Source organism: Boleophthalmus pectinirostris, unplaced genomic scaffold (assembly GCF_026225935.1).
Source record: "Boleophthalmus pectinirostris isolate CB_2022bp ecotype Guang Dong unplaced genomic scaffold, ASM2622593v1 HiC_scaffold_23, whole genome shotgun sequence".
NCBI classification, from domain to species: Eukaryota; Metazoa; Chordata; class Actinopteri; order Gobiiformes; family Gobiidae; genus Boleophthalmus; species Boleophthalmus pectinirostris.
The window spans coordinates 25,960,162-26,104,340 of NW_026571207.1; the positions used below are offsets into that span (position 1 = coordinate 25,960,162).

The 144,179-nt window shown below is 39.4% G+C and overlaps 2 protein-coding genes across 4 annotated transcripts; both read right to left on the reverse strand.

The window, feature by feature from the left end:
- Positions 1-13,067: 13,067 nt before the first annotated feature.
- On the reverse strand, positions 13,068-100,240 carry ebf1a (EBF transcription factor 1a). Of its 2 annotated transcripts, XM_055159255.1 has the most exons (17): positions 99,537-100,240; positions 98,730-98,886; positions 97,579-97,642; positions 96,995-97,050; positions 95,969-96,042; positions 94,416-94,484; positions 52,915-52,996; positions 52,361-52,502; positions 48,267-48,397; positions 44,993-45,119; positions 29,759-29,847; positions 24,016-24,081; positions 22,497-22,656; positions 20,556-20,735; positions 18,860-19,057; positions 18,076-18,144; positions 13,068-16,386 (listed from the first exon to the last, which is right to left on the reverse strand). In XM_055159255.1, the coding sequence occupies exons 1-16, from the start codon at positions 99,668-99,670 to the stop codon at positions 18,077-18,079; spliced, it is 1,797 nt and encodes a 598-aa protein (XP_055015230.1). In that variant the 5' UTR covers positions 99,671-100,240; the 3' UTR covers positions 13,068-16,386; position 18,076. The 2 variants fall into 2 exon arrangements, with proteins under 2 accessions (XP_055015230.1, XP_055015231.1); XM_055159256.1 differs by lacking the exon at positions 18,076-18,144 and having other exon boundaries at positions 99,537-100,238.
- A 4,504-nt stretch (positions 100,241-104,744) lies between these two features.
- Positions 104,745-109,280, reverse strand: il12ba (interleukin 12Ba). Of its 2 annotated transcripts, none has more exons than XM_055158852.1 (8): positions 109,159-109,280; positions 108,651-108,732; positions 108,307-108,579; positions 108,121-108,223; positions 107,018-107,268; positions 106,782-106,939; positions 106,086-106,207; positions 104,745-105,982 (listed from the first exon to the last, which is right to left on the reverse strand). In XM_055158852.1, the coding sequence occupies exons 2-8, from the start codon at positions 108,730-108,732 to the stop codon at positions 105,919-105,921; spliced, it is 1,053 nt and encodes a 350-aa protein (XP_055014827.1). In that variant the 5' UTR covers positions 109,159-109,280; the 3' UTR covers positions 104,745-105,918. The 2 variants fall into 2 exon arrangements, with proteins under 2 accessions (XP_055014827.1, XP_055014826.1); XM_055158851.1 differs by having other exon boundaries at positions 108,307-108,585; positions 109,159-109,279.
- Between the last annotated feature and the right edge of the window lie 34,899 nt (positions 109,281-144,179).

Sequence of the window (144,179 nt, forward strand, 5' to 3'; positions counted from 1 at the left end):
TTGTGAGACAGTTCTCCTTACACTGTGAATTCACACATTTTAAACCTTGGCTTTTCTATTAGTTACAAAAGCCTATAACTCACTATATTTCAACAAAAACCTGCATTTTAACAATATTTATTTTGGCTGCCCCCAATCTCTATTGCAGAATGTGATGTCATCTGAAATCCAGCAATTCCTTCAAATGGACTCAAGAAATTTGCATTAAATGTCCTTAGTAACCCCTATATTTTCCAGGAATGGTACAGCCATGTACTATGCTAACCCCATCATTGAGGGTTATGTTTAGTAACTGCTTTTTCAAGGATAGATGTCTAACATAAATCTGAACTGCTTTTATCCGTTGTCAATGAGCTGATCCAAGTTGGTTTCTCTTGACTCTCTGTTAAACTCAGTCCTGGGAAGTTTGACAAACATGACAAGACCCAAAAATGGAAAGAGAGAAAAGCGAGGAAAAAGAGGATACTGAGCCAGCTGTGGTGGAGCAGTGATGGACAGATCTGAGAAGAAGGAGCATTGGGTCACTGAAGCGTAGGAGAAGGCCATTTGCACCTCTGTGACAAAGTGCTCTGGACTTGGTTGGATGCGTGATTGACATGGAGTGAGTGAAACTGGGTTCACATACCGGATACAGTAATGGTGCTTTCCAACTACCATATTGGTTTAACATCTCCAGTCTAGTCTTATGTAGCCCTTTGATATGTTTTTTTCTAACATTACTTGAGAGTGAGATATGTGATAAAAAATTTGTCATACTTTACAGTTAAGTGGCAGTTGATGGGAAAAGAGGTTGAGAAGAAACATGCAAAAGTACAGGTAGAAGTAGAGGTTCTACTTCAAAAATAGATTACCTCTATCTATATTATCAACAAGGAAAATTCCATCTAAAATGCAGGGATAATTTATATGCAAGTATCCATTTGGCAAAATAAAGATCTTGTCATTCATTTTTATTAGTCTAATCATAAGTTTAATAAGTCCCCTATTAACATTATGGTTGCTTATCTTTATGTATGTCATATTCAGCCAGGAAGTAAAATAATAATAAACTCCCAAATGTAAAAAAAAATAAAATTATTATTATTATTATTATTATTATTATTATTATTATTATTATTATTATTATTATTATTATTATTAATAATAATATTAATAATAATAATAATAATAATAATAATATATAGTTTTTTGTTTTTTTTATTGTGCATAAATATATTTAACTGAAATGAGCAGTCTAACCTGTCATATGCACTTTCACACCTCCAGTCCAGGCTGAAAGGGCCTATAATATGTCATATTGACTCTTGCGTGAGCTTTAAGTCATGTTATAAGGCTGTTACCTCATCAAAAACATATCTGGAGTTGTGTTTTGTTTCATTCATACATAATTAGTCCATTTACAATCTCGGCATTTGGTTCAGTAGAATATGGCAGTTCTATAGCTGAAATGATCCAAATGATTCTAGAAGGTGCATGGAGTTAAAAAACACAGTGGAGAACTTCCCAAATGACCACATCACATCACCAGGGGGAACAGAGTGTTTTGTGTAGGATTTGTGTGTCAAACATGTGTGAATGAAACAAAACGCAACTCCAGGTATGTTTGTGATGAGGATAATGAGGATGATATTTCTTAAAACAGATAAAAAATACCATAATATGGGCCCTTTTAAATGTCATGTGTTTCATATAGTGTCAGCTCTGAACTAATGCACATTTCCACCAAATAGGAACCTTCCTCTTTGTGATTTCAACCAGCATTTTGCAGTCTCCAGTTTCATCTGTTGACATCACTCCAGTCCTAACAGCAAATGCGATACGATAACTCAATCAGGCAAGACGCTAAATATTGAGATAAGCCCGGAGTGACCCTGAAGGAGAATTATGAAGGCAATGCGTTCCAGGCCGCTTGTGTGTTACAGTCGCAATTATAGCCGATTACAGCCAAATCACTTCCACATGCTCTCAATGAAAACTTTACAGTCTCTCCCACACTATGCCATGAGGTGACTTTCTCTGGCCACGAACCAGCAAAAAAGGTGAAGAGAAGCAAGTACGGTCGAAGGGGCTTTCAGCGATGAGATTTGAAGGATAGGTCGATTTCTATCCCAAGAATTCATGTTTCAAAATGTGTCAAATTGGAAACAAATGTTGTGGGTGAGACCGAGCAAAGAATAAAAACATTCTTGTTGTTTCACAATCAACCATCAGAGAAAACACAAGATGCTGGCTCAGAAGAAGAGTAGAACAACAAGAGGACACTAATCTAAATCAGCTCCAATATCACAGAAATGAAAATGGTGTTTTGAGAAGAATCCTTCATTCATTATTTACTTATTGCTGATTTGGCAGAAGTAAGGCAAGTACTGAATGATATCTCTGTATTATTTTCCCATTTTGAATAAAATGAAAATTCTCTCATCTCATCAGATTAACAGAGTTTAGTGCGATGTTTGTGCCGCCCCCGGTGATTTTTTTCCTTCCCTTTTTCCTTGTTGATATGGACATGTGTGCTCCTGATTGGCTAATCCACCTGTCAATCAAGCACATCCGAAGTCATTGAGATTCAACTATGACCGGACTTACTTCTTTATAAATGATTGGAGAAGTGTGTATTCTTGATCCCAGGCAACACGTTTTGCCTAAATGAATGCCCTTCCTGTCATCATCCAAATGTGACTGCATTAGATAATGTGGTGTCATGCCCAAGGACACAACAAACTATCACTGACCTCTTATTGTGTGAATGCTTAACCTTCATTTTTTTCCATAGTTACAGAAAAGTGTCAGAATTTATGTTAAACACTATTGGATCAAGTGACTGTAGTGAGAGTCAATATGTTACCAGTCCAAATGTAAATGCAGCCACACTTGGCAGTTTGGCTAGTGTTAATGTCAAGCCATGGTTTGTGGAGGCATAGACTATGATTGCTCATGTCATTTCTAGTTTTCCCACTTTTCCTCCATAAACTGGACTTGTTGAAATATCCTCTTTGTGCACAGTGGTTGCTTGCTCAAACAATCTTGGGGTAAAGAAGTAGCTTGTGGTTGCTAGCTGGGCCTGGCATACTTGTCTTTTGCTTTTATAGGTGGCAAAAGCTACTAATCCTTCAGTCCAATATTTACATAGGCCAAGTTATGCTTTCCTGGACCTTAGCTATGCATCTCGCTGCGTATATATTCTTGGCCCTTGATGTATTCCTGGCTGGGGAAACAAGTTTTAGTGCCCCGCGAGGGCTGAGTGAGAATTGACAGTGTGTGCCAGAGCGGGCGAGAGGGTAGGGGGCCTGTTTTAGTTCCAGTGTGTTTGTAAGGTCACCCAGAGTACATCTGTATGGAGTGGGAACTCACTCGCTTTCACTGTCACAACCACTCACAACAGCCATCTGTAATGCTGTTATATGGAGCACTGTGTCCCTTTGTCCCTTGCGCACACACAGACGCCCTCACAAGTCTAGGAGCGCGCATAGACATGCATACAAAGACACAAGCGCGCACACGAGAGCAAATGAACCACAGCAAACACACATTAACATAATGCTGGGTTACTAATTGCAGCCGCATGTGTTTCTAATGAAAAAGTTGTTTTAGGGTTTTATTCCGCTCGGCTGTCAAACAATTCACCCATGTTTTGAAATATAATTGTGGGGGACCGAGAGAGTTTCGAAACCAAACCAAAACATTGCTACGATCCCTGGTTTCTAATGTTTCTAATTTGTTAAAATATGCTGAGTGAATGACAAAAGTAGAAGTTTGACCTGCCAAGAAAAACATATCAGCGACGAAGGGCCCGGTGGAAATACAACGTCTCATTTAGGAACAACCTTTGTAACAGGAAAGAGGGAGTATAGGAAGGAAGGAAAGTGAGCGAGGAGACGGCTTAAGGACATAGGATCCATGTTAGTGTTTATGCATCTTCACTTATGTATTCACCACATATTGATGTCCGCGCATTGTTGTGGTGAATGGTTAGTTATTCACCGCAGCGCTGGGGATATGTTAAACAGCCATTTTGAAAAACTGTCAAGGAGCGAACGAAAGGAGAAGACTTTAATCATTTACACATGTGGGAAGTATATCTTTCACAATTATGCTTTCTCTTCCAGGACTAGAGGGAGAGAGGGAGGACACATCCTCTCTCTCCCCTCTCCTCTTCTCCCACACACTGTTTAAGGCCCAAAACCAACACATAGCCTGGAAGTGGGCATCTCTTGTACCCCCATGCGGTTCTCTCCATTTCCCCATGTATCTGTTTCTCCATAGAATAACATACAAACGCTCTGTGAAAGGATTCATGGTTTATTAAACGCGAGGTCCTTTTCCTGTTTCAACACTGAGAAGAAAAAATAAATACCGCCGTTTGTTTTCTCTCCCTTTCTATCGTTCTCTCTATCTATTTTCCCTGCAATTATTTTTTATGTCTTCTTGCTTGTTTCTGTCAATCTTAAACTTTCCGGGATCTTAAAGGAGATGTCAGTAAGTTTTAGTAACAGAATATTCAACAGTGCAAATACAAACTAAGTGTACAATTCTATACTCAGTTTTTACTGTGTGGGGTTGATGTACTGGCCACATACTTTGAAAAGTAGTGGTTTTAGCATAGCATAAGTTGCAATTGATATAAATGAACCAAGCAAGTTTTGATTGTTTTCTTGTTGCAGTTTAGTCTATGGCACTTGAAGCAGCAGTCCAAACACCTCTGAATCACCCAAAAGTCAAAACATGCAAGTGAATTAGAGCTGAGTCACAGATTTCTATCAGCTATTTGTTCCTTACACCTCAAACCAAACCAGCAAATGTTGGCATTTAGTATCAGTTTAAAGAACTCATATTCCGCTCTTTTCTGATCTATATTATAATGGTGTTTCCTCATTGAAAACATGCCTGGAGTTGTGTTTTGTTTCATTATCACATTTTTAACACACAAATGCTGCATTTTTTTTGTTTGTTTGTTTCGAACGGAACACAATCGCTTCCACCTTGTGATGTCATGTCCAATCCAATCCACTTTATTTCTATAGCACATTTCACAAACATTTTCCAAAGTGCTGCACAAATACGTAATAATAACAACAATAATAAAATGATAAAATAAACGCTCAGATTTAATCATACTAGTCTTAAAATAATAAAACCAGTAAAATAAAATAAGAGCAAAATCATAGAATAGCAATAAATAAATAAAGTCAATAAAAGCCAGAGAGTAAAAGTGGGTCTAAAGATGAGACTTAAAACACTCCACTGTGGGGGCTGTTGGAATATGGGGGGGCAGAGCATTCCAGAGCTTAGGGCCAACCACAGAGAAGGCCCGGTCCCTCCCTGGTAAGACAGGAAGTGCTCCACTGTGTTTTAAACTCCATACACCTTCATCAGATTCATTCAGATGATTTCAGCCCCAAAGTGTCAGTCTTTCCTGAACTAAAGGTAAAAAGTAGCTATTCACTTGAAAACTACCACTACATGACATCTTTAGCTTTAGAGATGTAGACAGACGAATCATAAAAGATTGCTCAAACATGTGTGAATGAAACAAAACACAACTCCGTGCATGTTTTTTTTTTTTTTTTAGTAACAACATTATTACATGGCTTAAAGCTCAGAAGAGTCAGTTTTGCATCACATACAGCCTTTAATATTAACATTTAATATGTATAGGCAACTTTTATAACTGAGATTCAGAATCTTATTTAAGGGTGTTGTATTGGCAGGACTGGGTGATATGAGCATTCAGTGTTAATTTCCTGAACATAAACAATGGAAACTTTTATTTTTTACCATACAACACACACACTTAACTGAGATTTTGTCCTTCATGCCCTGTCTGTCCTTTGGTCCAAACCATGTTTTATACTAATAGGTGATTGGCTGATGATTTCTCAATTGGACATCACTGAGGTTAGAAATGACTGAATCTGGATCTCCATTAAAGTTTGATTATTTGCACAGATTTAGAGGAAACGAGACCAACCGGAGGAAACCATGCTCCGAACAGAGAGGCCCCTTGATCCGGGAATTCAACCCCAGACTTTCTTGTACTGACATAGAAGTGGTAACCAATATCTCACCACATGGGCCATGATAATTACCGTATCGACTTATCATTGAATATATTAAGGCTGGAACAATATAATTTCAGGGAGAATATTTATTGTGTGTGCCTTTTCTTTGCACTACTCTCAAATATTTGGTTATTTTTTGCTTGTATAATAAAGAAGGTTGCTTTAGAATGTTTAATTAATAACTTCAGTGAGTCATTACAAATGATACTTAAGTACTTAAGTGTTAAATTCTACTGTTTATTAATTGCAGCTCATTTTATTTAGGTTTATTTATTTATTTATTTATTTTTTGTACAATATTGTACATTTAGAGTAGTTTTGTGACATAAATCAGCTTTAGGGTTATTGTGTCAGTGGCATAAATTTGTCTGAATATTATTGATTATCGTCTGTATTTACTTACTTACATATATCAAACCTGAAATTTTGTTATCGTGACAGGCCTACCACCACGCTGCCGTTCAGCTCTTTTGTATCTGTGTTTTTTTGTGGTTGTGCATTTTGTCCTATAGGCCTCAATCAGCCCTTTTGACCATTAAAGCTGCAGTGTGTGACCGCTGAATGTGTCCCGCTAGTTTACACCCTGCGTCCGCGCGTGAGGCCGGGCCAGTCCAGGATAACTCAGGGTAATGTATTGTACTGGCCACGCACCCTGACAGCTCCCCCTGGCTGTCCTGCTCATTCATTACTGCTAATTTGACATGTTTACGGACCCCCCTCCTAACATTACATACTTAAGGCCATCGACTGACCTTAAATGGAAACACCTACAGCCGTGCGTGGTGTCAATACCGCACGATGGAGTGTGTGTGTTTGTAGGCATACCTGTGAAGTACTGCATCAATACAGTGTTAACGCTTAATCGGGAGGAGCAGGTGAGTTATGTGGCGCGCGTCGCCTCCCACCATTATCTCGGTAAGTGTTGGTAATGCGGCGAAGAGACGACCGCCAGACGAACAGAGGAGCGGGCAGTGCAAGGGCACAAGGCCATCGATTCAAGGATAAAGTTTGAATCATGATCAGAAGTCAGCTATGCTCCAGCAGCTCCAGGATATGTCCATTTCAAATAATTTTAGTGCATTGTTTTCTTACACAATAAGGTCTTAATTAAGTTCAGAATTGTAAAAACTGTAGGCCATACTTAAAAATGCTTTCAACAAATTGGTGTCAAAGCAAATACACGCATACTTATTTTCAGACGGTGCCTGTGGTACCATTCCAAGAGATCCTTATATTTGTCCCATGGGGACATTTCTGTGTTGCAACACAGAGTACAAGGACAACAGGAGAATAAAAAATATGCAATCAAAAATTTCAAAAATACTAGTCTAAACATTTAAATAGAATATGAGAATGGATACTTTGAATACTTAAGATACAAAAAGACAAACAAGCAATAAAAAGCAATGTTGTAAGTAGTATCAAATTACAATTATTATGTGTAGTAGTTGTGTTTAAGTGTCTATAACTATGTTTATGAACAGAACAGTATATGGACAACAATAAATTTTAAAATAAACTTATTTTAAAAAAAAAACAAAACAAAAAAAACTTTAAACTGGACGGACCAGCCACTCCCGCTATCCCCCTATCGATCCTAATAATTTACCCTACTACATTTATTAGAAAATGTTTTATTTTTTTTCCTTAGAAATACACATTAAAACAATAATAGTGTACCTGTAGGCTTAATACTAATATAAAATAGTAAATATAACCAAATATATTTCAAGATCTTAAAACTCAATATTCTTTCTTGCTTGTTGCATGAACAACCATTGGGGGCCCCAGACCCCACTTTGGAAACCACTAGGGTAGACAAATGTATATAAATATCAGTCTATGTTACAGAACATTTCTGCAAAACATTTTATATACATGTTGATCTTTTTTGTTAAAATTTAATAAGTTCATTTTTGCACTAGTTGAGTGTCAACTGTATGAACACAAGTGCTGGTGATTGTGACAAACACCAGTCTCTATCTTTCAACACCAGCCTGAAGCTTGTACATTAGTGATAGGCAAGTGTACATTTGTAGGAGGCAGATTAACCAAGTGAAAACATCTATTTGCTCTGAGCAGCCCTGTTTAATTCCCCCTCCTCTGTTTGTCTTTTCCCATATTCAGCACTTAAATACAGCATTGTGCCATTAGACGTCCAATCTTGCGTTCGTCCCTTACTGATACACAACATTAATCACCAATTAGCTTGTCCTGCGACTGGCCACCTCTCTCATTAGAATATGATAGAATATAATGGCAGTTAATGACGCTTAGGAAATATAATTAAATGAGTGAGCTGTAGAACATGTGGAGGCGCCGTGGTGCATCAATCAAAGACGACCCTGTCAATCGGCCGCTCGTGGTCAGGACGGGCCTGTGGTGTGTATATGTGTGAATGTGTGTGTGTATGTGTGTGTCTTTGTGTGTGTGTCCCGAAACCACTGGCCTCTATCATGACCTCATTAGGGAGAAATGAAGGGTGGACGTGTCCCCATCACACGATACCACTGGTGCTTCAAAGTGTGAATGACATTAATATCTGACTGTCGGAACGTCGCACTGTCTGTAGATGGAAAAAAGACTCTGGATCCAGCTCTAATTAGCACGTGAGTAAATGGAATAAATCTATAATATTCATGAATTTGTCTTTATAATTAAAGAGAGGGAGACTCTTAGGTTTTGGATGCATTTCAGTCAGATTTTGCTGTTTGGTTTTTGTGTTTTCAAAGCAGTAATAGAGATCAGTGGCGCTCAGCTCAACAAGTTAGCACAATAAAATTACATGAGTGCTCTAACCATTTAAAGGGCCCATATTGCACTATGTTCTGATTTATGTTAATGTTGCTTCCTCATCAAAAACATACCCGGAGTTGTGGTTTTCTTTTCATTCTTACATCCTGCATCCTGGCTGAGTTCTTCTCTAAAACTGAAAACACTTTGTGATGTCATGTGATAATACAGGAAGCGCTTCACTGTGTTTTTAAACTTCATATACCTTGACTCTTTTGATAATTTCAGCTCTGGAATTTCCAATCTTTACTGAACAATTAATAAAACATTAATAAAACAAAACATAACACCAGGTATGTTTTTGAGGAGGTAACAACATTATAACATGGCGTAAGGCTCACATTTTGTGTAATATAGGATCTTTAAAGGCACTGTATCTGATTTTTACCATGTTACTCAAAACAGAGCTAGTTCATTGTTTGCAGTGGTCTTGAAGTTATTTTTCAGGCATTTTGAGCATCACTGCAATGAGCTGATAAGCACATTTCACAACTTTCAGAAGTCAAAGTAGAGTTTAGCCACGGTATTGCTAACAACAACTAGCAGTATTACTTCCTGTTTCGCTGCATAATAAGATGGTCTCATTTCGCTTTTACAATATATACCTTTACTTGGGCAAGACACATTTTAGGCTACTTTATTACATAAAATGAATTGGGTACAGCCCCTTTAACAAAAGCACATACAAGTGAGTGGTTAGTGATTCAACATGAATAAAGAGGTTGTGGGTCCAATCCCCAGTTACAGTTATCTTTGCTGTGTTATATGATAGTTTTCTGGTGAGAATGCATGTGGGTTTCCTCAGGCACATAGTCTATCTTGACTATCACTTGAAAGCATAGTCAGGAGTAAAAACTACAACTAATACCAAAGGGATCACTGTTACCACATTCTTGAGAAACGTCTGCCTCTAATAATCACCTATCTGAAGTAAAACTTGTGATCTATCTTACATTCCCTTAAGTAGGTGTACAAAAATCATTATGATACCAAATTTGGTGATTCAGTATCATTGTCATGGGCTGCTGTATTGATGTATTGGCAAGAGTATTTTTAATTATCTTTTAGCATTTTTTTTTTTTTTTTCCAGAACAGCTCTACAACTTTGATGCTCATTTAGTGGGAGTAAACTTGTTTGTGCAATATACTTGACATATTCACTGTTTTGATGATTAAAATAGGTGTATTTCATATTCACTTAGCATAAGTAGTTGTTTAACAAAGAAATATTGTTGTTAAAATGTATTTGGCAACATATCACAAAATAGCATGTGCAGTTTATTGATCTTTGTATCAATATACGCAATCTTCGTATTGCCATTTTGTGATAATATAGTATTAGAAGCCATGTATTGAACATCGTATCAAATCATGAGGGACCCTATGATGCCCAGCCCTACCCATAAGATTCACACCACTGTGCTTTCCCACTGTCATCTTAGGCGGAGAGGGGAAAACACTTACCTCTTGTCTTTTTTTTTCAGTAGAACAATAAAGATAAGTGTTCGACATGCTTGCTTAACATGCGCAGCTCCCTGGCCTCCTCCCCTCTCTCCTCTGAGTCTCTGTGCTGAAATCCATCTCTCTATCTCTATATCTCTGTAACATCCATTACATACCCCAGCCCCTCACCTCCCCACTCATTAGAGCAACGCACAGTAAATTAGCAGCAGCAATTACAGCCAGTATAAAGCATAGGCTGGGTGTGACAGGTAGCACACAGATCATAGACAGACAGCCGCAGTCTCGGGGATAATTACTGTGGGAAACGACCACACGCACATTTTCAATACGCCTCCACCAGAGAGCAGCGCGCCCTGCTCTGTCTTCCTGACACAAACCTCCATGCAGATGTAAGAACTGTGCACCTGCAAACTCACATGAAGAAGAAGAAGAGGAGCTGGTGTTGTGCCAGTTTTAAAGAGGAACCCAATGGAAGTTGAGAGGAACTATTGTGTGTAATATTATTGCTACCTGACAAAAAGAAGTCCTTCCTGTGCCCTATGATGCGCTGTGTATTCTGGTGTCTGTCAGGGGTGCTGTTAGTTATTTGTGTTTTCATTTGAGGAAAGCTACCATCTCACAGATTTTAGAATTTTCATTTTGTCTAATATTAAACCAATGGAAATTTTAAGATGCTAAATACTAAACTTCAAAAATATGCTGACTCCATAGTGTGATAAATACAGATATAGTGACCAAGCATCCTTTTTTAATATTCCTTTAGTTAATGCAGCTTTATGGAGAAGAACATTTGAAATAAACATTAACAATGAAAATTAACATTAAATAAATCAGAAAAACTTAAAATCTTAATTATCTGCTTAAGATTATCATAAAATATTAAAATTGAAAATGTGAGATAATTTTTTATGGTCAACATTTAATCATTTTGAGTGTATCCTCTTAGTCTTCAGTGTATTCCTGTTTGGGACTGCTACACAGTAGGGCATACTGGCCAGTGTTATGAAGTGAAAGCAAATTTCGAAGCATAACTGGGCTAATTGGGAAATCCTGGCCCATATTCAGCTCTCTGTCATATTGACTGAATTTATTTGTAGTGCACTTTGCTGGGTTTAAACCTAATGGGTTGTATGACTTTTATGGTGTAGATTCATTTCACGTTTTGACCTAAAAACTTATGTTCTTACCCTTGTACTTCATAGCGATACTTTTTGAAAACCATTTACAACCCAGTATACTTATGATTGAAAACACAGTACTACACATGCCCTAAAACCATACAATTTCACTATATATAGGCCCTGAGTACATATCTGGAGTGGATACCTACTGTGGCACAACATGGGGAAAGAAACCTACCTCCCATTGCAATACATCTCTGTGTGATGTCCGACTATTTTCTAATATAGCGTATTATTAATATTCATTCCACCTCTGCTTGTCTTGTGCTCACTGTCTAGCTCTGAGTACCCCCCTCTCTCCTCTCCTCTCTCCTTTTCCATTCCTTTCCCTTTTTTATGAGGCATCCCCAGGGGGACTCCTGTTTTTCTTTCAAATACGCCTCTCTCTGGCTTCCTCTTCATGTGTCCGCGCTGAGGAGGAGGGAGGAGAGTAGGATAGTGCTGGAATATGTGCATTAATATGTTTCATTAGGAGAATAGTAGCACAGAGGCACCAGAACAGCACCCCACTTGATGTTGGTGAAGCCTCTCTGTCCGCCTGTATTACTCCAGGAATAGACCCGTCTTTAATGCAAGTTCCCTGGAGGGTCCACTGGCTCCAGGCTGTCCCATTGTCCTCCTCCCACACTGACCAGTCTATCGTGGCTGAAAAGATGCTGGAAATAAAGAGCAAAATGGCTTCACCTTTTGTCTATGTGTTTTTATGATTTATGTGTGTGTCTGTACTACACGCTGCCATAGCTCCAGAAAGTGGGAAGTCCCAGGAGCCACGCAAGGTGCACAACACGGCTGCGGTGCTTGGCTCGCTAATCAAAAACATTAGCCTCCAGGACTCATTTTCCCAAGCACTGAGTGTGTAACCTCCATAATTCAATATCCCACCTCTTACTGCTAAATCGCCAGCACTACAACCCACTTTAGTCTTTGTCAGCAAACTATCAACTCTGTTATTAGATATATGGGGCCGAACACGCTGTTATGAACCTATGGGCAATTAAGACGCCGGCATTCACACACAGCTGACTGTTTACAAGGCCTTATTTCATCTGTACCTCCCGGTGGCTCTCGCTGGTCCCTCGCGGCGTTTACGGATGCCTTGTTACCGTGGAGACCCTGAACACTTTGAGGTCAGCAGAAACCCGGGATATGCTTTTTTTTTTTTTCTTTACATAAGCTAATCCAATCACATGGCCCCTAAATTAGATATGCAAAAAATAAAAAAGAAATTAATTTTCTGCTGATGACCGGCTATGCAAATGATGACTCAATTATGGTGTGCTGGTGCGTTTGCAATTAATAACCTTGGAATCATCATTAACTAATATGTTTAGGAGGAAACTTGTCAGGCTAACCATGTTCACCATGCCATCAGTAATGCATTAATGAATTAGATTCATTAGAGAGTAGGGAGGCCTGTTTCTGACCTGGCGCATGTCTATTTTTTAGCACACGCCTGTCAGCTCCCCACTAATGACATTTAGTATCAACAAAGACACAGCAGTACATGGAGAGCCCTGCATTTCAGAGCCAAACTAAACACATTTGCATGGACACAATGACAGCTGACACAGTCACAGACAAGAGGTAACTTTAATTCAACATTGTGAGAGTCCAAAAGTTATCTTACAGCTCAAATTTCATCAAAAACAATAACAATCTATACAGTAGATTTTTTCTTCCCTTATATCATCGAGCTGTTCAGTGTATTTGCAGTCAAAGACAAAACAGAGGAAAAATAGACACCAGCTATTTGGTTTGCATCTTTTTTGTTTGTTACCTAAGTACAAAACTTCATCACCCATTTCCAATATTCATAATCAGGATGGACCTTTACTTCGCCTTTACAAAGAAGCCATTGTATGACAACAGACCTCTGCAGTTCATTTGAAACGGATACTGTGCAGCCCCTCCCTCACCTCTCCTCTATGCCCTGTCCCGCACCAGCACCAGTGCCCCAAAAACACTTGTCTGTCAGCGGGCGCCTCTGTTAAAACCCTCCATTCTGGCCACTTAACAAAACCAGGCTTCAGTAAAAAGAAAAGCAAGAGAAAAGCCCTATTCTGTGTATGGTAACAGATTCAAGACACACAAAAGCTGTAGAGGAGTGGCTGACAGCGCGATCAGCTAACTTTCATGCCTGCACACTTGTTCACAAAGGTTGTAATGAAACTGTATCGTTACACTAAATAGCAGAAGTGAGTATGAGTTACCTTTAACTGAGAGAAATAGACCTCCTGCTAACTGTACATTGCTAAACCATATATTTTTTTTACATCTATTTGAGCAATGTGGTTTTTTAGTGAGTAGGTCACACACAAAAAATGTTTTAGCTAAAAATTAAAACTCTGGTGCCACATTTAAAAAAAAAATCTTCAAAAATAGTTCACTGTTTTGGGTAAAAAATACATAAATAAACGTATGTGCATAAGTATTGTGCAACATTCAAAAATGATCTGCATCTTGTTAGAATTCTTTTTTCCCCCTTTTCGTTTAACTGTAATTTTTCACTGAAGTAACAATACTTAAGTACAATTTTCTCTACCCACTTCTGCTAAATAGGATTGGTGTCTTTCGTTTTAACTTTTCTTGAATTGTGCTGCCCTATATTACATTTATCTGTTGCTATGTTGATTGTGAACAATAAAAAAAGGCCAAAAAAAAGGCAAAAAAAAAAAAGCTACATAATGGCTACAAAACTGCGAGACACTGTGTAGACTCGTCCTTCAAAGTCAAAGAGTCTTACGAAGGGCTGATAGTTGAATTATGGCTCTTTGTATTCTTAGTCTGGCTTTTTCGAAACCACCAAACAAAGTTGAGAGTACGTTTTTGTGCTTGTCTGTCCCCCTCAAAGTTTCCCATGAATTCCTTTTGTGGCAATAGACAATTGTGGTGACGGGTAGAAAACTGTACACATGATTGAATGAAAGAATGGGTTTTGCATTGTTAAGGCATCTAGACTGCTGGTACAGATTACAGTGACAGAAATGAAAAAGAAATTTATAGATACAGCATGTTAGCAGGCATAAATAACAAGAAAAGAAAGTACAGGACGGATGGGAAGCAACGAAAAATAAGGGAAAAAGTAACATTGCATTTTCATAAGTCCTCTTGGTTTGCACACAAAATAAAAAGTGTCACTCAGGAGAAGAACCCATGCATATTATCATTATCAAAGCCTCAAACCAAAAGATATAAATTTACAATATATATTAATGTGTGTATATATTCATTAAAAAAAACTACTTCAACCAAATACTCTGAGTAAGATGCTACTTTTTGCCATACAATAAACATTTGGTAAAAGAACATAAAACTGAAAGGGTTTATTAACTTACAAATCATACAAAAATAGACAATGGATTTTTGAGTCAACAAAATGGAAGCGTGGTACATACAAAAACAAAATGGTAAAAAAGTCACATTTAAATAGAATGAAACGCAAAACACAATGACATGTGTCCACTTCACACAACACAAAACAGGCGTGAGAGGCAATTTACAAATACAAGGATAAATACAGTATTTATAGGATATTTTACAGAAAAAACCCTTTTGTATCCAAATGTTTCTCATGTTTCGCAGATATGAGATTTGACAACACACAGTAAATCTATCATCTGTACTGAGAAGCTGCCTTAAGACATTTTACATTTCAAACTAGAGCTATTGCAAAAAAGAAAGAAAACCCAAAAGATTTGTATATACAAAAATATATCACATATATCACACTTTTATTCTAATTTGATATTCGCTAGACTGCTTTCAGTACAGTGCTGGCTGGACGCACACATCCTCTGGGCTTTTCAAGTCTTTTTTCTAAAATCTCTTAAAAACTGAACAAAAAGTTAAAGCTGCACTGTGTAACTTTTCTGGTGGAGGGCCTGTCAAACACTTTTCTCCATGGAGATGTTATTGCTTTGTCTAGATAGTATAGTATTAAACTGTTCGAGTATCATGAAGACCAAACCAAACCAAGTTACAGGTCAGATTTCTCTCATGATGCCTATTTTTCTAGATATTTTTTGCTATAAAACCATCTGTAATTTAATAAATGTAAGGTAGAGCTGTTAAATGTCATACTGTGGAACATTCCAGCAATGACATATCCATAGCATATCCAAGCAGGTGATGGACCGCAAACCAAAAATTTACATAGTGCACCTTTAAAAAAAAAAAGAAAAAGATAAAGAGATAAATTTGGCTAATTTGAAATGACAAGCAAAAAAGCATATTGCAAACAGCTCAATCCTCACAGTTTTTTATTAAAAGTCAAACGAACAAACAAAGCCAAACCACCAGTAACAACATAACCAAGGCCTGATGTTGAAATCGTGGGTTGGACTTGAGGGAGAAATAGCAGCGTAGAGTTGAACGTTGATTTGATCCTTTGTGTTTTTGTTGACCTTGATTCCACTCGCGTTTTGTTCTGTGGTTTCAGCTCAGACTTCTATTGTGAGATGTTACGTAAACTTCATTTTCAAACTCCTCTTGTTGTTTGTGTGAGTCGTGGATGGCGAGACGGTGTGGGGCCTCTGGTAATCAAACCCAAAGCTTACATTTTAAACAATAACAGATAAATAAATGCTCTTTTTCATGAGGTCGGTGTCACTCCTTGGACAAACTATCAGTCTCTACACACCCCATCACACGGTGTCGGACAAGCTACACTAAATCAAAGTAAGATCATAAAGTCACTATAGTCCCGCTGTGTGTCTTTCCCATTTCGCAAAATCCCAAATGGAAAAGCCTGAGTTTGAGGAGTTTTTTTTGACGCTTTCTCCGAGTGCGAACATTTGACTGGCCAGGCTCCGTCACCATGTCAGTTTTTCCTTTCAGCATTCCCAAATCCCGGATCCTCTACATGGGCGGGACGATCATCCCCGGAATCGCTGTTTGTGGGAAAAGAGGGGGAGGAGGAAGAGATGGGAAAAAGGAGAAATTGAGAGAGAGAAAGAGAGAGGTCAGTCATGTGATCGCTGTGTTATATCTGTCATCACAACAGTCCAATAACAAATGTACTCGGGCATCTGCTGAACAAAGACGAAACGCTCATTATCTCACCGTACGAAGGCCTCCAAATCAAAACATTTCAACTTTTTTTTTTTTTTTACAAGCTGTCTGAATAGTTCCACGCAAGAGCTGACACTGTTAATTGTTAGCAGTTACGCAGCCTGTTGAGCGAGAACACACTGATGTGGGATGACAGATGAAGTTATAGACTCACACTTGAAAAAAAAAAAAAAAAAAGATTTGAGATTTTCACCGGGCGCTACATACCCCCCCTTTTTTTTTCTTTTTTTACACTTTGATATCTGGCGTACTCCTGTATATCTCCACCTTCCCACCTCCTACCTCTCTCTCATGAGCCATCACCAGAAGGAATTTTTCATATAACTTATTGGCTCCCTATTGATCCTTCTCCGTCTTCAATCCACTAATTCCCTGGTTATTTCCTAAGTGTCTCCGGCTTGTTGGGATTAACTGTGAGTGTGTGCGTGTGTGTGTGCGTATAGGAGAGGTGTGCAGTGTCCATTGGCCTGGGTCGCGGTGGTCAGTGATCATCGACGCCGACAGAGGAAGTGAGGAAGTGCTTAGCTTTGGCTTGTGATAAAGATTCCCATCCATCAATTTTCCCTTCTCATCGCCATACAACATCCTGACAGAGAATCTGAACCCCCCCCTCTCCTATATTATCCCATGCTCTAGAAAAGACAGGAAGCAGGAAGTGAAAACAGGAAATAAGAGCCATGTGGTGGGGAGCAAGTCAAGAGGTGGCTTTTTTTTTTTTCACAGTGAAATTCTGCTAAGATCCAGTTAGCATACCTGTCCCACAGCACTAAATTTAACCAAAGTATATTTCCTTAAACATTGATCTGTAAAGGTATAATTATTTATTTGTCTTTATTAAATGAAATACATATGTCATTATGATGTTTTTAGGTCAAGTAATCTAGATTCAGATTCTTTTTTTTTTTTTTCACATTGCAACATCAACCTGACCTGGGACTACCGGTGAAAATTTGCATGTTTTCCTATAACCTGGTAGAAGACTTCTTTCATTCTTTGGTTAATGGAGCATACACGGCCGTTGTACAAATACAATCATACCATATAAATGTAATCCTGACCCTAATCTGACAGTCTAGTATGTTTTTATCAAAAAATAAACATAACATAGCCATCAGTGCAAAGTGGCTGTAGTCCAGCGTAAGTGGAGCAATCAGGAGAGGTGACAAAAAAAAAAAAAAAAAAGAAGAGGGGAAGAGGTGGAGGGTGGGTAGGGTGGAATGAGTGGTTTATAGAAGACATTTTATGCTTTTTCTGGTATTTAGTGATGACCTATAACATGGACCATTATTTTATTTTCTCTGTAAACTGCTAAAATGATCTAAAATGCATTTTACAATAAAGGTCACATCTAATTTCAAGTGTTTCTATTTCCAGAATGGTTATGCAAGATGTCACATGGTTAAAAAGCTTATACAAGTTTCTTTTTTTTTTTTTTCCATAATATGTCTTCTTTTAACAAATGTGATAGAGTGAACTGAAATGAAAGAGAGAAAAAAGAGTAAACATACTTCAGGAGAAGGCCAGGCCCTGCAGAGAGCTGGCTGAGGAGTACTTGCTAGAGTCCACAAAAGACTGATCTAAAGTGAGGCAGGAAAAGAAGAGACCAAACAGGAAGTGAGGAGGAAGGAGTGAGGGAGAGAGGGCAGAAAAGAGGAAAGGAAGGGTGAGAATTAATATTTAAAGAAGAGACAGCTACATGCTACTAGTAGTTTTAAACAAAAGGAATTGTCCTTCTAATGGTCAAATGTCACCAAACACTATAAAGAATATCAAGATCAGTTTACAGTATTTGAAACCATAAATGTTATGCTAATTTTCACAGGTTTTCACTTCCTTTATTTAAATTAACAATACTAACAGTAGCCTGATAATTCAGTGTAAACAGTAATAGGCAGAATTAATACAACAATTAATTTTAATGTTTTTTATTTATTAATTTTATCTAAATTTATTTTTTCTTTTTTACATAAATATATTCAGATGGGATTTAAAAAAAAGCATTTGTTATATGCTTAAAAGGGCTCATAAATATATTGTAAATTGTTTTATTTCAAGTCTGACACAAACGTGATGGACTGTAAAATTAACTTACACAAAAATATATATTTTCTTTATACCGTTATTTGACAGATTAGACTAGATGTTTCGGTTCATTTTGTTCTGTTCAGTTTAAATTTTAGACAGTACACTTGATATTATAATTTACCATATCACTAGAACATAAATTGTGATGACATATCACAATCCCATCTCTAGTAACAGTTGAGTGTTTATTTATAAATTTTTTTATACCTTGCAGGCCATTGCCGTTGGCGCTGGTGCACGTGGGTGGAGGGGAGTTTTGGGGTCTGACGACAGGGGCGAACGCGCTCTTCTGCTTGACCGCGGCGGACACCATGTTTGCCGGGGAGAAGGAGAAGATCCCGGAGGAGCTGCTGCAGTTCGAAGGCAGACTGGTGGACGACGCCATGGTAGGACTAGACGGGACAACTGAAGGGACAAGGGGCAGGGACAAGGGGTGGGGGGGAGTGAGAGGGGTGTGAGGGGGTGAGAGGGGGGTTAGAGAGAGGGGCGAGGGCACAGGACAGGCAGACGGGACGAACAGAAAGGGACTGGTCAATGGACAATGGTAGGAGGGTTAACATTTTGGACTGAAATCATCTGGCTCGTACTTTTTTATGCAACCTTTTTGTTTTGTGAAAATCACTTGGCTCAGAGATAACTCCGGCTCAGATAGAAAATATGTTTAGGAACAGAAAACTCCAAAAACAGCCCATAGCATTGTTTCTTGGGCATCCCGTCAGATAGACCCGTTTTGATGAGTCATCTGTGCTAAAGGGGGTGCAGTAGGTTCACAAACACCTCTCTATGAAACAGTAATTTGTTTTATGGGAATTCTGCTAATACAGCTTTAGTGGATCACAGTTGAAAGAAAGCGTAGTGTTTTTGTAATAAATTAAATAGACAGCCCGGAAAATCTGTTGCTCTGTTTACATCTGTTCTCCAGGATTAAAATTTTTGGTGGGTTATAAAACTAAAATCACACGAAAATATTTTTGTTTTTGGTCTTGTTGCAGATAATCCTCACGTCTCAAATGGTCCTGTGACATCATCCTTGTCTCGGTTTGTCTTTGTCTGCTAATACTCTAAGAGCATTTTCCCCCTCAGTGATTTTACAATCAGCCGTCGTCGTATTTCACCTGCCCCCTGATATCTGCGCCTGCCTTTATTGTTGTTATTATCCAACACTTAGCCTTTATGGCTCTTCCTGACAAATCCTCGCAATAAAGTCATAATCCATTTATGAAGGGGCCTAACTAATCAATTAATGAAAATTGGACCTACAAAGGCAGGCCGAGGGGCCATTGATTGAAAGTGTCTGTGTGGGGCCGATGAGCCTGTTAAAATACTTGTTAACACCCAGGAATCAAAGAGCTGAAATGGAATTGCTTCTCTAGCAATTAGTTTATTGATTTAATCAAGGGTCTTTAATGTAGAGGGTGAGTGTGTGCTGTGCGCAAGGGGGGCGCTAGGTGATATGTTCCCTCGGCCAATAAAGTGGGATTTGTGTTTGACTGTTCTTAGAGAAACAGATGAGCCAGCTGAACTTTTCCTGATGCTTCACTTTCACCACTCTTCAAATTGTGTTTACTGACAAAATCTTTATGTTCTCATAGCCATTAACTCAGCCCTTTGTTTCAGAGTTTAGGTCCTGTGCGTGGCAGCAAAAATATGACTTCCATAAAATTAGTGATACAGTCCATTCACCCTTATACAAATACTCTGTGAAAAATGCTCCAAACTATCCGTAATGATTGGTGATCTACAGTATATATGTTATTGGGTATCTGACTGTACAATAAAACAACAAATCACTTCTAATGCACAAACACAGACAACTTTGAGAGTGCCGACCCATAATGCACTACAGACCATGCATAATAGGTAGCTGTTGGTCTAACATTTGTCGCGTGTTGTGTTTACTCACTAGCATAGGGCGAGTTGCCTGCTGATCCATTGAGGAAGTTGGGCGAGGTGCCCAGTGTTGCCATGCCAGAGTTAGCGTAGCCATTCATGCTAGTGGAGACAGAGCTGTAGCTACTCTGCTGTGGAGTGGTGCTGGGGACATAACCGTGGGGGGACACACTGCTTGTACTCCTACTGAAACCTATGGAGCAGGAAGAGAGGAGAAAGAGAGAGAAAGAGAGGTTAGGGGATTAGCAGATGGTAGACAAAACAAACTCAGAAAGCACTACATGCACTGTTGCCAATTACCCTTTTCCTTACACGGTTAATGGTTGCACCAATGTAAGCCCAAAGTAAAAATCTTAGACAGCATATGGCGAGGGAGAGGGGGCAGAGCTTTGAACAGAGCAGAGGAGGAAGATACGAGGAGGAACTGTGTAGCGCAATCCGACTACTCAAACACCAAGTCGTTAACCTTGCTGGCTCCTCTTCAGAATTAGATATATTGATAAGGCAATTAACTGAAACAGGCCTGCGCTGACGAACTCTAATTTATAAAGAAGGGAAGCGGTATTTCTGACAGGAATTTGCTCTGTTTGACCACTCTGAAACACGATAAAATTAATGAAGTATAAATATTCGCTGACACTGGAATTTTTTTGGGTTTAACAAAGGGCTACACCTGAGGACACTCTATGAGTAACAGTAAGGAACAGCCAAGCAGTCAGTACAATGTATGTGGAGTATATGATCACTTGTGAAGATGATACATATTTCCACATGAAGTGTATTGGAAGTATTGAGACGCTGTTCCCTTGATAGGAGTGATGAATGAGCCCTGACTGCACCCACATCCCTCTCTGTCAGGCGGGGGCCGACCTCAGTCTAATATACACACCCCTAGGACCCACTCATCCCACTCTGTATCCTCCACTCTCCTCTCCTCCATCAGTCACTCTCTCACCTTGCACACACGTTCCCAGTATTCCCCAATTCCTCCTCCTTTTCTTCTTCACAATTCAAGTGTCCTCTTTTTAGGAGCGTCTTCTCTCTCTTTCTCTGTTCGTATCTTTTGCAAAATTTGTCATATGAAAAGTATAATCTCGGTTTCACTAGTACAGCGTATTCTATTCTTCTTTCTTGACTATTTGTCTTTTTCTTCTCACCCTGAAAATCTTCTTTCTACAAATGTATAGTTATTTGCAACAAAATTCAGCTACAGCTTAAAGGTGCACTGCGTAATATTTCTAGTGGAGGGTCTGCTACCTGCCTGTCTCCATGGAAATGTTACTGCTTTGTGTAAAATTTTCCACATTATAGATAAAACCAATGTCTCACAAGGGAGACAAGCAGGTTACAGCATTACACTACATTACAATTCAGATCTGTGGAGTCGCCCCTATTCACAGAAGCAATTATTGTATTTTTGAGCAATAGAAATACCTGTAATAAATAAATACTAGATGGATATGTTAATAATCATACCGGGGAACATTCCAGGCGAATAAATAATATTTCCATAGAGACAAGTAGGTAGTGGACCCTCCACCAGAAAAGTTGCGCAGTGCACCTTTAACAGCAGATGGATGCCCTTCCCTCGCAACCTCATTAGACCCAATCTGACCTATGACTCTTGCGGGCTGGACTGTAAACATTTGGACATGGAGTATTTGGACTTATTTAATCAATCCCACCTTTTCCCCAAGTAAACTAAACTGGTGTTTTACATTATATTAATTTGTGTAGTCAAAATGTTGTACTGTAAAAACATACAAATACTAAAAGTATGATTAAGAGCCTATTCATTTTTACAACTTTTTCATCCAAATAAAACCTTTTCAGTTTTATTTCTATTACTATTACCACAGGCCATAGAGACATAAAAATGATCATAAACTAGCTCATTTACAGAATAATAGTAACAGTTGTGTGCATATTATGACTTTATCTCCCCATTTCTCACCTTGGTTAGCGGTTTGTGCCACTTCTGACCCGGTGAAGGAGTTGACCATCATGCCCGCATGCACCGAACCACTGCCCAGACCCGTGAGCTGGTTGTGCCCCCGCGGGACCGTTGTATACAGGGCCTCCGCAATGTCTGCTGCTCGTTTCAAAATCATCTCCTGACAATGGCAAAAAGGAAGAAGAAAAAACAGCCTTGGTCAGCACTGTGGGGTAGAGACGAGCAGAGGACAGAGAAAATATGATGCAGCCAGCCTTTATGGCCTCACCAGTATGTAAGATGTCTACTAGTGATACTGTAAACCTAGCAGGCTGAGTGGATTTTATCAGTGGTCACTGGGAGAGCTGGGATTGCTTCCAGTAAATGGAGGCAGGACTCATTAACAGTCTCATCAAATGTTTGGCCTGACGCTGCCTCTCCAGTTTCCATCCTGCGTGCTCAGAAACTGTTTTAATACAGCTTCTACATCAGTGGATGGATTAGTTACATAAAAAAACAGTTTAGAAGACTTTTCAAAGTTGTTGTTTAGTGTCTCATGAAACAAGATGGGCATGTTACCTGGTCAGTGCTTGATTTTGTCTAATCTCTGAAACTAAGCGTGTTTACTGCTTGGATGTGAGACCACTGGGAATACCACGTGATGCAGTGTGTGTGTGTAGGTGTAGTAGGTGTAGTGCCTACTGTTGTTGTGTCCTTAGGCAAGCCACTTCACCCCCCTTGACTCGTATAAAATTTATGTCGATTACATTTGAGTGCTGGTAATTTCCTTCAGTCTAGGGATAGATGTAGCAAGGAATTGTTAAGAGTAACTTTGGACATTTTATAAGACCAATGCATTAGTATATATTATTAATAAAATGATTAGGACGTCTTGAAGTGTTCTTTATTCTATACAGTGATTTCTAGCATATAGTAAGAAGTAGGATAGTACAGTATCTATAGTCACTAGATGATCTGAAAACTGTTGGGATCAAATTGATACATTAGCAGTTATGATATAGCAAGTATTTTAAGTTCTGAACTTAACAAAAACAGCTGTACAAATATGGCTTTCCAGTCAAATGAAGTTTAACTAATACTACGCTTATAGCCTCCAATGAAAAGGAGACTGGATACTAAAAAGCCTTTAATGTGCATTTCCTTACTCCCCATCTCATGTTGTTTTTATTATTAAGACTGCTGCAAGTTCAAAAAGTTCAAACTACAGAATGGTCACTGAGGACTAGCCTTGGCCTCCTTAGAGAATCTACCAGCAGTGCAATCCCCCCTCCTGTTCATTCTGTATTTATCACATCTCCTCCCATTGTACTTATTGAATAACAGGCTCTAACGTGTTTGTGCTTGTTTGGTGGGCCCTGGTGTTGCATCTGCACAGCGGGGGGCATCAGGACGGGTGGAGGAACTGCCTTTGATGCCAGCCACGGCAGTCCGAACAACAAACACATTTTTTACGGCAATATCGATGTTTCTGTCAACATTTACACACACATATCCCTGTAGTGTGCGTGCGTGGGCTTACCTGGTTGTTGTGAGGCATCCCGTACAAGGCTTCTACCAGGTCGGCCGCCCGCTTCAAAATCACCTCCTGGAATCATGCGCAAAAAAGAGAGGAGGATTGATCAGGAAGGTGCCAGTGCAAAGAGTTCAGTCACTTTTATTACATTGCACTTGTGGCGTTGTGCTGTGAATGCAAAAGAGGAAGAGGAGAAGAAGGAGGAAGACTGAGCAAGAGGGATGGTGCCTGTCCCGACTGTGTGTTAGCAGCAGGGGCAGTTCGAGGGGCGAGATAGTGTTATCAGTGAATAAAACATGAGACTATATCGCTCTATCAGTCAACCAACTTCTTACATCTTCTCCTCCCTCTACTGTCACGGCCGCATTGTGAATCTCCTCGCCATGATCAGACATCAATCTCATTTAACGCAAACACATCATCGACTGCACAACTGCCCTCGTCAACTGGAATGTCTGCTCCTCACCACGTAAGCCCCGAGGCTCATTTGACAAAAATAGACTTATTTTTAGATCGCTCAAATGGGGCAGGCTTGAAGTACAGGAATTTTGCAAAGCTGTTTGGAGCTTGGATGTCACTCACTGTGGTCATTTATGGATGGAAATTGACACGTGGAAATACATAGGCAATGATCAAACAATATACAGACAAAAGTGATGTGGGTAAGCCATGACAGCAATAGTAAAGCCGGTGGGTTACAGTGGACGCTGTAATTACATCAACAAATTTGATTTCATGAGGTTTTGATTGTTGCTGCGAGTAGTGGGTAGGTCATTGTTACCATGGATACATTGGCTCTGAGCTTGACTTAACGTTAAGTGGTGGCAAACTAAATTATAAAACAAACAAACAAACAAACAAACAAACAAAAAACATATTCTACTTGTTCAGGTGGACAGTTACAGCTACAGACCCTTACACTTTATTATCATTATTAGGTCCTAAACTGAGCCCTTTTTAGACCTGATATAGTCTTGGTTTGTCCCTGTTTTTGTTTAGTTCAGTTCTAGGCCAGGTTTACTTTCTGGTTTAGTCCTGGTTTAGATCTGGTGAACATACTATTATACACATCAATTAGACTTGATTCATTAAGGATCATTTAAAGTCACTTATGTACCTATTACATGCATGTTTTTGGACTTTGAAATATTGCTCTTTAGTCATTGACAGACCAGACCAAACTAAAACATACCCAAACTATACCTTCTAACTTTGTACTCCTGACTCTAAACCAACCTCAGAATCATGGTGCACTGCTTTTGCGTACTGATCCTGACAGGCTTCCCAGCTGCATTGCAAATATTTACAGTGGCAAACCAAAATGAACACTATAGACTGGCCTGGAGCACCTTTTGTGTTACCATCCCCTGCTAATGATCCGAGTGAAGTGCCTTGTATCTGCCTGGCGTTACAGATGTAGAACATAGTGCTGAGGTGAGCAGCTCAGAGCGGGGTTTCCCAGATCAAACATTTATCCGTTTGGTATCTCCGTTCATTCTCTTCCTCTGCCTTCCTCTCCTCTCTATTCTCTGTGACTGGGGGCGCACTTATATGGTAGTGATGATGTAGACACCTAGAGCCCTACCAAACCCTTTTTAAAACTTAATGTGCCGGGGCCAGGATATATGCTGGAGGCGCGACATCCAGAAAATTGCCGCCCCCCCCTCTCCCCTCTTACTCTCAACCTCCTCTCCTCCTTCTCTCCTCCTCCTCACTCTCTCACGCTGCGCTGCTATACCCTCCCGTGTGTCTCCCTCGCTGTGAACAAGCCCCGGAGCATGTGTGCGCTCTGTTCGGTGACACGCCGCCTTTCAATCAGACCTCATATGGCACACACACACATACATACACACACTCAAAGATGGCCGACCAGGACATGACGAGAGGGTCAGCAAAGCAATAAAGATTGTAGAGCGCTGTCCAAGGTGCTAAATTCACTCAATAATGGGAGCGCTGCCTCTGTGTTAACCTCCCATTACCAGCACTATCTAGCGGGGGGGAAGGCAGGAGGAAGAGAAGGGGTAGGAGACAGAGAGAAAGAGAGAAAGGGAAGAGGAAGAGAGAGAGTGGGTCCGGAGCAGGTGATTGAGAGACATACAGGCCCTAGGATGGTAACTGCTTCTTTAGTATGTATGCGCCGCTCCTCGTTTCCTTCCCTCACTGCTGTACCTTGACGCCCCATGCCTCCCAGGGATTGCTAGATAGATAGATGGATGGATGGATGGTTGGATGAGAGAGAGAGGGAGGGGTGAGTAGTTAGGGCTTAAACGGACCCCAGCTGGTACAGGACAGCACATGTAACGCTTTCTCTGGTACAGTATGGATATATTTAAGGTGAAATTGAAAATGGACTATAAATTAATGGGTTCTCGGTTGTCTTCCTTGGTAGAGCTCATGTGCTGTATAAGGGTCTGAATACACTTTGGTCCCATGTCCACTCAGTTATGTCATGCGTGTTTTAAATTTTCAGTGTTGTTTTGAGGTGTAGATAGAGTTTTCTGGTGAAAGTGTGGGAGGTCCGTACCTGTTCTTCTACATGTTCCACACATAGACAGTATAAAGAAGTGGACTAAGGGAGTGTAACATAGAGCAGGTTAACATTTTAAGGCCTAAATGACAAAGCTCACTGCAGCAGTTATAGAGAGAGGGGTGACAATTTCTCACTGTAAATTCAATTGTTAACAGAGCCGGAAGCATCTTCATGAACACTTAGGGTTAGCTCTGCCCATTTACACATACAGTCTATGGCTCCACAATATGGTATAAACTTATCTATCTTTCATTAACTCAATTACAGGCATTTTATTGGCCAAAAATACTTGGTGGAATGACTTGTCTGCATGAACATTCTCAGATCCACTACCAAAAAACTTGTCCCCCTTTAAAAAAAATATCTGTCAATCCAAAATAAAATAATTATAATAACTGAATGGGACAACTTTATTTTAGATGTATGAGTCATGTCTTTTTCATATGAAGAAGGCACAACTGTTCATATGAAACTAAAACATAAATACAGACTTTTCCAACAATGTTTTCCAAAAGTATCACTTGTAGTAATCCCACTGTACCAGCTGTACACAAGTCTTATCTTATGCTGTTTGTTAATAAATGTGGATGTAATTTCAGATTTGGAGGGATCTAAGGAGATTTGGTGTAGAGGAATGTTTGTTGTTGATCGTTGTTAATCAAATGAGATTAGCTAAAGACTCACCAACTTCTGCCTTGGCAAAGAGACCTGATGCAAAATATTTACAACTTGGCAAACTATGTCCCAACACATGGGGCCCAATCATGTCAAAAACTGAAGAGCGGAAAGAGGGTAGCATTATGTAGGCACAGAAATGCATAAGAGTAACTTTTTCCATCGAGTGAGTTTAATTGCAACACATTATTTAATTCACATGAAAAAAAATCTTATCTTACCTAAATCTTACTAAATCATTATGATACGACCTTTTCTTGCATCTCTCTTGTATTTGATTTTTTCAATGGTTCCAAAACTTTTAAGGTACACTATGTATCTTTAATGTTGGACCATTCGCCACCTACTTGTCTCCATGGAGATGTTATTACTTTGACTATAGAATGTTCCACAGTATGGCATTTGTGCATCTCCTTGGTGATAGGCAAGTGACACCACAAGGCCAAGTTGCAGGTCAGCTCTGTGATGAAGTGACCTTGCTCAAAGGAAGAATACATGTTTTTCCTAGTATTGTTCCTGAAATAAAACATCTGTAATAGAATACATGTGAGACAAGGCAGTTTAATGCCATACTATGGAATCTTTCAGACAAAGCAATGTCCATGAAGACAAGCAAGAGGAGGACCCCCAGCAGAATAATTAGGTGCACATGCAAATGTACTTTTATTTGCTGGAAATACAGCTTAAATGTTGTCCTTTCTCCCTCAGTTCACCTGTGACCACATTTCTTCTCTCTCTCATCTTTCTCATTTTCTCCATTAATCTCCTCTCCGGGTCCTGCGCTCTGTCCGTACCTATCAGTCTCTCGTTAGCCAAAGGATCTGTCCAGTGGCTAAACGCGATTAGGCAGCGCTCCAGAGTCGTTCTGATAAACAGATAAATGCGGTTAGCGTCGTGCTGCCTGCCTCGCGCTGCTGCTGTAAGAGGAGACCATTTCCTGGGCGCAGGGTCTCTTCCCGTAAAGTCAGCCTCACGGAGACGTCAACAGGAAGGGGAACCTGATCCAGAGCACAGGCCTGGTCACTCATTAGCCGGACACAGACCCCAGTTACACCATAGCTTCACCTGAACACCCCGCGCTCTCTTCGGCAACACTATTGAATAAACTATAGGTTGTGCTCAGGTGATGTGACAACTGGCTAAGATGTCGGGTGATTTCAATGGATGTATCAGTATTTACATTTTTACTGCTAATAATCACATTTTTGGAGTTTTTCCTTGCCAAGAAGGAGAGTCTAAGGACACGGGATGCTCTGGGACAGTTATCCATTTGCTTGTTTTCTGTGAATATTGGTTAAGTTTTTTTTTTTTTTTTTTGGCTATCCAAAAAAAAATTTTTTTAAATTTAACTACTACTACTACTTCTACTTCCATGCAATAACCATATTACAAATCATGCAACTCATTTTCAACAGCTCTGGCTACCAGCTGGGCAGCGAATCTTTACACACGTGTATAGGTTCATTAAGAAACCTCTTGTAAAAGGCTCTGGGAAACTGGAATACATTAAACTGTGGATCAATTCAATCTCGATTAAAAATTGACCGAAGGACTCCCAAACAAGACCCTGCCTATGGGTAGCGTAGCGGCAACTGGACATTTGTGTATACCGCAAGAATTTGGAACGGCACACCCCGACCCCTGGCACTGTCTAATGATTGAGGCCAACCGTGGAGAGAAATGTGGTCAACAAACTGTTATTACCTCAATAAAGGCACAAATCAATAGCTCCGAAATGAACAACCGGGCCTGCCAGCTAGCACTGTTCATTTAGAGCAGGGAGGAGACACCGACTTGAGGAGAGATGGATGGATTCAAAGATGTTTAACAGAAACAGGGGGTTGATAGGCTAAAGACCAGAGCGCTCCGGGACACAGTCTTGTACCCGGGGCAGACATGACACCCAAAGAGGACAAGTAATTTCTCTCTCTTCCTCTTGCATGTTGCTGGTCTCTCCATCTCTCCATGAACACTGGTGGTGACTTCCCCCCTGGCTGCTGCGGTTGTGTGTGGGTGCGTACTTGGGGCCTGTGCATGTGTGTGTATGTGTGTACGTGCTGGAAGTAATAAAGTCCACCCGGGGTTGACTTCGATCCACTGACCCAGCAGGAGGTAAGACTGGACAGCTATGATGGATCACCTAACCTGCTTCTGCCTCTCCACCAGCGCTCCCTCCTCTCCAACCTCCTTTTCCTCACGCTCTTTGCCAGTCCAAATGTCCTCGCACTCACCACGAAGGATGAATAGAGCTGCTTGTGCCTTCCGCTGAGCAAATAAAGTGTTTGTTTGGGCAGAAAATGACCATGAACATATGATAAAATGTTTAGCTGAACGCTGCACCGTGTCATTCGCAGTCCGTTCTACAATCCCTCCTCTGTGCGTGAGCCTATGTTGTCCTTGCATCTCCATATATAAACTGGTGAAACCTTAGATGTTGTCGATACATTCCAGTGTTGCAGAGGTGATGTCCAGTGAAGTGATTGCTCATGACAAACGGCATGAGAGTGAACACATAAGAGCAGTTGTTATAGATGCGCAAGGTACCTTGGGTAATCTCTCCTGGTCTCCCGGGTGTCTGGGGATGACCTTCTGTAACCTCTGGAAGCCGTAGTCTATGGTAGGCTCATTCAGCGCTGCATACAAACACAAGAGAGAGAGAGGAGAGAGGAGATTCATTAGTGTTACTGCTACATCTTATCAGTATTCAGGGTCGCCAATTCAAGCTGATTTAGGACATGAGGTACCGTTCACTCAGGACAATCACCTTTTAATAGCAGGAAAGACAAACAACCGTTCATCTTTGCATTTGAAAGGCAATTTAGATTGACCAATTTAACTAGTAATGTATTGCTGTGGACTCCATAGACTTAATATGAGAGGGACAAAACTGGAGCCTATGAAAATTCGATCAGCAATCTGGAAAGATGCTGACAAGGGTCTTACAACAGCCAAATTGGTTGGATATGGTTTTGTTTATGGTGAATTTTACAGCAAGTACACAAAGTCTGACAAGGAAGTCAAGCCAAAATCACCAAGCTGATGCAACCTAACAAAAAATATTAAACATGCATTTTCTCAAATCATTTTAACCTGACTAGCTTTTTTATGGTAAGGGACCATTTTGTGTTCAGTATGGAAATTTGCCCACTGCGTCCTACAGGGGAACCTACATTACAGTACCCACAGATCCACATATAGATCTGAATTTCGATTTGGCTAGGTAACATTATTTGCTTATCGTGTTGTATATTTGTGGAAAAAACTGAAGTACTCGGATTGAATGAAAGCCAAACTCCACAGACAAAGGCTCGATTGGCAATCAAACCTGTCCATATTGGGGTAACCAGAGCAAATAATTATTACTATCCACCAGCTATTCAGACACATATTAGACCAGATGCCCTCCCTTCCTTATTTACATCGTCTATATTACAGCTGGGTAAATGTGTAATTAACTGACTTATAAGTGATGCTCTGGAACACTAATAAACATCTGTCTATTAAAAATAATTGGTTTGAATCTTTAAGAAGGAGACACCATTTAATTCTGAAAGATAATCAAAGTTGTGGGGAAACAGCTCAATGAGAAAAGTCACTCTATATCGGAAATGCCAGAATTAAGCATCTCTCAAAGTGATTATTCTGTATTAAGCTAAACATGTTGAAAATGGTGGGTGTCCTCTATTCTATTAAGCCTGCCTCGTCTTTGTTTGCCTGTGATGTAATGAATCTCTCTCCATCGCATGCTTTGGCTCTTAATAAAAAGACTGTCAGGAATCAAGAGTTGCTTTCGTGTTTGCGAGACTGCACGTCTGTGTGTGTGTCCTGTGGTCTCATGTTGATCAGCGACTAATATAAGCAATTACAGAGCCTGGTTTCAATATAACAAAGGCCCTATCGCTCCGGGGAACAGGCTAAACACACAAGTACGGCACGCATACACCTACTCCATCTACAACAGACAGTCAGATCATGCAGGAGGAGAGGAAGAAGAGGAGGAGGAAAAGGAGGAGGAGGAGAAAAAAGCACTCTCGGCATGCTGTGGTCGCTGGCGTAATTGAATATGAGACGATTTAGCATGAATATTTAAACATTAGAATAAATACAATGAAGATCTGAGGCTGGTAGTACAAACACTTCAGCGGATGATGGTTGGGTAAGTGCTCTCGATATAATTCATTCCTAATGCACTCCAAGCTGCTCTTCCTCCCTCTTCAAGTCTCAGCGTTACTTGCCTTAGGAGTTAGGACTGTGAATACAATGAGGTTTACACAGGAAGTAATTGACTAAGTTTGTCAAACTGGACATTTTAAATATACTAGAAGGCTTAAATTGCACACAACACACCAAAACATGTTATACAGTTTATGTTCTCTGCATATTAATAGAAAATCTAATATAAAAAACAAATTTACCAAATATCCTCAGGTTAAAGCCAAAAACTAACTAATCAATTTATATAGTAGAAGGAAAAGTATGTACAATGTTCTTTAAGTTTGGGTTTACTTAAAGGTGCACAGCGTAACATTTCTTGAGGAGGGTCTACCACCTGCTTATCTCCATGGAAATATTACTATTGCTTAGTCTAGAATATTCCACAGTATAAATTAAAACTACAGAGAGATTATGAGACTACGTCACTTCGTGTTCTACTGAGCATGCAGAAAGAGTCCTGTCTTGTATCATGTCAGTGTCTTGTAGGATTTCAGTAGGTTTCAGGCTCTCCCAAGGGCGGGGCCAGTTGTGTCGATCAGGTATGAGTGAATGTCCGTCTACTGAAGTTTGAGCCATTTCTTTTTGTCATTTAAGCACTCACCTACATTTAATGCATGTGGGTTATTAAAACGTATTCCACTCACTAATGTTAATTTAGCATCATAACTTATTTTATCACAGCGATAACACGCGATAAACTGGTTTAGTGCGCTGAAAACAGCACTAGCTACTGTTGCAACTTCATGTTAACCACACAAACAGCTGCGCTTTCTGTACTGCACATCCGCTGTGTTGATAAACAAATAATCCGTCTATATCACAAAGGAGAAAAGCAGGTTACAGCACTATGCTGCATTACAAGTCAGATCTGGGAAGAGTCACCCCAATTCACAGAAGGAAACACCTGTAATGAATAAATGCTACATAGATATGTTTAATGTCATGCCATTCCAGGCAAAACAATGACGTCTCCATGGAAACAAGAAGGACCCTCCACCAAAAAGTTGCACAATGCACCTTTTCATGTACTGTCACTAAGTATCAATACTTGCAGTTACATTACTACAGCAAATCCTGCTCCTTGAAATAACTACTTACTATTTACATAACTAGCTACTATATATATATATATATATATATATATATATATATATATATATATATATATATATATATATATATATATATATATATATATATATATATGTATATATGTATATATATAAAATTAACTACTAATTGCTCATATAGACTTTTTTTTTTTTTTTTTTTACATATATTTAATTAACATGACAGGATTTATTTATTTTGTTCAATTTTTGTAGTTTACTAGTTGTATCTACTCTTGTCTGTTATGTACTGTGATATGCAGTACAAGGTCAAGGTAAAAGTTTTCCACTTATAGTCAATACCCATAAGTGAAACATAGCCTTAAGGTGTTGATAAATCTCTTGCTGTGTACATGCCCGCTATGCTTATATAAATTACTCAACCAAGCTCAGATGACCTATGTAATAAAACTGACTAATACACATTTACAGACACTTCCAAGGCTTTCAACAAATCATGTACAAAGTGAAGGTGCTGCATACTTTGCTTGTACAACTCATCATTTGTCTCTATTGTAATCATTTGGACAATCATTATGCGTTATGAGTACTGTTCGTATGTGTGTGTAGTGCCCGTCTGCTCCCCCCGTGGGTCACAGCTTGGCCATGTCCCGGGGGTTGGTGCCCTGTTCCCCTCACATCTGAGCAGCCAGGCCCCAGAAAACAGGCCCCTAGAGGCTATGAGTACAAGCTGTCCTGCTGGACCTGCACTGACTCCACTATGGCACTGCGGATCGCACACAACAGAAAAACACCACAGACACACACAGATCGCACATAACATAAAAACACAACGGATGCACACAGCTCGCACACAACATAAAGACACAACAAACACAAAGGGAGAAAGAAGTCAGTGACACTGTTTGGCAACACTGGTGGATTTGGACAGCTCTCCCAATGGACAGCTACAGTTTGTGCTCAACTAGAAGTAGTATACTTCAAAACATACGTGTGACAAAACATACTATGACAAAATACTGTAGTGAAAAAATAAAACAGGCAATGAGTGAAAAAGTACAATTTGACTCCTAGTTGTTACTCAGTTATAACTGTATATGTATTATAACTCTTATAAGCGTATAAGATTAGAAGTTATTGCTAGTTTTACAGTTATTTTTGCCATTACTAATATTAATACTATGACAAATGTTTACAACTGATGATTATCACTTTTATATTTAGAGGCCAAAATATTGTAATTAGTTTGATATTTTGTAAATCTGAAATTTCACACACCGGAGAACACCGGGTTCTGTGATTAGGCCAAATTACAGATCAGATCTGTGGAGAGATGGCCCCGCTCATAACAATAATGCAGGCATTTTGGGGCAATAAAACATCTGTAATTGAATAAATGAAAGACAGATATGTTTAATGCCAAACAGTGGAACATCAAAGCTTTAGCATCTCTTCAACAAGCAGGAAAAGTAAAACAAAAACAATTTAAAACAGGTCTTATTACAATGTAGTTCACCCCTGGTTTCCGTACACCATACAAAAGAATAAAAGAAAACAGTCCAGCTAAGAGGTGAACTGTGATGCCAACTAGAGTCTTGATTTCTCCTTATTATGGGCCAGCTGGTCGACTGATAAAATAAGCCCAAACAATGTGACGATCACATGCAACAAATAAAGTCTGAATTATTTCTGAGGACAAATATTTGACATTACTTCCTTCGTCTCTGATCTCACTAAAGCCTTAAGAAGGATTTGCCCTGGATTAGGCTCGCAGTTTGAGAAGGGATTCCGACAACATCCTTCTTTCCTTCTCCCAGGCTTTTGTTTTTTATGATGAATTTTTTATCAGTTCTCCACAACGCGCCAAATGAGCCTCAAGTGAACAATAGCATCAAAACCCTAAGACGTGCACAGATACCCCTTATAACAAATAAAGAGACAATTTTGGTAATTGAAGGAGGAAGCGATATCATTTTCAAGGACCATAAAGTTGAGGTAGAAGGATGTGGGGGACAGTCTGCGTCGCTAACTACCTGGATGTGGCTCTTTGGGGATTAAATTTGTATGGTTTATATCTATGCTCAATATGCTAGATTTCACGACAAGAATTATTGCATAAAATCTGCCTCGAAAAGGATGTAATGCCAATTAAGGCTGCATAATATAATAGACTAAATATGCAATTTCTGACAACCATAATGGATTTTATAATGAGAAGAAGTGATATTTGGACACATTTTAAAAACATGTATAAACAGTTTAGTTCAGTGTCTTGTTAATTTAATAAAATTATTAGGCTCTAGAAAAAGAGTAAATCAAAAACTAAAATCATAGTAAGACACGATAGGGACAAAATGAAGATTGTTATTATAAGTACCACATCATAGTACTATTACAAGTCATAGAATTAGTAGCAGTAGAGGTGGCACTTTTACACTGTATTAGAAAAACTTACACTGTCACTTGATAAATACAATCTTGCAGTACTTTTACATGAGACTTTTTGGATTTTTACCTTAAAAGTGCATTGTGTAACTTTTCTGGTGAAGGGTCTGTCAAATGATTTTCTCCATGGAGATGTTATTACTTTGTGTTTCACAGTATGGTATTAAATCATCATCGAGACCAAGCCAGACAGTTACAGGTCAGATCTGTGGAGAAGAAAACCTGCTCAGTCAGAATGTCTGTTTTTCAAGGTATTTTTGAGCTATAAAACCACCAATAATTTCATGAATGCAAGGTAGAGCTGTTAAAGTCATACTGTGGAATATTTCAAGCAGAGCAATGGCATATCCATAGAAACAAGCAGGTGACGGATCCCTAACCAAAAAGTTACATAGTGCACCTTTAATATCCAATAGGCAAAAATAGACGAGCCTCGATTACTGCAATAACTACAATTTGGCCAAATATTGTGCTGCCCTATCGGAAGTACAGTCCACTCCCAGATTCAGAGCACACTGCCCCACTCAGGTATATTTATAATCCTTAGCTGTCCCTCTCCAGAAGAGCAAATCAAAGCCAGTAAAACATAACTGCCATAAATAAATGAATAGATGAGCAACAGCCCTGGACTGAAGGGATTCACCTAGCAATCACCCGCATCAGATCAGATCAATGCTCATGGAAATTTCATGAAGCCCTGAATCCACACCGCTTCATATTTCACTATAATAACCCACAGAGCCGCAGGGGGAGAGGGGCGAGGAGGTGGGGGTGACGGGCCGGGCCGAGGAGGGGGAGAAAGGGGGGTGAGAGAGGGGTGGGGAGTGGTGGGGGTATTTGGGGTGCTAAGAGGAGGAGATGGAGGGGGGGCAGGGATAATTGAGAGGTCAGAGCGCACCAATGGTTACTGTGAGAGGAGAGATAGAGGAGGAAGCTACAGTAAGTGTCCAAAAGGAGAGGGTCTGTCACAGGTTTTCAATAATAGTGAAGGGGGTTGAGTGGTATTTGACCTCAGTCCTAGTATTTTGAGATTTGGGATTTAGGGAATAAGTTTATAAAAATATGTTTTTTGGTGAAATGAATCGCGTTTTTGTTTGTTTTCATACCCTGCACCATTTGAGCTAGGACTTTTACAAAAAGCACACTTGCATGATAAATAAATTTTTTTGGAAAGTGACAAAAATGCACTGTAGCCATACTGCATTAACACCATATGATTCTCAGTTTTTAGAAAGGGGAGAGGAATAAATGCACATATTACACCCCTTAAAGCCAGTACATCCAGAATGTTCTGATTTCTTTGCGAGAACAAAATGATCTTTGTAAATCTTACTTTTTAAGCAATTCATGTGGCACCGTGAAAAACAATGACATTCTCTGAATATGTGGGAGAAGGCGTAAATGCAAAACAGTCTGAATCTTGCATTGAATTTAAAGGTCCTATATTACACTAAATGTACTCTTGTGAGCTGTAAGCCATGTTATAATGCTGTTTCCTTATCAAAAACATTACTGGAGTTGTGTTTTGCTTCATTCACACATGTTTGAATTATCTTGCATTATTAGTCTGTCGACATCTCCTAACCGAAATGCTATGTCCCACCATGATGTCATCAAGTGTAGTTTTTGAAGTAGTTTTCAAGTTAACAGCTACCTTTTACCTTTAAATCAGAAGAGATCGACAAATCCAGGGCTGAATTTACCCCAATTATTCTAGTGAAGGTCTATGGAGTGTATGGATACTTCCTCTATTACCACATGACATCACAAAGTGGAACAGAGTGAGAAGAGAGAAGGCCTAAATATGGATTGTTTGCATGCTAAACATGTATGACTAAAATAAAACACAACTTCAGGTACGCTTTTGACACGGAAACAACATTATAACATAGAACAGAATATAGTGTAATATGGGCCCTTTAATCTGAACATCACTGTGATTTCTTTTCTGTGCTTCTGCTTTATCCAGCTTTGTCCTGTCCCATATAAAAGCAGGATAACTGCAACCTGATTGTCCATTAAGACTCTGCTAAAAGCGCCTGTGTCAACACCAGACTTCAGTGGACACAATGCAGATCTACAGTGATGGGAAAGGTTAGACAGTCTTACAGTGGAGTGTGTACACGTGTGATTCAGCGCAGGTAGATGTTGTTGTAGTTGTGGTTGTCTATAGGTAATTGGCTGGGAGTCCTGATGTTAACACTGTAACAGGCCTCAGACAGCGGCTAAAGAGCTGATCATATCACCACCTTCTGTTTCCTTCTCACTCTCTCCTCGTCTCCCCCTTTTACCCCCCTCACCCCCCCACCCCCCTCCTCCTCTTCCTCCACCCCCCTCCTCTCTGCAGTCTCCAGTGCTCAGGTGTGATCTCATAAGCGCTGCTCGCCGATCGATGCCGCCAGTGGCAGGGGGTTCAATAGCCCTGAATTACGGCTTCATTTCTACCCCCCTCGCCCCTCCCTCTTCACACAGATGAGAGCTGCCCCCCCACCGCCATCACTGCAGCACGCACACACATACAACACCCCCACCGTCTACTCACAATCCGGATCAATACCTTACAATCTAATTTTTATCCATTTTTCCATAAACCCCAAGATTGCGTTTATTTGCAGAATCCGACAAGCTAAATAAAGCATCGCTTGAACATGTCAGGGAGACTAATGCATGGCTGGAAATTCATACACAGAAAACAGATGAGGGGAGCTTTTGGCTGCTAAAGGAAGGGGAAGGTTGAGGCTGTGAAGAGCTCGCAGGAGAGAGGAGGGCGCTAAAAGATCTACAAATCAATGGAGGTGTGGACGCTAGTACTGCTAAGCTCTAATTATCTGTTGCAAAAAGTGGCTGTCAACAGTTAACAATACCTGACAGCAGCATTCACAGTGGGAAAATGCAAATTCAGGAAACATGGATGAAAAGTGCATGCTTGAATTAAGACGTAAGAAAACATAAGAAATCATTCCCCATGTGAACGCTGCTCATTTCAGCAGGGTATAAAATAATCTGGGTTCCACATTCATTTACATCATCATCATGGAGCAGATGCCGCTGTAATAAGAACGGGAGCATGCTAAAGAGGCAAGACAAGCCACATGGTGCAGAAAATTAATCTCAATCTCAAATGGAGGTGTGAATTTCCTCAGTGTTAGGCCCTGTGCAGTAAATGTGTGCAGCTATCTCAGCTGGCCCGGTCTCCAGCTGGAGACCAGCCGTTTTAATCAACCACAGGCCTCCACCCAGGCTCAATAAAAGACAGCATTCACAAATAGCAGCGAGAGCAGTAATTGACCGTCTCGTGTCGCACAGCGCTTTATTACCAAATGACTACATGTGTGTCATTGGTCATGTGTTAAGTGTGCAGCACCACAGTGGGGCTGTGATTGTATCCAATCTGTCTGCGGCTTTATCTGCCATCACCTCCTTAAAATAATTAATCACATTTCAGGCATTTAGCTCAGATTCTGCCTTAGTAATTAATAAAAGAGAAATAATGGGGTGTGCACCAGTTTTGGGTTAGAGTTTGCAATCAAAATGATAAAAACGATTATAGCCAATACTGCATGCGTTACTGTATTTAAACAAATTAAACATCTAAGGAACTTATTTATCATTTATCCTAAATGAACAACGTTTAACTCCACTGAGTGAATGACAGTTCCTGCTCCTCTCCCAAAGCTCATTTAAGCACAGTCCAGGCAGAGTAAGGCAGAGGTGTCAGCCGCCTCTCAGCTGGTTGAAATTCTGTTCTTGACTTTTGTCTTTCCTCTCGACGCTCTTGCTCCTCACTGCCTCTGAGTGATGTTTCCTGCTCACCTAATCTGCACTTGGCTCTGAAAAACTCCTCCTAATGTTAGTGCGTGTGAGGGGGGCGCGCGTGGAGCCAGGGCCTTAATGTGAGCCAGCACAGCCTTTTAATATCAGCCTCGGCAGTAGAGGAAGCACTAAGCAGACACGCTGCATACTGAGGAGGGGGGATTGGCTTTTGAACGACACCAACAATTCATCAACTCCCCCCAATCTGCGGCCAGCACCCCGGAGTCACTGTCGCACGCTCAAACATGCACGTGGGGCCCTCTGTATCACACGAGGGAGAGAAAAGGCAGCACTTCATTGAGCGATGCTTGAGCAGGACAGTGCAAGAGATACACAAACATGAACATGCATTTGTAAAGGAGGGGAGGGGGTGGGTAATGAGACAGAAGAGACGCTTTAGGAGAGCAAAGAGTACTTGGCCCAGAGCTGGTGCACAGCAGAGGGCACTGCACAGGACACAAGGGGACACGAAGACATTGGAAGAAAAACAGAGCCTTACTCTTATCTGCTGAGAGCTTAATTGCCTTTGATGAGACTAATTGAGGCTTTGTGAAGTCTAATGGTGAAGAAGTCCTCTGAGACAACAGAGGACATTACTGTAACAGCCCCTCAACAGTGTAAAGTCCCACTTGTCTCCTCTGTCCTGACTATGATACACACACTTATAAGCACATCCATTTAATATTAACAAAAATATACTCATCGATAGCAACTGCTTTTGACACCAGTAGGTCGCATTCATGATTTAGAATTTGATAAGATAATTTCAGGTGGAGGGTAGGGTATGTTGGGTATGTTGGGTAGGGTATGTTGAACCATTATTTTTAAATTTCACTCCACAAACTTTCAACTTTCAACAATTGCATTTTTGAGGTTGAATAATGGCAACACTTTCTGTAGATATTGTGTAAAAAAAAAAATCACAGAGATATTTACCATTAGGTGGACAGTTAAACAGCAAATTCCACTAGTACTCTGACCTGTCCTCCAGCTCAGATTAGAGATTGTTGTGGTGTTATGTGAACCCAACCTATTGAAAATTATATAGCTTTTTCCTTGATTTATCCAGGCATGGGGACAGCACAAATTGGCACATGACATGTCCTTTAATTTTGAAGCTCAATAGGCCAATATTACACTACTTTCTGATTCTTGTCTCCAACTGAAAACACTCCTCTTTGAGATGTCATGTGGTAATACAGGAAATCCTCATCTGTGTTTTTAAAGTCCATACACCTTCACTAGAACCATTTGGATTATTTCAGACCTGGAATTTCTAATCTGTACTAAATAAAAGGTAAATTGTAGCTGTTAACTTGAAAACTACCACTTCATGACATCAGGTTCATCATAAGGGAGGAGAGAGCATTTTGAGCTTTGGAAATGTAGATTGACAAATAATCCAGGATTACTCAAACGTGTGAATGAAACAAAACACAACTCCGGGTATGCTTTTGAGGAGGTAACAGCATTATAACATGCCTTCAATCTCACAAGAATCCATTTTGTGCAATATAGGACTTTTAAAGTATAAACGATTGAGAACTCTAATGTGCTTAAAGTGTTGGCTTCTGTCCAGCTTCATTCCTCATTGTAGCGAGTGCACTCAACATTCTGTGTAACAATAGAAAGGTATTAAGTGAAGGACAAGATTATGATGATTCTGGCTCTTCGTAATGTAGGTCCGTAGAAGAAAGTTTGCTCGACAGCGCGTTGGGGTGCGCTGAGCAGTTTTCTGGGTAGGTGCTGTTTGCAGTGGAGCAGCGGTAGCAGCAGTATTGGGTATGTGTTGACTTAATTAGGTCTGGTAGCTGCTCGCTTTCCTCTCCTCAGCAGAAGTTGATTAGCAATGCCAGCTGTCCCCAATGTAATTCAGTGTGCGCATGTGTGTGGCTGCCGGTGTGCACGCTGTGTATGAGTTTATGCATGTTTGTGAGTGTTTGTGTGTGTAGACGCCATCGCTGCCAGCTGCCACACAGTGCTGCCAATCCTCCATGATTAGTACCCACTGGCAACTGGGCGCAAACTGGTGCCAAACAGACCCAGGAGGGCAACATAGCCCATGGTAATCCACCGCTCGTCTCTTCTAGCATTTTCCTTTCTCCTCTACCTTTTTTAGATCTACATTTGAATCGACGTTCTTTCCACTCAGAAGCCTTTGTGAAGAGCAGCAGTTGTTGTGTCTACAGAGGTGGAAGTGCTCTAAACTAGTGGAGAGAAAGAACCAAGCCAAATGGTTACTGGCTAAAAAGTACAAAAATAAACTTTCTTGTTAGAGCACTACACATATTACAACTACTAATAATACTTCCACAACCTATTCCATCAGAACTACAACTACTACAGTACTATTTATTGATTTTTTATTTATTTATTTTGGTCATGTAAACATTTTAGATTCTGTTACAATGGAACATAATGACATCCATATTGACATCAGTGAGGTCGTATCAACAGTAACAAGAGCAACAACAACAAAACACACACACACACACACACACACACAAAATATACACGGTTATCTTTACTTTTGCCCAAAAAGGAGTGGGAAGAAGAAAAACATATTTGATCCTACCCCATCCTGCACTATCTTAACTGCCAGTACTGCATTACTACTGCATTTGCTGTTAATACAGTACAGTAATACAGTAATACACTACAGTTAGCATTAATGTTTCAGTCAAGATAAACCTAGGCTATCCAGAGACATCTCATGCATGGTGCAGTTTTGTTAAAAAGACTGCACCATGATAACGCAGAATGTAGAAATGGGCATGAACTAATATAAAACAATGCAATGGCCAGCCTTATGGTAAAACTAAGACAAAGCTGCAGTGTTCATGCATCTAATTACTGCCAATTAAACAGTGTAATTTGTTTTAAATAGGTCTATAGGTTGATGTAATGACTTTCCACACTAATCTTTGCCTGTTAACCCAAAATGCATATTCAGGCTAGTTCATTTATGCCTTTAGGACACTCAGAGAAAACACACAATGAGAAAGGAGCAGAGGGAGAGCTATGAGAGAATCTGGGCAGTGGCTGAAGCGAGCTGTGTGAAGAGTCAAAATGGGACCTGTGCCTGGACACGGTTGACTGTGTTGCCGTGGAGGTGCCAGCGCTTGGCAACAGCAGCGCATTCAGTGTCTCCCAGTGGGTGACCCCTCTCTACTGCTCACCTGTTGAGATTCTCCCACTTCCTCTCAAAAGCCAAAAGGCGGAGAGAGAAGAGGAATGAATTTACCCAAAGACGCAAGTTTTGAATAAGTGAATGTGACAAGGTGAAAGAGAGGCGGGTGGGAGAGAGATAGGGCGTTTATGCATACGCTTCGCACATGGCGGGCACATTGGAAGGCCGTGCACACGTTTATGAACACAGCTCTATGGCTCTGGCACAGCGCGGGCTGTTGGGCAGCTCTGGCACGGCATCGGCAGCCTACCCATCTGCCCTCTGTCGTATAATGTAGTTACATGTCATGTGTATGCAAAGGCTGTTCTTTTAGGGCAGTAAAACAACCTATAGTATCCAATGTTGGTCCAGTGGAAGGCTCAGACTGCAGACTGTTGTGGCGTACTGATTCACCACTTTGCTGACACTTTACCTTGCATTTTAAGCCTAAAAGAGTATAGTAGAGAATAGTAATTCACAAAATGATATGTATTTACTTTATTTACTTCAGTTTTAAGACACACTTTTTCAATAGTTTCAATAGTTTAGTAATTTCTATTTTTTTACTGTTCTATTTGTGTTTTACTAGTGTTTTTAAAATTATCCAAGAATACTGTTCCTTGTGCATCAATTAAACATTTCTACAGTTTAAACCAATGCAGCTCAAGATCTAGAGCTGTGACTGCTCACTGCTACTGACAGGTTACCTAAATAGCAGTTCAGAATGGATCAATTTTCCATATGAGGACAATAAAGTATAACTTAAAAATCATTTGTGCATGTCCCAAACCTTGATATATATGAAATGGGATGAGAAAAAACTAAATCCAAGCACTCCAGAAAATGTAAAGTTGCATGAGGAAAAATATAGTTAAATGGCCTTTATTTAAATGGCCAAAGCCAACATATTTTGACCTTAAATGGCCTTCATCAGGACTTAGTTTGAATCATAAAGAAGGAAAAGGGTTGCTTCAGAGAGCGTGTACATGGAAAACAAGTAAAATGTAACTAAACAAAATTTAAAAAGTCTCAATTATGCCTTGTTTGACACCAGTCTCTTGCTATTTTTGCTACTAATTTTGAATTCAGTATCACCATTTATATGTTTGCCCTTAGTTATTATATTATATTATGATGATGCGAGCTTCTGCATCCAAATAATTTCCCTTTTGGATCAATAAAGTTGGTCTTAGTCTAAGTTCCTTACATCATGCTGTCCATTAAACTCAAATATTCATTAATACAGATTCAAACATACTGATGAAAGTAATATAAAGAGTGAAGACGAGACAAGTAGTAGTTGTCTAGAATAACATTGACAAAGTATTCCTCTCACAACTGACTCCATAAACAAAATGCAGTGAATGTTATATGTGTTTTCATATCTTTGTCGTATTCAAATAAACACATCATTTTCCATTTGACCTGCATCGCGCTGTAATTGTGATGCATCGACTTGGATTTGCACAGTAATTGGGACATATACCGAGTCGGGGAAAATACGCGCTGGCAATATGACACACATGCTCTCTCAATTGTGATTTTGTCAAGTGTTGGCAATTGTGGGCGAGGCTTACGGCCCTAAGTCTATCAGCAGCTGAGATTACAGACAGATTTATTGTGATTCGCGGTCTCCCCTGGGACCTGTGGCCTTGCATTGGTTAATCACTGCTTCACATTCGCTCTCTCTGTCACTCTCTTCAATACCGCACGATATCTACGAGCTCTGATGTAACAGCTAACTATGCATGTTTTGTGTTGTGGCGTGAAGAATGGCAGAGCTCTCCTGTTTGGTACTGATTCATAGTTCAACAGGGTTAAATCTCAATAATCCCACTAATCAAAAGGTTAAGTCTCCCTCGTGACCTTCACCTGCTTCATAAAAAAGGCCAAACACTGCTCCACCAATGATCTCTACAGGCTTCTTCTTCTCTGAATTATTGAGTCACGTTATTGAATTCAAAATTGTTTAGCATGCACATTTACCACGGAGCAACAGAGCGGAGTTATGACAGCGAATAATGTGTTTTCCAAGATGCTTTTAGCAGATATTGCAAAGACTTAATAAAATAATGTTGGGCGTTTTTATTGCATTGTTTAAATTATTCATCATTTGTACAGAGGAGATCCAAGGTGACAAATACACTCAAATACACTGGGACAAGGAACTTCTGCCTAAGGCTACAACTAGCACATGCTTCATAAATTTAATGCCAAACTATGTAGAATTTGGCAGTTAAAATGTTTTGAAATGGTTTTATTAACTGATCAGCTCTCAACAAGATATACAGGCCCTCATCAAACCCTAGAGCGCTTTGAGGTTCTAGTCTGCCATCACAACATTTTCTGTCATAATAAAGAACACAAGTCCATACTACAAAGAGGAGGGGAAATTGAGTGTAACTTTAAACAGGATTTTAACGGGCCCATATTGCGCTACTTTCTGTGTGTTATAACCATCAGAAACATACCTGGAGTTATGTTTTGTTTCATTCACACATTTTTAACATATAAATCCTGAAAATGTACTTGTATTAGTCCTTGTGGTACTACAGTGTGTGCCACTGTGTTTTAAATTCCATTCACCTTCATTAGAATCATTTGGATGATTTAATTCCTGGAATTGTCCATCTCTACTGAACTAAAAGTGAAAAAAAAAGCCCTTAATGTGACAACTACCACTTCATGATGTCACAAGGTGCAACAGGGCATTTTGAGCTTTGGAGATGTAGACAAGCATTATAGAAGCACATGTGATTGAAAAAAACAAAACAATCACCAGATAAGTAACAACATTATAACACGGCTTAAAGCTCACAAGAGTCAATTTGACATAATATAGGATCTGTGTTTGTTTGACCATGAAAAAGCAAAATGTGCTTTATGACATCTTCAATACATGTAATTGGACAAGAGAGTAGCAAAGTTTGACACAGTTTGCTAATACAAAACCACATATAACACCCACATAAAAAAAACAAAAAAACATTTGAGACCAGAGAGAAAGAGAGACATAGGTAAAAGCTGCATTGTTTAAAATAGGATGTGGGTACATAAGCCCATTACCTGTGTAGATGAATCGCCCAGGTGTGCCTTTGCAGAACTGTTTGGATTTGTAGGACAGCGTGACCTCCACTACCCCCGGGATGTGTCTGGGCGGAGTCTGCACTCGTATGGCGTGGGGAGTGATCAACTACAGGAAGAGAGAAAGAGAAAGAGAGAGAGAGCAAGCAAAATAGGAGGTGAAAGAGAGAGACAGCGTAAGAGAAAGAGAAAGTGTGAGAGGGAGAAAAAGAGAAAGCAAAAGAGAAGAAGACAGAGAGAGAGAAAGAGAAAGAAAGAGAAGGAGAAAGTGAGAGAGAGAGACATAGAGAAAGAAAGAGAGAGAGAAAGAGTGTGTGTGTGTGTGTGTGTGAGTGAGAGAGAGAGAGAGAGAGAGAGAAAGTTAGAATGAGAGAAAGAGAGAGAGAAAGAAAAAGAGAGGGAGTGTGTGTGTGTGAGAGAGAGAAAGTGAGAATGAGAGAGAGAGAGAGAGAAAGAAAGAGAGTGTGTGTGTGTGTGTGAGAGAGAGAGAGAGAAGAAAGAGTGTGTGTGTGTGTGTGTGTGTGTGAGAGAGAGAGAGAGAGAAAGAGAGTGTATGTGTGTGTGAGAGAGAGAGAGAGAGAGAGAAAGTGAGAACAAGAGAGAGAGTGAAAGAGAAAAAGAGAGAGAGAAAAAGAAAGAGAGAGAGGGAGGGCACAAAGATTAATGCAACGAAACAGCAGCGCTAAAACATGCACTCAGGGGGACAGTCCGGGCCTTTTGCAGCTTTTGACTCTTCTGCTTTGTATAATCAGCCTGAAAATGATGTGTTAGCGCCACAGCCCTCAGGTGGCCCATGTAGCCCAAGGCAATGTCACCGGGAGGCCTAGGATGGTTATCAGGGCTGACATGGAGCTGGTAAGAGAGCTTCAAAAGCAGTTTGGTGTTTATGAATAAAACACACATTTCTTTGCATATTTACTATTACACCGTTACACAGTATATGTCTAATGTTGGTGTCTGTGTTTGGCACTGTCTATGCACCTGTCAACTGACTCTTGCTAACATTAAAGCACCACTACGGGGCATAGAGTCTAGACAATCCAATTATGTTGTTCCCCAACAATACAGTTTTAGTCCTGTTGTGGGAATTAAAGGTGTACTGGTTTACATTTCTGGTTACAGGTGTTTATGGTTTACAAGTACTTTGAAAAAGTTGGAATTGCTTCTCCACAGATCTAACCTGTAACTTCGCCTATGTGTATCACCAGCTTGCCTTCATGGGCATAGATAAGTTTAATGCCATACTGTAGAATCTAAACTCATAGAATTTATTCCTGAACCAGATTAAAACCTGACAATTACAATATCATGGATACAGTATGAGACTAGTACTTTTTCTTTTTCTTCTATGTATTTTTGCATATTGATCTTTGTTTACATCCTTTTGTAAAAATAAACAAAAAAGCAAAAGTCTGTCATGTAATTTTTTGGTGCAGTTCTGTGTACGTGCAGCAGGTACGCACGTTGAAGGGTCTTTGAAGCCAACTATAACAGGACTAGCACTATAGCACTCAAAGCTAGCTGGTGCTCAAAAGCCATCAACACGCTGCCTTGTGTACACTATCTGAGCGTGTGTGCATGTGTGTGCGTGTGTGTACGTGCGTGTATATGTGTGTGTGCTGCTGTAAATGTCCCTTTCATTGCTCACTTAGCTGGGCTTTCATTCTACCATTGTCTGCCCCGGCTCACCTCTCCGCGAGACAATATAGGAGCTTTTTATAGAATTATTCCTTTACTAAAGAGAAAGCTGTTTAGCGCCGCCGTGAGCTGACCTTCAGTTTCACACATACACTGAATTTACATTTTAGTCATGTGGCAGATGCTCCAGAAGGGATTCGTATTGTACCTCGCACATTTCATTCTCAACATAATAAAAGACAGGAAGCCAGCAGGACGTAGTGAATAACATAGGAGCTGGCATTGAGGATCCTGAGCATATGTTAAGCTATATAGCAATTCTGCAGTCTATGATTAGCATTTCAATATTGATTAATACATAAAGTGTAAGAAAATAACAGCACGACGCTTTGCAAGGATTCAAGTTGGTATTTTCAGTGGATGATTGAATGAGGTAAAAATCGAAGGGCAAAGTCAGAAAGGTGCAAAGTTCTTTCAAGTTCTTTCTAAAACTTTTCTCTCCAGCAACGTGCAGTTTCCAAGTGAGGGATGGCATACTTAACTTTTCGCAGGTGCAATAAACAACGTCTAAATTGTATTAAGTTCACATTAAAGCTGAGAGATGATGTGTAAATTAGTGCTACCTTTAGATAATAGCGCCTAAAGTAAAATAAAAAGTAAAATAAGTGGGTACAGCAATTTTAACCAATATATTTTAAGCATTTTAATGACTTTTTTTGAATGCTCAAGGTTTTGTTAAACACCTATGTATTATTACTTATTATTAGAGAAGGTAGCACAGTGGTTTCTGAGTATCTCTCTATTTTGTACCACTGTTTCTTTGGTTCCATTTACTAGTATACTGGCAATTCTAACTATTCGATTTACCCGTTTTAATGATATATATTGGAAATTGTACATTTTAAGATTGAAAAATATACTACAAAGAACATTTATACAGTTATCTGCAAATACACTTCAGTTCCACTTTTTCTATCTGAAGCCATTCCAAGTAGCCCCTTGTCTTCCTGTACACCTGGAAAACACTGATAGCAGCCTACTGAACCGTACTGAGACATTCAATAAGAAAACTAATAATACTAAGAAACATCCATTTTACTGTGCTTGTATCAGGTTTGAGATCTGCAGGTATAACTATTATAAGCCTGTGCTCAAAGATATTTTTAGTGTCAACATTATATATGCACCACTAAAAGACAACTGCCTAAGAAACCTTTAAGATAATCATCACCATAAAATGATTAAAATATGTAGCTATTACCATCTCATATAACTATATATTTTACTTAATAGTTACAGCAGATATTATCCAAGATATACTACATTCAACAGGAGCAGGAGTTTCAGCGTTGCAGTGGGTGTAAATCCTTAAAAATTACCCATAGAGGACATCGCCTATCTCTAAACATCTCCATAACTCACTTAATATTGTAACTTATCTTACACAAGCTGTCCTGCAAACACTCATTAGCAGGGGCCAATAGGTAACCATTGACCAGCTATTGCTATATCTCGGCTCAGGATGGGAGGCGGCTCTATCTACAGTCTGTATATGGCCTGAAATTTATGTCCAACTGATCCATACAATCCTATTAAAAAGGCCATTAACATGACTAACCTCACTCCAGACCAGCATGGTTCCGAAGATGACTTGCAGGCCGTCGAAGAAGTTGTCCCCAATGATGATGACCGTTGCGCCCCCGGTGGTCCAGCCTTCACTGGGGCTGATGGCTTTAATGCTGGGGGTTGCTGCAAAGATTCACAGTCACAATAGATTAGACCCTTACTATCCTTATGACAGCCCATAAAGGTTGGTAACATGGACGTTTTCTGCCATCACTTCACACACATACATTAGACACACATCACCTCTCCGCTCGGCTCCCAAGGGTCGGGGCCCGAGCGAGGAATACTAATCAGAGTGATTATACTGAGCCCGTTATTAAACATCACCCCTGCCCCGTGAGTGAGGGCAGTGCGGTGCGCTTGTTTTACGACACGTGGCGAGGCGTGCGGGCGTGTAAATGTCAGGTGTGCTGAGTGTCTGATCAAAGGGCATGTGACCGGGGAGCACCACACTGCCAACTGTGGGTGTGCCCTCTGCATTCACAACCGTCATTACACACAAGCACTTAGCTCCTGCTCAGCTGTTTCTCACATCTACATGATCTGTCCAGTCATTACCACAAACAATCACCTAAGCTTTAACGCAATGAGATAAAACTTCATATACTTCATAGAGGTGCCCAGAAGACATCTCTAAAATACAGGTTTAAAGTGCAGATGACAAGTTATGATGACAACTGACTCACATCTAAAGTGTATCTGTCCAGTCATGACCAAAAAACCATGACCTAACCTTTAATGCAATGAGATAAAACTATATATACTTCAAAGAGGTTGTCAGAAGACATACAGGCTTATTAAAGGTGCACTGCGAAAACTTTTCTGGTGGAGGAACCGCCACCTGCTTGTCTCCATGCAAATGTTATTGCTTTGCCATGGTATGACTTGAAACATATCCATCTAGTATTTAGTCTTTACAGGGTCTTTCTATTTCTAAAAAAAAAAAAAAAAAAAAAAAAAATTCCTTCTGTGAGTAGGGACAACTCTCCACAGATCGGAATAGCAATGTAGCATAGTGCTGTAACTTGCTTGTCTCCCTTGTGATAGATAGATTTATATCACGGTCAGTGAGAATTCCAATGGACCGTTGTGAGTTAATACTGCATAACACACAAGTAGTCCAGCGCAACTGGAATGTAGCATAAGTCCATAATTGTTACTACAGCAAATAAGCTGTAAACAATAATAAACAAACATTTGAATGTAAAAATGGCAGTAGTATTTTTTTATAAGTCTTAAAGAAAACTATCTTCGAAATATCTAGACATCCAATAACCTGTATTCAAATTACTTATTTTTTCAGATCGTGCTATAATACTTATATTGTTGTGAAGCCTTCAGAATTCCCTGATGACCACATGGAATAACATGCTGTAGGTATATTTGTAATACATTTTAATATTTTCTTCCAAAACATACTCTTTGCCTGATCTGATATAGATTCAACAACAATACACCAAATTTTCAATAACAGCTATTCACCTCACTGTTTGACCTTTTCTTTTGGCCTTATGAGCCGACAGATTACCACATGTGATTGAAGAAAAGAGCAGCAATGGGAAAAAAATACATGTTTATACAGCTAAATCTCCTTTCCTTAACAGATATGCAGCTTGTCAGACATGCTGTAATTCACTAAAGCGGCATAATCCACTTTAGCCTAGGCTGACTTTTTTCCCCACAAGCTTTTGCCTTTTGCTCTGTGCCTCAGTCCCTGTTCTGTTGATCCTTCCCCAACAAGCTGTAGTGATATTTAGCCCGCGGAGATCAGCGTTCACTGCGCAACAATCTGTGGCCGTAATCATGGCCTAAGATGCCTCCTTTTCACAGATATAATGTGTGTGTGGATTAACCAGATGGTGGAACGTGAATGCATGTGATAGGATTATACTTTGGGGTGTTCCTCCGTGCCATCTGTTCGGCCGTGCACGCTGCTCATCTATTAAAGGCATAATATGGGACCCCAAACTTGTGTATTCTGCGCACAAACTCGTAAAGAGACAAGTCGAGGTGGGATAAGACAAAACCACTGTTTTTTAATGTGTTTTAGTTACTTCTATAGGTTCAGTCAACAAGGCTGCACCTCTGATTTGACCCCATCCTTCCCCCATGGTCCCTCTCTGCCCTCAGTATGAGAGGAATAAGGAGGAAATTCCCAAACACATCTCTCTCTGATATGTTTGCTGATTTTATCTAAGTAAAGAAGACCATGAGTTGAAGGACCCTACACCAGAAAAGTTACATTGAGCACCAGTATTAAAACTGCTAAAACATAATATATTTAAATCACTACGCTACCTTTTATTGTTTTGAAAGTGCTATATTCTCCAAGAACAATGTATTAAGCTGTGTAATAAGTTTCATTTTAGTTTCTGACACTCTGATGACCCCTTCCCTTTGCTCCCAGCATTAAGACACTCCCCCTTCAGAGCAACACAATCACTGTGGATCCCGCTAATGAAACTACTCCACATCGCAACAGGATTATGAAGTTGCTGTATACCAGTCATGTCCAAACTATGGCCCGGGGGCCTCAGACAAATTTTTCTTGGCTCTCAGACTTCCAGGTGAATTGGCCCAAATGACCTTGCATCAATTAAAAAATATTTTTTTACTGCAAGTTTTTTGAAAATCTACCTTGATAAAGCTCATATTTAATATTTAGTGTTTGGTTTTAAGGATCTTAGCATGAATAAAGACTGATGGATCATTCTAATGTGTTAAACCTGCACATATTTCAATTATTCCCTGTATTAAGCATCAGTCTACGACCCTCGATCGGCCCTCTGTTTCGTCTGTGTTTAGATATGTGGCCCTTGATGAAAAAAGTTTGGACACCCCTGCTGTATACAATCTTGTATCACGTTTTTGTATATTTATAGAGAATTGCTGTGTGGGAGCATGGGTGACGTAGACTTGTGGGCTGAGCATTGCACAGAATCTCACAGCTAAGGAGGGTTTGAATGGGGCCCGGGAGAGCTCACTAAAATACTCAAACACGCATGGATGACATCTAAAACCTTTTCAGGCATGTTTTTGATGAGGTAGAAAGCTAAAAATGTAAACTGATAAACAATACTAAAAGGCAAAATTACTGTCTGGTCATGAGTTCAGATATTATGGTGCCTATGACCAATACTTCACTTTAATGAAACTCTGAGAAAGTTGACAAACCCCAAGGAATATACAATAAAAAGCCTGCAGTGTTTTGATTTTGGGGCACTTGAGTGAATATATCTATAGTAAGAGAATGACACAGTTATGGCAGTTCCAATAATGCCTCAAATATGTCTTTGTGAACTCAATCACTTGTGAGACCTTTGTGGGACAACTGGACCGCTTTACCTCTGGAGAATAGCCATTAGAGCGACTTCACCATAACATTCAATCGTAATGTAATCTTCTACCGGCCATGTAAATCCCTGCTTAGTTTTTCTGTCATTATCATCCCTGAGGTTGACTCTCCTCATAGTAAAAAAATATGTTTCTCTTATTCAATGTCTGGGAAATCGAAATGAGAAAATAACTGGATTAGGGACTTGGGAATCAGTGCGGGCTCCTAAATCATGTGCACATGTCATTATGAAGTATTAAAGGTTTGGTCTGAGTGAGCGTGCGGGGGTGTATCTCCGGCGTATGGGTGTGTTGGAGAACTGGAGGGATGGGGAGTGATGCGAGGCTCTGGGATAAAAGCCTGTCTCTAAGGAAATAAAGCTAGTGTTGGCTTTAAGCAGAACAGACCTCATATAAGACACATCGCGCTTATGCCAGCCAGAGCAGAGGCCTAGAGGCACAGACCTGAGGGGAGCAGGCCACCAGGGACGCACAATGAGCTAGCACACACACACTACAGCATCTCTTAGCACAAGTTAGAAACCCTACAAGAGAGGGAAGTGGGAATCTGAGAGGTAGCAGGAGGCAGATAAGGGAGAAAGAGGAGGTTTTAGCGGGATACTCAGGAGACAGGAGAGCCAGACATGGAGCAGGAAAGAGGGGAGGGCACGGATGATCAGACAAAGAGGGCTTGGGGAGCAGGGAGAGGCTGGTGCACGGGGTTTGTTCTTTTATTATAAGGGTTTTCCGTACCGTGTTCAAGGTACGAGGGTGTGCCTTCAGAGGGGTCCAGTCTCCGAGCCCTGCGCCCGTGTTTGGAATTGTTGTGCACAAACATGTTGTCGGACACGGCCAGGACGTGACCCTCCACGCTTACCGTAGTCGACACAACCACCTGAGAGGAGAGGGGGGAATCATTGTAACCAGAAAGTTATAGAGGCAAATGTCATGCAAAAATACAACAAACAGCAATGTAAACCTTGTTGGCAGCTGGCATATTAGACCGAGGATAGAAATTTTAACTCAATAAATGTAATTTTAACATATATGATTCTTTATGATAGTAAGCCCTACTTATAAAAGCCTTGGAATCCCTAGTTTTATGAATGAATTTATGCATTTGAGCATTGGGATGTGGGATAGTGATTTTCATAGGTGTTATGAGACAGACAGAATTTCATGTCTCTTGAAAATATTATGTTTATGTATTATGTACAAATAGTACAAAAGGTAGTGTTTCTCTGCAAACTGTACAAAGGGCAGGTAAAGCAGAGAGAGTGGAGAAGTAAGACTTATATTTATGTTACCTGAAAACGCCTCATGTCTCGAGGGTTCCCTGCGTTCTTCAGGCAGTTCTGGTTACACTTGAGAAAGAACTTGAGGAAGAACCTGAGAGACACAAAAGAAAAACAGGATATGAGAAATGAGCAGAGCTAGTAAAAGGGCAGCTGTCAGCATGAGTACGAGCACCAGCGTCTTCTGGAATAAAAACACCAAATAAAACAAATCAAAGCACGCCCACCATCCATCAAATACATTTTCTCTATGTAAAAAAGGCTGTGGGTTATTGAGTAAGATGCTAGCTTGTATATTCATCTCACTGCCACTGTCATAGCCATAAAGTGTAGCGAGCAGACGCCTCCCCAGCTGCACCCGAGCGCCACGTAACAGAGATCGGGCTGTAGCTCCGATGCAGTGGCGTTGTGTTGCCATTCCTGCCTCTCTCAATCTCAGTGTGAGAGACCACATCAACAGCACCTGCCATGCATTATTAATAGGCTGAGATGGCAAGTATGGCTACCCGCATCAATACTTAATGAGAGGGGGAGGAGGGAGGGTTAGGAGTTAAGGTTGGGGGGGGAGTCAGGGCTGCGAGAAAGGGGGTGGGGGGGTGGGGGGTGGGCGAGCGTCAGAGGCCTAAGCAGCAAAAAGAGGGACAATTTATTCCCAATATCCCCACCCCAAAAGCTGACAACTTCTTTAGCTCCAAACTACTCTACTCCATTCACACAGCAAGTCTCTGAAAACAAACACAAGGAATCAAATGAAGCGGGAAGTAAACAGCCTGTGTACAAATAAAGAGGAGGTCTTAAAGGAGGAAAATAAAACTACTACATATCCCTCCTCCTCCTCTTCCTCCTCCTGCTGCCTTTGAGAGAGCTCAAAGAAGTGCTGACAGCTGAAAGTGCTTACAATACAGATCTCCAGCAGCCACAGAGAGAATCACTCCTATGCTCAGCTTTTCTTTCATATGTCTTATTTTCTCCTCTCTGTTCATTTGTTATGGCTAGAATTGTGCACTGGGCAGCGCGTTTGCAGCCAGCAGCCTTAGATATAATCACGCGCACACACCATGTCAAAAGAAACAGTAAGCAGCGATGCCTCGGACAATTGCTTCATCTAAAAAAAGAAAGAAAAAAACAACAGGGAAGATGAATGGACAGAGTGGAGTTGTGTCTCATTTCAAGGGCTGGACGACTGCTGTGCACATTACAAGGATCTGATGTAATACAGGGGCTGCGTATATATCCACGAACAGTTTAAATGTGTGACAGCTGGTTAGCACTAGACACCTGCTCTTGAAGTAGAAAAAAGCCTCTTATGGTGAGAATAATGAAATGTATTTTTCTCATGTTATTCTGGTCTCTCTTTGAGCATCTGTGGTTAGGGTTAAGGACAATACTATTGCTCATTAGCAGTGAAGACCAGACTATATGGAAAACAATGTGAGGAGCTGTAGTTTACATCATGGTAACTGAGAAAATTTGGATATTACATGTAGACATGGTTTGATGAAATACCGATACTGATATCCGACACTAGTCATAACTTGATCTGTCAGTATTTCAAAATCCATGGCAAGGCCCACACAATGAAGTTAATTTGTAGTAACAGCAAACTCTTTAGCTTCATTGCTCTTCTGTTTCCACTAGAACAGGACAAATATCTGCAGAAAAAAATACTGGCTCTATATATTGATACATTTTACCGATACTGATACATCAAACCATGCCTTGATCTCATTGATAGAAGTCCTGATGTATCTTCAATCACATGCTATATGTACACACTGATCGCCAATTTTTGATTTTGGAAGTTTGAGGTGTGCTATAACTTCACTTTCCCACAATCTGTTAGAAAAAACCCACAAACTTTGAAAATCAAAGCAGCTCATGGTTTGAAAGAGGGCTTGAGATTCTGGCTGTTCGAATGACTTAGTGAAAGAGCAGCAGGTTTAAGTAGTGGAATTTGAAAACAGAAATGGGGAGTGGATGGGGAATTTGCTGGAAAGACAGACAGTAACAGACAGACATTCTCCAGGATTGAGAGTTGGTGAGATCCGATCGGAGCGACTGCCCACCCTCCTGTATATTTTAGCAGCTCTAGGCCAATATCTCAATAATTCATGGAGTAGAGAAAGATGGATTTTTTTTACAGTGTGGACTGGACCCCACAGGCCCAGGGTCCTAACTCTCGTATCTACCCGAGGTCAGGGAGCAGCCGTGGACTACATTCACTTGTCGAAACGCAGCACCTTCCTCCATGCACCTTCTGTTTAATTCATAGCAACCGTTCACTGTCTTTCGAACTCCTCCAGCTCTGAGGTATAATCACAATAGAGACAGGAGGAGGGATAAGTGGGCAGGGGAAAGTGAATGGTCAGGGGAGTCAGAGGTGACCAAATGTGTGGGTTAAATATGGAGTTTGGGCCAGGTAACAGAAAGAGTTATTCGAAGAGATGGGGAGCTTTAACAAGTCAGCCATAGCAATAAAATAAAATAAAATACAATAAAATAAAATAAAGGCAACTGTCACTTTTGGATACCATATTTCTTTAGATGTTTTATTAATGGTGCATTGTGTAACTTTTCTCTTGGAGGATCTGCCACCTGCTTTTCTCCATGAAGATGTTATTGCTTTATCTAAAATGCTTCAGAGTATGGTATTAACCCTTTCTATTGTCATGTAGACCAAATCAGAACAAGTTACAGGTCAGATCTATGGAGAGGCAGCCCCACTCACAGTCGGAATATTTGGTTTTCTAGGTACTTTTGAGCAATAAAGCCACATGTAATTGAATAAATGTAAAGTAGAGCTGTTTAATGTTATATTGTGGAGCATTTGAAGCAGAGCAATGATATATCCATAGAAACAAGCAGGTGATGGACCCTCCACCTGAAAAATGACACAATGTGCCTTTAAGTAGGTACACCTTTAAAAAAACACATAGAAAAAGGAAAAGTAATGCATTATTATACAAATTATAAGTGATAATAAAACTTCAGACCACCCAAAATCAGTATTACAGATAACTTTTCTGTCTTTATTACTGGTTTAGGAGCTCATTAAGTATTAGATATGCAAAGAAATTTAACATACTCTGTCTTAAAAGGTTGCAATGGTCTGAGATTTAGTTTTTTCTGGAGCTTGTATCTGTGTCCCCTTCACTTTCCTCACGGCCCATCATCCGATTCATTATTAAGCAGATGTAAGGTGTCTGTAGTCATCCACATGGAAACTACAAAACTCCTGTCTGCTCTGCTCACTTAGAGCAGGGAGGCAGTGGGGCACATTTGCATGGATCAACAGAGTGGGCTGGGGTAGGGAGGGGAGGGGGGGCAGATCAGTGCGTTAATATGCAGGAGGGGAGGCAGATTATCACAGGATTTATGGGTAATGTGATGGACAGCTGACCGGTAAATATGAGCACATGCAGGGCTCAACTGTAAATAATGCCCTTATTTGCCTTGTTTCACTCATTATAATCAGTTACATGTATTAATCCACTGAGCTGACAGAATCGAGACCTACCTAAATAACTGTAATTATCACATGAGATAAACAAATATGCAGCATTGGTCAGATACAATGAAATTAAGGGAGGTAATAGTGGGTTAAAGCGATGTGTAAAATGTAAAATGTTCTATAAATAATTAACATAAAAACACATAAGGACATACATTTATTAATATCAGCATTAAAAGTAACAATGTAGTAGAAATAGTAGTAGTTGTAGTAGTCATAGTACTATCATAGTACTAGTAGTAGCAGAACTAGTAGTAGTAGTAGGAGCAGTTGAGTAGCAATAGTAGCAGCAGCAGTAGGAGTAGTAGTTGTAGTAGTAGCAGTATTAGTAGTAGTAGTAGCAGTAGCAATAGTAGCAGTAGTGGTTGTAGTACTAGCAGTTGTACTAGTAGTAGTAGTAGTAGTAGTAGTAGCAGCACTAGTAGCAGTATTAATAATAGTAGCAGTAGTAGTAGTAGTAGTAGTAGTAGTAGTAATAGCTGTTGTAGTAGTAATAGTAGCAGTAGCAACAGCAGTAGTAGTAATAGGAGTGGCAGTAGTAGTAGTATTAGCAGTAGTAGTAGTAACAGAAGTAGTAGTAGTAGTAGTAGTAGTAGTAGTAGTAGTAGTAGTAGTAGCAGTATTAGTAGCAGCAGCAGCAGTACTGATAGTAGTAGCAACAGCAGTAGTAGTAATAGTAGGAGTGGCAGTAGTAGTAGTAGTAGTAGTAGTATTTACTATCAGTAATGAAAATCATACACTTAGTACATTTTAATCTGAGGAATACTTCCATTTCTACGGACAAGTATTCAACCAAATATTTGGGTATTCTTTTCTCAATTCTATTAAGTTAAGTTTTACCCTTGGCGTGACATTTAACAAGATAATGAAAGAGCTAAAACATCAGAAAGTCCCCATTTATTGCACTGCATCCTGTAGTCTTATAGCGTGTTTGTAAAAAGTTGTTAGTGTATATTCTTGAATGTCAAAGTAAATTTATCATACAGCTCAGTCTTTGTGCTGTCTAGTTGTTGTGGCTCATAATCCTCACACAGCAGCCTCTTAAGGTTCAAAAATATCCTTCAGGAATCAATATATTGCTTTGAAATATTGCACGCCCAAGCAGAACCCAAATGCCTTAAAACATCATTGGGTCGTTACCGTTATGGTTTTCATCTCCTGTATGGATCCTCCCTTTGATTATCGCCCCCCTCCATCTTGTTTGTATTCGACTCTGTGCCTGGTTTCAAGCTGTTTTTACGGCGTACACTTCACAGATACAAATATTACCAGAGCAAATTGCTGCGCGGACCGGATTAAATGAAATAAAACCATTTTGCTCTCACGTAATTACCCCCAAATCCTGGAACGGCCGTGGAAGTGAATTTGTGTAAATAACTGCTTGGCCTCTTCAAGCCTCGTGGCATAAATTTGTGAAAGTGGAAAAAAGGAGCTAGCAAATAAACACGAGCAGGGCTGGCTATTGTAATTTAATGATCTCACACTTTCATCATATCATAACGGGCCTTATTTGTCACTTTGGAGCAATTAAACACAAAATCACCCTCTGCCCATAAAAAACAAAAACAAGGAAAGCAATTAGAGCAACTTTTAAGTAATCCCTGTAGCATCTAAATATTATTACACTGGTGATAAAGATTGTCTAAGCGATTAGCTAACAGCAAGGAAGCCTCCGAGGGACAATTCTGTTATATTTTCTAATAATTTTCCAACATTAGCCACAAATGAGGTAAAGAGTACTTTTCCTTGTCAGATCTTGTGCTGATAACTTCAGCGTTGTGCATTGTCTCACTAGATGCTTGCAGTTTATTCTTCTTCACAGCCTTTTGTTTAACTTGTGTTTTTTCTGTTTTACTTTCCCTCCTCTGACAGCTCTGCTCTGTGTCCCTAGCGCTGCAGTAAAACGGGTGATGCCATAACTCAGGCCTCTGCTCTGTGCCTCATCCATCCTGCCACAGAGATGATCTCTGAAGAAAAGCCCAGTGTCTGGCTCCTAATATGCTTCATGAGGTGTGTAATTCACTGTGCTCTGGAGGGGAGCCATTTGTCTTGGGGGTTAACTAAGTGACACAACAGCACTTCCCGGCCTGTTACCACCGTGGGACATGCTGAACTAATCACGGCAGGTAGAGGAATGGAGGATCTCTCGCTTAAGCAATTAAGCATCAAGATTTGTTCAGGAAGTCAATGTTAACCCGGTCAGGGGAGCTGTAAATTAAGTGGGGAGATTTGTCGGCAAATACAAGTTTCTTCAGTTCAAATCGAGTGATAAATAGTTGGGTAAACTTAAAGTGAAGTCCACCGCTTTCTCAGAATCAAATATCTCCCTCGTCTTGTGTTTGTGTATTTTTCCCCTTGTGCTTCTTTTCTTTCGGTCTTTTCTCCATGCATCGCTGACACTCTGACTGCCCTGTTTTTTCTGGTGACCTGTCTCTCTGCCCAAAGTCTATGTTTAAGGCCGGAGCGCAGACACACTTTCTCACACACACACACACACACACACACTCACGCACACTCAAACACAGACACACGCACACTCATTTAGGGAGATTTATGAGCAGGGCCTTGCACCAGGAGCCATGCCGGCTGACCCCAGGGGTGTAGTGGGGCACAGTGTGGGGGAGGGGTCTGTCTCCACAGGGGGGGACATTAATAATCCAGAAGCAGGTCTGTCTCTGGGCCTGGCCCCGAGCCCCGGACAGCGGGCTCCAACACACTGCTGTAACAGTGCTGTGGCCCACTTTACACTTTGGACAGATCAATAGAAATATGAGCACAAATACAGCTCACTTCATTCCTTTAGAGTGCCACTCCTTAAAGTAGCAGCGTGCACCTCTATATTGCCCTCATGTCTATCTTAAGTGTCATGATTTATTTAAAAAGAACATCTCACGCCGCTGAAAAATTCATTTCCATTCCACTCGGAGCATCGTCCCGTCCTCTCCTTGTATCTGGCCAGTGTGTGCATGTCATGTCAGCTGAAATTGCCCCGTCGTTAATATTTCTCAGAACAAATGGACCCAGGAGGAGAAAGACAGTGGGTCAGGGGGATCCTCACTGTGCCTTCCCCGCTCTGGGACAGTCCCACCAGGGAGCGATCGTCCCAGGCTTTCCCCGGAGCCAGAGATACAGTCCCAGCTTGGGGACAGAAGTCCCAGAGACACTTAACCAATTGTGTTTCATCCATTTCATCCGAAAAGGATCATTCAAAATTCAACTGAGATATAGTGCAGAGCGCATTGAAAGACAGCAGAACTCCCTGTGGCTGCAGAGGAACCGCGGTGGGAAACAGAGTGTTAGTACAAGTCTAGGACTGATGATATCAGGACCTGTGGTCACAGGACTATGTAAGCCAATAAACATGTGTGAATGAGTGTGCGAATCAAAGCCGTGATGAATAAGGGGCTGTCTCTGTGATGGACAGGCTTGGCAGGCGGTGCTGATTGAAACACTTCCTCTGTCGGGCCGGGCCCATTAATCTGAGTGAGGCTGAGCGAGCGTGAGGAGAGAGAGGGAGCGCTCCAGGCCCCTCTAATGAAGGGTCCTGGTCCCTCTCACCTCTCCTCTGTCCTGCCATGCTAGGACGCTCGGCTGCCCCTGTCCAGAGCCCGCCCTCGTGGGACTGACCGCTGAATAATGGCCCTGTCATCAGAGCGGGAGACGCCGCCACAGCCCCGGGCTGTGTGTGACCGCCTCCGCTCACTCGTTTACCCTAACCGCTCCGCTCGCCCGTTCAACACTCAGACACTCACACTCAACTGTGTTGATTTAAGCGCATGTTAAACTTAATGCATAATGCATTGACTATATATAGCTTGATAAAGAGCATTGTGTCAACCTGGGACCAGCACCATACATTGTGGGGATGAATGTGCCGCTTGCAAAAGTTCGTTCTTTTTGTTCCATTTAAGCAGTGTATTAAATCATAACTATGACTGTAACTATAACCGGGCTCAAGGTTATGTTTCTAAATGCAGCAGGATCAGAAATCAGAAACTTAATTAGTGTGGTGTGTTTGTTCTGAGGTGAAAAGTTGCTCCCTCCAATGGGTCTAGAGGGAGGACTAAGGAAGCCCAGGCTGGAAGTGTGTGACAGTTAGAGACAGAGAAATAGATCCTGGAGAGGGACTCACAACAGTGAGTGAACAGTACACAGTGAGTGTGTGGAAGTGTGTGTGGATGTGTGTGTGTGAACATGTGTGTGTGGAAGTGTGTGGATGTGTGTGTGAATGCTGTGTGTGCATATGTATGTGAACATGTGTGTGGATGTGTGTGTGGAAGTGTGTGTGAATGTGTCTGTGTGTGTTTTGGCCTCGTGTCCCTCTGTGTTTATCAAACACATTACAGCTCCTTCCAGATTCCTCACCTGCACACCCCCAGCCTGCTACATATGGCCCACCAATCACAAAATAAGGAATCATGCATACATTTGCATAGTTAATGACCTACCTCTCCATTTAATATGCAAATTTGCTGAAACATTACTGAATGCCGTCTGTTCTAAATGAATAAATTTGAATCGCAATTAGAATAATCCTTTATAATTAATGAAAACTGTCAATTTTGGTTCATAAGTAATTTGATTAAAGTGGTGATAGGACACTTATGAAGTTCATCGGGCGGCGAGAAGTGCGAATGCAAACATACGACACAAGCTGAGATGTGGACCAACAGCAGCCGCTGGGGGGGAGAACTACTGATGACAATGACTAATTAATAAACTTAGAAAATATGCTTTTTTCGCTAAACCAAGTTTGTAACGCGAGCAACAGATCAATCACAGCTTTGTGTTACCTGACAGAGAGAAAAGTGATTGAACAGGTTTCTCTGTGTCAGTGACCTGCCTGTCCAACGGGAGACACTGATGGACTGTCCACTGATCTCACACACACACATACACACACATACACACAAGTACACCTACATGCACAAGCGCACATACACACACACACGCACACACACACACACACACACACACACACACACACACACACACACACACACACACATAAAAACACCTACACACAAGTCTGTACAAGAGAGACCAAAGCACTATCTTTTTCTATTAACAATCTGAAACTGGTCATTATTAAGATATATATTATTGTTACTTTTAATTTTACCTTTGATACTTATCTTGTAGAAGTTAAATGTAGTTCTCTAAATAATTACTCAAAGCATAATTAACAAATAAGCATTGACAAATTACTGTCAAAGTGACCGCTCTGTTGAGTTAAACATAATCTTATGTAAAATACTACTGTGTAAAATACTACTGTGAAGACTAAAATTATATAACAGTATAAAGCAATTGACATAAGTAAGGACATCAGTTACCACAACGGTTAGGGTTAGTAGCATTATTAGAGGTAAATATGACTACTTGCATATTTATTTTATTTTGCATGGAAACATACTATTTTTCCATGAAGTATGTATCTGAGTAACATTACTATCCACTTATAAATGCATAGTATATAGAGTACAGCCTCAGTCTGTTCCCATCTCGCCACAATTAACATAGGTGCTCATAGGTGCTGAAGCATTTAATAGTGTCACTTAAATCAGGGTCACTGTGATGTGGTGGGAGAGATTGTTTCTGTATAATACAATATGTATATACACGGTAAGTAGACGCATGTTGGCACAGCATCCCCAGCCCTTGTGTGTAGATGTGAGCATGTTTGCATGGCTAAAACCCAATAATAATGGCCTAGATAGAGTGTAGAGCCTTGCAGACTAATTAGCCAAATCACTGGGAAAATAGCAGCCGGTTAATTAATGGGTATTATGGCATTTCAGAAGTCACTGTTCTAATTGGGAGCGAACTGAGCCTCACATTTCCATATACCGCAGTATTACTAGATTTATCTGTCTATATTCGCCTGTTTGTCCATCCACTGTGGCAGCTTTGGCTTTCAAACTAATGTTATCAGCACAAAGCTCTATAAAGGTCTACGCACCAGCCCACCTCCGACAATTGTGGTTTAATCTATTTTAGCCATATTGGGCCAGTTCATTGTCGCAGTGTATATATTTACATTTATATGATTATGTTTATACGCTGTGAGACAAATCAAACCTAATGCAAGTGAATTGGTGGGTAATATGCAGGCCTATTTGGGGACGTTTGGGTCTCTAAGCAGCCAAGCGCACTCAGACACATATAAACGCATATCCCCTATAGATTCCTCTTAACCCTATCAGATGGTGGGACAATCAAAATAGATTTGCATTCAAATGCCACATGCTCCGTATCAAATATCAAATCAAGCCGGCGATGGACTGACACCTCCGCCACCCCCGCCTCCTCCAGGGGTCCCAGGGAGTCCCATTCCCGCCCGGACGCTCCCCATCCCAGACTGACAGGCTGTGGCCGGAGTTTGATTGACAGCCTGTTGATGCTTGCTTCTCTCCATCTCACACACACTACCACCCTCCCTGCCCTCCCCTCTTCTCCCCGACTGTGCACCCCTGCCTGGGCCTGGGTGTCTGTGATAGCCCCTGGGTATGTGCCCCGCAGGCTGCACAGCACTATACATACAAATCACAGCATGTCAACCCTAGTGAATGGAGCCCATTTTTGACTTTGTCCTTGTAAAAGTCGGACCCCCTTGAAGCGGCCTGTATCTGTATCCTGTGTCTTTTCCTTTTCACCTTTTTCACTCCCTTATTTACTCCAAGCGGCCAACGCGCGATGCACTGGACAGGAAAACTCACATTCCCGATTGAAACGCAGTGCTAATGGGCAAGCGCCTCACCGAAGCAGCGTATAAATACATCAACAAGCTCCTAGTGGGTCCGCACACATTATAGAGCCAGCCAGGACCCGGGGCCTAATCTCACACACTCAGCCTGGTACACCTGGTTAATGTTAAGAGGGCAGTTATAGTCAATTACATTCCCATATAACGCATAAACCTCCAGCCTCCGCACCGGGGCCAGCGCTGTAATTGAAAACAGGCTCTAAAATAAGGGGTCCCACGGCAAAAAGTCAACTCGCAACCCCTTTTGACTTTCTCCCTGTTCCCCATGTAATGTCTTCTCCCCAGTTCCATATTTCGAGAGGGCAAATGTAAGGCTAAGCAGAGGCGGGGCTGCCATTTGGATATGAGGCGGTAAAGAGCAGCCGGTTATGGAGTTATATGAGGTATTTGGAGGAGAAGAAATCAGGCTTTTGTCTTCCAGGTGAGGTCCAGGGGGTGGGGTTTCAGTCTGGGAGAGCAATTGGGGTCTTTTAGTGGTAATTCTAGAGGCAATATTAGTTATATTTATATTGTTGACTGTCATTTAAAGGTGCAGGGGCCGCCACCTAGTTCTTATTGCCTTACTAATGTTCCAAAACTTATCAAATAAAGTCAGATATGTGGAACAGCTAATGGCTAAAATGATTAGTTGATTAATACAAATTTTGGGCACCATTGACTGATTGGCTAAAGAAGTTTAACAAATTTATATCATATCTGATGTCTAGTATTAATACATTTTGCCTGAGCTGTTGGATTTAATTTAATAACAAAATAAATATATTTTCTACTTTTACTTATTAGTTGTACCTTATACTGTACTTTTCCTCCATGTAACAGTACAAGCTCACATTTCCTGCACTGTCTCCATCACTGGCAGTACTGTAGTGCTGGTGGTAGTGCTTTAAAATACGGGGGGTCCAGTGGTTGTACGCAGGATTTGGAGAGTGACAGGTGACATTAGCCCCCGTCACGGCTGGTGGGACAGAGGGACAGAGGGCGCGATGGTTATCCACGCGGAGAAATGTCAACGTCCAGACAGCGAGCAGCTCACAAACAAGAGCGGCTGGGACACACACACATAAAGACCCAGGACAAAGGAGTCTGCAGTCCCTTTCTCACTGAGTATGGGGAAAAAGGAGAACTGGCTTTTACAGTGCAGATGGGGAGATTATAGCTGCAAGTTTATTGAAAGAAATATGGAGACAAAGCAGGCATAAAGGCTAAGGTGATGTCCATTATAATACATTGTCATTTTAACCCCACAACTTTGGTAATATTCTGATGTGTAAAGAATAAATAGAGCCACAGGGTGTAACAGTGTGCTCTTTATAGAGCTCAGCAGTCCTGTCCGCTCTAGTTCAAGAAGCAAATTTTACATACATTTTTACCAGAGGTATGGAAAGATTAAAATATTAAAAGTTTTAATGACTAACCAGCTATGTGATAACTAATGCTCATAATGCAGTTCTTTAAAGTCCAAAAAGCACATTTATAACACAAGATTCTGCGAAATGCTTTAATAACTTAGTGGTTTATAACATTTTAGAAAGAGATTTAAAATAAAATTATAGGTCTTGTGGTCATTAGTTGGCACATAGCTGATTAGCAATTATAAGCATGCTTTCAGACTCTTATTTATTTATTTATTTTAAAAAAAGTCTATCAGCAAAATTTAGTTCCACAGCTGGGGGATGGGCAGTCACTGTTGACCATGCTCATTCCAAGCATGGATAAAGGATCAGTGCATCAGTAAAGGCATTGGGGGCAAAAGTACTATATAAATAAGTTATCATAAATAGTGGTTAAATATATTATACTAATCAAAATGCACATGACTACCTTAGAGACAATGATGTTGGTTATAAAAATAGAAAAGTGTAACATTTGCATTCTTTGGTGTGAATACCTTGGTGCACAAATACAATTTTGTAAACTCTACTTAATACGCTGCCAGTGCAGTGTATTAGCTTAGCATAATAATTATGTATCATTTTAAAACATTAATGATTGTTATTGTTTTATCTACAAGGACAAGTTAAAATGCATTAGGTTACACATAACAGCCTAAGAAACCCTCACTATGTATGCCTTTGCTTTCTAAACACATGCTTCAAACTCCTTATTTCATCTACCGCATTTTTCATTCCCTTCATTATTTTCCTCACATTTGTCCCTTTTTCAATCTGTTCTCCCCGGTTTTCATTAAAGCCTAACCTAATTTTGGCAAAGCTTATAAAATGTCCATATTGCTGCTTATTCGACCCCACTGATTTAGTGTTTGGTTAAATATTCACGAATGTGGATGCAATTAACATGCTGTTAATGAATAATTGATCGCATCTTAAGCGGCCATAAAACTCATGCATATTAATTATTGAAACAGGAAATATGAAAAAACAACCTTCCTTGTTTCGCCTCAATCAACCTGCTTTCATTTTGTTTCTTTAGTCAAAGGAGTATTCAATGGGGAGACTTGGGGTAGACTAGAAAATGTGCCATGAAGTCTATGCAAATTTTGTCCATAAAGACTCATTATATCAGCTCCAGTATTTAAGCTGTGCTGTACTGTGGAAAAGGCTTTGACAGGTTTAAGAAATGCTATGAATTTTAAGAATGCAATGAACAGATCTGAGACATGTCTATATCGCCAATGATTAACTCAACAGATGGGTCAGAGCCAAAAAGTCACAGGCCTTTAACTTATTAAGTAGTTGGCCTATATTATATTTTTAATAAGAAGAACTCTGTGCAAGAGTATACACTGGGTCAAACTGCAAAAATGTTTTACAATAATGGTCTTTATTGAATATGGTTGTAGGTTGTCATAGCTTCAAAGTAGATCTCTATGCTAGACATGTTGAGGATAACTGATTTAAAGCTTCTAGTGAAATGCTCTTTCTAGTTGATCACAAATCATAAGATCCCATAACTGTTTGTTTTATTTTGAAAACTAATATTTGTTGCACTGATCCAGCTTTTTCAATTCAGCTATCGATTCCAATACTACAGCTTTAGGGACTGAAAATAGCATATATTTCCTTAAAACTAAAATAAAACAAGACAAAACTGATTCAGATATGTTATGTAGCTGTTATTTATCTCTTTGTATATAACATTCAAACATTATGAGACGTTCTGGGCCAACGACGACCAGTGAATTGTCTTATTACATCGATTTATATGTCCAAATAGGATACTGACTGAACCGATATTTGGCAGACGATATTTCATCCAGCAGATTTTTCAGTATTGGCACCGGTATCCAATACAAGTACCTGATCAATGCATCTGTATTCATAGTACTGATAGTATCATAATCCTATATCTGTTTTTCTTCTTTCTTTGCAGCAAGTGTATCCATATCTCTCTTACTACATATATTGTACCTCTGCCACTGTCTCCACCTGTGTCATAGTCATTGTGCAGTGCATGAGGGGAGTGTGGTGACAGCCAGGTCTGACAGAGGTAGTGGGAGCGTCATGTTTTGAAAGGCAAGTGTTTACCAGAAGCAAACGCGACAAAAAACAAATCTAGTCAACACGGGAGGCTTGTCAGAGCGAGACCTGAGATCAGACAGTCACAGTACGTATGTGTGTGTGCGTGTGTGTGTATGAAACTGTGGGTGGTTATAGCAGGTTATATGCTAACAGTAGCACTTCCAGAGGCCTTGGCAGTCGACAATAGTGGATACACTAAAGAAGCAGCTCTATAGTAGTCAACTGAACAAGTTTAAACTAGAAAACAATTGCAAACCTCTTTATTGAAAACCCATATATATATGTAGTCGTTGTGCTATTTCAGTGGTATAATAATTGTGATGAAACCTACGTCCTCCAGTCCATTTAAAGGTGCATTGTGTAACTTTTCTGTTATTCCAGTCAGATTTATTGCTTTGGCTGGAATGTTCCACAGTATGGCATTAAATCTCCATGGAGACAAGCAGGTTATGCGACTTGGCCACGTTACAGGTATGTAAAGAGGCGACTCTGTTGACACTAAGAGTGTATGCTAATCAAGGTATTTTTAGCCACAAATGAAATAAATGCTAGATAGATAAGGGCAGTGCCATACAATGAAACATTCTAGGAGAGATAGTAGCATCTCCATGGAGACAAGCATTTGATGGACCCTCCACCAGAAAAGTTGCATAGTGAAACTTTATAATTCCAGTTAACCGCTATCACCTCATAGCAATGTTTTGATGTGATTGTTTGTTTTGTAAAAAATAATCTGACTGGCTGTTGAAACTTTGACAATATCACAATTAGGTTTGAAAACCATGTCTACATTTTCATTGATTGACTTTACCCCAGATGCCCTCCCTGACCCCTCTGTTTATCTCACAGGCACGCATTTACCCACATTCACTCAGAAGGGGAAACTTGGAGCCAGCAGACCATTCTAACACATGCATGCCTTTGGTGGGGGAAATCCAGAGGAGTATAGAGACAGCCCACAATAACACACAGACAATGTGCAGACTCCACTTAGAAAGACTGAAGCCTGCTGGTCTGGGGATGGAACCTTCAACCTCATAGCTCAGAGGCAACATTAACTATATACTTAAAACACAAAACAGACTAGACTTACTTATTTTAGTCAATAGAAAGTGTTTTATACAGATTTAAAGGGCCCGTATTATGTTATATTTTTGATCTATGTTATAATGTTTCCTCATCAAACCCATACCTGGAGTTGTTTTTGTTTCATTCACACACACATGTTTAACACACAAACCCTGCATATTTAGGCTGAATCCTTCTCTCAAACAGAAAACACTGTTCCACCTTGTGATGTCATGTGGTAATACGCCTTCACTACATTAATTTCGATCATTTCAGCCCTGGAATTGTTGTACTGAACTAAAGTAGCTGTTAACTTGAGGCAGAACAATTCATTTTGAGATTTGGACATATAGACTGATTAATTAGACTAATTATTAAAAGATTATTGAGACATGTGTGAATCAAACAAAAATCAACTCATGTTATGTTTTGGATGCAGTAAATTCTAATGTGGCTTAAAGCTCACAAGAGTCAATTTTGTGAAATATAGAACTGTTAAGCCTAACCATTGGCTCTTAGTATAACTGTGATAATAGATAAGTCAATGATATATTTAGTATATCAGTAATCAGATAACCCAATAATTAGAACAGATTTTTTGCTGTGTGTTAACCTGCACAAAAGAAATGTCATCAAAAACAGCAATCAATGAATGTTTAAAGTAACTTGTATTTGGAAGACAAAGCACTATGGATTTTCTGTCAAAACCTGCACAGGTGTGAACAGTTAGTGAGAAATCATATTACTCTTGACATTTCAATAATCTGATAACTCCAGAAATCAGATAATGATCAGATTTTTGGTGTGCATTTAACATAGCCAGTGGAGTGTCCTTGGTCAGGTGAACACGACTTAACATTTCTGCCTGTGTTCATCTGTCTGTTTACACTTGAAACAAGATTAAATTCATTACCATCCATTCACACAGCTAAACCACTCTAAAACGTCTTGACATGAAAAATACATCCCAGACGTGGCCGCACTCTCTAGGAAAACACCAATTTACATGGTCCCTTGTTATTTATTTAGCACACAAAAAGCTCTGGAAGGTGCGTGCAGTCCCTCCTCGAGCTATAGCTAACCACTGCAGCGCGATGTTGTGGTGCCTGGAAGCTCAAAGTGACAAGCCGTCAATTGTGTTCCAATATTAACCCCCTCTCCGTGTCTGCGTGCCTGTCTCCTCCTCTGTGATGTTGCGGTGATCAAAGACACAGCTCTTTGGTAAAAATAACCAGAAAGATGGAGATGGAGGACACCATGCTGCTACAGACTGATGTACGATGGCCACTCTCTCTGCAAAACACTACGCTTTTTATTTTCTTTGTCTAGTTTCCGCACTGTTTCTCATTATTTCAATAGAGACGAGAATTGGACTGAACGTGGTTGTCTGTAAGTTTGGAAGTGAAATAGGCGTTTTACGATTTAATGATATGGGAGATGAAGTACCTCAAGGGCTGTGCTGGGGTCATGTATACATCCCACATGTCTCTCAGAGTATTTGTAGACATAATGCAAGCAAATAACCGCAGCGCATGGGTCATATTGTTACATTTTTTTCAGTATTTATTTTTAAAGTACATTTGACAAGAGGCCTACTTTGAAAGGAAGTGTGTCAGCAACGAAAGACATTCATTGGTTCACTACTGAAAGAAAAAGACAATTTGATGTGGCAGTAGAATTGTCCAAAAATCGATTTCCAGATACTAAACAATACTAAAACTAGTATCGGAAATAGATACTCATTTGATTAAGTATCAAAACAATCACATAAATAGGACAACATTTTACTGTTCTTGAATAGTTTTAGATTGATCTTCATCTATGGACCTTATTTTGCCCCTCCCACTTTTTTCGTAAATGCAGCTAAACTACACTTTCTTTGCAGTGGTAATTCCATTAATTTCAATTGAGAAGTTTGGGAAGATTTTGCTGCTAAAATATGAAATAAAGTAGGTTTATTTGTGTAAAATTTTGAATGTTTATGTGCACCCGCAAGTCAACACTGCACCAATTCTCTGGGTAGTTTTAAATGCCTTTGTGGTCCATATAGAACTTATTTAATGTGGAGATAGACAGTCATATGTTAAAGTGACACAAACCCAAAGACAAGGGTGACAACCATGGCAACTTCCAGAATAAAGTGAATATCAGAACTAATATATGACCACAATATAAAAGAAACAACTGTAGTTTGCATTGAAAATTACATTATATTGTCTGTTTTTTTTATCATCATTGTGGTACTGAAATCGGTATTGAGCAGATGTGCAAAACAAGACAATGTAATATAGATCCCCTGACACATATACATTTTAATACATTCACTAAGATTTTGAATTACCCATTAAATCAATACAAACGCATTCACTGAAATTAACTGGAGTTCTCAGCTTCTACCCTGCTAATAAACATGTGTATGAGTTGGCCTAACTCGCCAGGTTACAGACTATTACAGAATCCAGTATATGCTCCCTGCCTGTTTTGAAGGTAACATAACAGACATATTCAGATAAGAAGGTTGGGGGGGATAAAAGACTGATGCGGACCACCAGAGAGGCACATGAGCACGAGGAGCCCCCATTTGCGTTTTATCTGCGCAGGTTCAGTTAACGGTTATATTCCTCAGTAGTGATCCGAGGGGCCGAGGGGAACTGGCGAAGACAGGAGGAGATAGAAGAAGAGATTCTAGTGAAGGAAAGAGACAAAGGGGGGATACTTAGATCGACGGGAGGTGTATCTTGTATCTTGGCTGTGGCTAATTCTCAGGGTGTGGGAAAGCAGAGCACCTAACACAGGTTGGCCTGGTTTCAGTAATGAGTTTGATTCTTCCCTCTGCCTCCCGAGAGTCACAGGGGACCAAGGACTGCATAATAACATCCGCACGCTGGCGCACACGCGGACGCACACGCGGGCGCACACACAGGCCCAAACAGGTCTATGGGGAGCTAATTATTCTCACCTGTGTTAATTATTGCTGTAAGCCAATCAGCGGACTCTGGGCTAATTAGCCAGTGTTAGCTCTGATTAGTGTTTTGCAGCAGGCCCACTCAAACTGTTATCTACCATCCCGGTCCCCTCAGGCAGAAAAGCATCGCAGAACAGGTGGAAGCTTGCCCCGCGCGCCTCTGTGTACGTGCGAACATCAATAATAAATATCCGAAGGACAGTATGCAATAAAATCAAGTGGAATATATATTTTTAAACTTCTCTTAGAGGTGCACTGTGTAACTTTTCTGGTGGAGGGTCCATCAAATGCTTTTCACCATGGAGACATATTTGCTTTGTCTGGAGTGTTTTACTGTATGACATCATTTTTTTTTATCTTTCTATCTTCAAAGAGACCGAATCAAACCAAGTACATGTCAGATCTGTGGAGAGGCAGCCCCGCTCACTGTCAAACCCAATTTATGGTCATGCGTTACATTGTCTGAGTCACGATGCATCTATGTCTGCGTCTGCGTCAAAGTGAATCCCCTCCACAGAGCGTCTGCATCAACCGACGTGCACCTCCGAAATTTTCTTCGAAACGGCGCAGACAGCAGGGGGAAGCGACACAGACAATAAGGGCTGTGATTGGTTCTCTCTACATCCACTCTACATACATTTCCGGTACTCCGCTTTTCCACTTCATTTTGTGTACACAGATGCCTGTTTTAAATCCTAGCCTCCTAGTGTTGTGGTGGTGAATTACTTTGCGGCACATAGACCTCAATGCAGATTCGTAAATCAAAAACAACGGTGGAAAGGCGAGGGCTGCAGGGTGTGTTGAGTTGACACAGAACTATAATTCGGCCTTCAGAATGTCAGAATATGAGCTAAAAAACATCTGTAATTGAATAAATGTAAGGTAGAGCTGTTTAATGTCAAACTGTGGAACATTCCAGGCTGAGCAAAGAGATATACAAGCAGGTGAAGGACCCCCAACCAAAAAGTTACATAGTGCACCTTTAAAGTTTGCAAAGCTCTTAACAGCTAATAGGTTCAGGGTCATCTTCTTTATCTGGACAAGCATCTCCCGTGCTCTTAACATAATGAGACCCAATCCAGCTTTAGTCACGGTACTAATAGCTTTTGCTGGGACAACCCTTCAAATAGATCATGAAACCCCAACCGTGACCCCCGAAGAAATATCGGTTTGAGGAATGCATTGAAAAAGTGCGGTTGTGAAGCCGATGTCCCGCCTCAGAGGGGAGAAAAGATGAGAGAGTGAAAAGAGGGAGGCGTCCAGAGGAAACCTTCCTCTTATGACACGATTGATTTTCTTTCAATGGTTTGAGCCTGTCACTGCTGAACGCTTGGTCCCCCTCACACGCACACACACACATACAGAAACGGTGTGCCCTGACCTCCACGTGTGCCTGCTGGTCCATACTGGCTCTAATGACACTGAGGCCTCCCACAGATCAATATGGACCTGTCATTCAGCTGGCAACACACTCACGAGTAAAGAGAGAGACAGAAAGAGAGAGGGAAAGAGAGCAAGGGGGAGGAGGAGGAAAAGGGGGGTAGACACATATGGGATGCGTTTGCACATTTGTGTATGCTGCAAGCAATGTTTTCTACAACCTCAGCAGATGCCCCTCAATGTACCCCCACCCTCCTCACACACACACACACACACACACACACACACTAGTGACCAAAGCCTCACTCTCTCCCATCTTCTCTTTTTTTTTTAACTTCTTTTCCCTCTCTCTCTCTGTGTCTGCCCTCCCTCTCTCTCCCCCTTACCCATCTCGCTAACTTTCTCTCTGTCTTCTTTCTCTCCTTCCCTCTCTCTCTTTTCCTTGCCCTCTGTCTCCTCTTTTTCTCTTTCCCTTCCTCACCAATCTCTCTTTCAAGTTCTCTTTTCATCTTTCTCTCTCCCTCCCTCTCTCTTTCTTTCTGCCCCTGCCTCACCCATATCTCTCTCAATCACCCAACTCTCTCTTTCTCCCTCCCTCCTCCCTCTCTCCTGCCCCTTCACACTGACAGTCTGGACCCTGATGTAATATTGATGAGCGCAGATAGAGGCCCTATAAAAAGTGATAGGTCCTTGTGATTGTAAATTATAAATTGTCATTGATTTAGCATCAGTGGCCCACAGATGCAAATGTGCTATTGAAACAGACACAGTTGTAGCCAGTGTTTTGCCCAAGAGAAATCCACTACAGAGCCACTGATCACTCATATTTCTTGTAACTCTTTTGTTTTTTGAGAACAGTTCAAATCTAAAAACATATTATAAACTAATGGGTTTTGTTATTGATATTATGATATAGTAGTACAGACAGTTTTTAACAAAGTGTGGAATTTGCGTTTCATTTTTATACTAAATCTGGAGCGTCTTCCTTAAGGTGTAACAATGTTCAAGTCTAGGCACAAAATAGATCTGTTTATCTGTACTTACTTCTCATTTTAGATACATTTATGAATGTTTATATATGTTTTGATTTGTTTGTATTATGATTTGAATGTGTCTTTCTTGTTCGGTAAAGCAATGAGGTTACAATTAAGAGGTCTATTTGTATCCTTGGGTAAATTTGTTTTGCAGTGATTTAGAGGCATCAAACATACATCATGACATGCACACAAGTAATGGAAGAATTAGGAAGAAAAATTGTCAGTTTGAATTATTTGCCTGTGAATTTCAACTATATCTTTGCTTAGTTTGCCTCTCCAATGGTAGCACAGTGCATTTGGTCAAAACGTACATATAAAATTATAGTCAGTACTCTTATTCAAGTTCATTTTGAAGTAAAACAAATAATATGATGATGAGTTTTTAATGTGTGCAGTAGCAGTGAAAGCAGTTAACGTAAAAGCCAGTGGAGTGCCTTGGGTTTTTTTTTTCCTCTTGAGTAACTTAAAACACATCGTTCAGTGGCGTTTCTTCCTGTTTCTTCTGGCCCTCCCTCCTCTCTCTCTCTCATTCTCCTTCTCAACAATCTCAAGCACCCGTCCGCCTCCTCCATACACATCTCAAGTGGCACTTAGAAAAGCAGACTGGGCTCAAGCCAAGCTCTGCTCTAGTGTTTGTGTGTGCTGTCTGTCTCTCCCAATGACAACACCACACAGGGGCTTCTGGTGCCTCCAATTTAACATCACACTCTCCCACAGACACGCTCCTCATTGTTATCTATCTACAGGATGCCAGGCATTTTAGTCAAGTTTCAAAATCGGACGAAGACAGGATAAAAACCTTCTCTGGTGTTGCATCAAAGGTTTAAGAAGAGTAGTAAATCATATCCCCTGTGGTTCAACAAAGTTTGTAAGTAAGTCTAATAACTAAACAGATCTAGACAGGATAGTAATTCTTGGTAGAAATGTTTTTTTCTTTTTTGTTAAATCAATGTTGTATTCCTTGATACTGAAACACACTGCACAACCTTCTAGGAATGGGTACCGTTAAAAGAAAAAAAAAAAGAAGTTAGAGCAGTACTGGCACTGAAAAAAAAAAAAAAAAGAATCAAATATTACTACTGCGATATGACTACAAATATGTTTTTCCTTTGATAACAAGTTACCTTGGTGAGTCTTATATATTAACACTAAAATGCAGTCACAGCACATATGACTGGTAACAACTGATATTGCTTAAAGACATGCTTTTTTCATATCATTTTTACCCAGTATTACTTTTTATGGTTATAGATCATAAATAACAGACCAAAATAACTAAAAATGCATTGTTCAGGTACTGGTAATAGAGATATTCTAAAGTGCCTCTGAAAGAGAGACTACTCATTTAGCTAAAACACAGTTGAGATCATTATTTATATATGATTTTTGGAAAAACATTCAGACTCGTTTTCCCAATTTGGCCATTTTTTTAGGTTTTAAATTTGACTATCTGGTTGGAAATCATGACATGAAATTAGGGAATTTCGTAAGTGCTGCCCAGCAAAACTGCTTTGAAATAATTTCAGGCAAGTTCAAATATAAGAAAACAATAAGAAAACTTCTTTTTGTTGAAATCATCAACAGGTATCAGAAAAAAATAGTTTCCTGCATATAAATTGTGCCTAACCTTTGGACAGAATTCCTCCTAACATATTTGTCAAATTTTCTTCGCAGATTCCTTCTTGATTGGTGTACAACTATAATTTATATTTACAATAGTTATCATCCCACTGAATTAAGGCAAAATTAGTGAATCATCAAAATCTGTCATGCACACTTTAATGTTATTGGAAACCACAAGATCCACAAGGGAAATTATTTGGACACAGTAGCTCACACATCACAATATAATAACAAAGAGCAAAGATATAAATGGTAATAATAAATTCAAAATAAATAGCAAAAATTGCAAGAGACTGGTGTCAAATAAGACATAACGATATAAATGTATATGTAGAAGTAAAATATAGAAATACAAATATATCTCAGCTTTCCACGTGGGATTCTTGACCAGCGCTACATGGCCTGATCCACTACATTCTTCCTGCCTGAGTGAAAAATATGCAAATCTGTTGACTGTGAAGCGCCATATCTGAGCACATTTGTTTGTCTCTGTTAAATCACTAATTATAGCCCGGCAAAACACAGGGCAGATGCAGGCTAATTCACCATTAGGCCGTTTGCTGTTTATTAAACTTTTATAATGTGATCACTCCGATAGCAGCGCAATTGTTTCCCTGGGCGAGTGTGATTATACCGTAGCACCCCTCTGTCCCCTCGTAATGGGCACGAGTGTGTGTCCGCGTGTGCGTCTTGGTGTTTTCCATTTCTCATTACAGTGCCAGAGACTCCTGCTGGAGGGTCAATGGAGAGGGGAGGGGGGAGAGAGAGGAGGATGGGAGGGGGTCTGTTTGAAGGGGGGAGTGGGGTGGTAATGAGCGCTACCAACATAATACTACGTCCATTAATGCTTGGAGGCAGTGACATTAGGCATACTTAACTAATAGAGCCAGTCTCCGCAATTACCCACTGTTATCTCTGCAGCTTTACAGGGGAAGAGGCTTTAATAAATGTTTGTAGTAATGTGATGAATGCCTGCTTTGCTCATTTGTAATCCACACTGCAGGACAAGGGGAAGCGCTGGATCTAATTGTTTTCCCTCAGATTGGAGGATGTGGCGAAGTTCAGCGAAGTCCCCAGTCGAAAAGTGAGAGACAAGATCCATAGATAGAACCATAGATTTTTTTTTTTTTTTCTGTGTGAATCTGATTTTGGTGTTTAAACTCAAATTCTAGTAACATCTTTAATTAAGCCAACCATAGACTGTATAGAGAAGCGGACTAAGGGGGTGTGATGTCGCTCATAACATTCAGCTCCAGTCAAATGAAGCTCACGATGTTAGCAGTTACAGGGGCGATTTTTATTAGGAATAGGAACTGATAAATGGTCAAAATAGTGAAACAAACACAGCAGCAGTTACAGAGAGAGAGAGTACAATTTTTCAGTGTAAAGTCAATTGGAAACAGAGTTGAAGGAGCCAGAAGTGCCCCCATGCTCACTTCCTTTGTGGAACGTGGAGGTTTGCGTGTCAGCTATGTCCATTTATATACACAGCCTATGGGGCCATGCAATATTTTGAGAACTTTTTATCATTCAAAAGGTATAATATTTAGTTTCAAGTTGTTATGACAGTGGTCCTAATGGATGGAATTTACATCACCTTTTTTTAAATTTTTCTAGTTTTGGGACTAGAACAAAGCCAACCCTATTGAAAAAAGCAAGTGCCTATTACCAAATAATAATTACTCTACACAAGATGACTGTGATCAAAAACACCTACCATTCAGACGCAGACTTATGACATCATAGTCGACTTATTACAGGGTGTCTCGCGGACAACAGCTACAGAAAAATGTTCCCGGGTAAATTAGATCTTGCCTGTAATTTTGTGGATCTCAGTGGGGTACCGTTACAACTGTCCTCTTGTCAAAATCAGGGAAAGCAGTTTGGAGCGGAGCTGTTTCTTTCTGTCACTTCTCCCTCCTCTCATCTCTCTTTCATCTCTGTGCCCACATCAGAGACGGCGGGCGTGATTGTGTGTGTAAACATCTTGTCATGCTAACAGGGGCGGCCATGACAGAAGAGAGACGCGCTTCATTAACGGTGTGCTTGTAAGTTTGTCTTTGTGTTTGAAGGCGTGTGTGCCCTATATGTCTGTCCATGTGACTATATAGAAGAATTTACCGGGGTCAAGGGAGAAAACATGGAGAGGTGGCTCTGAGCGACACTTTTAAGGAGAGACGTGGAAGATATGGGCTTTGAAATGTTTAGAAATAGTCTATGATAAAGGAGGGGGCGTTTGATGGTATGCCAAAAATGTTTCCAGTTATAGACCTTATCTCTCACTAGAAATAAAACAGGTATAACATTATCCAAAAATAATGACATAAAAACATTTTTGTGCGCTGTGAAATAAAAAAAACAAAAAAAAACAAACAAAAGTGTGTTGTTTCTTGTTATGTTGCCGTTTAAACGTGAACTGTGTAGCTTTAGGATGGAGAGTCCACAACCTTTTCTCCATGGCGACTAGTCTTGAATATTCCACAGTCTGGCATTAAACTTATATATCTCCATGGAGACAAGCAGATGATGCCACCAGGATAAGTTACAGATGGGTTATGTGGAAAGGCGACCCAATTCAGGTAGCATGAATGCTGGTTAAACAACAAAATCAGCTGTAATTGAATAAATGCAAGAAAGGTGAGTTTAGTGCCATATAGTGGAACATTCCGGGTAAAACAACTGACAGGATGTAACGATATCCAAATCTCTCGGTACGATATTATCACGATACGCATCTCACGGTATGATATTTATTGCAAAATTTTGAAGAGGCTTATACAATTGTAGATAGGACACTTTTTTTGCTTTTAAAATACCTTGACAAGATTTTGAATTATTGCTGTCATAATCCCAAGAATTCTAGTCAAAACATATCTCTTCATATTATTTGCACTGAAATGAATCATGGGATATATTGTTCCCTATGTTTATAAGTTTTTGCTACTGTAAAACCATGCATTTAAGCAAAGGAACTTGTAATTTCGATGTATTGTGACAGCCCACGATTGTGAGACCTTTGACGATACGATATCAGGATATTTCAGTTATTGTTACATCACTACCATGGAGACAAACAGGTGGTTATACTCGCCACCAGAAAAGTTACATGTTGCACCTTTAAACTACAATTTTATTTGATTTTAATTTAAAACCATGAGCTGGCTGCATTACCTTACCCTGCAAAGGTTTTCAAAGTTCTGAGTAACTACTGCTGTTTTGACTGAATACATTTTCCAGGTTTGGGATAAGCACAAAGAGTGATTCAAACTCATGTACACCATGGTTAGTAGTATTCTCATTTCAATTACCTCACTGAACTAAATTAAAATGCTATGGACATAGAGTCTTTACCTCAGGAACCTGTCCTTGTGCCAAATGTTGCAGATGTGATTGAGTTTCCATGAAGGTGAATGATCTATATAGCTTACAAAAATGTGCATTTTATACAATGACTAATACACCATTTCACATCTTGTGCTTTTGGACACTTTCTGCACACCTCTCCCGCTGCACCTGATTGATGGTGGTTCATTTTACACGTCAAAATTACATATGGCCCTGTTAAACGGCACCATTAGCTACTGTTATAGTCAAGTAAAGTTATCCACTCAGAGAAGAATAACTGCCAATTAACGGTAAAGCAATCACTCTACAACAATTTGAGCCTGGCGCGCTCTTTAGCAGTAAATTGTCTTGAGCTGGTGTGAAGACAATAGCCGTGAGGAAGGGAGACGCAGCGGAGGCATTTGGTGTAGTAAGGACAAGAGGAGAACATGAGATTGGAGGAGAGAGAGACGCAGCGTTGTTAATTGTTTTCCAGAAAAAGGTTGCGAGGGCTTGTGTGTGTTTGAACTGAATGTCAGCGCATGTAAATCACCAGTTCCCACGTGTTGCTGAAGCCAATAAGACTAGATAATTAGTGCCAGGCTGCGTCTATCCTGAAATGACATGCGGATGTTGAGGAAGAGGGGAGGAAGAAGAATCCAAGTGTGATTAATGGAGAAAGAAAAAAACGCAGAAGTTAAATCTGGAAGTTACGAGTGGGCGGACCAAAGAGTAGACAGGAGAATATAAAAGCTAAAAAAAAAATAAAAAAATGGTGGAGGTGAGAAACATAAGCAGCTGGAGAGAAGGAAGCGAGTGAACATTCCTAGAAGTTAGGTCAAGCCACATTGTAAACAAACAACAAACATACAAAAGGCTGAGGTGTGCTACAATAACAAAGTGTCTATAGCCCACGCCTTACTTTGTCTCATCCGTTACATAAACACACAATTCCCCTTTAAATCAATGCTTTTTCTGTTTTGAAGTAGGACCACTGACACATTTGCCTCTGATTAATGCAAAGTAAAAAAGAATATATTAAAAATCGTAGGATACATCTATAAATCTTTGATCGGAATACGCGCTTGACCATAATTGTCGCCACACTGACGTCCCTGCTTTACGTTTAATTACAGAAAAGATGGCGCCTTGAAGTTTTTCTGCTTTTGTCTCGGAAAAATTAGTCAAGCTCAATGTCACACAGCTCACAATGTAAAAGAACTGATAAGAAATGTTGAACCTGTAAGTAATGATATGCCAAGATAAATGCATGGGACTTTAATTAATAACTTGTGAGGAAAAAGAAGAAAAACAGCTGCGTTAAAAGTGTAGGAGCACAGTAAATGAATATAATAAAGCATGACTAAATAAGTGTACAGACATTTAATCACATATTATCATATTCCTCAAAATTTAAGTAAAGTGGTGTCTCTCAAATTCCCTTAGTAAATTTAAATTAATAAAGGTAAACCCATAGTTTTGGTCATATTATAATGTTGTTAGCTCATCAAAAACATAGCTGCAGTTGTGTTTTGTTTCATTCACACATTTGCAAAGCACATTATTAGTCTGTCTACCTCTCCAAAGCTCAAAACTCTCTGTTCCACCTTGTGATGTCATGTAGTGGTAGTTTTCAAGTTAACAGCTACCTTTTATCTTTGTTTAGTAGAGATCGGAAATTACAGGGATGAAATTATTCACTTGCACAGTATGGAATAAACTTATCTACCTCCATGGGCACAAGAGGTTGACCCCACCATCCCAAATTACAGGTTAGATTTGTGGAAAGGCAAGTCTACTCACAGTAACAATGCATGTTTTTGAAGGGTAATCTTATAGCAGTAAAAACATCTTCAATTTAAAAATGCGAAATAGATCAGTTTAAGGTCATACAACTTTCCTCTGACGTTTTAGGTGGAATATAAGCGATGGGAAACTGTCCTCCAGAAAAGTTACATAGCACACCTTTAACTAAAATGTTACCAGAAATATCCACTGTATAGTATTCTAGGCATTACAACATCAAATCATTGCAAGTCTTTGTCGCAAAAATACCAGCAGAAGTATCACAATACAGCGCACCCCCCATACGCGGGCCAGGTTTTCCTCTTATTGTCATGTGTGAAACTGAGAGGACTTGCCTCACAGCGTCCCCAACAGCGATCCATTCTTCCTGGACAGACTCATGTAAAACAATCAACAACATAATGCATCTGGTTCTGCCACCAGGGTCAGCCACGCTCATCCTGCACACCTGCACTCACATCCTGGGACAGAGGGAACAGAGCTGGACGGGTGTAGGAAAAGCAAATCAAACTAAGAGGTTATGTCATAGTGGGGAATTATAATGGGAAAAAGTGGGAAAGATCATAACTTTTTAGATAAGGGTGCGTTTATGTTTCCAAAGATGTACTATGGAAAGTTTCTGTACAAGTAGGCCATCTGCTTGTGTCCATGAAGTTGCTACCATGGCAACACAGTCAGTGGTTAGTCCTCTAGGCCTGCCATGATAACACATTTTGAAGCACAATATAGATATACTGCCATAAACAATAATATTGAAACTAATTAATGCCACTGACACAATAACAATAAAGCAAGATAATCTACTTTTAAATAGACAATATCATTAGAAGGTCTGAGCTGTGACAAATAAATGGACCAATAATTAGCCAGAAGTCTTTATTTCAACCCCCTAAAGCTCAAATTAAAAAAAGAAAACAATACCCCACATCTCCCCACTTTCACAAAGAAAATGTACACATGATAAATATTGAGGCCCAAAATATATTGCTCTAGCTTTCATATACTAAACGATAAGTCGATATAGTAATGATCGTGACACAGTTCTGGATTTGACTCTCTATAGTCACTCACAACTTGCATGGTTCTCACTGTGTCCAGGTGGGTCTCCTTTGGGCACTCTGGTTTCTCCCATCAGCCTAACACAGTTCATCTCCACTCTCTCAAACTCACTTGGAGCTGTCTAGACATGTATTCACTCATGATAATCAAATGTGAGAATTATGGTGTTAATTAACTTCATCTTACTTTGCAGAGCTGTTTTCTTATGTCAAGTTGAGCTTCGTCAAAAGAACATTTTCAGACAAATGCTAATAAAATATAAAGTTGTAACACTGATTAAAAAAAAAAAAAAGCTTCTATGATTTTCTTCAGGTTGTCAAAAGTGAACAGCAAAACGGATCAATGCTGTAGACCAGGCATGTCCAAACTATGGCCCATGGGCCAAATGCGGCCCTAAGACAAATTGTTCTTGGCCCTCAGTCTTCCAGGAGAATTGGCCCAAATTACCTTGCATCAATTAAAAATTTACCTTTTAATGCAAGTTTTTTGAAAATCTACCTTGATCGAGCTAATATTTAACATTTAGTGTGTGGTTTTAAGGATCTTAGCATAAATAAAGACTGCTGGCTCATGTGTTAAACATGACCATATTTAAATTATTTACTGACCATATTTCAATTATTCACTGTATTGAGCACCAGTCTATGGCTCTTGATCGGCCCTCTGCTTCATCTGTGTTTAGATATGTGGCCCTTGATGAAAAACGTTTGGACACCCCTGCTTTAGACAATAGAAAGCAGGGCTGGGCATCATTATGAAGTTGCAGATATGATACATAGGCCACGATACAATACATATCGCGATACAGTGCACTTTTGATTTGATACGATACATTTTAAATCAATTTGATACAGTTCAGTAAAAATAATGGCTAAATCAGGGCTGTGACAGTAAAAGTCTTTGTTAAACCACTTATTGTGCAAAGTTCATATGAAACACAATCATTTTAATCCTAAGAACAGTAAAAATGCCAAATGTGTTGCATAAATAAGTTTCCTCTGAACAAACAACAAAACTGTAGCGCTGTAACAAAATAATAAAAGAGTAAGAGTAAAATATACTAAAAATACTCTTGGCGATGTGTCAATACAGCAGCTCATGATATTGATACTGTATCATCACATTAAACAATACTATATATATTGATATTTCAGTATTTTTGCTCACCCCTAATGGTTAGTACATGTATTTAGCATTTACCTTTCATTCTACAAAGAAAATAACTGAAAAGCTGAATTATTACTAATTGTTTCATTTTGCATTAGAGATACAACCAATCCTTATGTAAAAGCTCAGAGTACACTGTGTAGTACATGCTGTGAGTTGTTAGTAAACAGTGAAGGATGGCAGTAGTATACAGATCTACCTGTCTTCACAGTGGGGCTCACGCTGGGGCTGGTGGGAGGGGCGGTCTGGGACAAACTGGTGTCTATTCAATTATGAGTAGCACAATGACACCGGAGCACTTAGTCTAGGGAAAGATACTGTCCCTACACATCACAGCACTGGTAAAAACAAAGCCCCTTTTTACACACGCAGACGCACACACACACACACACAAATGTATCACACACGGGCACACACACATCAGCACACTTCACGCCTCATTTGAAAAGCAAATTGAGCGCATCTTGGAGGGCGCGTCACGGACTAAATCCTGGAAAACGGTACTCTTTCCTCACATCGCCACACACAGGGCTTGAGGTATATACTGGAACTACTGTAAAGCTTTTTTAGATGATAAATATATCTTCAATTTAATGCCCCTTTCTATGCTTATCTCGGTGCCCTGCAATTTCCACACCAGAAAAAGGTCTGAAATAGCTCGCGCCGAAATGGGACGCTACTCATTTGGGTCAGCTCTGGCCAACGAAACCCCTTCATTCTGGGACAAAGCAAACACTGACATACAAAGAGTGGGGAGGCAGCCAAAGTGGAGGGCCAGGTCAAGCAGAGGATGTCTCGCTGTAATGACAAAGCAGCAGAAAATAGAGCTACAACAGCACTATTTAGAGAAAATCATGTTGTGTCAAGATGACCAGTGTGTTTCACTCTTATGAGGACAACGATGATGGGAGAATCACTGTAACGCAATGATAGTGTGTGGCTGGCAAACTTTCAACATCCAGTACTACTTTAGAAGTACATTACTGGGGCCAAACTACACTAAATTCATATTCATAAACCGAGGACTAAAAATACATGAAGATATGATAAGAATAGGGGTTACGTAAGGTCAGGGGCAGAGCCAAACTTAAAACAGGCTCAAAACTAAACCAAGTGCAAACCAGGTCAGAACCAGAAATAAAACACATGAAACCAGGACACTTTCTAGACTACAGGAATGAATAAACAACAATAATAATTCAAATAAAGAGTGCACTTGATAACAGACGAATGCCAGTGTATGAAACCTGTATAACCAGCGATGCAGTACCAGAGGAACTTTTTGAAGAAACTGTGCTGTTCAGAGAAGTTTTCTGACACCATACTTTTACTTTTACTTGAGATAAAAAAAAAAAATAAATAAATAAATAAAAAATGAAGTAAGAGTACTATTTTTTTTGACAAAAGCTTTGTGTTGACAATACTGATTTGGACATTTGCACTTCTACACCTACCTTGTCATTTTTGTGTTGATTCTTTGAAAATACCATTAGTTTGTGCATTGTTTAATGTTTTATCTGTTTGATTAGAAGAAAAAAAGAAAAAAAAAATCTGGATCAGATTTTGAACTAAACATCCAAACTATGACTTAAGTACTTTCTCCAGATACTTTTCTTTTACTTTTACTTGAAAAATGATTTGGGTCACTACTTTTTAGTTTTACTTGAGTAATACTATACTAATACTAAGTGATGTTACTCTTACTAGAACACATTTTGGCATAGGTTTTTGCTTCTCTGCCCACCTCTCAACCCCACAGCTTGAGAAGCACAATTGTAATAAACAGTTTGTTACCTGATTCAGCTGGGGAGCATTAACTTAACTACCAATAAAGTGTGATGGGAGCTCTGCTTGGTTTATAGGGGAAAGAATTAAAACAAAACAATGAAATACGTACACAATGTTTCCTTCGGGTAGAGCATTAAAATACTTGCTTTCTGGAGAGCATTATTTCTTTGGCAGAAATCACAGCTTAAATAGTTATTTGAAATGAGTGAGGCAAATAAATGGAGTGTTATTTTTTCACTGTGTTTGTAAATGAAAGTGAGACAGTTGTTGGGGTGAAGAGTAGAAGGTCCAGTTGACAGAGGGAGAGGCAGCGCTCTTTTAAAGGTTCCTCGACCTCCAAACTCCGAGCTGTCAATCAACACGCTCTGCTGTCCCCGGGGACCGCTCTCTCCTCCAGCCGTGAGGGGGGAGAGGGGGAGGAGGGAGGAGGGGGGGCACCGCAGGGAAAACCAACACAACCAAACAGATGCACGCAGAGGAGGGTCAGAGGGGGCTTTATATGAGCATGCATGTATTTATTCTCACACTATGGATTCTTATGACTGTGCATAAGGCTGCTGTGTTCAACCACAGCTGAGGTGGGTGTAGAGCTGCTCATGTTAGCAAGTATTCTTAATATTGAGTATTTGTATTCATATGACACTATAAAATTACCAAAGAGTATTCTATTTTACATATTTGTTAAAGGTACAGTACGTAACTTTTCTGGTTGGGGCTCTGCCACCATGGAGATGCTATAGTTTTGTCTATAATGTTCTACAATACAATATTAAACTTATCTAAGATGCATGTTTTCAATTATGGGTGTTTTAATTGTTCAAAAATACCTTTAATAAGATGCATTCTTACTGTGAGTGGGGTCACCACTAGTGGCATCTCCTGCTTGTGTCTATGGAAATCGATAAGTATAATGCCATGTTTAACACCTCCATGTTCACAAGCCGGTAATAGGTCCTCCACCAAGATTATGAATGCTCATATTGAATACAAAAATGTTACTATTCTGATAGTGACACAAAAAGTTTGGATCCTCATACAATGTCAATATTTCAAATGATTATTTGTTAATGATATATGGCAATCAAAGCATAATATATAGTAGCTTGTAGCTGGTAAAATTCCCCAGTTTCATATGAAACATTGGTATAAGATTATATTGGATCAGCATTGTGGTACTATAGACTTATAAAAACAATGAATTCAAAGTATTCTCCATCTCAAACTGTCCACCTCGTATCTCTAATTCTTTCATACAATCCAACATTGTCAAATGCATTTAAATATTATTTTATAACATTTTTTTTCTACAGAACATCAATTAATGGCACAGAATAAAAGTACCTTGATACTGACCACCTTCACTTGTATCTTTACATTGTGTGTATGTGTGTGTGTGTGTGTGTGTGTGTCAAACTTGCAACAGCAGCCAAGCACCTTAAGGGAGGGGAGTAGTGCCTGCATATAGATGAGCCAGCAAACTGCGCTCTGCCCCCCAGCTCTGTTCAAACACAACCAGCTGAGGGCCAAGGCTTTACCACATCTGATGCAACCACAGCTCCATAGACAGACAGAGGCAGGCAGAGAGGGAGCGTATCAACAAAGAAATCACTATCCAAAAGAGACAAGAAACAGGCCAGAGAAAAGCACAGTTTGAGCAGGTGTATAGGAGTCCCAGCGGTGGAAAACACCAGGTGAAGCATGTGGTCTGAGAGGAGATGCCAAAATATGAGCTCAAAGTACAGCAGTGATGAGGGATAGAGAGCAGGAGGTGGTAAGGATATCGTGTGATAACTTTGCACAATAGAAGGATGTTGCAATCCAGCCATACAGATTCACAAGGCAATATAGTTTTTATTTCAGCCTTCAGAAAAGTCTTCAGAAACGTAAGACGTGCCATTAGAGATTAACAATGCTGCAACCAAAATTATGATTGCTTGTACCGTAAATACATTTTGCAATCATGAATATCCATTATTTCATGTTGCACCATATCACTGTAGCAAATTCCTAGACAACGGCAATGAAATAATTCAGATTCTGATTATAAAAGTAATTGGATAAGGATATATGCAGAAGGACATTCCTGTAAAGTCAAAGTGCGCTAATAGATAAAGGGATCAAGGGCCTGAACCCAAAGCCATGGTTTAAATAAAAATGAGTAATTTATTATTTTTTTTTTATATGGAATCATAAGTCACTTTACAATTACTTAAATTAAAGGGGTATTTTGCATCACATGGTATTAACCACAAGAAACTTTCACTAATAATACAAATCACCCCATAATAGCAGGTAGAGGTGTGCAAAAATATTGAAATATTGATATATTTTATAATTTAATGTGATGATACAGTATTAATGTCGTGGGGTGCTATATTGATAGTTTTTTTTTTTTTATTGGTATATTTTACAAAAATATTTAAACTAGAAGTAGTTTAACAAAGACTTTTAGTATCACAGCCATGATTTAACCATTATTTTTTATTGAACCATATCAAATCAAATTGAAATATATCATATTGAACTGCATCGAATCATAATCTCACTGTATCGAGACATGTATCGTATCATGGCCTATGTATCGAGTTATGTATCGTATCGGCAACTTCTGAATGATACCCAGCCCTAATGCCAGGTATATGAACAGTTTGCTTTTGTAGATGTAATTCAGCAAACATGAACACTAGAAATAAAAAAGAAACATAAAGCTCTACTAGTATGTTTACAGAGTCAAGTACAGTGACAGAGCTGCCACACACAGTAAGAGTCTCTCAGTCAAAATGATATGAAAGTGAAACTAAACTAAGCTAACACGACAGACACCGGTGCCAGTAAACCACATTAGCATCAAATGCAAATGAGCAGCGGGCTAATGGCTGGACAGGTGCAGACTGGGCCTCTAAATGACACACACACATACACACATACACCCATACGCACACACACACACACACACACACACACAAATGAGACGGATGAATTAAACATGGGTGGGCTCGGCTTGGGGGGCTGGCAGTGCTGACATAAAGTCAATGACATACATTATTCACTAGCGCACGTTAGCCCAGCCAAGGCAACAGATGACCTTTCACCTTAGGAAGTGCATCCAAACACAACAACCAAAACAATAAGGGGTTCCCCGCTGGATTGGGAAGGGGGTTGTTGGTAATATGAAGTGGTAAACAAGCTATGAAGTGAAATGTATCATGGAAAATATAAACAAATAAGAAGAATGTAGACCATGTGTGGATCATAAACAGTAGAACAATGGGGGCCCAGTGGAAGGACGCCAACCTCAAATCTGGCAAGACCGCTCTGGAAATTAAAAACTTGGCAAGGGCTGTTATTAAGTTATAAAATGTAATCACAAAATTGTCACAGACATTGAATAGACAGTGAGTGATGTTAATGCTCAGGTTAGCGAACGGAAAAGCTTTGAGGCAACATGTTCAGATTCGAAAAGCATTTGTGAACTTGTTAATTTAAGGTCACACAAAAGTGGAAGCTGTCACTCAACAGTTTTCATTGGTCAATAAAAGGGTTAAAGTGAACATTCATTAACCTGATTATTAAAGCTGGGGTACCTGACTGTTTTTAAATCAGTAAATTTTGTGTTCTCCTCAGAGTAAATTCTAAAATGAGCTCCACACTGTCTGTAGTATTTTTTATTTCTCCAGAAACCAGGAAGTAAAAGCAGAACACAATGCCCAAGTTCTGCAGATTTAAATGTCTACTTCCTCCTTCCTTCCTTCTTTCCCGCTATGTACCCCAACTTTAATAGTTTTGAATAGCTCCACAAAAGAGCTGTGTTGTGATATTTCAAATTACCTAAAAGTGTGTGTGTTTTGAACCAGTGTCAATGGAAGTTTCAGTTTCAAATCCCCAAGGGCCACTTTTTCTCCAGAATCTAAGTGAGCAAGAGTGACCCAAAACCATTAGCTCACGATACTGGTCCACATGTGCTAACTAGCTCCCGAACAGGAAATGGCCATGACATCATTCTCCCCGGGAGGAGCACTTCCTGTCTGACATTCTTCACTCAAGAGCAACACACAAAACCGTGCACTCTCCAGGAAATGGCCTCTATCAACACACACATACTCCTATGGAAACCACCAGCATCAACGCACCATACCCCAACACAGACACACACGCGAGGAAATGGGCAAGTGTGGACAAATACAAACACACAAGCTCTCAAACCAAAACTGCAATAAAACCTGTAATGATATCGCCCGTGTGTGTAAATCTGACACCGAAACTGTTCCTGCGTTGTGGTGCATCATGGGATATGTAGTGGATCCTTATCTCTAGCTGCAGAGTTGAGTTTGTGAGCCCCTGAGGAGAGGCTGTCCCTGCCAATGGGAGTCCCCACGGCAGGCGTCAGGGAGCAGGGGCAGGAGCAGAGCCAGGGGAGCACAGGTGGGACAGGGCCAGAGAGGACACATGAGGCCGCGGGGACATCCATACCCCCCAGTGAGAGCAGAGACAGCAGATTAGCACTGGTTATATGGACATACAACATAAACAAACCAAAGCAGTGCTGTGGATTCAACACAATACTGTGAAATACAAGTTTATAAAGCTCGGGGCAGAACATCAAAATCAAACTGGCAAGATTTACCAAACATCCATAGAGATACAATGGCCAAAAATATGTTAAAAAGTAAACAAAAGAGTCATGGTAAACACTCAAATTCTATGAGGTATGACGACACAAACCTAAGCTCTGTTTTTCAGAAATAGAAATATAAGGTAAATTCACAAATGTTGATTTTTTTTTTTTTTTAACAATATTCATATCAGTTGCCCACACTGTATTGCCCTATACAATGTGATCTAGTGGAGTAAAATATCCAAGATCTGATGTAAACGAATCATCAAATAATAGAAAAAATTATCTAAACTGGAACTAAAGTATGCTACAAAAATGCAGGATCTAAACTATAATTTAATCAAAACTAATAATAATAATACATACATTTTATAGAATGCTTTTCACGGAAACACAAAGATGCTTCACACTAATGTAACACAAAAACAATGACAGGACATACAAAACAAGTAGTGAGAAGCAGTCATGTGTGAGGGGTTTATAGGCTATGAGGAAAATGGTTGTTTTCATCCAACGACTTGATCAACGCCAAAAGTTTAAGATAAGTCCTTACTGTATCTAAATTAAAGTAAATCAGGAGTTTAGGTGTAAACATTTCAGGGCAAAGGCAAATAAGAAATCTCTGGACCACCAGCTGCACCCGCACCCCACAGTTTGAAAACCAATGCTGTCGAGACACCCAGTGAGAACCAGTACTGAAAACCACAGTGCAAAGACACGCAGAGGGTGAGAGAGGGGCAAATGTGTTCACGATTTGGGGCCCATCCAAGCAGATGATAGACTGAGGAGCAGAGTCTGCATATGATTAACCCCGTGGTAACCAGGAGCAATGGAGAAGGCTGTAAGTGGAAGTGTAGGGTTAAGGGCTCCCCTCGTATTATCCCAGAGACTGGTCCCATGAGAGAGACACAGAGAGGTGCACAAGAGCTCACCTTTCACTGGCCCTGCCCACTGTCAAATGTTACAGTCTCAGTATCTAAAGGCATGCTTCTGCTCACTTCAAATTAAAGGTGCATTGTGTAACTTTTCTGGTGGAGGATCCATCAAATGCTTTTCTCTGTGGAGATGTTATTGCTTGTCTGTTACTGTTTCACAGTATGGTATTAAACTTTTCTGTCTTCACGGAAACTAAACCACACCAAGTTACAGGTCAGGTTTGTGGAGAGGAGACCCCGCTGACAGTCAGAATTCCTGTTTTTGTATGTACTTTTGAGCAATAAAAACACCTGTAATTTAATAAATGTAAGGTAGAGTTTAATGTCATACTGTGGAGTATTATCAGATGTCACTTGAATTGAAAATTTGTCCTGAAATTCATGTTGAAAAACTTTAATCACTGCATCTACATAGTTTTCCTAAAGATGCTCGATCCATAACAGCGTGACAGCTTGTGTAGTCTGATCCTACCAAAGCTCCACACTGCTTCTTCTTTCATAGTTTAGCCCAAAAACAAATATCTTCTCCCTAAAAAATGCGCGTATCGTATTGCTCCTTGTAGACGCGTTATGCCCAAACAAATTCCTCTCGTTTCCAACACGAGATGAGATAAAGCGAAGAGGAGCTATGCGTACGATACCCAGAGCGGGGCTGATCCGCACTGTACCAGATTTGTTCTCCTAACAATCAAATAAGTTTCTCATTAGCTTGACTTTATTTTTCCTCATTCCTGCGGTTTTGCTGCAGTGGCCTGTTTCTTCCCCTTCTTAACGAGACAGAGCTAATTACGCAATCAGACCCATTACTCTTCCAGAAGAGTTAGAGCTAGCCCGGCTAATTAAGGCTGTAAAATCTAATCATCTCTGCGAAACAGCGGCAGGCTAACGAGGCCTTGTTTAACGAACTAAATAACTTCAAGGGTGGAGAGGGGCGGCTGATGCGATTTCGTTATGAATTTGAAGGAGGGGAATGCGTGATAATTGAGTCAGTTTCAGCCCCTCGCAGTTGTTTGTTTGTTTATGAATCCCTGATTATTACAACTGCCAAGAATATATTGCTGCTAAATGAGCAATCGGTACAGTACAGTGCAAAAGTCCCAGGCAGGGTTTTAGCAAAGGTTATGAACAAAGATGAATCAATACTTAAGGACACAAAAATTGCAACCAAAGATTAAAAAAACAAACAAACAAAAAAAACTATTGTATCTTCAGAGGGCATGTGTGGACCCTAATCAAGGTATTGGGCCTATCTCGCAATGAAGAATATTTCCAGACATTACCAGTCAAAAGTTTGGACACACGCTCTCATTCAGTGTTTTTTTTTTATTTTTTATATATATATATATGCTTACTACTTTCTACATTTGATATACAAACAGAATACATCAGCTATATGAAGTAAGATGTATGGAATTATATTCAAATCCTCAAAGTAGCCACCCTTGAAAAATGTTTATCAGAGTTATTTAACTTTTTTTCTTTACTATATAATTCCATATATCTTGCTTCATATATTTGTAGGAAGCAGTAAGAAAAAAATTAGAGGTAGTAGAAGTAGTAAGAAAAAAAAACAAAAAACAAGATGATGTGTCCAAACTTCTGTCTGATGATGTAGATTCAAAATCATCTTCCTATAAAGTAAAAGCTCTTTTTGTATGTTGGTTTTCCTCTAGAAATTAAACAGTATGTATGCAAATTACACCTCATTATAATTTGTTACGTATATGACGTTCTACTTAAGAAATTCATATTAACAATTTTCCCGCTTGTGTTTCAATATAAAACTTGTATTTCTTTTACAGCTAAAACTAAATATTGAGAGCAAGTTATTATCTTTGGTTCCTGTCTCAAAATTGTGTGCATGACCATTTATGTATCTTATAATCAAGACAAATACAACAAAATGAAATCAAATCTATGTAATTTTTCACACAAATCTAAACAAGCCTGACAAGTTCTGATGAAACCATTTCTTCTTTCTTTTACTTTCAAACTTCCAAGTCCCCTCCGCTCCCTCTCTCCCTCTCTCTTCTCTCTCACCTGACCTATTTTGCTGTCCAGAAAGAGGAAAAATACTGATATCTCGGCTGTTGTGTTCACCTCCCCCTTGTTCTAATTTGTTGTTCGTTAATGCTGGCCTTCCACCTGAGCCATTAGGAGCCTGGGGAATAGAGAGGAGAGCGTCCACAACAAGCATCGAGAGAGTGGAGGCTGCGTCAGAAACATAACAATAAAATAAATAAATAATAATAATAATAGTACTAATACATTTTATTATATAGTGCTTTTCAGGACACTCAAATAAGCTTTAGAAAACAAATAAAAGGCAAACCGATGAACACAGCCAGTGAATTTGTTTGGAAGTTAAAGATCACATCAACTGATCTCGAGCTTCGAACTGGATTTTGATACTAAGCAATAGACTTGAAAAAGCAAAAGAATCCTACCTGGACATCTAAGGGATTACGCAGACATCTTGTTACTTCAAACTAATTTAAATTTGACAATGACAATCATGCCACAATTATTTTCAACACAAAATAATAATGCTTTCTTTATGTTAGCTCTAATCAAAATAAAGATCATTCAAAACCTGTTCAGGAAAGGTCAAATTTTGTGCTCTTTATGCGATTTTTATAGTACCAATACTTGCTAAATTGTAATACTTTTTATACTAGTCTGACAACCCTACAAGGAGCATGTAGGTTTTACGGTGACGTTAAAAAAAGACAGAAGAGATTTGCTGAGACATGACAGGAAATAATACACAATGCTTTGACTGGCAGTTGAATGAATGTTGTCAATAAGGAAGAAAAACAGATTGTACTTGAAGATGGACTGCTCAGTTGTGATGAGAGACGAGAATTGCTTGTGTGCTAATCTAGGTTATGATCCAAATATGGCATTAATGATTTAAGTTGGTTGATATTTACATTTATTAATAAAACAAAATAAAAATACAAAAGATATAAAGTATAATAACTACAGATATGTGTTGTTAGGAGAGATAAACTATTGGTTAAAGTTATTGGGTATTGTGAAAAAAAAAAAATCAATACTCCAATAATCAATACTAAAACGAATATTGAAAGTAGATACTAACTTGAGCATGCATCAATACTGAAAAGAATCACATAAAACGGACCAAGTTTGACCTTTCCAGAATAGTTTTAGAATGGTTTTAAACTATATTACAACTTGTATAAGCTCACTACTATTTTTGGTGTATAAAAAGAGTGTTTTTCTTTATCATTGTGGTATCAAAATCTAGCATCTAGTATCAACATTTTACTTCAGAAATCAAACTCGAAATTTCACTACTGCTCCAACACTACTAGTGGTTGTAGATTGGGTTGTGACAGCAATAGTAAAATCAGACGGTTCAACTTTACACCAGAAGGATGTAAAAATGTGCACTGATGAGAAACTCAACAAGTCTGCCCCGCGGGGAGGGTAGAAGAAGAAGAAGAAAAAGGGGTAAAAAAGTGAAGAGAGTGGCCCATGCCGAGAGTGATGGGCAGGCATGTTGTCTAAAGGGCACGTGGCCGGGTGCAGCTGTCTCCAGGAGCGCTGAGGTGAGGTCTTCCGCTTCAATGGAGCATAACCACGGTGACGCACACACATTTTTACACACGCACAATCGCACACACACACACACATAGTCACACATACAGGTATAAAAAGAGTAGCTTTTGACAGAGCAGCAGCGCGAGTAGGACAGCTGTGTTCATCAGATAGCACAGGTCACTGCCTCATTAACACTCACATAAATACACTCAAATGAGAACAAAATCTGAGCACTGGGAGACTGAGCATTACAGAGTCTATTATAGTCTATTACGGTTTGAAAGGGGTTCAGAACTGTCTGGGAAATTGTCAGATAGTGCAAGAGACTGCTTCATTTACAGTTAACAGTCACAAAATGATTTCTGACATGGACAAAATCCCTGTTTTAAAACTACACTGACTTTATTACATAGGCCTAAGTTACTGAGTCATTCTATTTAAATAATAAAAAAGGGGAAAAAAGTCTAATATTTATTTTTTGACAGTACAATTCATTCACGAAGAAAAAAAACATGCTAAAATGATAGACAAATAAAAACTTAATCAATTTGCTATATATAATCAGAGAGTCAATTAACACCGAACAAAACATTTGAAAATTGGATACTACATAAAAACTGATCGTTATAATTTTAGAATAAAATTTTAGCAATACATCACCAACAATCCACTCAAAACTGATGTAATAATAATTCTTTCTAAAATATTTAAAAACAGGAAACATTAAAGTCTGGAGATTCTAACAGGAAAGGTCTCCATGGGCCTTGCATCTGCACAAGTCTAAACAAATAGTCAGTCTCACAGCACATGCTCACCACACACACTGCACCATCCCGCCATAAATCTGCAGGCGTTTCACTTTATTTGACTCAGTGTAAATCTAGCTAGGCCTCGGCATCAGTCAGCGGTACTTTATGACAGGGGCGCTCAAAGAAAGTACTGAAAATGTCACGGAGGGGGGCAAAACTGCAAATAAGTTCATTCAAGTGAGATTTATTCACTGGGCTGCAGCAGTAACCCTAACTACTCATCAGCTACGCCATCAGGCCAACCGCACTGACAGTCCTGTGACCACACTCAAAGCCAAACTCAGCCTCTTCAAACTGGTAAAATAATATACGCTAATGAGTCACAAATTTGCAAAGGATTATGGTTAGTGGACTTTAAACAATGTGGTTTTTAAATGTTTTTTTTCTTTGTAATTTCTCAAATGTTTTAAGCTGTGGGAAAGTAGTTTCCAGTTGACAGTATATGTTTATTACTTTTTAATTAAAGTAAAAAGATGGCGACAATGGGACAATTTTCTATAATGTATCAAAACATATCCTAAATGTTTATCCAACCTAAGAAATATGTAGTGTTAATGTTACCAACGTCAACAATGCATCATGTGTTCAAGGGTCAAAGGTCACAGTTTTCTTACCTGTCGATGATGACAGGGTCTGACGGGGTCTCGTTCCTGTTTCCACAGCTTTTCTTATCACAGCATCGACTGCAGCAGGCCAGGCAAAAGACAGAGGAGGAGAGAGTTAGAGATCACTAAGAGAACAAGTGAACACACAGCAGGAGGACTGGACTCAGGTGAGCAAACAGGAGCTGTGGAGTGCAGGGCGTGAGAATTAGTGAGGTTTAAGAACAACACAGAGTGGATTCAAAGCAGTAAGTACACAGCTCTAACACTGCTGCTCCACAGATCAGGGCGATTTGGGGAAAAGTTTTGGCGAGCAGATAAAGCTGTGAGCTTGAACACAAACTTGAATTAGCCTCCAGGGCTCAGGTTAGCTCCATTTCTGTCAGACATCACACAGCAGACATCTTATGTTCTCTATTTTCCTCTGTGCTCGTCCCCTCCCTCCATCCCGCCTCTCTCTCCAGCTCTTTCTCGCTCAGAAGTGGGTCACAGAGTGGTCCCACTGGACCTGGGGAGTAGTGCATTCTGGGTAGAAGGGGGTTGCATACTGATGTGACGAGCCTTTTCTGAATCATTTGACTGCGGCACGTTACATTGTGTTGTGTTGTAAACCTCCTGTTTCCCCCAAAAGTGCCATTGGGCCTATGGTGCCTTTCTACTCAGAGTTTGTGCTTTACCTGCTCCCGATTCATGCGCACTACTGTACAGAGAGGAGGGGAGCGGAGGAGAGTGGAAAGCGGGAGAGAGGAGAAGAGAGGAGAGGGGGAGAGAGGAGGAGAGAGGAGGAAAGAGAAGAGAGGAGGGTAGAGAAAGGGAGAGGAGGGGAGAGGAGGAGAGAAAAGAGGAGAGGAGGGGAATGAAGGGGAGTGAAGGAGAGGAGGGGAGACACAAAGAGAGAGGGGAGAGTGACCCTCCCCCTGCTTTCTTCAGTCCCTCAGGACAGAAGGCTTGGAGAGCCAGATCAGGTTTCTGATCTCAACTGTTTCCTGCAGCATATGAAAACAAGTGATCTAAATTGCCTTGTGTGATAAACCAGGAAGTGACTAGGCTTTGCCACTAGCCATTTGTGTACCTTGTGTTCCTACATGACGGTCTTTTGAGGGATGCTGTGTTGATGCTTTTATTGACTGAAATCGTGGAGTGCTTGGCTTGCTTTAGTACATTTGAGTGCATCTGTATTTTATGTGTAATTTGAGAAGGTCTCCCCTCGCACATAGCTCACTGTCAGGACACTGCAAACTGCATGTATTACACAGACTAAGGAGGATGGCTTTGAGTAATGAGCTTTTCCTTGTCCTAATTAGCTGAACATGAGAGAGATGCACACACAGACTTTCACATGAATTTACACATAGACACACGCGCATTCTAACAGAAATAGGCCAGGGCCCATCTCCCCAACCCACTTTGAAGAAAATTATAAGATTCCTATTGTAATTTAGCAGTGCTCCCTGTGTCTCCCCCCTGTTCACACCAACAGAGACACCTAAAAGAGCAGAAACATTTATCTTCCTCTGCTCTGTGGAGTAATGGCCACTTCAAACCTGACAGCTCCAGCTCCTTACCTGCACATGATCTCATGGGTCAGCAGGACGCGGCACATCTCCGGGTTTTTATCTTGGCCCTCATACACAATTGCCTGAGGACAGAAAAATACAGACTTTTTAAGTGTTTGGTGCAGCGATAGAGGACAGATAAAACAGAAGTGTGTTTTTAATCTGGAGTAGGAAGAACTGTGCTGGCAAAAATGTGTATCGTGGGAATCCAGTTAGTGAGCGGGGACGCTGTGTTCTGCGACAGTAGAAAACATGATGTGTGCCTGTGTTTGTGTGCATGTATGTTTGTATTTGGAGTACAGTGAGCAGTTGGACTGCCAGACTGAGTATAGTGCACCATCTGGTCCCTACAGCGCCGCGTCCAAAAATCTAGTCTGGTTACCCCTCCAACCCCACTCAACATGCTCTCTAGGGCTGTGATCACCCTACGCAAACACCCAGCCACATTCACTAACTCATGCCCTCCTACTTTCATTTGAAGCTAACTCCTCCAGCCCAATGGCACTAGCGGCACAATTGGCAAAACAAAAGACCGGAAATCAAAACATCGTTGAAGGGGCATGTTTTCTTGGTTATCTCATTCATTCTAATGGAGAATCCCTTTGTGTCCATGGGTCCACATGTGCTGCTCTGTGTTTTTGTTTGATTGAATTGGCCATAACACACCCTGGGATAGTTTGTTCTGTTTCACATTGAGGAAATGAGGGTCAAGGTCCTGAAAGAGTGAGCTGGCATGCATCACTGTCTCTCTCACACACACGCTCACAAACACATCCTCACAGCAAACTCAGAACACAGAACAGAGTGCCGGCTCACTGCAGAGGCAGGCTGGGGACACATGTCCTCTACTTTTCTGGGCCTCTGTAAATGTATTCCACAGGTACGACAGCTCGTTTATCACGCGCTGTGTACTGCTGAAGTTGAGGGTCTGAGACAGAGGCATGCAGCGGGCAGAGGGAGGGGCAGCCCAACACAAACGCCAAACAAACCCACGGTGTAATGGTCAGAGCATGTAGTTTAAAGTGACGCTCTCACCTGTTTAGTCATGGAGTCAATGAGACGCACATACAAGTCCTGCTCCGTCCTGATCCCTGGGACAGCACACAGACAAATGTTAGACACAAACCACATGTTTTCAATCACACAGGACGTCCTGCAGGCACTACGCCACAGGTACGCCACTATCACGCTAATGACTGGCACAATTACATGCCTACTGTCAGCAGTCTCATTCCATTACTACACACAGTTTTAAAGAAATGTATTTAATCAGTTAAAACTGTAATTTACAATAATAATTTGTAATACAATATTAAAATAAATAGTCTACAAAAATATAATAATAATAATAATAATAATAATAATAATAATAATAATAATAATAATAATAATAATAATACATGTTTATAACTTTAAATTCAAAATAATGTTTCCCACAACACAATGTAAGCACTTTGATCTCTGGGCATGTTCTGTCCGTGTGGCTGTTTGTGGAGCGGAGCTGAGGGACTCGAGCCTCGTCTAACGCGCATTTCCAGAGTTTCCTCACTTTGTTTGGACGGATCATTCTCTCAATGCATTGTTATTGCTTCATAAAAGATTATGGAAGCCCGACTCACCGTTACTGTAGAGGAGCTGCAGTCTATAATGGATCCCATTGTTGGTCTTTTCCCCCGTCGTTTCCTATGAAAATTAAACCAAACAGCACGGTTTAGTACCAAGGCTAAACACGCACATACAGCCCCGGTCATCAACTCCTTCGCGGGACTTTTACTGCGAGCGCCACTGTAATAAAGCTTGTATTTTTTCGACATTGGGCTACCGACACACTACATGGCTCTTTCAGTGTAAATAAATCAAATCACAGGCTCGTTTGGCGGTTGTAAAAAGAAAAGAAAGGGCTCAGTGTAACCTGAATAAATTATCTGAGGAAATACTGGCTACTGTGTCAGAAAACGTGAAAAGTCATATTAAACTTTGAAACTTGGTCTTATGGGCCCGGTCCAACAGCCTACTGCAACCCCTAGTGTCGTAAATAAAGGTCTCAAAGGACAACGCTGCACAAATGTTACATTATAATTAACGATGGCGCATAAAACACACTAATAGTGGTTTTCTTTCGACTTACTGCTCACGAGACGCTTCCTAATAACTATTTTAATGTGATCAACTTTATTATATTTTTGTATAGCCAACAAAACAGGCCCACGGTCATTACTTAATTAAAATAGCTTTAAAATATGCAACGTTTGTATTTGCATATTGTTGTTTTAATACAATCCACAGGGCCTATTATGTATTATTGATAAATCACTTCGCAGCCCACAAATCGCTGCCCATCTGTGGAAGGACATTGGTTTTTATATATTAATAATATTAATAAGCACAGTAGGGCAAATAAATAAAACAGTTATTTAGCTGCAGTTAAACGCGTTGATACATATTACATCTCTAAAAATGATATTGATGTTTGATTTAAAAATCAGATGTCTGACACCAGCAGAGCAGCAGGACGCGGCTTCACGCTGTGCAAACTGTCATTACAATAAAGTCAAATGTAGCGAGGAGCAGATGCTGAGTGGAAAACTTTACCTGGCATCTGAACACCGGGTAAAAGAGAAATATATGGAGCAATTATAAGTAAAGGGTATGCTGAAAATCTCAACAGAAGTGTGGTCCCTGCTGTGCGTCTGGATAATTCATCAGGGGGGTTTAACGGGCCGTGTTAAACTGTCATTTGATGTGCGTAAAGTTTTGTCTCTTCACCCACCTTTTCTTTTTCGACAAAGTCCACAAAAGTCGTCCTCTCTATCTCCACGGGCTGCCCCTGTCTGTCATACAGCGCCAGGACAAAGTGGAAGAAGTTGGACTTGCGCAGGTTGGAGGGCGGCTGCTTCTCGAAGTGTGCCCGCGCGAGACCCACGCCGCTGCAGACACAAGAGCCACGAGGGCCCGCGTAAATAAACAGCCGAACTTTGAAATAATTTGTCGAAATGCTTTAAAGAAAATTGAGTCCAGTTGCAAAAAAAAGCTAATACATAAATTAATACTAATAATTTAATAAAATAAATAAAATAAAAAATAAAAATAAAAAAATTGAGTGCATAAATTGTAAGTACTGTCACTCTTGCAGGCACATTAAATTAAATATTCTTTTTTTTTTTATTATTCTTAATTGGCACGAATAAAGACCAAACATTTGATTTAGAGTTACTTGTTTAACTTGTAAATAACTTGTGCAAACTTGAACTTTAATGCTTATCAAAATGATTCTTCGAGGTTTTACGCGTGCATGCTTTAAAATGTGCACCTTTGTAAAAATATGAAAATCCATTAACAAAACTATTCTAAAATGCCCTGATTGAAACTGACATTGGGACTAAAGTTGATCGAAACTATTGTATGGAGTGCAGTGTGGTTTCCCTCTACATTAGCCCACAGTGTGCTCGCGTTTAGAGTCACATTTTGAAAAAGCCAGAGGGAATTATCCATAACTCCGCTGGTGAGAAACACATGCGACTTCCCGTTACGCACACCGCCTCGGATCTGTGCGCGCACGGGGCCGCCTCGGGCTCACCTCTGGGCGGCTGTGTTGGCGTCCAGCACTCCGGCGCCCTGCATCCATGTCCGAACCGCGTTCATCCCGGCCACCATGGGCTCTTCTTTCATACTACTCCCACTCCTCTGGATGCTGTCGTGGATGCCAAACATCAAAACGCACCTTCGCACAGTCTCTCACTCTCTCTCCTCCTTTCCTTTGCTCGTTCCCTGCCTCCTTCCTCTTCCTCCTCTTCCTCTGTTTGATCGCGCTGTCACAGGAGCAAAGTGCTGTGGTCTATTTCACTTTAAGTTGCTGTGCAGCGCGCCTGTGTGTTGTGTGTTGCTCAAAGTAAACAAAAAAGACGCGACATGTGGAAGGAGCCGACGGCATCCAGGGTTAGCTGCGCTTCATGTCAGCAGCTCCAACAGAAGAACAAGACAGAAAAGCGGCAAAGGGCGGAAGATGAAGCTGATGAGAGCAAGATGAGAGGATGTGCGAAGTCCTCTGGATCAAGGTGACAAAAATGCAACAAACAGTCCACAGCGAGGATAACACACGCCGCTCCTTTGCGCCACTTCTAAAAACTCTTATGAATGAATCGCGCAATTACATTACGGGGCTTCCAAACAACCTCCTTCCCCCTTGAGGAATCACTTTGGACCATCTCTGGGATGCCAAACAGCGGAGGAACTAGTAGGTGAGGTGGGCGTGGCGTGCGCGGTCAAATGGGAACGCCTCTCACAAACACACAGTTAATAACGCGGACATCAGCTGCCCACCAAACCAGAGCTGCCTGCCTGCTGTCCCCGCCTAGTCCCACGCACGCTCGCCCCGGCTGTCCCGCCCCGGACCTGTCTTACATATGTTTGCAGTCGGCAATTAACGCGCTCATCACTTTATTGCTTTCCGCGAAACATCAATTCAGGACTGGACATTATTTAATGCGCATTGGCTGCACGAAAAGACCAAAAAGAAGGATAGCGCAGCTGCTTTCTATTGAAAAGGATACTGACTTATACTCTGACTTGTGTGGGAAATGTCACCAAAATAACTTATTATTGTTACTATTAAACCATCGGCAATAACGTCACATACATTTGTAATTCATCTGCTATTATTTATCTTGGCAGTGGTTTGTCCAAAATAATTATAATTTTTCAAGTCATGATGTTCAAGTCCATAAAACAGTAGAGTTAATAAATATGTAATAGATTTGGGGACAGATAAATAATTTATGGCATGTCCAAATTACCAATGAAAAATTGTTTTAAAACATCTGAGATATAAGAGCATTTTATCTAATCGTTCTCCTGAGAAAAGTTAAGAGGTAAAGTTGGTTAATTATTTATGGCCAAGTTTAAAAGTCTGTCTCTCTTTGAAAACCTCTGAGCTTTACGCACGCGTGTTCCTCTTGTATCGCGTTTAAAATCTAAATTGTTATAAATTAGTTATGGCATTTAAAAGTGATAAGTTATTCCCATATAACGCAATAGATGAAATGCGCGGTGCAAGTGTTCAGTCGGGGTATCAATACAAGATTACGCATCTTAGGAAACTTTCAGATCACACATAAAAAATGAAATAAATAAATAAAAAGACTGGGATTCACTGTGCACACTTCCTTGCGACAGCACGACGATTTGAAATGAGCTGTGATTTGATGCATTACAGAAATCTTGCGGGACTCAGCGTTGAATCCAACATAAATATGAGGATTATGGTTAAACTGCGCTGTCCCGTTGCCCAAATAATGCTCCCCGCTAAACAACACGAAGGAAAAAGAGAGAGGGAGAAAAAAGCTAACTAAAACATTTGCATGAAGCTCAGAGAAGCGTGAAAGTGAACACTGGGTTCACATATGCACGGAATATGTCTATTATATGTCTGCAGAAGCTCTATACTCATGCCCCATCATTACAGAGCCGTTTCTAAATCAAATTGAATTGTACAGGGGCCATCTGTTCAGTAAGCCCCGTTTGGTTAATTACAATGAAATAGGAGAAACCAGGGCTGTTTTCTTATCACCAACTTATATTTAAAATTAAGATTATTAAGATTTTTATCCACAGTATTCCACGCAATTTAGACTGACACTTTAACCGGTGCAATTAAACACTTAAGAGAAACACTTGAAATGCATTAAGCACTTTGAATATAAAGTCATTTACATAGGACTGCTATAACATCCAGGATGAAACAGCAGCATTTCTGATTCATTTCTGATTGATTCATTTCTTAAATTGTTATTGTTATGTAGGCTATAGATAATTTCAACCAAGTTATTTTGAGAGAACTGAGATCATTTTGTAGGATATGCGACAAAAACACAACAATTACATTTTCCAAACTTGTCACAAACGGTCAGGGTCTCATCATTGTCTAGGAGGCCAATGTGTTTATTTGTGACTGCTGTTGTGGGAGGAGGAATACGATCGGTCCACCACGTGAGTACACGAACGACACAATAAATAGTGACAAATAAAGCCAACGTGACACGAGAACTGTCTTTTACGCACACGTCCGGAGCGATCCTTCACCACTTTTGTTTGATTGTGGCCGGTTGGTTGATCTGTCTGTCCCGTTCGGCATGCTGTGGGGGGCCGGCGGACAGTGAGAGCGAGACCCCATGGGGTGAAATGTATTTATATCTCTGGACAGCATCCACACACACACGCACACACACAGAGAGAGACAGACAGACACACACACATACACAGAGAGAGAGACACACACACACACTCACACACACACACAGAGAGAGAGAGAGAGAGAGAGAGAGAGAGACTGTTAGCCCAAATATCACCGTATCCAAAAACACAGATGTCAGTTGGGGCCCGCTGATCCGGACATGTTAATACTGTGATTTAGTAAGTCCATATTACGCACGGACAGGAATGTAATCAACTCTATTTCCCAGTTCAAGTGATCACATATGGGCAAGCTATTAAACCCTCCGCTCTGAGTTATAACTCAATAGATATTTTGAAGTTAAGTGATCAGAAAAAGACAGTTGTATACTCGCCTCCTACAGTCACCAGATGTTCGCGTAAATCAAAAGGTGGGGCCGATGATAATAATGGCCTGATTGAACGGAGGAATCGTAAAAAATGACTAGCTGTTAAAAGCAAGGCATGTGCTACGTTGAATGGGCCTTATGTCTAACAATATGCTCTCTTATCGACATGAAAGGGTACGGAAATAAATGTTTTTTTAAACAACAAAGTGCATAGAATGTAATTTACCTGAGTGACAGGAATACAAAAAGGCCCCGCGCGTTTTTCATTTGAATAAACTTGACAAAAATGACATAACTATAATGTAACTTCAACGTTTTGTTATTAATAATTGCAAAAACGCGCCCAGAAACTGATATTAACATTACATGAGCCGTTTGTTCCGGTGAACTTTTCCCTCCAGGTGACAGGAACACGCTCCGCTTACTCGCGAAGGGCCAGGAAAGACAATTTGGAGCAATGTTGCCATCTAGCGTGCGTAAAGTGAAGTTGCATTGCATCTTGGTATTTTCCTGGTGGCGTTTGCTAGGTTGTGAATAGAATGCAGATAAAGTGAGAGCCATCTGTCCTGTGGTTGTTTTCCTGCCTCTTAATTAACATGGTCAACGTGGAGGTGGGACAAGGTCAGAGAGGCGAAGGATTTACGAGAAGAAACATGTGATTGCACTAACCAAACAAACTGCAGCTCAAATATAAAAAAAAAAAAAAAATATGTATCTTTCCTTGCATAATTTGTTCTAATTAAATCATTTTTAAAACGAGTCATGTGGTAATGCAAAAAGTGCTCCACTGCGTTTTTTTTTTTTTTAACACTCCAAACACCTTCACTAGAATCGTTTAGATAATTTCAGCCCTGGAATTGTCTATTTCTGCTGAACTAAAGTTAAAAGGAAGCTGCAAACTTGAAAACTACAACTTCATGACATCACAAAGTGGAACAAAGGATTTTGAGCTTTAGAGATGTAGACTGCCCAATAATACAGGATTACTCCAACATGTGTGAATGAAACAAAGCACAACACGGGTTTTGATGAGGTAACAACATAACAACAGCTCTTAAGAGTCAGTTTAAAAGATATAACATCTAGGCCTAAACTTTCTGGTGGAGGATCTATCAACTTGTTCCACAAAATGGCAATATCTCAGTGGAGAAAATTACTACAGTACTACTCACTATTCACTCATTCACACACACACATTCACACACCAGTGCACCCAGACACTGGAGGAGAGGTGGGCTAGTGTCTTGACCAAGGATACAATGACAGCATTCATATTTGGGAGCTGGACTCACACTTCTAGCCTGTGAGCCAGTGGATGTGATCTCTACCAATGGTGTTTATGTCGCGAGCGGGTTTCAAACTGCCAACCTTTAGATCAGAGGTTGAATACTCAACAACCAACTGAGTTACTTCTACTTACTAATCCAAGATGTTGACACTCTGCTGTTAACAGTGTTTGGAAATAACTGAATACAAGTACTGAAAATACACATTCTGAAATGTAATTTTAAGTAACAGTGTCCTGGTACAGTTACTTTCTAATTTATTCAGAAGAGTTAAACTTAGACTTAGAGCCAGACCTAGACAAACTCTATTGATCCACAAGAGCAATGATTTGGACACAGTAGCTCACACATCACATTATATCATTATAACAAAGAGAAAAAATGTAAATGGTAATCATAATTTCTAAATAAGTAGCAAAAATATCAAGAGACTGGTGTCAAATAAGGCATAATTAAATAAATACATATGTACAAGTAAAAATTAAATAAAATAGAATTAAGTCATAAAAACATCTCAGCAATACGCAAGAGATCGTAGAGTTTCTTTTCTAAATTAAAACGAATACATGACAGTACTTCATCATGTATTTTGACTTTATACTGCAAGTTATTTGTGAGGAAAACAAGAAAATGCTACTCTTGCAATGGGTGTGCATGCATCTCAAATCAGACATAAGTTAATGCATGACAAAAAGGGCAACAGATATAAAGCAGTTTGTAATACTATGTAGTATCTGTTTTTACAGTATAGTATTCTGATTGGCCTATGTATCAGAATATGTTACAAAATAATTCAGGTATTCAATATTAATTTCATTGTATTCAATGTATTTTTTCTAAATTAAATGTGAAATGTGATGAAAATGTTTGAATAACTGTTTTTGCTATTCTGTCATGAAAAGTTTTGTGAGTTATTGTAATATTAATCAATGAGTCATCAAATTTATCAAACAACAAATGCATGTTTTATTTTGAATGCTCGAAATACACATGAATGGTTAATAGAAATAAATAATTAAATACACTAAACACACATACACAAATAAATATAACAATGGACAATTATATAGCTATATATGAATGGGGTCCAAACTAAAAGTCATTGTGAACAGCTGCACACTATGAGTTTTTGGAAAAGTCCTATCATAAAGAATAAATGGATGACTTTATTTTCTCCAGAAAACATCCCCAAATAATTTGGTAAAAATAACTTAAGCACATGATGTTACTTTCAAATCAGTTCAGCACTGTGGATTGTCCAGGCCACAGTAGGGAGATGACCATTAATTCCCCAAATAAAAGGTCAAGGCTTTAGTGGTAAAATGTATAAAATACTGGTGATGATGATGTGTCTTGTATGACTCACCATTTCTGCTTTTTCGTACACACAGTAAATGAAGGCATGGTTCACCTCAAACTTGAAGTCACAGCAGTTAAATTACTGTGACAATAAATGAGGGCTTTGGGGGTATTTTAAATGGAGAAGCAATCAAACAATAAAACTGACACATTCTTTGTTAACTGCCCAATCCCAATTCTAATTCTGAGGAACTCAATGAGAAAGCTGATTTGAACTCAACCTTATCTCTCTAGATCCATATTCAATACAGTGTGATGTTACACTGATATTAGAATCTGTCACATTTAATGAGACTGAGCCTAGGCTGCGTTTAAACTTGGTTTGATCCTGGTTGTAGTCAAATCTCTTTATATATTTTTTGTTTTACTTCACTAATATTTTGTGATATGTTTTTTAATTATATAAAAAGCTTATAAAATTTTATCTCTAAACTTGTTTTTCAATGATAAGAGAGAAAACTAAGGTCACTCCAGACAAGAATAAAACCACATGCATGTGGTTCTTTCAAATGTCATAACTCAAAAGCCAACCAGGTTTCAGTTCTGGATTTGTCATGTTTGCAATGGTGCACATTGACTCATGAGAACACTCATGTGGTGCAGCAGCGTAAAGAAACTATTCTGAGACAGGGCACCGTATGAAATGGTCATATGGTTACATTGACATTTAGCAATTTAAAACATGTATTAATGTAATATGTTACTAACTGTAATATGTTAAAATTCAAATTTTTTATCTTTTTCAGAATGCAGCCAACTAAAATGTTGTTTGATGCTCCTGGTTCTTTTCCCTTTTCTTCTGCTTTTTTCTGGATGAAATCCTAAGAAATGCACACATTTAATAACTGTTGTATAGCATTATGATGGTATGCATTATTGTACATGAAAAACACGTCAGCTAGTAACACAGACATTACCACCAACCTCTCCTGGCTCCACTCACTCCACTGTGAGTTGGAAAGAGCATCCTTGGCTCGGAAACAGACTGTGTTTCTCTTGCTTTTACGTTTACACCAACAGTTCTCAGTGCAGTCTACTGTTTTAATCTGAAAATAAACAAAAATATGACTATGTAAATTAATATATTACTCTAAGTGTGAATAAGTGAAATGAATAAGTTAAAAATGCTTTGAGTGGTTTTTGTTGTGTTTCAGATGCCATATAATTCTGTAGGCTAATAATATCTAATATGATTGGGGCAGCTAAAATTGTAATTAATGTATTTGATTAATGCAATTAATTGTAATTAATGTAATGTAAAATGTAATTAATTAATAATTTATTTTAACACCAAAAGAGCTGCTTTAGTTGGAGCTACTAAATTTGAGCTGATTTGTGTTGCTAAACAAGTCTCTCACACATAAATTTTTTTTTTTTTTCACACATTTTCTGAAATCTAAAATCTTAAAACGTTTTGGTCTGTGTACTAATGTGTGCACTGTGTCACCATGGTAACTGCTACATGTATCTCTAATAGTCAAATGTTTACAGTACCCCACCCCCCAGCATGATGTCACTGCAAAGTATCAACAGCAGAAACTGTCCCCTATCTGGCACTTTGACCTTCTGCCCAGTCTGAAAACCATCTGTTTAAAGAGAAAAGCTCTATGAGTGCCTTACCCTGTGAGCTTTTACAGAGTTACAAGGTTTTTCTTTTTTGAGCTGTATGATTTGAAAAGTGAGTGGAAAATAAGAATTAGGACTGTCCCATGATGTCGGATACGTCCACTCTATGGCTGTTTTGTTGACTTTACTAATTTGCACTTTGCCAGGTTTCACTGAAAAGGACAGAAACATGCAATAATAGAAATGCAAAAGAAACCAGTCAAATGTTGTTAATCTTGTGTGTGTCTTACCGATCTCAGACAAAAAAAAGCTCCTTGAGTAGTTCTCCACCAGGAAGTCGTTAACCACATCGACAGTGATCCGAATGAAATGGACTTCCTCAGCATAGGGGCAGTGCAGTATGTCTGTGCAGGAGATGCTGTTTCCATCAGGGTCCACAGAGCAGCTGATGATACTGTGGTTGGAGAGACAAGTCCACTGTCTGCCCTCTGAGTCTTCAGTGCAACGTGAGTCATGTGGGTCATGTGGGTTATCACTGTTGCTGAAAATAAGACAAGCACAGGTTTAATGAGAGGCTGAAATTCACAAATGTACAAGGTTTGTTTATTTGCTGTTAATTAAACTTGTACATATTAAGGTTGAGCTATATTTTAATGCCCCGTGGGGAAATCTGCATTTGACCCATCCTTTATTGCCACTGGGGCAACCTGTCTGTAGCAGTGGAGACCAGAGGGCCCTGAGGAAACCCACACAGACACAAGGAGAAACATGACAACAGACACCGTGATGGAGTTAATATTAAGACATATAAACTAGTTTGCAGGGATAATTTTCTTTTGTCTTTTTTTTTTATGTCTGTATGTTATGTTAAAGTTACTCCTCCCTGTACCAAGCCAAATTTCTCAGTAAGGAGGCGAAATAGACGAAATAAATCAAAGCATTAAATCTGAAACCTGATTACCCTAAATTTAAATACTTAAAGGTGCACTGCACAACTGTTCAGGTGGAGATTCTATCGCCCACTTGTCTTCATGGAAATGTTATTGCTTTGTCTGAATGTTCCATGGTATGACATTAAACACATCTTTCTAGCCTTTATTCATCAAGGGTGTTTCTATTACTAAAAAATACAATACTTTTCATCATGAAGAGGGATGACTTTCCACAGATCTGAAAAGTAATGTAGCCTATAGTTCTCCCTTGTGATAGATTAATTACTTTAGGTTTTAAGTTAAATATGTTTCACCATCCAGCAGGCTTTCTCAAAGGTTTGCTACAGAACACTCCTGGATGAGTGAGAGACTGTACTGACATGGCACATGCTAAAATGTTTTGATTTTCACAATGGCTACGCATGGATGAGCTTGAGTAAATAAAGGAAACAGTAACTCACCGCCAAACTTTGATCCAAGCCACTTTTCCATTACGACTGGGATGCCACTTCCAGGAGCACTGAAAGTTGCCGTTATAGTTTGGAGCAGAGCAGTGTATGTGAGCTACAGAACCAAATGAATATTAGCATTTGTGAAATCTATTATACATCTGCCCTGACGTTGTATTTGTTTGACAACATTTGCACCTGGTTCGAGGATCCTCTTGGTCTTGCCCTGGTCTGCACGGATCAGAACTGTTGTGTAGTTGAGGAGTGATCCGTCTGCATTGTGGCAGGTGTAATTTCCTCCTCCTGAAGACTCTTGTAGTGTGATAGTGAGTATATTTCCAGTTGACAGAGGTTTTCCTCCATTTTTTCTCCAGAAGATCCCAGAGCCCTTGTCCTCTCTGCTCAAAACCTCCTCCTCCGAGTGGATACAGCTGAGAAGATGATGGCCAACCTCTCCAGTCACCTCCAAAACTAAAACTAGTGCAATTCAGATTATAAAAAATCAAATCAGATCAGAATGAAAGTGCTGTTTAAAGACCTACCGTTGTCTTTGAGGGTCCAGTTTGTGGGATTTTGACTGGTGATGTGAAGTAATGACCACAGGGTGAAAAAGGCAAGCATCATCTGAGATAATAGAGCACACAGTTATAATTATAATAAAGCATATTAAATCAAGCTCAAATTTCAGTCATTTCTAACCATCAATGATCAGGTTGGATCTTTTTAATGAAGAGGTCCATAGTCGATTCTTTACTAAAACTTTGCCTATTTTTGTGTTAGATTGCATTGTAAAGAAGTCTGTATTGTTGGTGTTCAGGAAATTTATATCAAATTATTATTTATTATTTGTGTTTATTCAGATAAAATAATATCTGATAGGAAATAAGGGTTGATCAATATGAGTAAAATCAGATAATCCAATCAATATCAATAAATACGCGTAAAATATAATTGAATTAAAAATAGGCAAATAAAATAATATTGAAATAATTAGACCTATCAGTAGTGGTAATATCATATCATCAAAAATATCTTAAAATCTGATCTTACCTCGGCAATAACAGCGCGGGTCAAATGACGCGACTGTGATTTGAGTCCAGTTATAAACAAGATGATGACCGCAATAAACAACTGACCGAGACTTCCCCATCATCGCGAGGAAAAGTCCAGAGGAACTTCGCTTTCCAAAGGTAGGTCATCTGTCACCTTTTCACTTCCACTTGTGCTTCTGTGCAGTTATGCGAGTGCCTTTCTTACAACATCACTAATACCTGCCAGACCTGGGAATATTTGGAGGCCGCACCCGCACCTTTGTCGCCGTAGGCTAAGGTTTCTCGTGCGCATCCGGTGACAGTGTTTGTTAAACAGCTTTTACGGACCCAATCCTGTGCCATTTTTTGAGACAGTTGTTCATAAATGTGTCTAATCTGTATCTTTTCTAACAGGTCTAGCACGTATTTATATGCGTGAAGCGGTTACGTAGGGGTAAGGCAGGTGGGTATTGTGTTGTGAGCGCGCGCTGACGGCAGCCTGGTGTGACCGGTAGAACTCGCTCAAGTCCTAAGCAGATAAACACGTGCGCTGCAGCGCGCGAGGCAGACGGGAAAAGCTGACGGTGTGGCCAAACTATGGTGGGAATTTTAAAGCAGGAAAGGGTACATTATAGGTACTTTTATACATAGAACATAGCCTATAATTTCGCGTAAGGACCTATTTGAAGTTATTGTTTTAACTTTCAGAACAGAACAATGACTGTCTGCTTAGGCTGCAGTATCAAACAGGTATATATCCTATTAATTGTCAGCTCATGAAGAAGTATTTTGGATGATGTCATACAGTCTGTGGTATTTGTTGGCGTTGACTAGCCTATTCATTATAATTTAGATCAGGGACCTACAACCAGTAGCTCTCCAACTCCTGAATAACTCCAATTTGATTAATTACCATGGTAAATATATCCTTTTGGTGCCTAACGTTGTACACTAATAAATGGAAAATGATTTATGTTTTAAAAGTATCTAACTGCACCCCATCTAAGGCTCGCTGTGCTTACTCATTTTCTTGCAACCACTAACATAAGCTCTCAGGCATTTTTGTCTTGTTAAGGTAACAGTAGTTCACCGGAGGAAAAAAGTTGGAGACCCCTGTTTTAGATAAACATTACGATTCAGTTGTAGACGCTATAATGCATAATACTTTATCAATAAGTGCTAAATATATTCTTCTTATTATCCTATTATGTGACTAAATTAAGAGTTATGGTGCAACAATAGCCAAAAAAAGACAAAGAGAACTACATAAACATGAACCTTTGCTCCATTTCAGAGTAGACTACCATAAGAAATAACACATTAAGCACTTTTAAGTCTTAGTTCTTTGGATTAAGTCTTGTCAAGGCATTTAAAGAGGAAAAAGTAGCATATTTTTCACAATAATTCACAATAAATATCGTACCGTGAGATGTATATCGTGAAAATATCGTACAGAGAGATTTGGATATTGTTACATCCCTAATCGTGAGCCTCCACACCATGTCGTGAGCTTTCCCACGATATTGCAATAAATATCGTACTGTGATGATATCGTATTACAGACTTGGATATCGTTACACCCCTAGATCATACTAAACAATTATTCTTAATATGGTCAATTAAATGTAAGTAAAAGGTTTGTAAAGAGTGACTATCTATAGCCACTGACCTCTCCTTTTACTCGTGTAATGTGTCCCTTTATCCACGAGATGGCAACATAAGCCAATAGTGGTAGTCTGACACGAAGCAGGCAATATTTAGTTTAGACCCCAGACACCAAATTCTTGTAGGTGATCAGGTTTTCGTTACTGGCTGAACACATACACGTTTCCCTGCATGGATTCAAATGGTTTATGTGTTTGCATAAAGTGTGAGAGGCTGATGTTCTGCAGCTGTTTTTTTCACCATGGACCAAAACTAAAGAATTTCAGCCAGATGTTCAAAACAGCTGGAGTGAAATGACTGGAGTGATCTCATCTGTGAGAGGCATGGAAATAATACAGAGAGAGGAGCAGTGATGTAATGTGTGCAGTAGGGATACAACAGGAGTGAGCCATTAGTTATGTCCTGTTCAATACAATCAGGTTTTTATAAAATGTTAATGCAGATATGAGTTTAGCAAGAGTGAATTCTAGTAGTTAGTCTAATTGCTGTATTGTAAAATGTTGTAAAATATCTTTTAACATACACAGTCACATTAAAGGGCCCCTATTACACTATCCTCTGATCTACATTATACTAGTGATGTTGTTTCCTCACCACAAACATAAATGGAGTTGTATTTTGTCTCATTCACACATAAATCCTAGATATTTGTGTGGAATTCTCTCTCAAACTGAAAACACTCCACCTCCTGATGTCATGTGGTAATACAGGAAGAGCTCCACTGTATTTTTAAACTCCATACGCTTCACTAAAAAATGAAATAATGCTCTGTAAAACGTCTTTGTGACTAATGTCTGTGAAAAGTGCTTTATTTATACAGTAAGTCAATCTTTCTTACTTACTTACTTACTTACTTATTTTACTTACCCAAAAAACATGCTACAGGTCTCCAAGAACAGCTGATAGTCAAGGTCAGTTAAATACAATCAATTCAATCATTGTGTGTGTCCTTAGGCAAGACACTTCACCCACATTGCCTAGTATGAAAGTGGTGTGTGCGTGAGTGATGGTGATGGTCGGAGGGACTGATGGCGCCGATTGCCATGGCAGCCGCGCTTCTGTCAGTCTGCCCCAGGGCAGCTGTGGCTACAATAGTAGCTTACCATCACCAGGTATAGAGTGAATGAATAATGCTGAATAATGCTCTGTAAAGCATCTTGAGGACAGAAAATATTTGTGAAAAGCGCTATATAAATAAAGACTTACTTACTTACTTACTTATTTACTTACTTACTTACTTACTTACTTACTTACTTACTTACTTACTTACTTACTTACTTACTTACTTCACTAGAATCATTTGGATGATTTCAGCCCTGGAATTGCCGATCTCTACTGACCTAAAGGTAAAAGGTAGACGTTAACTACCACTACATGACATCACAATGTGGAACAGAGCATTTGGAGATTTGGAGAGGTAGAGTGACTAATAACAAAGGGTTACTCAAATGTGAATGAAACGAAACACTACTCCAGATATGTTTTTGATAAGGTATCAATATTATAACATGCCTTAAAGCTCACAAGAGTCAATTTTGCGTAATATAGGACCTCTAAATGATAATGTAACTTCAACTTGTTTAGTGTCAATGAATCAAATGCAATTATGGATATTAAACATTGAAAATTGGATTCAAACCTTTACAACTCTGATATTTCAACTGGTCCACCTGTCTTGAGTCTCACATTTTAATATGTGTGGTTTTATGTATTTTAGCATGTTAGTGTGCGTGTGTATGTGTGTGTGTGTGTGTGCGTGTGGTGTGTGTGTGTGTGTGTCTGGGTTGTTTGGTTGTGTTGTGTTTTTTGGTTGGGCAGCTGTGAGATTTGGGTGGGTGGGTGAAAGGAAATGTGGGATTGTATTTAATCACTGTAAAGCACTTTGTGTTACATTTTTGTATGAAAACGCTTTATAAATAAAGTTTGATTTGATATTTTCTATATGCACGGCTATTGGCAACTTCAAAATGAGTTTCCTTTTCTGACCATCTCAACAGTATATATTTACTGTAAATCTACTTATCAGAATGTATAGACCACACACCCTCCCTCTCAAACCCTGCCTGCTTTAAAGATTATTTGTAATTTAGGAGGGTTGTAAGGTAAGAAAACTCTAGGAGGGAGAGAGGGAGGGTGGTAGCGAGAGATGGAGAGGAAGAGAGAGAGGGGTGAAGGGGAGCAAGAGAGGGAGGGGAGAAAGAGATGAGGGAGAAGAGGGGAGAGAAAGGGAAGAGAGAGAGGGAGTGGGAAAGAGATGGGGAGCGAGAAAGATAGGAAGAGAGAAGGGTGTGGGAGAGAGATGCAGAGATAGAGAGAGTATAATTTGCTTATGTATTTTTGTTATATTTGTTGATGTGATGCTTGGAAAAAAATGTAAATTCAGAATTTCAATTCAGAAGTTACGCCTGCATTGCAGACTCTAATCTATGTTGTAAAATTTCTCATCTTTTATATGTTTCAGAGTGAGGAGTGTTGCCATAGTGACTGACAATTTAAAATAAAATATTATATCTTTTGAACGGGAAAAAGTCTTAAAACGTTACTTAGAACAGGATGCTGAAACCCATAAATTTTTGGGCCATGTTTTTCACGTGATTTTAGTTAAACAGCCCAATCTTGAACTTTTCATGACTAACAATAAAACTGCACATTTTTTGCAGATTTCCAACTTCTCTCTCTCTCGTGTTTACCCAGAACAAAAGCCAACATGTCAAGTTAGAGATTTTCACCTTTTTGTGAGAGGAGACGTTTGGACAGCTGCGTTATAAGTACAGACTATTTATTCGTTTCTTTTCAAACACATTCTTTGACAGATCATTTTCACCTCACAAAATCTGTCAGACTTTGTTCTAGGAAATTCTTTCAAACCTGCTCCATGGAAGTCAAACAATACACGTCATATACTGTATTATTATGGTTTAGCAAGAGAGTAAATTTTGCCCTTTATAGCTGTGCAATACTCAACAGGGCCCCTATGATAAAGAAGGCGGCTTCTATGGCATGTTCTATAGACTGTGGTTTCCATAGAGAGACCTATCTATTTACACTTACATAAGTATTTTTACACATGGAGATAGTGGATGATATCATGTCTCGCTTGCCAGGCAGAGGGTCAATCCGGTCAGCACTCTCTCTGTCAGGTCTCAAGCCAGAACTCTACGTGATCATGCACACAGATTTGTTTTTTTTCAGTGACACATCTAAAATGAAATGACATTTATCTCATCTCAGATCAACAGAGGTTTGATTTTCAGTCCATTGTGATATTTGATTTCTCCCCTTTCTTTTTTCCTCATAAACAGCCATATTCGTTTTCATACGGACCATGCGTGTTCCTGATTGGCTAATCCACATGTCAGTCACGCCCATCGGAACTGATTCAGATCTTTGTAAAGTATTGAAGAAGTGTATATTTTGGATCCCAGGCAAAAGTCTCGCCCATTGCCTCACTCAAATTATTCAAAACCTGTTCTACCTTCTGGGTTCTATCACCATCGTCATTTTGCACAAATTTATCTTGCAATCTTGAGCAAATTGCAAGAATTTGAAAGTATTCTAATGGGGAACTTGGGTGTGCTGCAAGTCTGACTCTGAGTTCATGAAGTTCAAAAAGTAGTTTGAATAGTTTGTAAAGGAAGCCAGCTCCACAGTTGGTATCATCCCCTCTCAGACGACATAAGGCTCGAGCCGCATCGTTTATCGTGGTTTGTCAGAGAACGAGACTGGCACAGAGAGGGAAAGAGAGAGAGGGAGGGAGAAGAGGAGAGAGAAGGGGAGAGATATGAAGACATAAGGAAAGTGAGGGAGAGCAAAAGAGAGTGAGGCTGGGGGAGAGACGATGAGAGCCAGAGGGGTGGAGGGGGAGAGAAAGGGAGGGAGCGAATAAAGATGGGGAGTTGGACAGATGGGGAAGTAAAGAGCGAGAAAGCAAGGGAGGAAGGGAGAGAGAGAGGGTGGGGGAGAGGGAGGTGGAGGGGAGAGAGAGATGGGGAGTGGGACAGATAGGGAGGTAGAGAGAGTGAAAGCAAGGGAGGAAGGGAGGGAGAGGTGGAAGGGGGAGAGAGAGGGAGGGGGTAATGAGAGGGAGAGAAGGAGGGGGAGAGGGGGTAAGAAAGGGAGGGGTGGAGGGGGTGAGAGAGGGAGGGGAGAGAGAGATGGTGAGTGGGAGAGACAGGAAGACAGGAGAGGGGAGGGAAAAGAAGGGGGCAATAGAGAGGGTGGGGAAGAGGGAGGATGAGAGATAGAGGTTAAGGGGACAGAGGGAGGGAGTGGAGAAAGAGATGGGTAGCAAGAAAGATGGGAAGACATAAGGGGGAGAGAAAAAGGTGAAGGAGGAGGAGAGAGAGGGAGGGGAGAAAGAGATGGGGAGTGGGAAAGATAGGAAAACAGAAGGAAGAAGAGAAGGAGGGGGTAGTGAGAGAGAGAGAGGGAGGGGAGAGAGAGATGGTGAATGGGAGAGAAAGGAAGAGGGGGATAGAGAGGGTAGGTGGGGAGGAGAGAGGATGAGAGATAGAGGGGAAGGGGACAGACAGAGGGGGTGGAGAAAGAGATGGGTAGCGAGAAAGATGGGAAGACATAAGGGGGGTGAGAGAGGTGGAAGGGGAGAGAAAAAGGGAGAAAGAGATGGAGAGTTAGAAAGACAGGAAGACAGAAGCGGGAGAGAGAGGATGGCGATGGAAAGATACAGAGATAAATAGATAGAGAGAGAACGATTGAGAGAAAGGATGAAGAGTTACACAGCAGCAATTTAGTTTTTTCTGTATTAAATCAACACTGAGCATGGAGAGTTGTCTTTTCACCACAGCAGTGAAATGACCATCTTGGGCTAAATCTATATACTCCAAGTGACAATGGCAGAGTAAATAAAGCCCGCTTTGTGCATAACAAAAGAAGCTGTTCCATGATCCAGACTAGGGAACTAATCATCTTCTCTGATGCTGAAAAAAATCAATCTGAAAATATCATAATGCCACAATGGACATCTGTTCTCGCTATTGTTCATAGAGATAAAAAGGAACTAAAGATTTTCCTGTCCAAGAGTGGCCTGATAGTTGAAATTTTAACCACAATGTACTTCACATATTACAGAAAAAAACACAAGGCATGTTGGAGAGAATTCATGCTCTGTGCTGTTCCGTTCACATCACGAAAACCAGTTCCTTTCCCACCTTTTTGTAATTTGCATTTTTCCTGCAAACAAACAATTAAAATAAATTACCCACATCTCTCATCTTGTCAAAGTACAACGACGTAAAACATTTCTTAAAGGGCCCATATTACACTATTTAATGATTTATGTTATAATATATCTGGAGTTGTGTTTTGTTTCATTCACACATCTTTAACACACAAATTCTGCATATTTCAGCTGAGTTCTTCTCTGAAACTGGAAACACTCCACCTTCCACCTTGTGATGTCACGTGGTAATACAGGAAGTGCTCAACTGTCAGTCAGTGCTAAAACTCCATGGAATTTCTGATCTCTACTAAACAAAAGGTAAACATGTGTGAATGAAACAAAACACAACTCCAGGTAGATTTTGAGAGGGTAACAATATTATAATGTGGCTTAAAGATAAATTTTGCACAATAGAAGACCTTTAAAAAGTCCTGGTGCATGCTGGTCCCATTCTTATTATGTATTATGAGTATAAATGGCACACAATATTGAAATGTGTGGGTGGTATAAAAGGACATGGAGTGCAGCTGTGTCCACGGGGTTAGCCATGTTTGTTTGTGTGTGGGCATAGACATACAATTCCAACAAGCTTCCACTCATGATTGCTTACAGTTAGAAGTGTTATTTTTAGCCGTAATATGAAAAAAAAAAATTCCACCTTTGGCTTAAACAAGTGAAAAACCAGGTGCCAAAACCCACATGAGGTTGAACCCTTTGTTTGGTAAATGTTTCTTTTTCTTGTTGTAATGACTGTGTTCCTTCCTGAGCCCTGGTCGTGTTCAGAGCAGGGGCAGATGTCTGTCTCTCTACAGGGAGCCTGGCGTTCAGCCTAACACACTATTAGAGCGGGAATTAATGTGAGACAAATGAGAGACAAAATGTTCTAATCGACTCAACTCAGTACAGGGGAATATATTACAAAACCTGATCCCTAAAACCCAATGGTGGAAGGTAACAAAATTAAAGTAGTTAAGTAAGAAAGTTTTTTGGTATCTGTACTTAACTTAAGTAGATTTGAAGTGGACACTTTTTACTTTTACTTCATTACATTTGAGAGTGTATATCTGTACTTTCTACATTTTTGAACTGGACTGAAAAGTAAAAGTATCTTTTATTATAGTCTGAGGTCTGTTGAAATGACTGCGGGGTTTATTTGAACATGTTTGTAAGTTGAGCAAAGAAAAATATACAAATAAAAACAGCTAGCTTTGATTCAGTTGTTTCTGTTGAACAAAATTCAGCACAAATCTGTATCAAAATCACTACATTTGAAGCCTTATAAGATCTCAAAATCTGCACAGAGTAGTTTTACTATTTACTCTCAAAGTAAATTTTTAAATAGGTACTTTAATACTTTTACTTAAGTAGATTTTTTTCATGTGTTACTTAAGTCACAAAATTTAACACTTCATCCACCACTGCTAAAATCCCTTTGTATGATATCACTGAAGTCAGGAGACAGAGGATAGTGATTATCAGATGTTTTAGCTCACCCTTAAACTTTTTTTACTAGCTTATAAAATGTAGAAACTGGCATTGTTAGAGCTGTTTATTTTAGAACAGACTGTTTTACATAGCAGATTGGATAATTAAAGTATGTGACTTTTCCATATACAACAGAAATATGGTCTCCACTGACTGGAAAGGGGAAAACTATGTAAATAACAAAATTTTTGTAATAATCTTGTATTATAAAAAAGCACATCTTCAAATAGTTTACAAAGACTCTATTTTCACTACATGAGAATATATATATTTACATTTTTGCTTACTCTTCTAATTTCGAGTAAAAATTGACAAAAGTTTTAATCTGACATATTAAATGCCTTGAACATCCTTCAGATATGATTTAGTTACTGTAACAATAACAGTACTCGAATAAAGAGTACCATAATAAGAGTACTGTTACTTCAATATAACAGTACTCAATGTAGAAGTACAAAGCAGTGGTCAAAGAAATTACTCAAGAATAATTAAATAATAAAAACTGTATAAGGTTTGGGTGTAACAACATTTGATTGATCTTCAAAGGACAGACCCCAAAATGAGAAAAACAAAATCATATTGAGAAGCAAGAAACTCAAATGTTTAAAGCATTGTCAACATAAAGCTTTTATCAGTTGTTACTCAAAGTTGGAAGAGTAAGCAAAAATGTAAAACAAATATATTATTACTCATGTATTGAAAATTCAGAAAGTATTCAGAAAGATACTTTTTTATAATACAAAATTATTACAAAAAGAGGTTGTTATTTACAGTTGTTGCATATTTTTCCCTTCCCCAGTCAGTGGAGCCCTTATTTCCGTTGTATATGGAAAAGCTACATACCTTATTTAAATGAGGAACAGTAGTGTGTTTGAAACTTGAGCCTTAATGATCATAGCAGCTGGATGCAGTCATGGTATAGAGGAACTTTGTCTCCTGTCCAAAGATCTGTGGGAGACGCTATCTGCCTTCACTGATAGATGCAAACTCGGCTTCCCCAACAAACGCCAACAGGCCCGTCGAAAGAAATTTGTGGGCCTGCGACAAGAATCTTCAAATGGCCTCTAATATATATTAATCTGAAAACGGTCCAATTCCAGGCCCCTAAAACCCTCTGTCTACTGCCCTGAATAGTAACCTCAGGCATGTTAACGTTGATACATGGCCTCCTTAATAGCCCTATAGCATATTTACATTCCTAATATTAAAATGCCGAACTGTATTTACTTTATCAGAGCATGATGGCCGAGTGTTTGCCCGACACTTTATTGGCTGCTTCAAAAAGATATCAATACAAGAAAAGTGCCTTCTTATACACACTAGAGCGGTGAGCTACTGCAGTGTCTTCTGTTTGGCATGAGAAAGTAAATTCACTAATCTAAAGTGTCTTCTTGGAACTACATTGAGATTATGTCGTGGCTAATTTTTCATAACCACCCACAGGCTGTTCTGATGGTGCATTTTCCTACTGTGTTAAAGGTGCAGTGTGTAACTTTTCTTTTCTACTTGTCTCCATGGAGATTTTGCCTTGATTATTCAAACAACATAGGAATAAATGTGGTAATCACAATGGAGATTAATGGTCAGATCTATGGAGAAGCAATCCTGCACATGATAAGAATTCATGTTTTAAGGTATTTTTGAGCTTGAACAAGTTGTGTGCAAAACAGATGAAAAGTGTGTTATTTTTTAGAACTTTTGCTTTTCTTAGTTTTTTCTGTGCCACTTTCAATTAGCTATCTCATTCATTTTACCTAAATGTCCCACTCTTCCCTCTTATCCAGACTTGGAGCCCTGACAGAAATTCCACTGGCACTACGGACTGCTTGTGTCTGATAGTTCTTTGGACAACAAGCTGTAAAGAGCTACTAAATGCCAAAAACGCTTTTCTTTTAACTGATTCACTGTGTAAATGGGTCTAAATTAGGGTTATAATCACATCCCTGGGCTTATTTTGACATTTTATTGCATATGTTTTAAAAAATCGCTCCAAAGCAGTGTCTGTAATGGCCTCTTTAGGTTCAACTATGGCCATGGATTTGAAAATGATAAAACAATTTATACAAAAAAAAAAAAAAAAAAAAAAAAAAAAAAACAGCATAAAGGTGCACTGTGTAACTATTTTGGTTGGGGGCCTGCCACATGTTTGTCTCTGTGGAGATATACTACTTTGTTAGCCTGATTCATCAGCCAGTTTCACTTTGTGGAAACCATCTGACCTCACAGCATTAGAATTCGTTTACTTGGTACTTTTTTATTTAACCAATCGCTGCTGTTTGGTTGTGACATATGTAATGAGCCGCCAACGGGGCTAACTGGTATATTAAGCTTTTCCCAAATCCTGTAGGAAGAAGGACAATAACATCTTTCCCCTTAATAAAATTCACCAAACATTCTTTTTTTTTTTCTTCCAGCTTTAAATTTTGCGATCTTGAGAATCGTTGCCAGCACAGAATGTATGGCTCTTCGCTGATTGGCTGGTGCCCGAACTCACACTTTTAGGGTTCTTGCAAACCGTTTAGTGTATTCCGATTCCTGACCTAGTCGCTGGAGAGAAATGAAATTGAGCGGAGGCACGAGGTAATCGCTAATTTGCTCAAATGTTCCACAGTATGGCATTAACACATTTCAGCCTCTACAGACAAGACAAGCTAAGTTACAAGTCAGATCTGAGGAGAGGCGATGCCACTCACAGTAAGAATGTCTGTTTGTGTGCATATATTTGAGAAATAAAATGCATGTAATAGACTAAATGTGAGTTAAAATAGATTAGTTTAGTAATGTACTGTTTAATGTTCCAAGCAAAGTTATAATATCTCCATGGAAACAAGAGAGTGGCTGATACCCCACTAAAAAGTTAGTGCACCTTTATTATTATAAGCCAGTGAGTCAGCATAAAAATGTGCTGTTGTAAAATGTGTTTTGGTTAAATTAAACTGACAAACTGACCCAGGTTCATTTCCTTTATGAGTAATTATGGAGACTATTTCTGTCTGTCTTTGTGTGTGTCTGTCTGTCGGTGTGTGTGTGTGTGTGTGTGTATTATCAAACAGACATGCTGATATTTGGAGAGTGTGTGTGAAGTGGAGCCAGGGAATGTTAAAGAGACCAAACCTTTGATTTTTACGTCTCACTTTGATTTACAGCTTCAAATGTGCAAATGTTGAAGAGATTTTTGTACAAAACTATGTTTGCATCTGGGTGAAACACTCATGTATGTTTAGGTCCCATATTAAACAGTTTTCTTAGGCTTATTTCGGTCTGTCTGTTAGTTTTTTGGGACGTGCTTAACATTTTGAACAGAATCCAGTCACGAAAACATAAATTGCTAATCTAATCCCATGAGAAATGATTTTGTCCAGTTTGTTTGAAAGCTCACCAACTCTTTTATTGATTTCAATTTGTTCAGACTGATGATACAAATGCAGTTTGATAGTGGATTTTCTTTGGCAGGACAGACATATGTGATGTTAACAACAGTTTATTTATGTACTAATGCTGTTAATACTATTATACTATATTATTTCACACATCTGATAGGTTAAACTTTGGCCACTGCATTTGAAGAGTAAAAACACTTAGTACTAAAAATAGCATAAAGGTGCACTATGTAACTTTTTTGGTTGGGGGCGTGGCAAATGTTTGTCTCCAAGGAGATATACTTGCTAAAATGCTCCACAGTAATGGATTAAATGTACCAATCTCCACTGAGATTAGCCTATATTATATTTATATTAGCCTCACAACAAAATGGAAGTTACATAACAAAGAAAAATCTGGATTCTGTGTCAGTCTTGACCCACTGCTCCATTGTCACTTCAAATAAACTGTACTAAAAGTACTTCCAAGATGATGTACACAATATTACGTATGACTACAAAGGTTCTAATATATTTTTTTGTTCTCAGAAATAAAAACATTACACCAGCTGCCAAGTTTCCTCACTTTTCAAAGATCTATGTCAAGATAAGATCCTGTAAAGCCTCGTGCAAGTTAAGTTACTAACTTGAGTTACCAATTCATTTTCACAAGACCGTAATAAGGGTTCAAGATCATTTTAATGGACATAATTAACAGACAATATTTTATCCGTTTCTGCATATAAATGGTTAAGATCTCCACAAGCATGTTCTGAAATACACGTGATTCTTATATTAGTTAGTCAGTTCATAAGCCTTGTTCAGTTTTTTGTCAGTTCTTCTGGACGTGTTTAAAATGTGAACTGCGACCAGAATCCTATCACAAATAAAACATAAATCGCTTATTTTATCGCAATCGCAAAGCTTGTCTGAATAATCATAATTGGACATTTTTTGCTCTTTTAGCCCTAAACCATAACATCCACTTCTCATTATATAGAGAGACTCAGAAACAAAGAGAAGCATAATAAGAGCTTTAATGACAGAATATCTTTAACACTCAGACCCAGAGGACATAGCAGGATGGGCATGTGCAAAGACATTTAAGAGGTGCCTTCTGCTCGGAGCCTGGACACTGGTCGTGGTAAATGATAAGACCAAGGACAATAGAGGGTAACGATGAGAGGAGGAGATGCCAAGGGGGAGGTGGGCCAGAGCTCGGGCTGCAAACTGGACTTGCCATCTGGAACATAGGTTTAAATGGGGAAGGCTGGATGATGATTGGGTGCAGGGGGAGGTGGGGGGATGCAGTGGGATGATGTGATGAAAGGTAGTGTGCAGGTGAGCTCTGAAGAGAGGAGAAAGGGCATGTGAGCTGTTTTTTCCATGATGTATTTAAGCTTAGATCTATTTTTGGGTGGTTTATGTGAAAAAAAATAAAACTAAAAAAGGCATTAATCTTAAGGGCAAATATTACACTGTTTTCTGATATAATGTTGTTTTCTCATCACAAAAATACCCGGAGTCATGTTTTGTTTCATTCACACGTTTAACACACAAACCCTACAAATTTAGACTGAGTTCTTCTCTTAAATGAAAAATACTCCAAAGCTTAAAATGCTCTATTCCGCGTTGTGATGTCATGTGGTAACACAGGAAGTGCTCCACTGTGTTTTTAAACTCCATACACCTTGATTAAAATAATTTAGATGGTCTCAGACTTGCGTCCCGCAATTCAAATGAGGAACCCGAGATCATTTCTATTGGACCACAAGACAATTTCTAATTTCCATTGATAGTGGTCCACCAAAACAAAATGCATAAAATGCCGGGGCAGCAGTGGTAAAAACATGCAGCAGGACAGACTGAGAGGAGCAGACAGTGCTTCTATATGGACTTTCAAACTTACTTCAACCAAGAAACGTTCATTACACACGTGGACTGTTAGAAAAGAATCTTCAGAAAAAGGCAGGAGTGACTGTCAAACCAGAGGAGCAGCGTCATGAGCCAAGGATACAGTAGATGGAGAGAGACATAATTTACCATCACACTGTATAGTGCACCACTCATACAGTACTTGATCTACCCAAAGGCTAATGGTTTGTTCCCTAAATGTGTTTGCAAAAGTAAAGATTGACCCTGGTGCTCTGGTTGAAAACACATCTGAACTGAAAAAAACACAGAGCCATTTAGGATTTAGAATATTGCTTAAAAGTCTGTAATAAATCATGAATATTACTTTTATTAACTAGCACATTATTTTCTTAAACTGATGAAGGCCTCTGTCTTGCATTATATATATATACTAATATAGTATCCTAGTATGTTATGATTATAACATATTATAATAATTATGATCAATTGTAGCCTATAAAAATATATATACAGTATAATATAATATCTTGTATACAATGTGGCCCCTGACCAACACTGATTTTATAACTTCTGCCCCTGCTCCATTTCAGTTTGAGATCCCTTGACTAGATGGTAACTTTCTCCTTAAATTGTAAATATTCTTACGTGCATGGGGATATATGGAAATACTAAAAGCACACAACCCTTTGGCTTTCATTACCAAAGATCTCAAAATGAGGTAGCGTCAGTCATCAAAATGTATTTATTTTAAAACCAATTATAGGTTTTTTGGGCACATGAATAAATGGGAGGCTTTAAACACCAATCCGAAGAACTCATTAACCAACATAACAAGGTTCCCCCACTTCCTCCTTTTCCCTCTTGTAACTATACAGACTGACATATGCACTGTTATTATTTCCATACTTGTCATTATTCTCAACATTGAGTTTATCCTTCCAATACACTGTTAAGAATCTCTATATAACTATATACAATGAGTCATTTATACTTACTGATGCTGAAACTTCACTCTTACTCATACTTACACACGTACACGCACACACACACTTTACGCCTTGTCTGCTGTGGCGGTGTATGCATTTGTATTTTTCAAAAAAATAAAAAAATAAATAAAACAAAAACATAAATTAATATAATTAAATATATAAATAAATAAAACCAGTGAAAGGATGAGCAACTGACAAATCACTAATAGAATAAAACAGAAGAGGAAACAAGAGCAATATGTATTCATAGTAATAAGTATACTGTACTCACTTGTATGTGTACTCACATACAACAATCATATTTTCAACACACGAGAATGCAGATTAAAATAAATGCTGACCTATCTCTAACAGATGGACACATATTTGTGTTAAATCAATATTATATTGTAATGTTTTATTAATTGTTAGGTGGATAGTTCATTTCTAACTGTGCTAATCATGTTGCAAACCCATAGGTCAAGATCCTTGATCACAGTGGAGAAGAGACCGGTTTTGGCTCATAACTACTCAGGACATTGGTGAAGACGTACACAAACATCGACAACTCAAACACTTTCTCAACAAAGCCCTGGCATCTCTATACATTAGAGGATGACGCCCACCTCTACAACGAGGGCTTCGACCTGGAGACTCTGCTCTGCCCCACACAAAGAGGCGGCATTCAGAAGCCAGCGGAGACCCAGTTGATGTCTCCCAACATCCAGGGCTCTTCAAACCCTGAGGAAAGGAGTCTGGTCTTGGAACATGCACCCCTGGAGGGCATTGCCCTCGTCAGTGCACTGCATGAAGAGTTGGAGCGGACAAGGGCCAAGCTTGCATCCAAAGAAGCTGTTTTGGACTGCAAGCTTAAGACTGAGGAGAAGATGGGCAAAGAAAAGGCTTTGGAGTTCACTAATGCTCTTCAGAAGAAGGACAAAGAATTCCAAGACCTAGTTACTGCACATAAGTTACTCCAGTACCTGCATGAATTTACAAAACAGGAAAATGTGCAACTAAAACAAGAGCTTACCAGCTCCAAAGAAGTCAGAGAAAAGGCAAACGAAAAAAGTCTTGGAGTTCCAAAAACTCACTGATATTCTTCAGGAAAAGGACAAGCAACTAGAAGAAGAAGTTACTGCACATAAGAGGCTCTGGTGCCTGTATAATTCGAAAGTACTGGAAAATGTGCAACTAAAACAAGAGCTTGCCAACTCCAAAAATGTCATGGAAAAGACAAAGGGAAAAGACTTAGAGTTGCAAAGACTCACTGATACTTTTCAGAAGAAGGACAAGCAACTACAAGACATATAAGGAGAGCCTGTACCTGTATAAGTCTAAAGTACAGGAAAATGTGCAGCTAAAACAAGAGCTCGCCAATTCCAAAATAGGCAGGTAAAAGATGAACAAAAAACACTTGGAGTTGAAAGAGCTCAAAGCTAACCTCATGATGATGTTGATGAAGATCTAACCAACAGAAAAAATGAGAAACTGTCCAGGAAGGTGCAGGAGCTTTCTTCTGAATGCTTCTCAGTACAAGAGGAGCTGCATTTCCTGAAGTTTCGTTGTCACAAAATTACTAACAGTCATCGGACAGCGATCTCATTAGCCTCTATATTTTGGTTATTTGTCTCAATTATAGCACTGCGTAAGCCTAAAATCAAAGAGAAATACGTTGAGGAATAGGTGAGGGCAGTCAGTATGGGAGAGGGCGGCTGCCAGACATAGCGAGCGCTAATACTGGGCCACCCTCTCAATCAGTTCTCCTACTCTTTACACGCATATATTCTATCGATAAAAAGATACAAAAATTAATATAGAGTGTTGTTCGCCCACATTCGTTAAGAGAGGTGCCATGCCAAATAGGGGACTGCACGTGTAGGGTATGTGGACAACTGTTTTTGAGAGGAAAATTATATTTATGACATAATAACATGAAACAGCCAAGATTCAGAAGAATGGCAATGTGCAATGTCTCACTTTCTTCCCCTCTAAAGATACTTGGAGTATTGCCTGTTGGAATCAAGAATACTAATGAGCAAGAGAAGCGCTGCTCATGGCAGGCTGTTATCACCACCATGAGATGTTGTACTCTACTGTTTTAATGGAGGCAATTTGGATGATGAAGGACGTAACATTTTAGATATTTGTCGATTGGACAAGAGTTCAGTCTTTAATTGAAGACGTTTGGTATGCAGCGGGCTAATCAGCATACTGCGGGTTACGCTCTCAGTTCTGGTTCCAGAATCTGGCTCGGAAAAGCTGTTCCTTATATCTGCATGGAGGAGGCTAAACTAATCTACTTGTTTTAACCAGTGCTTCTCGTTTAAGTTTAGTTTCGGCCCTATTGACGGTGCAGAGTTGTGGTGTGCTGCGGATTAGCATAACAGACTATTCCTCATGGTCCTATTAAATAGGGATGCTATCATTCACATCCCTGCGAAGCCTGATCCTGGTAAGACATCTCTATATAGTTGCAGCGTTGAGTCTTAGTTGCTTGCATTAGGTTTGAATGGATGCGAGTGTAAGAGTAGTGAACAGATTGGTGTCTGTATGGCTCCCCATTTTCCTTGTTTGAGCAAGGATTTGCAATTATCATGTAACAACACACCTGCCCGCTCCTCTTTCCACTCTCCCTCTGCACCACAAACAGTTTGATGTCTTTCGCTACCTTCTGTAAGACTGATAAACTTCTGTATCTGCTGTCTAAACTGTAGTGAGTCCTGTTTGGTTCTCCTATGACTATATAGATGCAGAGGAGAGGTACTGTGACGAGATCCCTACTGTCTGTTTCTTTTCGTCTGTTGTTTAGTTGGCACACTAACTTCTTTTAGTCCTTATTCCAATGTACTCGTTCATCTGCAAGATCTATACTCGCACTGACACACGCGATGAGACTATCATTGCATTGTTGTTTCTGTGAGGCTCTGGTGTATACTTGTCTCTTCTTTGGCGTAGGATCAGGTGTCTGTCTAGATGCTGTTTGTAGGTTGTCACAATAGACACGCCAGATGAATCTCAGATGGGATACGTTAAAAATCGTTCTCTGTGGAGGTTTGTCAGCAAACACACGCCATATAGACGGTTAATATGTTTCACCGTTCCGCCTTTCCTCGCTGGGTTCTCTGTATTGCTATCTTGCTTTGTTCTGTTGGTGTAGCTTTAGTTGGCTCTAGATCGTCTCGCTTGAAGTCCGATTTGATGATTCTGCGACAACAGACGCAAGTGGCTTTCTGGCCCATGTCTGCTGCTTTCTGTTCTCTTTTCCCTCTAAGAGTGCATTCGTAGGTAGCAACTTGAGCCCTGTACTTGTTGTGTCCGAAAGATAAAGCTCCAGTTGAACTGTTTGCATTGCTAGGTGGATAGACGAAATTCAAAAAGCAGGTACTGAGCCGTAGTGCATTTTAGATGGATGCAAAGCTAATCATGCATTTCGACCATGGCTCGCATAAAGTCTATGTTTTAGCACTGAACAATTAGAACCATTAAGATAGAACGAAAATCATTATGCTCACTGCTGTGGTAAATGTTCACTTTTCTCTTTCAATCATCCTTTTGTGGCCGTCACAATTGTGCTCGCACAACTATATGAAACAAAATCTATAATAGTCACTTTGCAGGTCCAGTCTCATACATATGTGGGTACTGCTATAGGCAATAAAAATGTGCTACTACAAAGCTACTATATGTATCAAGTAACCAATCACCATTAATGCTCGTTCTTCTTAGTTCCTATGCAGTGCACTACGAGGGCAATGCCTCAGGGTGCATGTTCCAAGACCCAAGACTCCTTTCCTCAGGTTGAAAGGAGCCTTTATAGAGCAGAGCGTATGTAAAGAGCGTATTGTGCGTCATGTATGTCATCACACTCATTCGATACTGCGATTGTCAGGTAACTGCACGCGCAGTGAGCTACTACTGAACGTGGCATACCGACGAATTTTTACACTAAGTCGATGCGACTATTAGGGGCAGAGACAGAAGTTCTTTCTCCTTAGATGGTTGTGGCGCATGATTGAACTGCTCTTTCCGTCTGAAGAGCAATGCTTTCAAATTGATTAAAGAAGGTATGGTGCAGACATACATTCAACTACGTTATGTCCTCTGTCAATAAGATATTTTACTAGATGACACTACCTAGCTCATCTTGTCAGGTATAGGAGCAGGAAGTAAGATGTATTGAGTGTAGGGATTATGATTGAGTTGTCGTATTAGTTTCCGTGTTATCGTTCGGATTATGACACCATCGAAATTATTACGATGGAGCTAAGAGTATAGACGCCGCATAATCAAATATCAAGCTCAGGGAATGTACTTCTTCTCCACTTTTGTGATATAATGTGGACCTTTCTGAGTCTCTGTACATCGAGAGGTATATAGTCAAACAAATTGATCTTAAAAGTCTAAGCAGTTTAAGTACAATAGCATAAACTATCAACTAATTGAAAACTGAGAACTGTACTGATCTTTTACACGATATTGATACTAAAAACACACTCCTAGTCTCAGTCCTAAATTAGTCCTCGGCCCATCCCTGGTTTAGCTCTGGTTTTGAAGTCTCAGTCTTTGGTTTTAAGCTCTGGTTATAAGACTCACTTGGTTTTACCACCTGGTTTTAGATCACTGGTTTTGATTCTGGAGGTTTTAGACTCTGGATTTAATCATTAGTTCCGTAACTGGTGTAGTTCTAGTTTTATAGTGGATAGGGTATTAGTCGTCGCGTTTAGTAATTCTTTCATTTAGGCCTTCGTTATGATGTGTCCTTGGTTTTAGTACATTATGCATTTTATGTACTGTTGGTTGGTTATAGTCTTGGGTTTTGAAGCTACCTGTTTCATCGAGGTGTCTTAGTGATTTAAGTTCCCTTCATGGTATCAGTCCCCTGGTTCAATAATCCCTGTACGACTGTTTAGGCTTGTTAGATCTGGTTTACTGCACTCTTGGGTTTAGTGTCCTGTTCAGTTCCTGGTTAGTCTTGGTTCATGATCACTTAGTAGTAAAGTGCCTTTATGTACGTACTTTTGCTCATCTTTCACTGGTTAATTATATGTTTATAAACAATATACTATATACATGATAGTGATTGAAATAATAATTTGAAAAATTGATCAGGTTATATGAATAAGATGTTATAAGATTAGCATTTATAATTGATTTTTTACTATTTACATCTAGGGAGAGAATAACTAAGATACAAATATAAGTCTTATAGCACGCAATTAAATCGCCAAGAATACTTTTTTTTCTGGACTATCAGCTATGATAAACATTATTCTCAACAAAAGGTAAACGTAAGATTTTTTACTATGTTTGTTAATTAACGCAACTGTATAGATTTATTGGTGTACTTTGAGTACAGTTTTGGCTACATGTGACATTATCAGTTGTTGACTTGGAGTAACAGTTCAGGATGTATGCATAAATGTGTCGGAAAGTCACGATTTATCACACAAGGAACAGATAAACAGTAGTTATAAAAAATGGAACAGTTCATAGTAAATTTATGAAGCAATAGGTTATTACCTAGAGATTCTCTAACAGTGCTTCATATTGAGGAATCAGAAGGTAAGGACATAGTCGCTCGGTAGATATAGCACTTGATTTAGAATAAAATTCCATCACAGTCTGTGTTTTGCAAAGGTGACTTGGGTGAAGCAGAGTATGTGATCATGACAGTTCGAGACAAATGTCGCGCATACGTGTAGCTATACCGCCCCGTCAAAACAGTTCTATCAAGAGGAAAACAACTCCACGAAGAGCGACGCAGAAAGGGCTAAGAAGGTGCTAAATATACTTATGTTCATTTGATGGGGTTGGTTTAAATGAGTAATCGTCTTGTCGCGAGTGAGAATATTATTGGTTTGTGTTAAAAATAGAGCACTCAACCTCTTCAGCATATGAACCTCATCAAATAAGCTTTGATAGGGAATCTATATTATCTACTCTGCACAATGACATTTTATGACAGGTGAACGTTAGCATCACTCGCTTGCTTAAATTTTGCGGCACTTAAGCTTTGGGTAAACTAGTAGAGATCCCTTCAAAGTGGCTATGGTGTTGGTTTGCTACTTCTGAATTTATTACTATTCTATATCACAAGATTTACACCCTCCATACATCTGGTGTAAGTAATAGATTTACACCATCCAGATGCTATAGAGGAAAGTATGGGTATATGAAACTAATATTTTTTCAGCAGCGAGGAGAGTGGACCATGACATTGCTAGCTCTAAGCACCAGCGACCTCTGCAAATACTAAATGGACTGGAATGGAGATATGTAATCAAACGCTGTAATACCAACCAATCGTATCTCACACATATGCGAGCTCACTAGGAGATAAGGAAAGACCTTAATGTCCGAATAAATATCACAACGTGAGTCTCTGTTAACAACCGAGGACCACATTGTATAAACAAGAATACCAAATATATATGTTTCACCAACTGAGATGTAATAAATCTGTTAGATTCAAGTACCTTAAATTATAATAGATTAGGCAAACCGGATTGTGAAAGTGAAATGCAATAGTTTCCAATCTTAGTCATAGTGCATCTATTACAATTCATGTAAATGCTAAAAACTCTTAGGTATTTTCTGAGGAGAGTGAGTCATTAGCCAGGTGAGTTACATCATGTCATCCTAAAAAACTTAATTGCATCAAAACACTTGGCAACAGGCACTGACAGACACCCATATCACATCATCATTCATTTCTGACAGTATAAGCTCACCTGGTACTGTAACACCACATGGAGAGAGGTCTTCAGTGTAGAGATGAGAAGACTAGAAAGGGTCCAATGAGAACGAGCCCACAGCAAGCACGAGACAGGCTTACTAATTGACATGTATTAAGTAATATTTAGTGATGACATAAGTATATATGACATCATCTTTACCTCCAGGTTGTCAGGAGAAGAGAATAAATATTTACTAGTTATGATATGCAATAGTACTGTACTTAAAGAGATCGTATGTTTTATTAGGTTGAATTGTTAATTATATAAGCACGTGCTCACACAATGCTCGAGCAAGAACTGCTAAGAAGCTGCTTGGATGATGCTATGAAAACGTCTTTGTATCAGATATAGCTCGAGATTTGTCTCAGCTTGTACAACTTGAATTCTGAAATCATTTGACGCCATAAATCCAGGGAGAATACAATTCACTATATTCACACTATAGTCTTCGAGCAGCGAGACCAGTATACATGAATATTAAGAGAGGAGATTAACAAACTCAATAGTAGCGGTTCTTTAAGAGATACAAGTTACTTTTTGTATTTTTGACTTCAGTATTGGTGTCATTTTTACTTATACAGCTGTTGTGTGACCCTGATGAGACTTTATAACCTGGTAGGATGTCGAATTCTTACATCTGAAAGAACCATGCAGTGTCCGATTAGCTTCTGCTACTGGCGACTGAGTCTGACCTCCGTTTATTAGTATGCAGTCATCTTATCTCTTGACACTTATTTTGTCTGAAGATGTTCTTTTCTAACAGTTCCACTGTGTAATACTGACCTGACGATAAAGTACTGATGGTTGAGATGATTTGTAAGTGCTAGACGAGTGGCTATCACACGATAAAATTGAGCACGTCGAGCAAGCTACGAGCAACATGATGTACCTTCACCCTTTAGGTTACACACTAGTCATAACTCGTCACTAACATGAAGTATTCTGTATTGATCGCGGGCTCCTGAAAGTTTGTTTATAAACTAAGCTTGACTGCTTTTTGCTTTGGCTATTTGTATGCTAGTTTTGTTTGGTGTTCGAGACACCCCATCTATGTATACTCACTGAAATCATAGAAATATAGTATCTTCGAGAGTCAATAGAGGCCCAATTGATCTCTACGGGTTCCTGCATGTTGAGGATACAAGCGAGACAAAATTAAAAACTGACTATGTATCTCTATACATAAGTAACATTATTGTTATATCAAAAGGTGTTTATCTGAGTGCAGGTATCAATGACCCACTACTCACGCAGAGGCAGGTGGCCTAACCTAGTCTGCCTCTCAACTGTAATATTCTACTCAGACGATCTAGCATAACGAGAGCATGAGATTAATAGAGCCTTTCTATGATTGTTATGCACAAGAACTCTGCGCAGTGGATTATGTTGCTTGACAGCTCAATTCAAAGAGTAAGAGCACACTAATCTCAGTCTGAAAGTTTGTGCAATGGATTCACGAAAAGTCTATTATGGAGTGTGGTTACCAAGCACGGTGGACTAGCAAATGACACTGGAATTATTGGTCATGATCTCCGGGATCATATGGGGAAATGATGCCTGAATGATAAAATTCGCCCACTATCTATTTCCTATACAGGATTCTATATGGGAAAGATATTAATGTAGTTAAATATTTGCCCTCCTAGTTAGCAACACACACGCTCTCTCTTAGTTTTATTTTTTTTCACATAAACCACCCAAAAATAGATCTAAAGCTTAAATACATCATGGAAAAAACAGCTCACATGCCCTTCTCCTCTCTTCAGAGCTCACCTGCACACTCCTTTCATACATCATCCTCGCACCCCCCACCTCCCCTGCACCAATCATCATCCAGCCTTCCCCATTTAAACCTTGTTCCAGATGGCAAGTCAGTTTGCAGCCCGCACTCTGGCCACTCCCCTGGCATCTCTGGACTCTCACGTTACCTCTATTGTCCTTGTCTCTGTTATCATCGGCGACTATTACACATAGCATCAATGACGGCAAGATAGCTTTAGGGCACTTGTAAAATAAACAAAGTTACCCTATAAACGAGACGATAGGAGATGGTCGAGGCAATGTCTGACTATGCGTCGCAGCGGAAGGGTCTGTTGTATCATGAACGGAAGTTGCCTCACGTAAAGATAATGTGTTTACATTTCACGTGGCTGCATTGAGACAGGTTGACCTACCCTGCCCATCAATGCTTATCCTTCTGGAAACTCTGTTGTCTGAGTCGTCCTTTTCGGCGTGTCTAATGACGTCGTCACTAAGAGATATTCTGTCGATTCATGGGGCGGCATTATACTACTTGTCATCCCTATGGAAGTCCATATCTGGAGTCTGTCCCATAGTTATCAGTGAGGGTCAAATGGTCTATGTGTATGAGCCCCTGCTTCCAGCAGCAATAACAACAGCGCGCTGTAACTAGAGGAGTAGGACTGCAAGATTATAATAAAATGCGCAAAAATATAAATAAAAATGTTCCCAAACACAAAAAAAAATTAATATTAAAATGAATAAGAAATGAATAAAAATATAAAATAATAAATAAAAAATACAAAAGACAACTACAATTAACTTAATTTTGATATAAATATTTATGTGAGTCAGCTATCAAAGGATAATAGGAGTACCAGTAAATTAAAAAAATAATGTGAAGAACAAAGGATATTTAAAAAATAAAAAAGAAAATATACAAAAAAAAAAAAAAAAAAAAATATAAATAAAAAAAAAAAAAAAAAAAAAAAAAAAAAAAAAAAAAAAAAAAAAAAAAAAAAAAAAAAAAAAAACTTAAAAAAAATTACCTAAAAAAATATAAAAATGTGGAAACCTATAGAGAGAATAACATAGCAGATAACGCAAACTCAAACAAATATAATAAACACACTAACAAAAAACCAGAATAACCAAGAAAGAAAACATAAAGAAAGAAACTTAAGCTAAATCGAAAATGACATAAAAGAAACATAATTAATAAGAAATAAAGCTTTACATCAAAATAAGAATATAATTGGCTGTAACTGATCAATACTTTAATGAAACAAGCTGTGAAATGATGGCCTGCTATAGTCGATAAAGTAAAGTAACAATAATGGTTAGCTAGAAGATAGTTCAGAAAAAGCGAAAAGAGGTAAAGAAAACAAGAGAAGGGAATGGAATTAATGTTATTTTGTATCTTAGATAGATTAATTCATTGTTCCTGCTAATTTTTAATATTCACGACGAGGTTGAGAATGGAGGGCTATAGACCTAGGCTGTAATATATAACGGTACTTAATAGAGAATAAACATATAGAAAAGTACATGTTATAGTAAAGTAGATATTATAAAGCTAGACGACATGTTAAGGAGGACATTACAAGTTGGAATTAGAATTGACTACTGTAGATAGAAAATCAATATATGGTGAAGAAGTGAAAGAACTTAAATGTTCGTCTATGGTCGTGTAAGTATAGGTTTATAAGGTTATACAGGAAAGAATTAAATAGTATTAAATCGTAGAGATAGTGGACTTTATATATATATATTGCATATGTACAATAACGTAAATAATTGTGATGGCATACATAAATTAGGAAAAATACTAAGATATAGTGGAACGAGTACAAACGGGTTTTATATATGTTCAACGTGTAAAAGCATTATGTATAGGGATAAGCCGCAAGTAGAAGAATCTTAAGAGAAGCTTGTACTTGAGCACACGAAAATCAACTAAGATATTACTTTCATTGGTAATTGATAATTCTCCAAATATGATATAGAGGAAAAATCTATAATATAAAATATATATAGGAAAAATACATCAAGATGATAGAGAGTGAGTGATCCAAAAAAATTATATGCACTATATTAAAATGAATTGGTCAGTAGACGATTGCTAAGGCAGGTAATAAGACAAAATTAGGTCAATCCTTTATAGAAGACAAAATAAAATGCACACCAACGGCAACAAAGTTAATCAAATTGTATCGTGCATCAACCTTAATGCTATTATTATTATTACTTAATTGAAATAGTTAGATTATAGCCTATCAGAACATAACATGAAGTGGCCTAGTGTCACAACTAATTGTATAAGAATACGATGGCTGAAACAGAATAATGTAATATGAAATAATATAAAAAGAGATATAAAAATAAGTTGGCGCTATATAAAAAAGACATATAAGATCTAGTATACTATAAAAGATCTGTGAGGTTAAGCAACTGCACTGAATAGTGTATGGTTCTATGCTTCATGAAATTCAAAATGAAGCGATGAATGTGGTCGCTATATGATAAGCTGTATACAAGGGACTGTCGAAAGAATATCACAACGCTCGGACCACCACATCGAGAAATCACATAAAAAGAGTGTTATGTAAGAGAGCTAAAGCTAACTAACTGGTAACCACCAAAATGGATAGTGAATGAATCTACAATGTGGGATAAAGATAGCAAATAAATAAAAATGAATATATATAATCTAAGGACGTAAACTAGATCATAATAGATCTGGTAAAGTAAATGAATAAGTGAAGTTTCATGACGTGATGACCTATGCTTAAAGTGAAAGGAAGCTTAAGCAAGAAGCTTAGTGTAACAAGAAAAAGAATAAAAAGAAAAAAAACAAAAAAAAAATGTTTTGGTGAATTTTATCAGGGGAAGACAAATTTAAAAAACAAAAAAGTTTAAATAAGTTAAGCCCTTTAAAAATAAAATGATAAAAGCAGGGAAAAAAAATATAAAAACAATTCTAATGGGCACAACGGTTCCACGAATGAAACTGGCTGAAAAAATCAAAAACCGCCACATGAAAAAAAAAAAAAAAAAAATTGCTTTGCCTGTAAAAAAAAACAAAAAAAAAATTAACCTTTATCCATGAACACTTTGCCAAGTTACAGGTCAGATCTTTGGACCCCGCTTCCAGCAGCAATAAAACACCTGTAACTGAATACATGCAAGATTATTTAATGCCATACTTTGGGACGTTCACAGCAGAAGCTGACCAGCCTCCCAGAAAAGCTACGTCGAGCGTCTTTTAACAAAACAAACTTAGAGATTGCTGAAGCTTTAAGTGCAAACATTTTTCTCCACTTATTCATATTTCATCTGGAGAAGTCTTGGATCTCAACATAACATTACTCATCAAGTTTTCTACAGAATTTCACTAATATGTTTCATTTGGTTGCTAGCATGTCTTTCGTTCTTCTTCACTTTCTCTATATTTCTCCTCTTCTCGCTGCTATAGCAACCACCTGCTGAGTTCGAAAGGTACATCATGTCATTTGTGCTTCAAAACAAACAAACAAAAGGAGATGGAGCAACTTCATTGATGTAATACATAGAGCGGGCACTGTTGAGTAAACACAATTAAAGTGGTTTTGTAGCTTTCAGCGCTGGGTTAAAAATGCTATTACGGCTATATCTCATTTATAGTCAAGAATTTCATTTTGACATTAGCTTCGAGTTGACATAGTTCACTTCAGAGTTATGAAATGTGTAAATAAATATATATCCATGCACATAGTTTCCTGTCCTTTAACTTCTTTTTGCCATGAAACTTTTACCTAAATCTTCCTATTTATATTCAGGTGAGCGCAGGTGCATGCAGTCTATTAAGCCTTTTGATTCGTATTTCGTAAACAACACGTCAGAGATGAGGTGAAGAAGCCGAGCATTCAGATGTGTTAATTATAGCAGCCCTGTTCCACACCACGCGCTAATATTAGAGCCAGCGCTAATGCGTCTTTGAACGATAAACATGCATTATTCATGGCAGAGTCTTGGCTGCAGACCGGCCCGCTAAACTGTGGCCTGCAGTTCAAGTCTGAAGTGAAGTGAATGAAAACGAAAGAGGCGCTGTATCTTAATCAGTTATTTAGACCTTGGGGACACGAACTCAAATCAATATCGCCATTTGTGTTTTGATTTAATTTGCTAAGATGTATTCAGAAATATTTAGCTTGTCGGGGTCATAGAGGGCGCTCACCCGTCCTGCTGTTTTGGCCATGCGGTCAGGCACAGTCTTGTGATTACATGGATAATCATTTCATTAAAAGACTATCTAGCTTCAAAACTTCTAAAGAATTACATGACGTTATCCACTTAAGACTTATACTCGGAGGTTGAACTCATCATATAGCTGTACCTACATGTTAAAGCAAGGTGAAGAGTTTAAAGAGACATTCGGCAAATAATCTGAGCTGAGACACAACTTGTAAACCATGCTGTAATCAATGTTCATGTTATTTTTTGTATTTGTTAAATGTCCTGTATTACACTAAATTGATTCTTGTGAGCTTTGAGCCATGTTAGAAAGTTGTTACGTCATCAAAAACATACCTGGAGTTTTGTTTTGTTTCATTCACACATGTTTGAGTAATCCTGTCTTGTTATCTATATCGCCAAAGCTCTGTTCTACCTTGTGATGTCATGAAGCGGTAGTTTTCTAGTTAACAGCTATCTTTAATGTTTTGTTCAGTAGAGATTAACAATTCCAGGGCTGAAAGGATTCAAATGATCCTAGTGGAGGTTAGTCTGATTCATCAGCTGGTTTCACTTTGTGGAAACCACATTAGGATTTGTTTGCTCAACGGTAGGTGGGTACTTTTTAAATTTAACTAATCACTGCTATTTGGTCGTGACGTATGTAATGCGCCGGAACGCTCAGTGGTGTCCAAGTAAATGCTGTCACAACAACAAACAAAGCAGAGAGTGAAAATGTCTGTCAACCATCATTGTCGTTTCTGTGAGATGAACTTGCAAATTAAAGGTGCAATACAAAATGTGAAGTTTGTATTTGATATAGGATGTCCAAAGGACGATAGTGTATGCAGTCTGCTATTGCAACTCAGGTTGGTTCGGCACTTCGCACCGTCTACAACTTCCGGCATTCTTGCAAACCATCTAGTGCAGGCATGTCCAAACTATGGCCCGGGGGCCAAATGCGGCCCTCAGACAAATTTTTCTTGGCCCTCAGGCTTCCAGGAGAACTGGCCCAAATTACATTGCTTCAATGAAAAATAAGCTTATTATTGCAAGTTTTTTGAAAATCGACCTTGATAAAGTGAATATTTAATATTTAGTGTGTGGTTTTAAGGATCTTAGCACAAATAAAGACTGATGGCTCATTTTAACGTGTTAAAAATGCACATAATTCAATTATTCAACTGTACTGAGCACCAGTCTACGGCCCTCGATCAGCCCTCTGTTTTGTCTGTGTTTAGATACATGGCCCTTGCTGAAAAAAGTTTGGACACCCCTGATCTAGTGTATTCCAATTCCTGACCTAGTTGCTGGAGAGAAATGAAACTAGGTGGAGGCACTAGGTGGCACTAGGTGGCGCCAGCCTGGCTAAGTGAAGGTGTATGTAGTTTAAAAACACAGTGAATCATTTCCTGTATTACAAGATATTACAAGGTGAAACAGAATGTTTTCAGTTTAAGAGAAGAACTCAGTAAACTAAATATGCAGGATTTGTGTGAATGAAACAAAATACAACTCCAGGTATGTTTGCTATCAGGAAACAACATAGATCAGAAAATATGGGCCCTTTAAATAATTGCAAATATTTTCAAAAGGTTTTATTGGACAGGACTTAAATCTGAATCTGCCTGAGTTCAGATGGGTGTGATTGACAGGTAGATTAGCCAGTCCCAGACAAGCATGGCCCATCCATATCTGATAGCACTGCTGTATTTGAACCTGACTTGAGGCATAAAAAAGGGAGTGGTAACCAGACTGTTATCCCTCCGTTTAAAAACACAGAGATCTCATTCTGAACATTCCAGGCAAGGAAATTCCCACTGCAGTAAGAAATGGGGAGAGAGAGGGTAGAGACATTTGGTAAATACAGTAGATGTGGTTGAAAGGTGAACCCTATATGCCCAGGTGGAAACAACTGCATATGTACACTGCCTTCAACACCACTACACTGTTGGCAAAGACTCTCTTCTAATTTGATTTCCCAATGTTCAAACTAATCACATTCTTGAACAGACCTAAAGGATGTCCCATTCAATTAAATAACTTCAATTATCCCCATAGGGCATAGAACAGAATACAACTCCAGTAAAAGTACACGTCTATGTTTGTTCACTGTATATTTCTACATGTCTATTGTACTATTTTGATGTCATACAGAAAAGTAAAATGGATCACTAGAAATTATGTGTGTCTTGGCCTTGGTGAAATGGTTGTATTTTTATCAGATCAATTTTGTATAAAATATTTGGACTCTTGTTGGGTGGGAAGGAAGTGAGAGTTAAAACGGTGAGTTGAGTAAGACAGGAAGGGGATCTCACAGATAGGACAGTTTATAGACTCTTGGGTATAACTGCCTGAGAACCACATGCATTTATATCATAGTTTTACAGCAAAACAACATGACAAGAAAACTGTCACACTATGAACACACACTTTAATACCAAGCACAATCTGTATCCCTGCATATTCATTTAGCGCCCGGTGCACTTGGCTCTAACCACTTGATGAAAAGAGACAAGGCAATAACAGCAGAGCCCCAGTGCCGCAGTCCAGTCCTACTTAATATCAATAAGATGTATATGACAAACAAACAAGAACACATGCTGTTCCCTAACATTTACAGATGAAACACTTTGTGGGTTGTCTCTTTAGATAACACTCCATTCGGCAAAAAAAAAAAAAACAAAAAAACTGAACTGTATGCTTCTATCTGTGCTTTTACAGCATAATCTATATAACTGTGTTCTCAAGATGTGCAGCCATGGAGCAAGGTTTTATTTGAGGTATTTATTTGATATGGACGAAGCAACTGATGGGGAACTAATGCAGTAAAAAATGCAAATTTTTTTCCACCTCCATATGAGCTGTTAGGGTAGCTCAGTAGAAGAATATAAAAGATGTGATGAAATTCCAGTCTCTTTACCATTCTGCTATACAGACCTTCTTTAAAGGTCCTATATTATGTTAAATGGATTTTTGTGAGCTTTTGTTGACCTCATCAAAAGCATACCTGAAGTTGTGTTTTTGTTTCATTCACACGTTTGAGTAATCCTTTATTATTAATCTGTCTCCATCTCCAAAGCTCAAAATGCTTTGTTTCAAGTAGTTTTCAAGTTAACAGCTGCTTGTTACCTTTTGTTCAGTAGACAATTCCATCGCTGAAAGTGTCCAAATGATTCTAATGAAGGTGTATGGAGTTTAAAAACACAGTGGAGCACTTTGTTACCACGTGACATCACAAGGTGGAACAAAGTGTTTTCCGATTGAGACAAAAACTCAACCTAAAGATGTAGGGTTTGTGTGTGAAATATGTGTGAATGAAACAAAACATAACAACAACGCAATTTAATTACAATATTACAATCTTGTTTATATCCAGGTATGGGCAATACTACAGACTTCTTGGCAGAGGTCCACCTTGACTGCTCCTACCTTTTTCTGTATATATTTTTTATACAGCAAACGGTCAAGAAAGCTTTTTAAACGTAATCTAAAACAGCCTTCTATTGTGTCTGTGTCTGGTCCAGTCCCTTTTGCTCTAATTGTTCAAAATGGACAAACATTTGGCTAAGTCCTTTTTTATTGACCCTCGCATCTTCCTAAAAGGCCCATTGTGATACTCAGACCAAGCAAAGCCAATCTGGACATGCAAATGATACTACTAATTTTGGAGTAAACTTTGGTCATTTTGTGAATTTTGTGAATTTAAAAAAAAAAAATTGGGGGGGACATTTCACTGCCTAAATTTACATAAAAAGGTAAAAAGGTTTATAGTACAAAGATAAACTTATCACGTTTTCCACTGTAGCCTTTCCTCCTACGATAGCGATCTTCCTTTTCATCCCAACATAAAACAGCATGGCCTTTCTGATCCTGTGTCCTACTTGTAATGCTTTGTCAGATGCGCTCTGACGTCCTCAAAAATGCCTGTTATGCAAGGCTTTAAAATAGCAAAGGACAATACAAAAAAATAATATTTTTTGTAGAACCGAGAGCAACTATAACCTCAGGAAACCAAGCACTCCCCGATGCCGCCTGTTATAAATGAAAACACTTCAGATGATACAGGACTATTGGATGGCTGTATTTGGACCATTATGTTAAAAATATTACCCCACTGCCACACATTTAACTGAAGGATCTGATAAGTTACAGTTGAAGAGATTATTAGAAACTTCAGTTAAATCACCTAAAACCTGGAATAGATTTTCTAAAGATGTGAGACAGGCTTCTGACGCTGTTTAAATCCAGGCTCAAAATGGTTCTGTTTAGTACTTTGTGTACAAATTGTGCCATACAAATAAACTTACTTTGCCTTGCCTTGTCATTTACACAACTAGTGATGAGATAAGGGGAGCCAATTCTTTTGAAGTTGCTAATTTCAAATATCTATTCATAATGCTTTGTATTTATTAAAAATGAAACTTTGTCTTACTATAATTAGTGTACATTTGTGAAAAAAAAACAAAACAATGAGGAATGTGTTTTTCTATTATATTGTAAAATAAGTTACATATATGAGACAAGAGTTCTACAGGCGAGAAAGGAACTAAAGATCTAAAAGCTAAAAATATGCAATCATTCATTAATTCATACATTTTCATAGATGCTTTAGCTTAGATAGTGTCCTAAATAAAATATGAAGTTAGATAATTTATACGCATTTGTTCCAAATCCAGCACCTAAAAAAACTCTCAATGAATGAAATTGCTGACTATGAAATATTTAAACATATCCACGTCTCCCTTCTGCTGTTGAAAATGGATTCTACTTAAATTAATCTTAAACTATACACAGTCTTCTTATATTCTTTGTTCTTATTTAACCTTTTAAAAGTTTTATTAGGTTAAAGTATGAGACCTATTATTCCAGTCCATTCTACCAGGAGTTTAGTAATATTATGTTTTTAAGTAAAGTGTTATACGGCCAGAGCATGCCTTTCCTCGTCCCTGGGCTCTCAATGCATTTCTGTCGACATGGCAACCGGGCAGATCGGCTAAGAGTGAGTCATACCAATGTACCAGTCGATTCAAAGACATTTAAATCACTGTGAAATGGGGTCTATTCACTGGGCTGTGGGCCGCACTCGGGCCTCAAATCTTTCCCACTGCTTTAACTGTTCTAAGCAGCATCAGAGCAGAGCCGTGTGAACAGACAGGCTTTTAGGAGCAATATGCACAAAGGAGCAAGTTATAATAATAATAATAATAATCTCACTGAAATACTTGCACGATCTGTTAAGCATGTTTGATTTTCACAACATATATAAGCCATTAAATATACTTGTATACATAAATAAATGTAAACTTTTTGTAAGATTCTGGTTTGCCTCATGAAACACAGACTACATGTAAAGTATCAGTAGTATTAGTAGTATTAGTAGTATTTGTAGTAGTATTAGTAATAGTAGTAGTGGTAGTAGTAGTAGTAGTTCAGGACAGTTGACAGACTGAAAATGGCTTGCAGCTAGTGGCCAAAACATGTCAACAAGGTAAAAATACCTCCTGCATAGTCTTTAAAAAGAACCCAAGAAGTTAATGTACATAAGAAGATGAGAAGAACATTTTTGGATTAGTATTAGTAGTAATAGTAGTAGTAGTAGTAGTAGTCATTTACACTACACTTTCATTTGCACTATAAGGACACAGACTATTTGAAACATGACTGCATGCCTGAAGGATGGATCAAATGCAGGGGATAAATTCACTACAATAAAGTACAATTGGAGAAGACAGAAAAGGTAATCATAACAGCCCTCTGGTGGTTCTAGTTGATTAATCCGCAAATTCCAATTGGACATCCCTTCAATCATAGGCAAGATGGGGGACATGTTCTGCCTAAGGACACAACAACAGTTTCAACTAGACCCTCTACCACGCAACTGTGGCACCTGGTATTGTCCGTGGTCTTCCATCCAAGTGCTAACCACACCCTGCTTTGCTTAGCTTACAAGATCTGACATAATGGAGCTAGTGTTCATTCAGCCTGGAAGACCTAACTTGGTTCCTGTCTACCTCACCGATTCTCCAAAGTTTGCCTGCTGTTCAGTCTTCATCCCTCACTCCAAATACTCCTCCCTGCTGCTCACCACACCTTATCTTCGTCCAGTTAGCAGCCTGTCTGCCCAATTTAAACCCCCACTACGGCTGCTTTGGTTTGTGCCATACATCACCTTCTCCGCAGACCCACCTCAGGTTCTCACCGTCTCATTGTCACTTTCACTTTCCTCATCATCTCATTGTCCCCTTCACTCTTCTCATCCTTTTATCGTCCCCTTCACTCTCCTCATCCCCTTCTCCTCCCCTTCATTCTCCTCATCCTCTCATCGTCCCCTTCACTCTCCTGGTAATCTCATCATCTCCTTTACTTTCCTCATCATCTCATCGTCTCCTTCACTTTCCTCATCATTTCATCATCTCCTTCACTCTCTTCATAATCTCATCACCTCCTTCACTCTCCTCATCTTCTCATCGTCCCCTTTGCTCTCATCTTAATCTCATCATCTCCTTCACTCTCCTCATCCTCTCATCGTCCCCTTCTCTCTCCTCATCCTCTCATCGTCCCCTTTGTCTCCTTGGCTTCACCTCTACCACCTCCAGTGTCCATGCCCTAGACATCTCCTAAACATCATCTAATCGGCCACGCCCTTCATCACTGGGATCTGAAAACCAAAGATAACTCATTCAATAAAACAACTGTGCGTCTCCAGGCTGAATACTTACATGACTGAATTTATAACAAAAATCTGTACTACTACTTTTGAACTTCTTTTAACTTCAAGTGAGTTATAAGATAAGCTGCTACTTTCCTTTTTTACTTTTATTCCATACACCTCTTACCGTGTGCAGTGCAAGAGACAAAGTTGCATAAAGCGTCTGTAAATTAGCTTGACACCTGCATGAAGAGAGATATCGCTTAGAGGAGTGCGTGCTTTCTGAGGCAATTACCAAAGCACTCTCCAATTTGAGCACCACTCAGCCATATACATCCAGTTCATTAAATACACCATCTTTTTACCCATGTCAATTTAATTTAACTCTTTCTAAGAATAAAGAGATGCTCTGAATCCAATCTGTTAAAGGTGCATTGTGTAACTTTTCTAGTGGAGGGTTCGCCAAATGCTTTTCTCCATGGAGATGTTACTGCTTTGTCTGTAATGTTTCACAGTTAAGTTATTGGTCAGATCTGTGGAGAGGCAACCTTGGTCACAGTAAGAATACCTGTTGTTTTTGCAAATAATTTTGAGCTATAAAACCATTGTAGTTAAATCCATATAATGTGGAGATGTTTAATGTCATACTGTGGAACATTTCAGGCAGAGCAGTGACATCTCCATAGAAACAACACACTTTAATCTACCTCAGCTTTAGCACACATCTGAAAAGCAGATATGCACTATGCATGTCAGCTATGTTCACTATGTATGGAGAGGGGTCACATGTATTCAAAAGCACTATAACCTCCCACGAAATATTCTAGTTTCAACACAGTGAACCAGACGAACCAGTTTAAAGTCAAACATTCTGTTCTAGGTCACAAACGTAGTAGTAATATGGTTGCACGTGAAGATGGATTTATTTGGGATAGTTATTCAAATATAGGAGACTTATGAAGCTTTTAAAATGTCAGAGATGAAATGTTTATTGTAAAACATGTGAAAGACTGTGCAGGCGACTATATACAAAGGCAGTTAATGCATTCCCATACGTTCCATGAGCATTCAAAGGAAATGTTTGTAAAATCCCTCAGTCGTCTAGGTAGGAGCCATAGCAAAGTAGAATTTATTATGCTAATATGACCCAGGCATAGTCCCCACT

What these genes read in the sequence shown, in the direction of transcription:
- ebf1a (XM_055159255.1), bottom strand. Translation starts at nt 99,670, where the DNA reads ATGTTTGGCATCCACGACAGCATCCAGAGGAGTGGGAGTAGTATGAAA. An exon ending in ACCCTCGTACCTTGAACACG is followed by an intron (nt 48,398 to 52,360) that starts GTACGGAAAACC and finishes GAATCTTTGCAG; the next exon opens with CAACCCCCAGCATTAAAGCC. An exon ending in CAACGGCAATGGCCTGCAAG is followed by an intron (nt 18,145 to 18,859) that starts GTATAAAAAAAT and finishes GCCTCACTTTAG; the next exon opens with ATCAGTCTTTTGTGGACTCT.
- il12ba (XM_055158851.1), bottom strand. Translation starts at nt 108,732, where the DNA reads ATGATGCTTGCCTTTTTCACCCTGTGGTCATTACTTCACATCACCAGT. An exon ending in GCTTGGATCAAAGTTTGGCG is followed by an intron (nt 107,269 to 108,120) that starts GTGAGTTACTGT and finishes TCTTATTTTCAG; the next exon opens with CAACAGTGATAACCCACATG. An exon ending in AGTGAGTGGAGCCAGGAGAG is followed by an intron (nt 105,983 to 106,085) that starts GTTGGTGGTAAT and finishes TGCATTTCTTAG; the next exon opens with GATTTCATCCAGAAAAAAGC.